The 144,179-nt window shown below is 35.7% G+C and overlaps 2 protein-coding genes and 1 pseudogene across 9 annotated transcripts; 2 read left to right on the forward strand and 1 right to left on the reverse strand.

The window, feature by feature from the left end:
- Positions 1–1,356: 1,356 nt before the first annotated feature.
- LOC308631444 (eIF5-mimic protein 2-like) lies at positions 1,357–3,067 on the forward strand. 2 transcript variants are annotated; one of them, XM_081262666.1, is made up of 2 exons: positions 1,465–1,688; positions 1,778–3,067. In XM_081262666.1, exons 1-2 carry the CDS (start codon positions 1,605–1,607, stop codon positions 2,696–2,698), a joined length of 1,005 nt encoding a protein of 334 aa, XP_081118792.1. In that variant the 5' UTR covers positions 1,465–1,604; the 3' UTR covers positions 2,699–3,067. The 2 variants fall into 2 exon arrangements, with proteins under 2 accessions (XP_081118791.1, XP_081118792.1); XM_081262665.1 differs by having other exon boundaries at positions 1,357–3,067.
- Positions 3,068–10,516: 7,449 nt separating this feature from the next.
- Positions 10,517–107,785, reverse strand: TRAPPC8 (trafficking protein particle complex subunit 8). 6 transcript variants are annotated; one of them, XM_081263620.1, is made up of 30 exons: positions 106,042–107,785; positions 99,245–99,439; positions 90,754–90,837; positions 87,455–87,544; positions 85,156–85,330; positions 82,448–82,601; positions 79,688–79,781; positions 78,744–79,003; positions 78,195–78,310; positions 77,282–77,432; positions 76,006–76,106; positions 72,284–72,389; positions 64,401–64,532; positions 53,814–54,038; positions 52,770–52,878; positions 49,841–50,035; positions 49,305–49,435; positions 46,114–46,188; positions 45,492–45,618; positions 42,857–43,011; positions 38,716–39,158; positions 37,320–37,467; positions 35,891–35,987; positions 34,469–34,537; positions 34,320–34,378; positions 31,434–31,607; positions 27,087–27,188; positions 18,429–18,574; positions 12,306–12,395; positions 10,520–11,859 (listed from the first exon to the last, which is right to left on the reverse strand). In XM_081263620.1, exons 1-30 carry the CDS (start codon positions 106,196–106,198, stop codon positions 11,625–11,627), a joined length of 4,395 nt encoding a protein of 1,464 aa, XP_081119746.1. In that variant the 5' UTR covers positions 106,199–107,785; the 3' UTR covers positions 10,520–11,624. The 6 variants fall into 6 exon arrangements, with proteins under 6 accessions (XP_081119751.1, XP_081119746.1, XP_081119750.1 ...); XM_081263621.1 differs by having other exon boundaries at positions 10,521–11,859; positions 78,744–79,000; positions 106,042–107,784; XM_081263622.1 differs by lacking the exon at positions 90,754–90,837 and having other exon boundaries at positions 10,521–11,859; positions 106,042–107,784.
- Positions 107,786–130,018: 22,233 nt separating this feature from the next.
- On the forward strand, positions 130,019–130,857 carry LOC308631659 (CGG triplet repeat-binding protein 1-like; annotated as a pseudogene). The gene is made up of 2 exons: positions 130,019–130,136; positions 130,398–130,857. The product of its transcript is annotated as a CGG triplet repeat-binding protein 1-like (transcript).
- The last annotated feature ends 13,322 nt before the right edge of the window (positions 130,858–144,179 follow it).

A 144,179-nucleotide genomic window follows, 5' to 3' on the forward strand; every position in this document is an offset into this window, starting at 1 on the left:
TAGCCAATCCTTAAAAAACAAATGCCAAATGTCTTCTTTGATATAAAGAGAGCAACTAAGATCAGAACAGGGAAGAAGAGCATGAGGAAAAGATTAACATTAAACAGAGACGAGTAGGGTGGGAGAAAGGGAGAGAGAAGGGAAACTGTATAGAAATGGAAGGAGACCCTCATTGTTACACAAAATTACATATAAGAGTTTGTGAGGGGAAAGGGGGAAAAAAACAAGGGAGAGAATTAAACAACAGCAGATGGGGTAGAGAGGGAAGATGAGAGGGAAGGGGAGAGGGGATAGTAGGGGATAGGAAAGGTAGCAGAATACAACAGTCATTAATATGGTATTATGTAAAAATGTGGATGTGTAACCGATGTGATTCTGCAACTTGTATTTGGGGTATAAAATGGGAGTTCATAACCCACTTGAATCAAATGTATGGAAGATGATATGTCATGAGCTTTGTAATGTTTTGAACAACCAATTAAAAAAAAAAAAAAAGAATAGGAGCAGGCTTTTGGTGTACAACTGTATCCCAGCTACTTGGAAGGCTGAAGCAGGAGGATTACAAATGTAAGGCCAGCCTTGGCTACTATAGCAAAACCCTGTCTCAAGATAAAACAAAAAAGGCTGTGGATGTATCTTAGTGGTAGAGCTTTAGCCTAGCATGAGCAAGGCCCTGAGTTCAATCCTCAGTATCAAGGTAGTATAATTAAAAACTACAACAACTAGTCTTCCTTTTTTTCCCCCCATGTGGGAACCTCATGTTGTGCCCAAATAATCAGACCTATTCATGGGTCATTAAAGAAAACTGAGTTTAAAAAGGAAACTGAGAGCACCAAAGATGTTGAAGGGAGCTCAGTGACAAAGCACTTGCCTGGGCAAACATAAAGGCCCTGGGTTCAATGCCCAGCACTGCGTAAATGAATACATTTTAAAATGAAGTTTTGGAGAAAAATCAAAAAGCCACTTTCCTCCCTTTTCATTTCTATCATGAAAACCAAGATGAAAGTGTCCTTTATTGGAGTTTGAATCAGAAGAAAAACAGAGAAGGTAGGCTGGACAAGAAATTGTACTGACCAGCCATTTTTCTAAGGAAAAAAATCTCAGTGAGTTTGGGTAAAGGCAAATATTCAGCAGCAACCTCTACAGCTGTTAACCTTGGTTTAAAAACAGCAAAGGTTAAAATTACTCGAGGGTTCTTATATAAAACCCTTGGCCATGTTGTTTTCTTTTTCGAAGTATCCATTTCCATTCCATTTTTCTCTGATATTCTGCAGGGAAATTATATGAATGGTGTGGTCACAGAGCAGAGAGAATATAACAAAAGATACATTCATAAAAACTTCAAAAAAGAGTTCCGGTCGCAGAGGAGACACCGCTGCAGTTGCCGCTACATCGGGGATTTCTGGCTCTTTTCTCTTCGCCTTAAATTCGGGTGTCTTTTATGAATAATCAAAAGCAGCAAAAGCCAACGCTATCAGGCCAGCGTTTTAAAACCAGAAAAAGAGATGAAAAAGAGAGGTTTGACCCTACTCAGTTTCAAGACTGTATTATTCAAGGCTTAACTGAAACTGGTACTGATTTGGAAGCAGTAGCTAAGTTTCTTGATGCTTCTGGAGCAAAACTTGACTATTGCCGATATGCAGAAACACTCTTTGACATTCTGGTGGCTGGTGGAATGCTGGCCCCAGGTGGTACACTGGCAGATGACATGATGCGTACACATGTCTGCGTGTTTGCAGCACAAGAAGACCTAGAGACCATGCAAGCATTTGCTCAGGTTTTTAACAAGTTAATCAGGCGCTACAAATACCTGGAGAAAGGTTTTGAAGATGAAGTAAAAAAGCTGCTGCTGTTCTTAAAGGGTTTTTCAGAGTCGGAGAGGAACAAGCTGGCTATGTTGACTGGTGTTCTTCTGGCTAATGGAACACTTAATGCATCCATTCTTAATAGCCTTTATAATGAGAATTTGGTAAAAGAAGGAGTTTCAGCAGCTTTTGCTGTAAAACTCTTTAAATCATGGATAAATGAAAAAGACATCAATGCAGTAGCTGCAAGTCTTCGGAAAGTCAGCATGGATAACAGACTGATGGAACTTTTTCCTGCCAACAAGCAAAGCGTTGAACACTTCACAAAGTATTTTACTGAGGCAGGCTTGAAAGAGCTTTCAGAGTATGTTCAGAATCAACAGACCATAGGAGCTCGCAAGGAGCTCCAGAAAGAACTTCAAGAACAGATGTCCCATGGCGATCCATTTAAGGATATAATTTTATATGTCAAGGAAGAGATGAAAAGAAACAACATTCCAGAACCAGGTGTCATTGGGATAGTCTGGTCAAGTGTAATGAGCACTGTGGAGTGGAACAAAAAAGAGGAGCTTGTAGCAGAGCAAGCCATCAAGCACTTGAAGCAATACAGCCTTCTACTTGCTGCCTTTACTACTCAAGGTCAGTCTGAGCTGACTCTGTTACTGAAGATTCAGGAGTATTGTTATGACAACATTCATTTCATGAAAGCCTTCCAGAAAATAGTGGTGCTTTTTTATAAAGCTGAAGTTCTGAGTGAAGAGCCGATTCTGAAGTGGTATAAAGATGCACATGTTGCAAAGGGGAAAAGTGTCTTCCTTGAACAAATGAAAAAGTTTGTTGAATGGCTCAAAAATGCTGAAGAATCGGAGTCTGAAGCTGAAGAAGGTGACTGAATTTTGAAACTACATCCTCAGTAAAGCAGACAGGAGTTGTAGATAAAATGTCATGTCTCATGTGTCCTGGTTCTTACATCTTCCTACCTCCCTATATCAAGCATGATATAAGGGCTTTCATGGCAAATTTTATTTTAACTGTTTCTATGGTTACTGGAAATGTTGGGTTTAGTTTCTAAAACCATGTTTTAAGTAGCTACAGGAGCTATAGATTTGAATCTAATGTTGCATTAGTCTTTTCAGTTATCTTCTACCTCCTGTATTTTCTACTGTAATAATGTAATTTAAGGCCTTCCACAATGAACAGTTCACTTTATTCCCTGGGTTTTCTATATATAAACAGTTTTCAAGATATGATTTGGTTAAAAATAATTTGTTGATAAACCTTGTCTTCATTTGGAAAGCAGTATGGAGATTCCTGGGAAAGCTGGGAATGGATCCACCATTTGACCCAGCTATCGCACTTCTCGGACTATTCCCTGAGGACCTTAAAAAAGCGCTCTATAGGGATACGGCTGCATCAATGATTATAGCGGCACAATTAACAATAGCTAGACTGTGGAACCAATCTAGATGCCCCTCAATAGATGAATGGATAAAAAAAATGTGGCATCTATACACAATGAAGTATTATGCAGGACTAAGAAATGACAAAATCATAGAATTTGCAGGGAAATGGATGGCATTAGAGCAGATTATGCTAAGCGAAGCTAGCCAAGCCCTAAAAAACAAATGCCAAATGTCTGCTTTGTTATAAAGAGAACAACTAAGAACAGAACAGGAAGGAAGAACATGAGGAAAAAACTACAGTAAACAAAGACGAATGGGGGGAGAGAAACGGAGAGAGAAGGGAAAGCACATGGAAATAGTAGGAGACCTTCAATGATACATAGAATTATAAGAGGTTATGAGGGGCAAGGGGGAGGGAAAAAAAAGGGAGAGAATTGAACAACAGCAGGGGAGGTAGAGAGGGAAGATGGGAGGGGAGGGGAGGGGAGGGGGGATAGTAGGGGATAGGAAAGGTAGCAGAATACAACAGTCACTAATATGGCATTATGTAAAAATGTGAATATGTAACAGATGTGATTCTGCAATCTGTATTTGGGGTGAAAATGGGAGTTCAAAACACAATTTTGAGTCAAATGTATGAAAGATGATATATCATGAGCTATGTAATGCTTTAAATAATCAATTAAAAAAAATAATTTGTTATAAAAATTCTGTTTGCAAATTAAACTGTAAAAGTATCCAAAGTCTCAAAAGGCAATGGTTTGTGTGATAATTTGGTATGCCTAGAGCCCTATTCATTAATGAAAGTCTCTTACACAGTAATTGAACTCATTAACATGATCCTGAGTATTTGGACCATTGCTTGCATGTTAACATTTACTTGTATTTTTAATCCCAGATGTCCTTAAGTTCAATTGTTTGCTTTCTGTCTTTCATCATTAGTGAAGCTATGGAGAACAAACTTGAAGTTTGAGGAATCTCATATGTCAGAGATGGTGGGAAGAAGAAAATTGAGCTTTTTCCCATTGAGAGAAACTTCTGCATTTAGTTTGTATCTTTCTAGGCAAAACAAATGGGTACTCTTTTCATATGAACATTTTCAAATGTACCATAGAAGTCTTATTTTGGGCTCAGAATACCCTTAGTTTGATATGAAAGGACTTCTAAAAAAGTGTGAATAGAGGAAATGACTGTTATAGACCCCATAAAATTGTTGAGAAGGTTAAGAGTCAGCATATTCTAATTGGGGATCTGAATTTAACTTATATTTCCTTTTGGCTTAGAGCATTTGTTCCAAAGAATGAAGTACAATATTGTATATTCTCACTTGGTCGTGCTGGACTGGCTTCATTCTCTTAGTACATTCAGTAATGACTCAAGCATCTGGCTGTTAGTGTACCCTAGTTGCCAACTCTTAATTGCCATGAGCCAAATATTTCTTCTGTGTGATTAATCCATTTATTTTAATGGCTGCCTTTTAATTTTTCATCTTTTTATTTTCTTGCTGCTGCCCATCCGTGTATGTAGTCATTAAGGGGAAAATATTACAACATTTTTGGGTGGAAAGGCATTGTGTTATAAGTGAATGTTTTGAAGGATTTTTTAATTGAAAGAAACTAGCCTGGAATAATGCCACCAGAGATTGAGTGGAAATTACCCCTTTTGAAGGTGCCATTCTTATTAGCCAAGAAGTTGGTATTTAAACATTCATCTTGAGGGAATAACGTGTAATATATAATTTGAAATAAAGTTATAGTGACCTTAAGAAGAGCATCATAACACATAACATTGTGGGAATGGGGTGATTTTGTTAAATGAATAACTTGGATAAAGTTTTCATGTGCAGGCAAAATGTATTCACTAGACTTCTACATAGTGATCTGCTTTTACTTTGTAATTTGTAGTCCGCAAAATACTTTTTTTTTAAATAAAGTCCATCCTTACACTTAGGTTTTATAGATTAGCCTTTTTGTTTATAAATTTCATTTTACTACCTAGTAGTGTACTGTATGTTGTGTGTTTAGAGATGTCTTTACTGTATAAGCATTAAATAATTCCTCCTTTCATCCTTAAAACTCCCAAATTGTAAACACTTACACAGAATTATGATGTAGCTGAAACTACATTGACAATTTTACGACCAAATCATTGCATGTTATTGCTGTACAAAGTGTACCCTGTTCTATTATATACTGTGTATAGTAAAAGAGTGTGTAGTCTTCCAGAACTACATTATGATCTTTGATCATATTTTTCTTCATAATGACACAGTAGTGTTTACTTACTACAGTATTTAGTAAATGGATAAGTCATCTGTGAGTATGATATGAAGAAAGGGAATGCTTTATAAAACAATTGCAGATTTTCATTTTGAATTTTAAAACTCAGCTGCCAGTGCCAACCTATGGCCTCAAATATGTAATTCTTAATAAAGATGTTAAACTTGTACTTTTAATTTTATGATTGGATAAATGTTAAGTTGATTTTCCTAGTTTGGTGTCAGTTTCTAAGTATAAGTTTCCACTTGGATGCTATAATTAAATGTGTGTTTAGAGCTGATAAATTTCTTAGTCTTCCTCTAGGATTATTGTCCTAGAAAATTCTTTTTGTTCCCATAAATATTCATTCCAGATACCAAAACGGCCACGGGGTTTTTTAACATGATTATGATGGTGGTGAGGGAAAAATGCACATTTAAGAGAGTAACCTCTGGTTCAGTGTTTCTTCTGCGTTTCCCCCAAGAAATTTATTTTTTTCCTAGTAGCATCCCCAATAAATTTTAATATCATAGAAAAAAAAAAACTTAGAGAAGCATTCCCATCTATGTAACGAGCACAAGACAGACATCACAGGGGCAAGATGATGAGACGGACCGGAAAAAACAGTGGAAAATAAAAATATAACCAGTGTATTAACAAAATTTATATTGCAAGCAACCCAACAAAGTCCTCGATGGGTCAATTGGTTTTATTACTTTTTTTTTTTTTTTGGCCAAAATGCAGTAATAATGACACGAATAAACCTTACCTGTTTTGTAAAATAAATGGATAGTTAAAATTGGACTAAAAAAAAAAAATTGGACTCCATCGTAATTTTCACTAATGTCCTAAAGTCCAAGACAGAGAATACTCCCACATTCCAAAAATGATGTACTATACAGCTGATGAAGGAATTGCAAAGAGTTAGCATCCAGCATCCAGGTGACTCAACATTCATCTCAAGGGTATAAAAAGGATGAAGGCTTAGAGGGCTTCAAAGGGACTTCACCAACAGTTTGACCTGGAGCCCATGGAGACTATAGAGAACAGTGTTAACACCTGGCATTCAGTTGGAAAGCCTCAAGAAACCAGCTAGTTCCTCTGAACAAGAGAAGTGGGTACATTTGGAATAGTCTGCATTTGTAGTTGCTGGGACTTTGTACTGATGTGGGTGGGCTACAAGAGAAAGCCACCCTGCAGTTGGATTTAAAAGGAAACTGGAACTCTAAGAGACAGAGACAGCCATAAACAGCCATTCTAGCAAGGAGGTATTGCCCACACTTGGTGAACTTCAGATGAGAGATCTCCAGTGACAGGGGTCTCCCAAGAACACAGAAAACATCCCCTGATAGTCAGCATTAAACAGTTGTCAAGACCAGAGCGCTCAAGGTTGGTGGGTAAATTAGTACAACCACTATGGAAATCAGTATGGATGTTCCTCAAAAGACTGAGCATGGGACCAGGCGTGGTAGTGCACACGTGTAATCCCAGCAGCTTAGGAGGCGGAAGTAGGAGGATTGCAAATTCAAAGCCAGCCTTAACAATTTAGCGAGGCACTAAACAATTTAGTGAGACCCTGTCTCTAAATAAAATACAAAATAGGGCTGGGGATGTGACTCAGTGAGTTCAATTCCTGGAAACTCCCCCTCCCCCCAAAAAGACCAGGCATGGAACAAGCATAGGACCCAGTTATACTGATCCTAGGTATTTCTCAGAATTAAGTCATATTACAGTGATACATGTATACCCATGTTTATAACAGCACAATTCACACAACAACCAAACTATGGAACCAGCTTAAGTGTTCATCATCAGATGAATGAATAAATAAAATGTGGTATGTATACACAATGAAGTTTTCTTCAGTAATAAAGAAAAATGAAATTATAACATTTGCAGGAAAATGGATGGAACTTGAGAGCATTATGTTAAGCAATACAAGCCAAACTGAGAAGATCAAGTATTGTATGTTTTCTCTCATGTGTGGGAACTAAAGTTTCTCTCATGTATGGGTACTAAAGAGGAAAAAGGAAAAGAGAGGTGGGGGAGCAGGGGAGCTCATTAAAATCAAAGGGAGGGGCTGAGGTTGTGGCTCAGTGGTAGAGTGCTTGCTTCACATGTGTGAGGCACTGGGTTCAATTCTCAGCAACGCATACAAATAAATGAATAAAATAAAGGTCCATCAACACTAAAAAATATTTTTAAAAAACTAAAATAAAATCAAAGGGATACCAGGCTGGGGTTGTGGCTCAGCAGTAGAGCACTTGCCTTGCAGGTGCGAGACCCTGGATTTGATCCTCAGTACCACATAAAAATAAATAAATAAAAGTATTGTGTCCAACTACAACTAAAAATAAATATTAAAAAAAAAATCAAAGGGACACCAGTAGAGGAAAGAGACCAGGAAGTGGGAAGTGGGAAGGGAGGAAGTGCTGGGGAATGATACTGGCCATTACAGTTATATTTTGTAATATGTAACAAAAAAACCATCATTATATACAATTATAATACACCAATAAAAAAATGTGGAGGGGGGGGGGAAGAGTGCTCAGAGGCCATCTGTGATGGATCATCATAGTACCAGTGAGGTAAGATCCTCCTTCACCTTTGCTTCTCCTACTTACTCTTTTTCCCTTAGTTCTGAAAAATTCAGAAGTAGCCAGATGTATTGAGACAGGAAGGAGAAGCACAATAGAAAAAGGGAGAAGCTGGCCACCTTCCTCCCCAGTTGAAGCTTCTCAATAGAGATAAAAACTTTACAAAATTCAGAATGCTATTTAACTGCTTGAAAAGATTAATCATTAAAATTAAAGCTTTTCTTAAATTGACTGGAAGACACTGGCCAAAAGAGTTATGGTACTCAATATTTCATGAAAAGGCCTGGAGAATTTGGATGAGTATACTGGGGAGGGAAGACACAAAATAACAGAAATTTTTTTCCTGCTGTATGTATTCTGTGGAGACCTGTGTCACATTACATTAAGATATGAATTTTCTATTTCACAAAGCAGATCAAGAGAGAGTGAGTGAGGTGTTGGAATCAAATGATGAGACAGAGACTGTGAGAAAGTAGGTCAGGAAATGATGACTAATGATAAAGGTCACCCAAGGACTTTTGGAAAACCTGGATGTCTGGTATTAGTTTCAGAAGCTTTGTGCGGTGCTTTGAGGCAGCAAACTTCCATCACCACAGATATTAAAGATTTTGTTAAATACAGAGTGGATCACTGGTACTTAACAGAGTAAAACAAGGAATGGGAAATGCTTGGTCCAGGAGTCCAATAGGAATGATGTAAAATAACTACAAGATTCTCTGAGAATATTCCAATTACTTGTTATTAGGGGGAACTTACCCCCCAAAATGTCATTCAAAAACAAAAACTAGTCACATTTTTCTTGAATTACTAACTACAAAGTGTCATGTACTGCTAATTTTGAAGGCAAATGGTAATTACAGCATGGATGCCAAATTGCATTCCAAGTGCCCTCTAGTGGACATAGTTGGTTTCAGGAATCACTTGTTAGGTTTCAGAGTAACCTTCCAAAATTCAGAAAGGAATGCTCTGTCACTGTACTCTCTCCTCCCTTATTCTCACATTGTCCAAACCCCAAAAATACAACAGTAGGATTTCTCTAGAGTGATTTTAGCTTACCCTCTTCCCTTTGCTCTTGTCTCTCTTTTCTGCATCATCTTTCTGGATTCCTGCCTTTCTGGCCTCCATTCTCTACAAAGGCTTGCAGTAGAAACTTGAGATAGCTTCTTGCAATTTAGCAATAAAATTCTCACTTATGGAAAATTTGAAGTTTGTAGTATTCTTTCTCTAGTTATGCTGAAAGGATGAATTATGTCTGGTTTCATTTGCACTTATTATTTGTATAATCATTTTGAGAATGAATAGAAAGATTTAGATTTGGACAGCTACCTTAGGGCCACCTGGAAGTGAATGCTGGTTTTTATTCTTTGTCTGAAAATGTTACACTCCGATTCTTTTTTATTTTTCACGCCCATTCTTGAAGGATAATTTCTCTGTGTAAAACTGTGTCTTAGTAATTATTTCCTTTCAACCCTTTGACGATTTTCCACTGTCTTTTGGCTTCCATCATTTTTGTTAAGTCATCTATCAATTTAATTATTGCTACTGTTAAAGGTAGTTTTGGGGCAGGGGCTGGGGCTGTAGCCCAGTGGTGGATACTTGCCAAATGTGAGTCAGGGGGTCATATCTATCTCCCCCTCAAAACAAACAAACCAGGCACAGTGGCAACACAAATCTGTCCCAACTACGTGGAAGGCTGAAGCAGGATTACAAACTTGAGGACAACCTATATAATTTAGCAAGACCCTGTTGCAAAATAAAATTTAGAAATGTAGCTCAGTGGTAGAGTGTTTACCTGGCATGTGCAAGGCCCTGGGTTCAATCTCCAGTTTGCGGGCAGGAGAGGAAAAAGTAATAGACTTTACCTTCTGGATTTAAGATTATTTCTATCTTTGTCTTTCATTTCCAGAAGTTTCACTTGGATGCATCTGAATATAGGTTTCTTTTAAATTTATGTTTTTTGGGATTTACTGAACATCTTGAACGTGCAAAATTTTGGACAATTATCAGAGATTCTCTCAATGCTGCTGCTACCCTATTCCTCTCCCTCCTTTCTTCCTAGATACTCAAACATTACAAGACATTTTTACTGAGTCCAGTATTCTCTTAACTTTTTCCCTATTTTCCATTTTTTTCTCTCCTTACTTCTCCTTACTTTCTCCTGATATATACAGTTCTTACCTTCAAAATATGTGAAATATATGACTGCATCTCTAGGCCACTGCTTCCTGAATGATTAAAAACTCCCAAAGCAAACAGTCCTAAATATGCTGGCCTCACCTCTCTGGCATTTCCTCCTCTGGATTTTGATCCACCAATGACTGATTATAATGGCAACACTTCAGGAAGAGGTTTTCTTTTGTTAACTTTTTACTTCTCCTCAGCAGGAAGACAAAACTATCTAGTCTGTCACAACCAGCATCAGAGTCAGCAAGGTAGTTATTTACAATACGTTCAATAAACTTTGATCTTCCTTTCCACTAGAAAAAGTGGATTATTCAAATTTGTAAATAGGCATCAAACACAAAACATTTAAAGACAACATTCATTTGTTCATATATAATAAGGCCATCAAGGACTTTAAGAAATTTAAGAACAAAGACCACCAAGGACTTTAAGAAATTTAAAACAATGACGATAAAGCTTTCACAGGAAATTGTGTTGGTACCTGCTGCATATGGTTGGCATTTATTTTAAATAAAGAATATATTAGGTCTTCAGAAAACCAGATTTTAAAAAAGGCATCTAATAAATCTATACAGTGAATAGCATGTCTTTATTCTATTTACAGTACATTTGTTATAAATATAATACATTTTTGAAAAGCTTATTTTAATTAACTTGAGTAGATTTATATTTAAACAGATCAACTCAATTTTTAAAGTAATATAATAAAATGATTTTAATGACAAAAATCTCATATTGCGAAATAGTGCACTCCATACTGAGATGAATGAGGAAAAAAAGTCAAACTCCTTTCTTTCAAAACTATTTTTCAAATCATCAGGAAAAAAATGTTTTTTTTCTTTACAAAGTTATATATAAGCCATAGGGACCACCAGATAACTGAAATATGAAGACTCTATAACCAAAGTTCAAAACTGATTTTGGAGAGTTGTGTGAAGCAAGACAAGGAAAAACTGTACTTAACACTCTATAGAACTTCACAGTAAAGCTGGAATTTATAGACTAATGGCTTAACAGGAGTATTGCCAATAAGGCCTTTCCTTCCTCAAAATCATCTCTTAATATTCATACCACTGACAAGTTGTAACAGCAGACTTAGACATTGTTTTTTTAAGACGGGGCATAATAAGGTGCATGGATATGTTGAAATCTGTATTATGAGCATGTAAATTATTACCAGGTTTAAAGAAAAAAAAAAAAGAATTTAAGTATTCTCAGTCCAACGTGCTTTACATCATCAACAAGGTGACAGGTTGAAGTATTTTGCAGCAATCAGACACCAACCTCCAAAAAGTTAAGTATTTCAAATACTGCTATAAAAACCATTCAGCAAAATTAAACTGATTCTTGTGGATTTCAGTATAAATTTGCAAGTTGTCACATATTATTGATGATGATCAGGGCAGGCATGGAGTTCTGCTGACTGGTTTCAAACACTGTAACTTGGTCCGATAACTTGGCAAATACCCTAGGAGTTCCAAGGTTATAAACACCTGTATGAACAAAGCAAGCTTTCAGCTGCAAACTGTGAATTTCCTGGCTTTTAAGCTGAAGTTTATATTGTGTCTGTCCAAGCCATGTGAATGATCCATGGATTTCCAATGCTTCTGGACTAAAGGAGAAGGAAAATGGTAAGTTGCAGGGGTTTTTCTCTCCCCACAGTCCCATTACCATGATGTCTTTCATCTAATACTTTTATTTCTAGAAATTATTTCATGAAGACAACTGTTTATTAATAATAACAACACATTACTATAATGCTTACCATGTTTTAACAGTTACTACTTTCTAAGCACAATACTTTGAGAAGATTATCTCATTTAATGCCCACAAAAGCAGCTAATAAATGATGGAATTTGATTTGAAAATTAGCAGGGGAAAACTTTAATGCCTCTGAAACTCTTCTGTAATACCACACCACAAATTAGGGCATGATTGAGTAACTTTCTCTATCAATGTTAAGGCAATTATCTGAATAATTTAAAAGAAAAGTAAAATGCTCTAAAATTACATTAAATCTTAAGCTACAAAATAAACTTTCACTAAATAAATCTTTACCTTGTTGTTTTATGCCGGAGATCAACAATCACGTCTACATCAGCCTTAGAGCAGTTAGAAAGTAAAAGGGTGACTGGTACTAAACAAAGGCTATAGAAGAAAAATAAACACAAAAAGTTAGCTGTGTATTTTTTCTTAAAAGCAGCTTTCTTAAAAATAACACTTACAAATATCTAACAGGGCTGGGGATATAGCTCAGACTACAGAACTGGCCTAGACTTGGGTTCCATTCCTAGCACCACAAAACAAAACCAACACACACATTTGAATATCTTAACAGAACACATGCACTTTAAAAATTTATTCAAGAGCTGGGTGGGAAGGCACACGCCTATAATCCCAGTGGTTCAGGAGGCTGAGACAGGAGGATCTCGAGTTCAAAGCCAGCCTCAGCAACGGTGAGGTGCTAAGCAATTCGGCGAGACACTGTCTCTAAATAAAATAAAAAATCGGTCTGGGGATGTGACTTAGGAGTTGAGTGTTCCTGAGTTCAATCCCTGGTACCAAATATATACATGTTCAAGTAAGGGAAAAATCAAGTTCCAAAATGATTTAAGATAATTTACTTTGTAAATAATAATATATTAATATAATGCCTCAATACTAAGTATCAGTATCCCTAAACAAAAAACTACCCTAGGTTGTGTTGGTGCTGTGCCCTAAGCTCCCCCACAAATTTCTCACATGGTGGGGAGGGTAACAAAGACTGATGTGTAGGTTTCCAGTCTATAGCATCTCATTAAGTTAAACCTCAACTGCATAATGTAGACCAAAGCAAAAACCCAGGAATTTATGCTATTCTGTTCCCATTTGATCCTCAAATGTCAAATTCTTCATGCCTTATTTAAATGCTACTAGAAGAAGAAATGTGAACAAATGTGAACAAATATCCAAATAGATATTTCCTGGTCTCTCCATTCCTTATTCTCTTCCTCCATTAACTACCTCTGTAAAGAGCACCTACGTTTATCCTAGCAAAATTTAGGCATCAGACTGACTCCACCTACTGCCTCAATAGTCCCCCTTTCCAATCTTCTTCACAAATACCTGTCAAGTCTGTCTCTCAGGCATTTCTGGAAAATTAATTAATTCACTCTACCTCATTTTCCTTACAAGTTCAAGTTACCATGTGTCTTGACGTATGCAGGAGCCTTTTGTTTGCAGTTCTGGGAATCAAACCCAGCACCTTGCAAATGATAGAAAAGTGCTCTACCACTGAGCTACATCTCTACTCCTATTTATTTTATGTTGAGACAGGGTCTTACTACATTGCCCAGGTTGGTCTCAAACTTGTGATCTTCTTGCCTTAGCCTCCCAAGTAGCTGGGATTCTATGCTGATGCAATTCAATCTTTCCGAATGAGTGTTTTTTACACTTGAGCATGCACAAATATCATCTGGTGGGGCACATTTTAAAAAGTTCCACTCCTAGAATTATCTGATTCAGTATGTCTAATTCTCAGATGCTACTGCTGCTGGTCTGGAACAACATTTTGAAAACCACTGCTTTATAAAGTAGTCTTTCTGAACTACTAAACTGACAAGTCACAAATACTGCCCAGAAACCAAACTGCTGACAATGATTCCATAAATTCTTCATTTAATTATCTGATTATTATTAAAAGCCTGGGCTTTAGAGTCAGTTTATTAGAGTTCAAATATTAGCTCAACAACAACCCTGTATCTTACTTTACTCAACTGTAAACTGGGAATAATAATAATGCCTAACTCTTCTGGGTTTTTTGTGGTGCCTGGGTAAAATAAAACACTTTAAGTACTGAGAATGACCAGTAAATACACTTTCTAAACCTTCATACACACCATCCAATATAAGTTTTGATTTTTGAAAAGCTTATGGCACCTAACATAGCAGAATTCATTTCTTTGTTATCTCACTTATTCTTTCTTATATTCTCATTTCTTTACTGCTTCAGTGTTCTACTGCCATGACCAAGCCTCCTACTGCCTCATTCCCTCCCACATTTCTACTTTTCTTTTCTGGAATACCAAATCCCTATATCCTCAATCTCTTCTATGTTTCTACATCTAACTTCATCTAAAAGTTGGCTAGGTATACAACTTTCTGGATAGCCCTTCCTTATAGTAATACGTCCTGCATTTCTTTTCTTTTGTGGTATAGAGATTGAGCCCAGGTTTGCTCTACCACTGAGCTACATCCCCAGCTCTTTTTATTTTGTATTTTGAGACAAAGTCTTGGCTAAGTATCCCAGGCTGACCTTTAACCTGCAGTTTGAATGGAAATCTGCCTCAGTTTTCTAAATAGCTGGTCTTATAGGTATTTGGTATGCCATCACACCTTGATATATGCTATATTTTCCCAACATCTTCCACATCTTGGGATTATTGATGTAGTTCTCAACATCAATCCTTGACGATTTTCTCCTCCTACCTCTCCTGTAAGGAAACCTTCATTCTTTTGTCATAATGCTATGCCAGAGCTTTCATATTTTCTTCTGTCCTTATGCTGACAAACTCACAGCAGTGATCGTAACATAGTAGTAGGGATTCTTTGGGAGGACAGAAAGGAATGGGTATTTTGAAATATTTTAGGTACAGATGAGACATGTGTAGGGTGAAACATACAAATGCACCTGTTCTAGCCATCAAGCAGATACATAGCACCTAAGTAAGGACACTGCCGTAGTTTCCCCTCCCACATTATCTACTGGCTTCATTTTAAAACCTTTGCCATGTGTTTGCTTTCTCCCTTTCAATCTCAAGTCTTGTCGTTAATTTGGATAACTTCACTGTCTAGATACATGACTCACATTCAACAACTTCTCAAATCCCTAACTTGCCATCTCCATAATCTGTAGTACTATTCAAAACTCAGCCACCCAATTTTCATGACCATATCACAAACTTTTTTTAATCACCCAAAAAAGCTATCTCTGAAATAATTTTCAGTCACCCATTCTCTGACCACTATTTCCCAGCTATTTCTCTTGCTCTCTCAATTACCTTCTCTAGTTTCACAAAGATGAGTAATCACTCAGGTCTCTATTTCAAAATTGTTCTTAATCTTCGTTACTGTGATAATTGTTCAGCAGTTATTTATTCCCTTTACCTTCCCTGTGGGATTGTGTATCATCCATGTTGGAGGTGAGACTATTTTCCCTATGGAATTTTAATGTTTCCGATGCAATCAGAAGCGTTAAATGTATACCTGTAATTTGATTCACTTTTTGTACCCTAGAAATATGCAATGACAAGAGGGTGGCTGCTGCTCCTCTGGATTAAGCCCCAAATGTATGTGGCACAGAGGCCTGAAACTTGGGTTCAATTCCCAGTAGCACTCAAAACAAAACAAAAAATACAGATGCCTGATTCCTACTCTCAGAGAATCTGATTTAATTACCATGAGTTATGGGAGTTTCTAAAATTCTCAGTGATTCTAATATGCAGCCAAGGTTGGAAAAAACTGCCACACTTTATATTTATTTTATCCTTGAGCTGGCCTGCACTTTTCTCACATACTTCTAAGCACAGCTTTGATTCTGTGATGCTTCATGTAACCACTCTTCTGGTTTGATCTATCCTGTTTTACATACTTCCCTACAATGCCTAGATCGTATGGTGTCTTCTAATTCCAATAGACTAGACGTTGTGGCAAATTCCTAAATATCCTAACCTCTAAGGTAAAGCCCACTAAGGTTGAGAAAAATCATCATGGAATCTAAGATTTTTAGAAAATACATGAAGTAAGACAGGATTAATAAATATGGATAAAGTAGAACAGGATCAAATGGAGTATCGTGCCAGGTGTGGTGGCACATGCATTAATCCCAGCAACGAGGGAAGATGAGACAGGAGGATCGCAAATTCAAGGCCAGCCTCAGCAACTTAGCAAGGCCCTAAGCAACTTAGTGAGACTCTGTGGATGTAGCTTAATGATAAGAGTGCCCCTGGGTTCAATCCCTAGTACTAAAAACAACAATAACCCCACCTCAAAAAAAAAAAAAAAAAAAAAAAAATCAAGGAAACAAAACTGTGCATGGAGCTATGTGAAGCCAAGACAGGTTCAATAAGAATAAATATGAAAGCCCGCCCACCCCCTCAGCTTTGGCCATACATTAGAATCACCTAGAGCACTTTAAAAAATCCAGATGCCCAGCATCTAACCTGGACCCATCAAACTGAAATCTCTGCAGTAGAACTGAAGCATTAAGCATCTGTATTTCTTAAATTTCCCTAGGTGATCCCAGTGGTGCATCTATTTCAGACAAAGGCACACAATATGAGTTTTGCATAGTAATACCTCAATAAAGATTGAAGATCAAAATTATTTTTAAATTAACTTAAATGGCTAATTTTAAAAATCTGACAAGAGTAAGTATGGATAAAGGTATGGAACAGAGGAGCTCCCACTATATACTCCTAGTAGGACTTGCAAATTGGTAAAATCACTTTGGGAAAGTCCCTGGGCAAATCTGAAAAGGGGGCAAGGGTGGGGGAACAAGCACATGAACCAGGACAGGTACACAAAAATATTCAGTGGCAGAAATCAAAGCACTTCAAATTTGAAAATAATCCAAAAGCCCATCAAAAGTAAGGTAAATAAATGAATTCTCCTACAAACTTATAATCCCACAGTTTTGGCAGTGGTTGACTCTTACTGACATATTAAATTTAAAAAATGGATATAAAATAAATATACTCTGTGTAATACAGCTTATATAACAAAGTTCAAAAAGCATGCAAAAAAGGGTGGGGGTTGAACCATTTAAGTTAATTTATAAATATTTTTTATCTTAAACATTTGTCAAGGTCTTAATTTTGCCCAAAACTCCAGTGTGTCCTCAGGCAGCTTGTCAATCCTCTCAACAGACATAACTTCACCTTTTCCAAATTCTCTACCTTTGACTCTCTTATCTCAGATTACTCTGAGTAGTTCACCTTGCTCCTATAAACACTCCTAAGATGGAAGTGCTCTATAATGCATAGACTTGTTAAAATTTCTTCCTGCTTTCTTCTTTCCGTTTCAACATAAATTTAGTCCAAAGCTAATCCTGTCATTTTTCAGTGTGTATATTTTTCTAGGTATTAAGAATTCCAATACTCTCCTTGTATCACATCATTTTTTCCAAGACTATAAACATATGCATATCTTATCTAGTACACAAACCGATATTAGCAGATACTCTCCGATCCCCATTCAAGGACATCCCTGACCACATGAAAGAGTGGTCAATACAGTAAATTCAATTCTTTACCACCCGTTCTCTCCTCAACCTACTATTACCATGTTTCTACCCCACTAAATACTGACAATCTTCTCAAAAGTCATAAATGACAACTTTATTGTCAGGCCCAATGAACAAACAGTTTGGTCCATATATCATTTGATATTTCCAGACTATTTTTAACTGTTCACTACTTCTCTATCTTGAACAGTTGCCACTTGACCTTTGAAATTTCACTTTCTTTTAGTTGGTCCTTTCTTTCTTTAATTGCTCCATTTCAGTCAGTCTTCTTTGTGGGCTCCTTTTTCCTAAGCTCAACTCGCAGGTATCATTGTTCATTTTCTTTTTGTCTTATCCCATCCCCAGCTCTATCCCCTGTGACTCCACCAAAACTCATAACTTTAATTATCACATACAGGCTTATTCTAATAAGCCTCCATCTTATATTTGCAAATTGGAAGCCTTTTGAAGTGTCACCATATTTAAGACATTTTATTTTAGAACTTCATATATTCAGTCTATATCAAAATTACAAATACATCTTGCCCAATGAAATTTAGCACTTAATAAATCTTCAGAAAAGACACCATCTAAATTTGAATTGTTAGAGGAGTTCATACTAGAGTCATGTTGTGACTGAAACAATTTAAGAATGTTATTTCTTCTCCTTATTCCTAGAAAGGAAACTTCTAGCAACTCAGAAATGGCCAGGCAATGTCCATGCACAACTGCATCATATAGTAATTGTGGTAAAGGGTGAATTACTAAAAAGTAATTTCTATGGACTTGATATTATTCTAAATTTCTTAGGTATTTGAGTTAATGCCATTGCCTGAATAAATAAGAAAATAATAATACACAAAGTGTGTAACTTTGTGTGCATATATTATAGGAACATTCTAATAAAATGAACCTCAAACCTTTTTTGATGAAATGGATGATTAAATGATTCTGGGTAGTGAAGACTCGTTTTAATGAGATTAGAAAGCTGGTCTACTGATGGTCTTGAGGAAACTGCAGTGTTTTCTGGCCTGAAAAATTTTAACAGTTCCATTTCTGGTAATTCCTGGGAAAAGACAAGAAAAGATTTATGACAATAAAAACACTGCTTTGTTAAAAAGATGGGGGGGGGGGGGAGTACAGTGTAAACAAACAAAAGAAGTCAAAACCAGTAAAGAGAATATAAAGGATAAACAGTTTTCTGCTATTAACTAATAGTTGTTATCATCTGCACTGTAATCCAGAATAAAGTTATCAGGATCTGAAATTATAAATTCACTTATTCATTTAGTGCTGGAGTTAGGGTTCAATTCCAACAATTTCACAAATTAGCTCTGTGATCTTGAATAAGTTACTTAATATTTTAAGACTTGATTTCATCATATAAAAAAGTGGGTTCAAACAGTGTTAGATTTTTATCAAAGTTTGATGTGATTCTCATTCAGTAAAATTGCTCAGAACTTTGGGTGTAAACATTCAATTGCATAGCACCTGTTTTAATAGTTGAAAATCTGGGGCTGGGGTCGTGGCTCAGTGGTAGAGTGCTTGCCTAGCATGTATGAGGCACTGGGTTCAATTCTCAGCACCACATATAAATAAGTAAAGGTCCATCAACAACTAATAAAATATTTTTTAAAAAAATAGTTGAAAATCTAAGGTTGGCTTAAAATTCAATTTTGAAAGAATATTGCTATAGATTATAGTGCTTTAGCTATATTGGTTGAAGGTTAACAGCATGTAAAAAGTCAATACAGCCAGCATTAGACATAATACTTTTAAAATATTAATTATTATTATTTAAATGAAAATAGAAGTATCCTGTATTATTTCCTTTTTAATTATTTTCATTGTATTTACCCTCCCCACACACAAGAATTTTGATTTTTAATTTCCTGCTAGCCTAGTATGATTCTGACCTATACCCAAAGACTGGCAAACTACAGCCAATGGTCCAAATCCAGTTTGCTTCCAGTTTTTGTAAAGAAAGGTTTATCAAAATAGAGCCACATCCATTTATTCACAAGTCTTTACAGCTGCTTTTGGATTCCACTTACAGAGACTGCCTATTCAGCAAAGACCTGAATATCTATTTTCTGGCCTTTTTCAGAAAAAGTTTACTGATCTCTAAATCTATGTGGTTATAAAAAGCCAGCATTCAATTTGTTAAAAAAATGAACACTGCAGTACTGATTCTAACAATGAGGTCCAGAGTCAACCCACTGACTACTGAAACTAAAAAATCACCATTGTGTGTATGATAAAAATTTATAATAAAAATAAATTATATAAATAAATATCATTCACACACACATATATAGTGCTTTTATATATATAATACAAATTTATAATAAAAATAAATTATATAAATAAATATGTCATTCACACACATATATATAGTGCTTTTATATACATATATACATATATATATATTTTTTTCCAATAACATGCTGATGCTATCAGTGCAGGGCCCTGGGTTCAATCCTCAGCACCACACAAAAATAAATAAACAAAATAGAGGTATTGTGTCCAACTACAACTAAAAAATAAATATTTTAAAAAAATTTTAAATTAATAAATAAAAAAACCAAAGAGTATATATCCTAGTAAGTGTTAACAGATAAGTATATAACCATATGGGCCAACAATTTAATGTCTAGAAATTTATTCCATAAAAAAATGTAAAAAGCAAAACACTTGAAACTCGTGTGATAGACAAATATATGGAAATTGACTAAAAAAATACCATCTAACGATCAAATAAAATCTTATGAAAATCAAAAGGAGAACAGTAGAGTAAAGGAAAGGGACTAGGGGAAAGGAGGGAGGGGAGAAAATACTGGGGAGTGATATTGGCCAAATTACATTGTTATATTGTGTTCATGTACAAATATTTAACAATGACTTCCCAACATGATGTGTAAGTAAGTATAATGCACCAATTAAAAAAAAAAACATGAAAAAAAATAAGATAAAACAAACAGGAGAAGGGAATAGGATTGTGGCTCAATGGTAGAACACTTGCCTCACATGTGTGAGACACTGAGTTTGATTCTCTTATTCATTTATTTATATTCTCATATAAATAAATGAATAAAATACAGATCTCTCAACAACTAAGAAAATTTAAAAATAAATAAACAGGAGGAAAATTCTTCAGAAAGATTAAAGGTTGCACAAGATCTTAAGTAACACACTTCTATTTGACCCCTAGAGCCCATGCATTTAATAACTGTGTTATCTTCTTTCTTCTAACCATATGATATAAAATTAAAATTTTGTGTATCTTTTGTTGCTTAAACAAGAGGATCCAGATTATGAGGACATCCCCCTACACCTCACAGGATTATTAAAAGAAGTACTGATTTGAATCAATGCTTGATAAATGCCAAACACACAATAAATGATATATATTATTTACCTATGTGATTGCATTATTCCCTGGTACCAAATAAGAGAATTTCCTGTAGCTAAATATAATATTTTTTAAAAAGCGCTTGTATAAAATACACTATTTCAGACTTTAAACAAATTTAAATTTACAATGAAAGACTCAAAACACAGGAGTGATGCATTAACTATGTTAACATATGCCTACTTTGGATGGGTTAGTTGCCTACCTTTCAGGAGACTTGAAAACTGACATTAACCTTGGTGATTTCACCTTTTTCCAGAGTCTGTCATTCAGGCTTACAGACTCAAGTCCTTTATATTATCATCTTCTTGGAAGTTGCACTACAGAGAGATGCTAAATCACTAAAACTGAGTTCACATAGATGGAATATATTCCAGTCATCCAAAAAATTGCAACTTCTAAATTATACTGAATAAAGGTAGAAGACCTAAGTGATAGTATAAGCTTAGCATGCATTAGGCCCTGAGAGTTCAATCCACAGCACTGAATAAATAAATTATACTGAGTAAATTCTATATGTCATTTGCCAAGAGAAAAACATATGAACAACAGCCAATAAAGGATACCTATAGCCAGAAGCTCATTTCCTGAGAAAATATTTAAAAATGTTTCTCTTTTCTGGCTTAAAAGCAACAAGTATCTTCACAGTCAATGCTACACAATTTGTACAATAATTTCCCAGTACAGGTTTGATTCTATTTTATGAACACCACAAGAGGGAAAATATATAAAATACTGTTAATCATTGTTTTATAAGTGAGTAATTAGCTAAGCTTCATCAAGTTAAGCAATTCTCAGTAGGTCATCAATATTAGTCTTTAATCACAATGTGATGAAACTGCCTTGTTGGAGATTAGCAAGATGGTAGAATAAAGAAGGTCATGTTGCTGGCTGCTCCATGGAGTGAGACCAAGAAAACTGAAAGGCAGCTTCTCAGCAAGTAAGGTACTGGATACCTCCGGGAACACTAATAAGTCCACAGTGTAGAAAATCTACTGCCTTAGATCCATACTGTCAGATAGGAAGACACACAATCAACATGAAAAAGCAAGGGAACAAATCACCCCAAGCAAACCAAGATATTCCAATAATAGAATCCATCAGCACCACAGTGGAAGAAATGTCAGAGAAAGAGTTTAGAATGTACACAATTAAACTGATCTGCAGAGTAAAGGATGATAAAAGAGAGCAAACACAGTAGCAAAAGATCATTTCAATAAAGAGAGATTCTGAAAACAAACAAACAGAAATCCTTATAAAGGAAAAAATAAGCCAAATTAAAAATTCAATAGAAAGCAGTGCCAACAGATTAGACCACTTGGAAGAAAGAACCTTAGGCAATGAAGACAAAATATGTAATCTTGAAAATAAAATGGCCCCCAGAGAGAAGATGCTAAGAAACCATGAACAGAATTTCCCAGAATTATGGGAATAACATGAAAAGACCAAATTAAAGATTTATCAGGATAGATGAAGGCACAGATACAAACCAAAGGTATGCACAATCTTTTCACTGAAATATCAGATAATTTCCCAAATCTAAAGAATTAATGGGAAAATCAAATATAAGAGGCTTACAGGATCCCAAATGTGCAAAATTACAACAGACCCACATCAAGGCACATCATGATGAAAATGCCTAGCATACAGAATAAGGATAGAATTTTAAAGGCTGAGAGAGAAAAATACCAGATTACGACTAGGAGGAAACCATTAAGGATCTGAGCTGATTTCTCAACCCAGACCCTCAAAGCTAGGAGGTCCTAGAAATAACATATACCAAGCTCTGAAATAAAATGGATGCCAACCAAGAATCCTATATCCAGCAAAATTAAGCTTCAGATTTGAAGATGAAATAAAAACCTTTCATACTGAACAAAAGTTTAAAAATAACTTGCAACCAGAAAGCCTGTACTTCAGAATATTCTCAACAAAATATTCCATGAAGATGAAATTTAAAAAAAAAATTGAAAACTAGTGAAGGGAGGAACTATACTAAAGGAGCAGTCAATCAAAGTAGAAACTAATTCAAATTAAAAACTAGAAATAAACGAAAATGACCAGAAACACAAATCTCATCTCAATACTGAACATTAATGGCCTAAACACATCAATCAAAAGACATAGTCTGGCAGACTGGATTAAAAAACAAGACACAATACTATGCTGTCTCCAACAGACTCACCTCATAGGCAAAGACATCCACAGACTAAAGGTGAAAGGATGGGGAAAAAAAAGCATCACTCACATGGATCACATAAACAAACAGGGGTTTCTATCCTCGTATCAGATAAAGTGGACTTCAAGCCAAAGTTAATCAGAAGGGACAAAGAAGGACATTTCATATTGCTTAAGGGAAGTGGAATATAACAATCATAAATATTTATGTCCCGAACAATGGAGTATTTGTGTATATTAAACCAACCCTTCTCAACTTCAATAATCAAACAGACCACAACACAATAGTACTTTAACACACCTCTCTCACTACAGGATAGATCTTCCAAATAAAAACTAAACCAAGAAACTCTACAACTACATAATATAATCAAAAATTTAGACTAAACAGACATATATAGAATATTTCATCCATCAATGACTGAATACACTTTCTACTCAGTAGCACACGGATCCTTCTCTAATATAGACCATGTTATGTACATTATCAAATGTTGATATACAATTATAATATTACCATAATATATTTTTAGCATCTGAAAGGTTATTTTGATAGCTCCCTTTCCATTGATATTAATTTTTTGTCTTCTTGCTTTTTTTCTTGATTAGGCTTCTTTGATTTTTTACATTATTTATTTATTCTAATTTGTTATACATAATGGCTGAATGCAATTCATTTCATATTACACATATAGAGCACAATTTTTCAAGTTACTGATTGTATAGAAAGTATTTTCACACCATTCATGTCTTCATACATGTATTTAGGGTAATGATGTCTAACTCATTCCACCATCACTTCTACCCCTTTGCCCCCACTCCCCTTTGCCCTATCCAAAGTTCCTTGATTGCTCCCATCACCATTATGAGTTAGCATTCTCATATCAAAGAAAACATTTGGTCTTTGTTTTTATGGGATTGGCTTACTTCACTTAGCATTATTTTCTCCAGCTCCATCCATTTACTTGCACCTAACAGAAGAAAAAGTAGGCCCAAATCTCCATCATGTTGTATCAGGCCTCAACTTTCTTAATAAGACTCCTATAGCGCAAGAATTAAAACCAACAATCAATAAATGGGATGGATTCAAACTCAAAAGCTTCTTCTCAGCAAAAGAAACAATCTGTAATGTGAATAGAGAGCCTACAGATGGGAGCAAATGTTTACTACAAGTACATCAGACAGAGCAATAATCTCTAGAATATATAAAGCACTCAAAAACCTTAATACCAAAACACCAAATTACCCAATCAATAAATGGGCCAAGGAACTGAACAGACACTTCTCAGAAGAGGATATACAATCAATCAACAAACATGAAAAAATGTTCAACATCTCTGTCTAGCAATTCAAGAAATGCAAATCAAAACTAAGATTTCATTTCATTCTAGTCAGGATGGCAGCTATCAAGAATACAAACAATAATAAGTGTTGCCAAGGATGTGGGGAAAAAGGCAGACGCATATATTGATGGTGGGACTGCAAAATGGTACAGACAATCTGGAAAGCAGTATGGAGATTCCTTGGAAAACTTGGAATGGAATCACCATTTGAACCAGCTATCCCACTCCTCAGTTTATACCCAAAAGACTTAAAAACAGAATATTACCGGGACACAGCCATACCAATGTTTACAGCAGCACAATTCACAATAGCTAAATTGTGGAACCAACCCAGATGCCCTTCAGTAGATGAATGGATAGGGAAACTTTGGTATACATACACACAATGGAACATTATTCAGCATTAACCATAGTCTGCATGATTTCAATTTTTAAAAAAAGTAATGGAAGTGCTTTTTATATTGATTGTTTTCATACATGTCAAAACTGATCAAACTGCATACTTTAAATATGTGTATTTTATTGTACTTCAATTTTTACCTTAATAAAGCTATGAAAAAAAGAAATTGCCTTGTCTTCCAAGTTTAAATTTTCTTATATATATATATGTATGTATGTATGTGTATATATATATATATATATATGATATATATATAAACATATAATGTATATATATGTATAAAATATATATAACATTTACTATCATTACCAAGTTTTTTTTACATATATATTAGAGAAAGAGAGGAGGGGAAATATAAAGTATTTTAATAATATGTGAAATAGTGATATACAGAGAAATAAAAGGGCTATGCCAATATATACTATGTAAAATGAGAATAAAACTAAAGTTTATAGAAACATACAACTTCATTTTCTAAATGCTGTCTTGATGTTGTCTTAGACACTCCAAAATACCAAAAGTTTATGACATTTAGAACTAAAATTTAGAATTTTTATATTAATTGAAGTAAGAAAACCAATTTCCTTAAAATAAGCAACAGATTTGAGATTAAATTTAGTATCTCCATTAAAACAAATGAGGGCTGGGGATGTGGCTCAAGCGGTAGCGTGCTCGGCTGGCATGCGTGCGGCCCAGGGTTCGATCCTCAGCACCACATACAAAGATGTTGTGTCCGCTAAAAACTAAAAAATAAATATTAAAATTCTCTCTCTCTCTCTCTCTCTCTCTCTCTCTCTCTCTCTCTCTCTCTCTCTTTTAAAAAAATCTTAAAAGAAAACTAATGGAAAACTACTATTATATAATATCAACAGAGTAAAAACTGATTCAAGTTATAGACTTACCAACAGATGCTAAAATTAGTAGAGAAACCAGACATTTACATTTTCAAATGAACTCCACATACATTATTTATATTAGGAAAAGTAAAAAAACAATTGTGGAGAAATATGGTAGACACTACCATAAGGAAATCATAAGGAAACATGAGAAGTACCTAAACAAGATACTATGCTACAAAATTACCTGCCCAGGCTCTTCAAAAATGTCAAAGTAAAAATCAACAACAACCAACAACAACAAAAGGGTAAGAAACTATTCCAGATTAAAACAGACTAAAGAGACAGGACAACTAAATGCAATGTGTGATCCTGGACAGGAAAAACCAAATAGTTACAAGGATATAATAACCAAAATCTCTGGTGATACCTGAACACGGACAAGTTATGCATCAATTTTGAACTTCCTGACTATCTTGACAGTCATTTCTGATTATGTTACTGTCTTTATTCTTAGGAATATACAATGTAGCATTTAGGGACAGAGAGCTATAGGTCTGCAGTTTACAATAACTACTTGAGAAGGATTAAGAAAACAATTAATTTACATGTAAATTTTAAAAAAGGATAAAGCAAGTAAGACATATGTTAACCACTGGTGATTCTGAGTGAAAAGTGTGAGAGAGATCTATATATTATTCTTGCAACTTTTTCTATAAATTTGGGAACTATTTTAAAATAAAAATAATAAAAGATAATAGGGACACACCATGCAAATTATTTATGAACACAACATTAGAACCACCATTTAAATAACTGGACAAAATTATTTATTAGTGATTAAGTTTTCTAAAAGAAATTTTTAGCATGATTAAATGGTATTTTAGAAAAAGTAAGAAAGCATATTAAACACTATTGCTGCACAACTCCAGAGGCCACCCTTTACATGTTATAATGTCCTCTAGAGTTCTACAATGGTGTGGTGCTGTTATAACAAATAAAATATAGAGAATACACTTCCCTTCCTCTCAAGCAAATCACTTCTTTACATAGTTATGAATTCTAGATTTAATATAGAATATATCTTAGGAAAACTCAAGTTTATAAATGCATCTTAATACTCTTATAGGTGCTTATCAACTTTAAAATTAATATATGTTCATTTTAAATTTTATTTTCTTGAGGTACTGAGGGATGAACCCAAGGCCTCAGCACTCTAGGGAAGTGCTCTACCACTGATCCACATCACCAGCCATCAATTCTAATTTTAGTAAGTTGTCTGCTACCAAACCAACCCAAATCCCAATATAAAATCCTGAACAAATCAGATCTCTTCAAAATACAAAAACCAATCAAACTAAAAACTCCCACAAGTTCACAGAAAACCCCAGAGCAAACTACATTATTACCTGTTTCTGAGGATAAGAAAAGGCTTCTTTTCCTATAGTGCGAAGAATAACATGATGCTGACCTTCCAAAATAAGCTGCTTACTGTCTTCCACAACATATGCCTTAAAAACACAAAGCAAAAAATGTTACCCTCTTTGGCAATAACTGCAAAAGTAAGTAACTAAACATTTGATGGAAGGCAGAAATACTTTGGCTAATATGTATAAATTATCAATAACCTTGGATGGCTGTGTCAGCATTTCAACTTTTATCTATTCATTCAATCAATAAAGACTGTGCCCCCAAAACCTCTTTTGATTCAATATAATTTATCTGGCCTGGGTGTTTTAAAGAGATAAATCTTGAAATCTTTCCTAATTTTCTACTTAAGAAACTTCTTCAAAAGAATTATGTCATAACACATGGTTTTGCCCCTCTATCCTTACTGAAATGCCAATATATAGGGAAAAGGTTTCCTTTTACATTCTTGCTTATAAAATGCCCTAGGGTTCATCTCATAGCAGAGAAAAATAAGTGAGTGTAATCATAAACCCTATCAGTGGAAATGTGATGTCCTTGGAACACCTTAAATATAAATACATATGCTTTAATAGGCTTTTTTTCTTCTAAAGACAGTAAGCCGATTTCATCTATATTAAGTAATTGTTCCAGTTTATAAATCTCCCTCTTTAACTGCTTGTTTCAAAGAACATATCTTTAAATGGCTCTGATATACTGTTATTGTCACATCATGTAAACATAGTTAAAAAAATGGCTTTAAAAAATTAAGCCTATTAAATTCAATAAACAAAAAATTACTCAGTCAAAATGCTATAAAAAGTTTCCAGCCAGGCACAGTGGTGCACGCCTGAATTCCAGTGGCTCGGGAAGTTGAGGCAGGAGGATACTGAGTTCAAAGCCAGCCTCAGCAACTGTTAAGCAACTCAGCAACTGCTAAGCAACTCAGTGAGACGCTGTCTCTAAATAAAATACAAAATAGGGCTGGGGATGTGGCTCAGTGGTCGAGTGCCCCTGAGTTCAATCCCTAGTACCCCCCCAACATCAAAACAAAAAGTTTCTAAATGTGTGTTTACTTCCAATTTCTAAACTTATCTTACTAGGGATCAGACCCAGGGCTTCACACATGCTAGGCTAGCACTCTACCACTGAGCTAAAACCCAATCTCCCAACGGTATATACTTTTTGAATTGTATTGCATTAAGGCATAGAATATCCCAGAACCTTTTCAGCATCCTTATGTGCAGAACCCAGAAACCCAGGAGTTACATAGGGAGGTGACCTTTAATTCAAGAGTGAATGGTTGATGAATAAGGTCTTGAAACAATGTCAGACATGTTTTCTAACAGTCCCATGAAATTGAACAACTTTCACCCATCATGCATTCTCCTCTCTGCATAAAGGCTTAAATTTTTTAAACAAACTTATTTCTGGCAAAGACTGGTTAAGAGTTGTATCCTCTTTTTCCAACTTCCTTTTTCACAAAACTTTTTAAGTTCTTAGTTTTTTCTTGAATCATATTTTTTTTCAAGAGTCCTATTCTTTCTGTGTATCTTATTCCACATTTAAAATGACTTTTCAAGACTTCTTTAATTTAATGTGTCATTTCTGCATTCTCTCACTCAAAAAACAATCTACCAGCCACTTGTCAACTGAGTATCAATACATTTATAAGTACCAGCTACTATCAAACTTCATATCCCATTCAAACTTCCACTTTCCAATAGAGGATAATCACACTTTTAGATAGCTTTCTTCCTCATGTTGTCAGTGACACTAGTAGTGGGCTTTTGTTCAGGGCCATTTTTCAAAAAAAAATCAAACTTTCCCCCCAACCAAATTTATTGTGGATTTCAAAATGAGAACAGAATATAGCATACATTATTCAAAATCCTGTCTCAAAAATATTACAGATTGTTACATGGCATGAGCCTGTGGAGTGACAGCCATGAATGCCAAGGGTCTGTTATACATTTACTTAATGAACGGTGGTTTACTTTAAGGGGCAATACTGTTGAACCTAAAAACAGGATCATCTTAATTTTCAGCTTTAAAAGCATTTAATTTCAAGCTAATAGGATGTAACTAATCTTTTTAACATAAAACACTTTTTATAATCAATGACAGTTATCAGATTACTTAAGCAAAAGTTCACCTGTTGTTGTTCACTCTTATGAAGCTTGGTTTCAAAAACAGTTTATTTTTAATAATAAAAAATCTCCCCCATTATAAACCTTCTCTTTGCTGTTTTCAAATTTTTATTGATGCATATAATTATACATAACAATGGAATTTGTTTTTGCATATTTGTACATGCACAAATTAACAATATAATTTGGTCAAGATCATTTTGCAGTGTTTCCCCTTTCCCTGCTCTTGAATCCCTTTCCCTGTCTTCCTCCCCACCACCTCCCAATATCTTTACTGGTCTCCCTTCACCATCCCCCCATACCTTTATTTTCCATTATCCTCTCTGGCTTCCATATATGAGAGAAAAAATATGACCCTTGACTCCCTTAGACTGGCTTACTTTGCTCAACATAATCAACTATAAATGACATAGTTTCATTCTTTATGGCTGAATAAAACTCAATGGTGTATATATATCACATGTTCTTTATTCATTCATCCACTGATGGACATTTAGGTTAGTTCCATAGTTTGGCTATTGTGAACTGTGCTACATGGATATGCAAAAATTTCTTTAGAATGCTCTGATTTTTATTCTTTAGTATAAATACCTAAAGAATTTGTGCAGTGCTAGGCATCAAACCCAGGGACTGGAACATGCTAGGCAAATACTCTACCACAAAGCTATACTCCCAACAACAACAACAACAACAACAAAATGGTCCATTTAAAAACACCTGGTTTAATAAAAATAACACTCTACAAAATTTTAATCAATTTTATGACCTACGATGGGACTATCTACGCTAGTTCTTGTAGTAGGTGACACAAAATCACAGCTTTGTCACAGAATCGAGGTAAGGATGTTGTCCAAGAACATCCTTAATTTCACAATAGTATTATTTTTTTAAATAAAATAATATATGCATATGATATAAAAGGGTATGCTATTAAAAAATTTTTTTTTATATTACTGCTCTGTTCATTTTAAGGGAAACTACTGCCTAAATACTAATTCTGGTTGTCCACATGTGGACTCTACTTGAATCTGAATTTTTAAAACACTGGTATTTTAAAATTCAATAGTATTTTCAAATAACCTGGGGAAACTAAACAGAGGAACAATTAGAAAATTATTAAGGAATTATAAATGATTTGGTTGGGAGAGAAAACAATATTGTGGGATTAAACAAAAATATATCATATTAAACAAAAATTATATTAAAACAAAAATGTTGGACTTGAGGTACAGCTCAGAGGTAAAGTGTTTACCTAACAAGTACAAGACCCAAGGTTCAATCCCTAGCAATGAAAAAAAAAGTCTTCATCTGCTAAAAAAATCTTAAATCTACTAGAAGTACATACAGAAATATTTATAGATGAAATACGTCATTTTAAAAAATACATAAAAAATATGCCTAGCATGTGAAAGGCTCTGGGGTCCATCCTCAGCACTGAAAAAACCAAACCAAACCAAAAAATACAACATGGCTAGGAGGATAGCTTAGTGGTAGAACAAGTGGTGTGAGGCCTTGGGTTCGATCCCTAGTAACAAAAATAAAAAACAAAAAAATAAAGGTAAACATGAAAAAAAGGAGGGAGGGGGCAAAGGAAATGGATGACACGAATAACAAGAAATTAATGGCTATTGAAACCGTAATAATGGTACCCAAAGGCTCATGATGCTATGTTTCCTTTGTTATAAAAGTATATGGAAATTTCCAAAATAAAGAATATCAAAAGTTTAATAAACCCCTGCTCTTAACATGCTTACCAAATCCACAATATTCTCAGTCACAGAGATAAGAATAACACAGGAAAAGTCATCTAATTTGAATTAATTCTTTAAGCAAAAAGTTTTAAAAGTTGTATGGAACTGTTTAAAAAAAATAAGTTATAAAACAACTGGAATATTGAATCTGAAAAATTTAAGCAGAAAATGTATGAACAGTAGTATACATTTATTCTTCAGCTTGAGAACCAAATATCTGTGAGGCCATCATACACCATCTTTCTGTGGCAGTTTTTAAGTAGAGTTGCTGTATTAAATTACTGGACATTCTCAATACTTGAATATGGAACATGAACATAGGGAAAGGAAATAACATGACACTTTGTAAGCTCTGTATTATAAATGGGAAATGCAATGTCTTAAATAAAACTGTACTTCACATTGGGGAAAAAATTGAGGCTTGCTGAAATAATTTAGTAGCACATACCTTCCATAATATGATAATATTCAAATCCACCTCACTGCATTTCTGAATCAATCTCACAGCATCCTCTATTGAATGTTTTTCTGTATGCAGAGACAACTGAGCTTGGGGTTTTTTCAACTCAGAAGATAAACTTCGATAAAAGAAATCTGCACATGGACTTGCTGAACTTATTATCTGTTAAAAGAAAATCATATCTGTATGTAAATTCTTTTAATTAAATGTCTTGTCAGGACTTATTCTATATCATTCATTTAAAGATACCCTGCCAAAATTTACAATTTTATAATTTACATATACCCAAAAGGCTTATTCAGTAACTTCCTGTCAATTTGGTTCAATACAGGATGGTTACTGGATCACTTAAAAGATATGGTACAAAGTACTCAACATCTTAAAAGATGTCACTCCAAAATAATCAATCTATACTCTCATGGACTTCCAAATATCTAGGGAGGATGAATAAAACAATAAAATGTTGAAAATAAATATTTTACTGTTAAAATAGCAAAGTGTTTCTCATTCGAATACATAGAACACAAGACAATATCCAGTGAAACAGAATACAAACAGTTGTTGGCATTAACTTGGCTTTTACACTTGACATGAAAGAACATGAGAAAAGAATTTTAAATGAACTCAGAACTATAGGACTTCCCTTAATAGAATACTATGCTTCACAGTAAAATCTCTGCACTTATTGTTTCATGATTAACAGGCTATGTATATATCATGTAGACTTAAGCTATAAGGTAGAAAATAAATATTTGACTGATTAGAATAAATAAATATTAATTAATAAATATTTTTCCCTTATGAGTGAAACTTTCTGATAAAACACTGTCCCACAGTTTTCTCCTGAATCTGTAGTACTTGATAAGTTTTATTTATTCAACCAGATGTGTCAAAAGGGGAAATGTTATCACATAAAACTTTCCTATGTTCATATATGAATACACAACCAGTGTAACTCCTCATCGTGTACGACCACAAAAATGGGAAGTTATACTCCCTGTATATATGTCAAAATACATTCTACTGTCATGTATATCTAAACAATTTTTTTTTTTTTAGTTGTAGTTGGACCCAATACCTTTATTTCATTCATTTATTTTTATGCGGTGCTAAGGATCGAACTCAGGGCCCTGAGCATGCTAGGTGAGCACTCTACCACTGAGCCACAATCCCAGCCCCTAAACAAACAAATTTTTTAAAAAGAAAAAAAGGGAGATGTCTTTGTTTCTGCCTTCTACAGTAGTCTTATACAAAGTTATTTAACTATAAATACAATAAACAATTACAACCTTAATATAATTTAAGAACCATACAGATGTTTCTAGAGATTTTTCTTTAAATATTTTTTTTAGTTGTAGTTGGACACAATACCTTTACTTTATTTATTCTTTTTTTTTAATATTTATTTATTTTTTTTTTTTTAAGTTCTCCACGGACACAACATCTTTGTTGGTATGTGGTGCTGAGGATCGAACCCGGGCCGCACGCATGCCAGGCGAGCGCGCTACCGCTTGAGCCACATCCCCAGCCCTATTTATTCATTTTTTATGTAGTGCTGAGGATTGAACTGGGCACCTGGCACGCACCAGGTGTGCGCTCTACCGCTGAGCCCCAGCCCCAGCCCTGGAATTTTTAGATTTTTTAAAGAAATGAACAAAACAAACAACTGAAGACCCCAAAACTAAACTCAACCATTCAAAGCATATTATCTCCATTGGGCTTTTATAACCATGAAATATTTCTAAATAGCTGCTTCCTTAAATTGTCAAAGATTGTCACAGAGGTGTATCAAATGAAAGCCAAGGATAAGAAGTACAAAATTATAAAGTTATTTGGAATTATCAAAGAGAACACAAAGAAAAAAATCATCCCATTAATAATATACAATTACACAAAATTGTATAATGTGTGTCCAGTGTTTTTCAAAGTAGGTCCCCAAATAACCTGTTCACATTATCTGCAGGATTGGTTAAAAATACAAATTCCCAACCACTACTCAAGATGCAATGAACCATAGCTTTAGAGGTGAGGAGGCAAAGCCTATACTTTAACAAAATCATCTAGAATCTTGACATTCAAAACTAGGGTCTATAAACTAATAACCTCATCATTACCTAGTATAACTATTTAGAACCTTAGGTTCTTACCCCCATTCTACTGAATTAGAATCTGTATCTAACAAGATCTACAGTGAACATTTTTTGAAAGCTTAAAAACTACTGCTCAAGATGATTCTTTTATATATATATATAATATGTATATAATATATATAAATAATAATATTTAATAATTTTTAAATATTTTTTAATATTTTTGTTTATTTCTTTTTTTATGTGGTACTGAGGATCAAACCCAGGGCCTCATGCATGAGGGGCAAGCACTCTACCACTGAGCTACAACTCCAGACCCTGAAGATGATTCATATACATAATTATAATGGAGTATTACTGCCCTCAACAATAATACCTTTAAAATTACAAGATAGCCTTAATGTGTCCAGCTTATTATTTGAGTATCAGAACCATAAAATGATATGCCAATATCCTGGGGTTAATATCTATATATTGTACTGGAACCATTTCTCCTAACAAAGAAGTTTCCTTATATAATTCTGCTTTTTTTAAATTCCAAGAATTATGTTTACCTCATTAAAATTTTCAGAAGAGAAATAATTCTAAATAACTAAAATGGTATGGTTCATATTATAGTTTTGGTTTGTTTAGGGACTGAGTACAGGTTGTAAAACTCAACAGTTGAAATGTTCACCTTCCACAGAGTGTGGGGACTACTAAAGCAACAGTTTTGCTAAAATAGTCAAATATCCCAGAATTTTTTAAATTTTTAAATCAAATACCATTGTGTTCATATGCATACCTGTTCATTTCCAAAGATGATATCTGCAAAGGTATACCTTTCTGAGGACTGCACAGCAGCTAAAAAAGAGGGGGAAACAAACTAATCATATCATTGCCACAAAATATTAAATGAACATTTAAGAAAGTATAAAAGTAAAATGCATTTACCTTCTTTTTCCTTACATCTTACTGCCTTGAAGCAAAACTTTCCTTTCTCCCTACTGGCAAGTTTGGCCTCTAGGAAGAAAAGGGAAAAGTTTACTATATTCCTCAGATTATGACATGGTAAAATCTAATTAATTATTCAGACTTTTTTAGTCAAACAATTTGTAATTATAATTAATACTTTAGAAACATTTTTGTTTTTGTTTCAATGAAGTCACTCTTCATTAACTTCTTAGTAAAAAATTAAGTTTTCTCAAAATACATGTGAGAGATGTTCCAAATAAACAACAAGTTTAAAAGATCACACTGGGAGGTGGCAATCCCACCACTCTATTATAATTTCTTCATTTCCTTTCAGTATTTTCTCATATATATGACACTAATCTAATGCACATACTTTGCTATGTGGGTGTGTTCTCCCACTATTGCAGACACTTTTAAAATGCCAATGAGTACATTTTAATGACCAAAATTAGAAATGTAGCATAATTTGCATTGAAGCCACAAAAAAAATTTCCCCATTAAACATAATAAACTACTCTGAACACATGAATTTTTCCATAAAGATTATAAGGATTATATGAGAATTAATGTGAGGCTAAGGATATAAACATATTTATGTCTTTTGAAATACATCATTCAGATAGGAAAGGTAGCAGAATACAACAATTACTAATAGGGCATTATGTAAAATTGTGGATGTGTAACCGACGTGATTCTGCAATCTGCATTTGGGGTAAAATTGGGGGTTCATAACCCACTTCAATCTAATGTACGAAATATGATATGTCAAGAGCTTTGTAATGTTGTGAACAACCAATAAAAAAAAAGAAAAAAAAAAAAAGAAATACATCATTCAGTTCTTTTCCAGTAAAAGTCAATATCATTTTCAGCTTCATATCAATCTTACAACCATAAGACACTCTTATATTATTCATAAGATGACAAGTTGATAGGAATATTCTGGGCAACTGTCAATACATATGACATAGTATGCATATTCTTTTGTTTGAATGTTACAGATATGAAAATACACAAAAAGTAGTAGAAATATAGGTATAGCTATTCACCAGTCTATCAGCAATGAAGAAAACAGAAATATCCATATTCTAGTACATACATTTCTAAACTCTTAAATCTTTCATAGTGATTACATACTCAGGTACTGATTTTACAAATGGGGGAAAAATGGAACAGAAATAAAAATAAAAGTAGAAAAATGTGGAAAGAAATAAAAAGATGGAAAAGACTGGATCAAAACGGGTAATTTGGTTTACAATCACATCAATGAAGGAAAGAACAATTTAATGCTTAAAAAAGATAATTTTAAGGATGGCACCAATAATCTTATGATATTATGGTACTACTTTGAAAAATCAAGCAATGTTGTCAGAATTTATTTTGAAGAGGGATAAAGGCACAAACCTTTATTTTCAGCGAAATTTACAGAGTTCTGTAACTTCCATTGCTTGCTACTGCTTGATACTTGTACTATGTGGAATTCCTTAACACCTGCTTCACTCTATGAAAAACAGAAGAAGCACTAAATTAAACTATTCCAATAAGAACAAAATTCAGGCGTTACCAAAGTCCATACCAATTAACACTAGATGAGATTTTTTTTAATCTTAAAGTAATTGTGCACATTTCAGAAAGTTGAAGTTATTTAAATTCTTTTCTTAAACAGAGAAATAAACATTTTATCTGAGTATTTTTAACTAGAATGCACACCCAGTGGTAAATTTAAAAATACTGAAAGGCACTGCATTATTAAAATCTAGCACAATAAGTGTGCTGACAATATTTAATAGGTCAAAAATTATTTGTTGTCAATTTTTAATTAAAACATGGACTTTTTATTTCTTTTAATATTTCTGAGATCTCATTCAATTAAGGGAAGGAAAAAAATAAGCAATAAAAACAAAATACAGCCTTAATATGTAGCCTACGTGTAAATGAAGCAATTTAAACAGTACATAATTTTTTTATTCTCCTAAATAAGAGCTATTTTAATATTTGAAATGATTAAAACTTTTTAAATTTTTTTTTGTAGTTGAATATGGACAGCATGCCTTTATTTTATTTGTTTTCATTTTTTTCATGTGCTGCTAAGGATCGAACCCAGTGCCCTTCACATGCTAGGCAAGCACTCTGTCACTGAGCTAGAGCCCCAGCCCCTAAAAACTTTCTTGTTCAACTAATAAACATACTAATATTTTTGAAGATCAAAGTACTAGCATACTAACATTAAATATTCTAAAAAAATCGACCTTGCAAATTTATAAATGCTAAAAGCATGAGAATACTAACAATTCAAGTAGTATCTGTACTATCGAATTAATCTGAGTCTAAAGTTTAATGAGATCACATTTCCTTCTTCAAGAACATTCATTCTGTTATTTAGAGTGCATAAAAATGGTGAAACTTGGAAATGCCTTATATTAAAGGAACAGTACTATTAGAAATATATAACTAAAGGATTACTAAGTTAATACTGTGTACGAAATCTTATAGAATTTCATTAATTTAATTATGTCAATGGAATATACTCAATGATGAGACTAGAAAGCACTTTAAGAGATTTCTTTTAGATTACATCACTAGCATAAGGGTCTATATATCATGTAAATATGTATTATATTAATATCAGCAGACCCTTTCATTTGAAGAGACTCTAAGGGATAAGATTATAGAGTTAATAGATAATTAAGATGTTTTCCCAATATTCTATATGAACATTCCCAAATTCCTAGCTTATATTGTCCTGTGAAGTAAAAAAAGAACTTATACTTTAAAAAGGGCAAACAATTCAAATGTTTTGTTACAAACAAAATTCAGCTCTAAACTAACTTACAGTATTGGTATTTTCCACATCCACAAAGACTAGCATATTCCCTCCTCTGCCTTCTTCATCTTCTAGAGAATTACTTCTGCAGACAGTAGCTCGCACATTCAAAGATCGGCTGGTACAAATAACTGCAGTGTGCCTTAAGATTCTGTGTCTGAAGAAGTAAATACATGCAAATTAATTAAAAATTAAAAATCATTCTCTAATTACAAATAAAGATTTTAAAACTTGATAATTCAGGACCATTCATATTTAAGAAAAACAAAGATGATACAATAAAGTAAAATTACTAGTTAGCCCATCTTTAGTTTAATTCTACTCAATTTGAAAGGAAACTATTAACCTCCCTGACTCTAGGCTTATTAACTTGCTTCATACAGTAATATCTCAATTATGCCTCTTCTCTGATAGTGTTTCCAATGTTACTGTACAACTACTGAGCTCTTCACCATACAGTTTTACATTTCAAAGACTGTTCCCTTTATTTCTTTCACACTAAGTTCAGACTGTGGCTGAACAAACTATATTCAATTTATATTTTCTAAGTTACAAATCTTTTTTTCATAGATATGGTCACTCCCTGGAACATCCCACTACGCTCTTGCTTACCCCCTTGATATGCAAATCCTGACATCTTTACTGTCCTTGGAAGCTCTTTTCACCACTACCACATTCCAGAAAGCCTTCCTTGATTGCCTTGCCCAGAATACTCCCCCCTTCTATTATCTTGTGGAAAATTACCATTTACTGAGGACTTAAAATGTACCCATACTTATAAATACCTCATTTTTACCCTCAAAGTTTTACAAGATATTTAGACATTCCATTGAATAAAATAAATGTAGCATAATTATTCCTAGTTAATTTTGTAAAAATGAGAAGGGAATTATCACATATAAAATGTTCTGCTGTGCAATATACAGGCAACAGGTTCTGGTAAGTCGTTAGGTATGATTTCTTCAGTGATTACCCACTTTAATTCCACTCTAATCATCTGTTCTGAATACACCATAATGATATTTTGTTCATACATTGGAGGGAGGCACTAAGGAAAACAAAGTAATTTTCTTAAAAACAAATGACTGTAGTTAGGTTGCTTCATATACAAATGACATGATATTTTAATACATTGTTATTTGTTAGTTTCATAATTGTGACAACTTAGTCACACTTAGAAGAATCATGCAGTTTATAGACAAAAGATCAATGTAATTAAATAGTTTCTACTTTTGGTTATCTAGAATTAAGATATATTTGGGATGACTTCATATAAAAATATGCATTTTTGAAGAGAATAATTTCTCAATAAAAATACATATTAAACAAATATCAAACACTGATTCAAATATGTATACCTATATTAAACATAGTGGTAAAATTTTTAAAATTTTATCATACTTACCGTATTTTAGGCTGCTTTTTAACACTTTCATAGTAAAACAAAAAGTTAATTTCATGGACACCTTCTTCATCTGGCCCACGTAACCACATTGGTAGCTGGACTGAAGCTCCAGGTAGAAGAACAGTGTCAGGAAGGGGAACAGGAATCACTTCTGGCTGACTCCCTATGCCAATGCCAAAGTCTACAGAAGAAGCTGATGATATAAGTGCTGTACACACAGAGGTAGAGTCTGTCACAACAGTCTTGTAAGCACTACAATTTTCAGAAGCTGAAGGGCTCAGTGGTGTTAAAACAGCAGTATTACCACCAAAAGTAAAGAACTCTGGACGTTTACAAACAACCTTCAATGCAGTAAGAGGACATTTGCTGACATTGACAAATTCTACATATGCTTTTCGAATTTCTCCACAGAGAAGTCCTGTAGGAAAATGTATAAAGAACACCTGCATTGGAGGGAAAAAACATTATTATATTGTCTGTTAAAAATTTTGAACTTCTAATGAGTAATGTTTTTAAGATGCTGTATGTCTTTACTAAAGGTTTACAACTATTTCATTAATTCTCTGATAGCTGTTTAAAACTAAATAGCTCCATTTTAGAGAACAGAGTAAGACAAAGAGACCAATATTACTCAGCTATTAAAGGTAAAATACAAAACAAAGCTATAAAAATTCTACAACTTTGTAGCTTATGAACAAGAAAAACTATAAATAATTTAACATGACTATAAAATAACAATCATTCTTATAATCCTTATCACTGTCAGTTTAAAAAGCTTAAATATACATCCTTAAAATAAAAACATATACCATGGATCTTAATGAAGAGCATCTGATAACATATCCATAATTATAAAACCCACAGTACTCCAAACAACCTCAGGCTTTTAATTAATAATTGACATGGGGCCAAAACCTGGCATCACTAATAACATTTTTTTAATCTGCTGCTAAAAACTAGATATATACTGTTCTTAGATTACATGACAATTATCATTAGGTTCTCACTTGAAAGAAACCAAAACTGAAAACTTAAGGTAACAACTTCTGAATGCAGTTTAATACATGAAAGACCAAATCAAACTTAGATTGGAAAATCCATCCCTGTACTCCCAGAAAAGGTCACTCATCGTAATTCCACACCTCAAAAAATGGTATATAAATGTACATTTGTATGTTTTAAATTTAAGGAACAATGTGTAGAAACTGGATCTACTGAAAGATCTGCATTTTTAACACCATTTTTGTAACAATTTTTTTAAACTATCATATGCAAGGTTAAATAATGAACAAGTGTTGTCAAAAACAAGATGAATGTAAATTAAGAAAGTTGTGAACTGAGGACTAAACCCAGAGGTACCTATCACTGAGCTATACCTCAGCCCTCTACTTGTTTATTAAGACAGGGTCTTACAAAGTTGCTGAAGGTCTCACTAAATTGATTCTGGCCTTGAAATTGATGAGGATGGCCTCCTTCCTCAGCCTCTGGAGTCATGTGGGGATTACAGGCATATGCCACAGTGCCAGGCTCAACAGAGGTTAAAATCAATTTCATCTGGTTCAACTTTAATCATTTTATAATTAAAGAAACTTTCAAAGGACAGATAATTAGGGACAAAACTAAGTCTAAAAGTAAACCCAGGCATGGTGGTGTGCACCTGTAGTCTCAGCTACTCAAGAGCTTATGGTGAAAGGATTGCTTAAACCCAAGAATATGAAACCAGCCTGAGCGACACAATAAGGCCACATATTAAAAAAAGTAAAGCTCTATCCATGACAATGTTATCTGAGAAGCACTGCTTTTAAAAACTACTTGTACATTAAGAGTCTTAAAAACTGAAGAACATTTAAGTGATCTAGCTTAATGAAAATTACAAACTAGGAGACTCACTTAAAAAGGAATAATTTATTTTGACAACTTCAACTACACTGATCAGAATATTCTCTTCTGAAAGTAAAGATCTCAAAAATTCTTACCTATACAATCACAAACAAATGTTTACAACTATAATGATAAATAGCCCTAAAGTAGCATTTAAATTCTAAGTCATTTAAATTATTCTTCAGTCTCTTAACTTCTAGTTATAGCCATGCAATACTAATCAAAATTATTACTGTGGAAACTTAACAAGCTTGGACAAGATGCATGAAAAAAAAATTAAAGATTATGAAATAAATTTGTCTTGTCAGATTAAAAAAAAGATTAAACAGTATAGTACTGACACAGAAAGAAATGAGGTAATAATTACTAAAAAGAATAGGAGGCATACAAAAACAATCCAACAGGAAAGGGTACTTTAGGGATATTGGTAAATAAAAAGATAGCACAATGGGTTGCCCATATCGTATTCATGGTATTGGGACTAGAAACAAAGTTTGATCTCTGTCCCCTTGCTATCCAGAATACATTCTTGCCAGGTATGGTGGTCCATGCCTGTAATCTCAGTGGCTCAGGAGGCTGAGACAGGAGAATCATGAATTCAAAGCCAGCCTCAGCAAAAACAAGGCACTAAGCAACTCAGTGAGACCTTGTCTCTAAATAAAATACAAAGTAGGGCTGGGGATGTGGCACTGTACTCGAGTGCCCCTGAGTTCAACTCCGGTACAAAAAAAAAAGAAGAAGAAGAAAAGAAATACACTCTCCAGATTTAAAACTCACAGATATTAAAAATAAATAAATAAAACTGGGGATGGGGATATAACTCAATGATAGAGCACTTGCCTATCATAAAAGAGGCCCTGGGTTTGACCCCCAGCAGGGTGAAAAAAAAATTAATCTGTAATTTGACTAAGGAAGCCTATTGTTAAATATAAAACTTATATCCAACAAAGTAAAAAACTATCCAATATGATTTCATGTAAGTTAAAAACCTCAACATGGTCAAAGACAGCAGATCAAAGATTAAACATGTACAAAATATTTTTCAACCAGAAAATGATGCTCTAGTCCATATGCCTTTTATTTACATTTAAATGCAACATAATTGAGTAAGTGTCAAATCTGGGTAGAATACATACACTGCATATACACACACATCACTCATCATCATTTTCATGTGTAGTATGATTCTACTTATAATTATTAAAACTATAATTAAGTGCACAAGAAAGGCATAAAAAGATAAAACACTCCTCCACTAGGGAAACCTGAAGATGCAGGAAGAAGGGTCTCCTTCCAGTGTTCATATTTATACACTTCTATGACACAACCCTACTTTTGATCTGCACTCAGGTAAGAAATTTGATCCAAGATGGGCTGTTTTTCTCTTCCAGAAACTTGAAATATTAAAATGGCATAAAGACTAGAAGTTGATGAACTACAGTCATATCAAAAGCAATTCTCTGCCAGGTGTGGTAGCACACGCCTGTAATCCCAGTGACTTGGGAGGCTGAGGTAGAAGGATCTCAAGTTCAAGGTCAGCCTCAGCACTTGTGAGGCCCTAAGCAACTTAGCAAGGCTTGTCTCAAAATAAAAACTTAAAAGGGGCTAGGGAATGTCCAAGTGATTAAGTGCCCCTGGGTTCAATCCCCATTACACTCCACCTCCAAAAGCAAATCCTTCTAGACGCTTAAAATGTTTGCTCCTAAATTCTCTGGAGCAGTTGAATCCCCCTTCTTTGAGACTTGCTGTCCTATAATACTTTAATTTCCCTGATATTAAAATGTCTTTCAACTAAATAATATGTTTTTCCTTCTCTTGTTACTCTGACATATTTTGTAACTAAAATTCCTTTGATACTATATGAAAATAGGATAGGGTGAGATAAGAGGGTGAAGGAAATATTGTTTTTTTTCCCAAAATACTGCTATTTTGCTTAAATACTTTACAAGCATTAATTCACATAATATTTTGACAAATTACAAAAAAGCCAATGAGTTTAATAACCAAAATGTTTGCTAGAAATGTATTCCCAATTTCTATTATTTTAAAGTTTATAAATTTATAACCTGGCTATGAATTAATATGAATTTATATAATTACCTTATTTTGTAAATTAAATTTCTTTAAAATTTGCCTAACAAGACTTTAAAAGTATAGTTCAAAGTAATATTAACAACTTCAAAGTCTAAAATTAATTTACTTAAAGTATCTTCCAGCTATGTCAATTACTGAGTCCATTACATTTTAAGAAGTGAAATACCTCCAATAGTGGCATTTCTTCAGTGATTATAGGGTCTAAACGTCGATCAGGACCATATTTAATAGATGTTTTTTCTTCTTTTGTGTTGTTAAGTCGAGGACCTTGAATTTCTAAATCCTGTCTCCCTCGGACTGACATACTCAAGGAATGTTTTCCTGAAATAAAAAACAACCAAATGCCCTAAAATAATCTGATATATTAACTGACAAGAATTTAACTTGAATATATGAATACTTAAATTTCAGATAATTCAATTACTGATTAACATGATTAATCAAAGAATTAAGTATATTTTAATTCCATGTTTAATACCACCTATATTATGCTGCTTAATTTCTCATCTCTTTTGGATTTACTTATGTTACATAAAGACTACAAATCACTGAAGAGAAGTCCTTTAAAACCTGTATTTTCTAAACCATAATGCTTATTAATCAAAAAAATTCTGAGAATATCTTGGGTCCAATATTTAATTGGGCTATCACAAGATAGATAGTCAAATGAAAAAAAAATTGAAAACATAGAACAGGTCAAACTTTTACTTCCTCATATTTGAATATATAGTAACCTCAATAATTTCAGGACTATAAATAAACATATCTTCTCAAGAGACTGAACAAAGAAAATTAAATATAGCATAGACAGCTTTAACTTTCTTAATATTCATGTGAGATTTTCCCCAAAGACTTCCATACAGTACATGTATGTATTTAAAAAAAAGAAAAGAAAAAGGGTACACAACTCTCTTTCCTGCAGGACTACTCAAAGCCTTTAATGTGCTGAAAGTTACTCTAAAGGGTTCAAGGCCAGATATATAATGTAGCATTTCCCACACTACATTTGACTTGGTTCCCTACTAGCATTTTACATAATACTAAACTACATTAAAACATCATGAAGCTGGGCGCAGTGGCACACGTCTGAAATCCCAGCAGTTTGAGAGGATGAGACAGAAGAATCATGAGCCTCAGCAACTGCAAAGCGCTAAGCAACTCAGTGAGACCCTGTCTCTAAATAAAATATAAAATCGGTCTGGGGATGTGGCTCAGTGGTCCAGTACCCCCGAGTTTAATCCCCAGTACAAAAAAAAAAAAAAAAAAAAAAAAAAAACACATCATGAAAACTCAGTTTTTAAGATAGGACTTATTTTAATAGTTAATTCATAATTTCCTCCTACTAATGCCATACAATTACATATAAATTATATTAATGCCTATGTTTGGCCTTTAAATGAAACAATTAGCTATATTTTACTGACAACCATAACTCTGTGGTACTAGGTCAAGATGTCAGATTGCACAAGTGGGAAAAGAGCTTCAAAAAATTCTTGCTGGGCAGAGTGGTGCATGCCTATAATTCCAGTAGCTTGGGAGGGTGAGGCAGGAGGATCGAGAGTTCAGAGCCAGCCTTAGCAATGGTGAGGTACTAAGCAACTCAGTGAGATCCTCTCTCTAAACAAAACATAAAAAAGGGCTGGAGATGTGGCTCAGTGGTTCAGTGCCCCCGAATTCAATCCCTGGGAAGTCGCCCACCCCGCCCCCCAAAAAGTTTTAACACCCACTTATCTTGCTTTAAGAATGTAATAAAACAGCAAAATAATTTACAAACAATTTGTCTGGTACTTGTCAAACAAGAAATATAAATATAGTATAAAAATGCAGTACACCTTGCTCAATTTTAGTGTATTTTTTTTTGTTTATAGCTTTTTAGTCATGAGTTCATTCCACTTATTTTCTAATTTTGTATTGAATTTATCATACATATTAAGGCAACAGAAATATTCAACAGGAGGTTAAAAGGATCAAGTTTTCCAAATGTTCCAGAAGAACTTCCCAATATTTATATTTAAGTGACTTATTATGTTTTCATAATATCTTAAATAGGGCAATACTTAAACTCTGTAATGTTGCAGAAATAAAAACTTTTATAAGTGCTAAATTCACATCTATCAATAACTAGTCACTTTAATTTGTTATAAGATAGAGCTACTAAAATAAAGGGCTGGGATAGAGAGTTTTATAGTGAACTCCCTTCCTAGCATCTTTTCAACCTAAACTCATGTAATCACATATCTGAATTATCAGGTAATATTAGATCCTGAAAGACTCCTGAATTTTAAAAAAATATAATAAAGTTTGTGTATATTATAATATTCAAAAAATTGTAAAACATTCTATTATAGGGCATCAAAAATATCAATTTAACACTAAAACCCCAGTCTTTATCAGGACAGAAAACAGAATTTCAAGGGTTTAATATTCAATGAAGTGAAAAACAATGGTTTTTAATTTGTTCAATGCTTTTTAACAAGGATATATTCAAAAATAGAATGCAATAAAGTGGTTTTTGTATTGGCAGCAGACATCTTAATAAATGGTTAGAATTTATTTGCTAAGAATTTACTATATTTGGATAATAACAAAATAATTATCAAAAGAAAATAGAAGGGAAAAAGTTGTTTATTTTTTAAAGCTATGGTAGAGGTTAAAATAAATTAGTCATTCTTATATCTGCCTAAATGCTTTATCTAAAGGTACATTTGCCCTATTTAGAAAATACCTCATTTTCGTCCATTTTATTCTATGGAATGATTTAGGTATTAGTTTGTAATTGTTTAGCAATGCTATAACTTTACCTGTATGACATCCAGGAAGAGCACCAATGCCATCTACTGTCATGGAGCCCTGAATAGTGCCAAGATTATAAACAACTCCCAATATATGCAGCTCCCCTATGTGATGGGGAAAGAGCTTTAGTCTTGCCTGTGGAGATATTTAAGTCACTCTTATTATGTTTTCATAATATCTTAAATAGTGCAATACCTAAATTCTGTAATGTTGCAGAAATAAAAACTCATGACCTAAACTTTTCAAATATCAATTATTTCTTATTGAGAAGCAACTTTTTCAAAAGAAAACCTCTAATTCAACAATTATACAAGAGCGTCAATAATACTTTTAATAAAAATCTAAATATGCTGTTCAAATAAATATCATGTGAAATTACCACACTGAAACTAATAAGGAAGTGAAAACTTTTCACCAGGTTTCCTAGGAAATTAATCAAAGACCACTAGAAACCTACTTTCCCACCAATTTCTTCCTGAGTAATTTCAGTTTCCTGATCATCTAAATTTTAGTTCTTAAAAATACTAGGATATAAAATAATTTCATTGAGATACATTAAATTTATTTTTAAATGTTTTCAGTTTACTTATTTAGCAAAGCAAAAAACAGAAAAATGATAAAAACAATTACCACTTTAGATTCTTCACTATTAATTAAGAATTCTGAAATAACTTCAGTTCCAATCATTTCAGGTTCACCTGTAATCTAAAAAATAAGTTATTTTTTAAAATATACATTCTAATAAAATATTATTAATACTTAATATTAATGAATTATTAACATTCTTACATACAAATACTAAGAAATAATAACTAATTAAAGTTATCATTACTAGATTCTTTGTAAGTGCGTGTAGTGCTGGGGATCAAACCCAGGTCCTCACACCTTCTAGGCAAGTGCTTTACCACTGTGCCACCATTTCCAGGTTCTTATTATTTCCTAAGCTCCATGAAAAGTGTTTATTTCCACCCCTAAAGTGGGGTCATGCTGTAGTGGGTACTTCATATGCACATTTCATTTTGTTCTACCAACTCAACTGAAGAAGATACAACCACCAAGAGGATAAAACACTAAGAGAAAAAGTTGAACTGCTCATAGTTAATAATGGCAGCAATGGTATTTAATATTGTCATAAGAACAAATCTCTCCATTTTTCGTCCAACCACATCTTTTTCCAAATTGGCCAATTATATTTAAAAAAGGAAGATTATACTTAGAATAGGCATGATGCAGAAAAGACAGGTGGACAACAAGAGCAGTGGGAGAAAGGCAGACCTGCTTCCTCCAAACAATGACATTAGTAAGAGAAAATATCTATGGTCAGATGGCAAAGCAGAGCTAATTAGCTCACACTGAAGGTAAATTTGATTCTCATAAACCTTATTTTACTTTTACCATCAAACTAATTATTTGACACAAAATATAAAAATTACATCTCCCTAAATTCCAGTTCAGCATCTGCGTCCATCACCAGAAGAAGCCCATTAAATAAATCTAGATTTTGGGATTTGTGGACCTTAGCTCTATGGCAAAACACATACTTAGCATATGGAAAGTCCTGAGTTCAATCACTAGCAAACTACCCACCACCCCCCAAAAAGAAACCTTATTTGAAATTTATAGGAAACAGTGCAACTGTTTAAGAGTACTGTATATTTTAATATAACCTAATAAACTTCCTTTAAAATAAGAAATGCTAAACAGATTAATATATTTATAAAACTAATAGATTTTTCTTAAAACCTTTCCAAATTTCAATAGTTCATACTCTCATAATCACAAAATAGCATCAATGAATTTAACCATTTAACCATTTTAAATAATGTAGTCTTTAGGAAAAAAATCAAAATAGTTCAAGAACAAAAACAGTCTAAGTAATTAAAATTGAAATTAAAAATTCAAATAGATATCTTTCTAGTTCTCTCTTCACAGATCAGAACCAAAATGCTGGGATATTTCCCAGACTCAAAATATAAAACATATAGTCTGGGTTAAAGCATTTATTTTCTGGTGCAAGATTCTAGTGTTCCTTTCCTGCCTCAATCATGAAACCACATATATAGTTAGAGGAGCCACGAGATCAAAACCATCAGTAATGCTGAGTCCCTGCATGGAGGCCAGCTCTTCTGAAGTTCCTACACCTGTAAGGTACTTTGTGGGGATAAAAAATAAATGTCTATATGTTGAAAAAATATATACACACATATATATGGGAGTGGGGGGGGAGTACAAAACAGTGAAAATTTGTATAAAAGATATTAGTGAATAACCTAATAAATTATTAGCTAAAAAAATATATTTGGAAACAGGCCCAGGGGGTGCATGCCTATAAACACAGCTTACTAGAGAGGCTAAGGCAGAGGATCCAAAGTCAGGCTCAGATGACTTAGTGAGACTCTGTCTCAAAAGAAAAATAGAAACACACACACACACACACACACGTCTAAGTTATTTGTTACAATCAGCTGGTAACAAAAATCATTTGTTCAACTCATTCCTGCATTAAAAAGGTTCGGAAGGCCGAAACAGGAGGATTCTGAATTCAAAGCCAGCCTCAGAAATGGTGAAACACTAAAACTCTCAGTAAGACCCTGTCTCTAAATGAAATACAAAATAGGGCTAGGGATGTGACTCAGTAGCCGAGCGTCCCCGAGTCCAATCCTTAGTACAATATATACAAAAGGTTTATCATAGACATGAATATAAAAGAAAAAGATAAATATATATATATATATATATATATATATATATATGAAACTTATTAAATGGACAATGCACAAAATAGGAAATACAAATACAATAACTGACTTCACTGGAAAGCAATGAAATGGATAATAAATTAGTAAGATGATATTTTTATCAGATCAACCAAGTTTTTTTTGTAAATAATAATAATCAGTGCTGCAAAAATGAGACACCCAACGCCACATGCTGCAAATGAGAGCTTGTTGGTATGACCTTTTGCAAAATCGAGAATTAAAATATGTATTTCCTAAAACTCTTATAACTTTGCACCTAGAAATCTTTTTTACAGAAATATTCTGAAGGCTAAGAAGTTATGCACAAAAATATTCATCACAGGGGGTAGGGGTGTAGTTCAGTGATAGCTTGCCTAGCATACAAGAGGTCCTGGGTTTAATCCCAGCAACCCATTAAAAAAATAAAAAATAACCACTGAACTATTGTGATAATATACAAACAGAAACCTCCAAAACAAATACAGATAACAGGAGGATACTATGAATCATCCATAGATGATGGATGATTCATAGGTATAGCTCTTCCCAGAGCTATTCTGAAGTTAAAATCTATCATTCTCACATGAGACTAAATATAAACAATGAATAGAATTGGTTTGTATATTTGAAATTTACAGTAAATGAATTTTTTCATACCCATATTTAAACTTATAGTGTAAACTTTTTAATACACATATTGAATAATTACGTAAAAATAAAATATTCAGATGTTTGAATATCAGAAAATGCATATTAAACAACATAGAATGAAAAAAGCAAGACATATAAGGAAATTCCAAATCCAAGCCAAAAAGATACAAATGGAAATGACTGAAATGACAGCAAAATGTTAAAAGTTGGTTATTTCTAAATATTAAGAATATACAGTTTTACTTTTGTATCTTATGTAGGTCTGTATTCTCAGTTTTCAACACTAGCACATACAAATTTTTAAAACAAAGAAAAAATAAGCAAAAAAAGATTGCGTATAGCTCACATAACAGAAGAAGCAGAAATATTATTATGGCATCTGTCAGACTATAACTGAAATGTACTTATTACAAATACCTTTTAATAACTTACTAGTTCTTTAACTTCTTCATTATCCTTTCCACTGAAATCTTTAGGCTGAAACTTCCAAAGTAATGACAAATCAGTCAACAAAAGTGGAACCTTCAAAGGGTTTCTAAAAGCCACTTCCACTGTAATTGGTTCTATGAAAGAAAGACCTACATTAATAACTTTAATAAATCTCGCCCTTCACCCTAAGCTTTAAAGTTCTACACAGACCTTGCTTTCATTTCTGCCTAGACTGTCCTCTAGTTTATAAAGCTCCATTTATTCAGGATTCAGTTTTTAAATTACCTCTTCTAAAAGAGTTTTCCAATTTCTCTCTACTAAAGGATGTCATTTCCTCTTCTATATCCTAGCATCACATTGCATATACCTATATTAGAGCCCTTACTGGTTTTATAAATGCAACTCAGAAAATTACTGGTTTTTAATTTATCTTTGCATCCTCAGCCTCTGGAAATGTATGGCATACAGCAAATTATCTTGAATCTGCTTTAAGTAAAACAAAAAAACAAAAAACAAAAAATGAAATTGAAGCATATCACCTTCCACAACTGCAAGTGGAAATCTCGAGTTATCCGAATAACTGTTCAAACAATATTGTGTGGGATAGAAACTGGATGGAATTATTCCTTTGTTAACCACAGCCACAACTTGCTCTTCAAGTTCTCGCCACTGCTGAGAGGATTCAGAGTCATATTCTTGATCAAGACTTACATGAGTAGCTGCTTGCTTTTCACCTAAAAAAAAAAAAGAAAGAAAAAAGTCACCATTAAATATGTTCATGAAATGCAAATTAATGAAGTATATGTTTGTGAATGTCCTCAAACAAAATACACTTCAAATAAAAATCAGGAGTATCCAAATAAAATATGTATGCATTCACTCTTGCCTATTTCTATTTCTCTAAGCAAATAAAATATTCTCTTATTAACTATAACTTAACTGGAACTTTGTTGACAACATTATTTTTCTCTTGACTCTGAAAGTATTTTCCTTATCTACCATGAACAATTTCTTTATGAAATATTTCAAACAATATAGAAAAGGAATGAAAAATAATGTAGCAAATACTTACATTCTGAAATGTAATAAATGTCAACTTTTGTCACATTATCCTGATATTTTTTTATAAAATGAACATTGAAGATATAGCTGATGTCCTCTCTGCAATCCCCCCAAATCCAATTACTCTTCCTCACTCCCACTGGCATAACTTCTTCCCAGAGCTATTCTTAAGTTGAAATCTATTATTCTCACATGAGACTAAATATAAACAATGAATAGAATTGGTTTGCATATTTGAAATTTACAGTAAATGAATTTTTGCATACCCAAATTTACAAATTTTTTCATACACCTATTGACATTTATAAATAAATTTTTTGTATCCACATTGAAACATATACAATTAGTTCACTCTTGTCCTGAAACATAAATCCATTATGTAAAAATACCAAAATATATTAATTTGTTCTCTGCTATTAGGAATTTAAGTTTCACTTTTCTGCTATTAAAAACAATAAAGCCAAGCTTCTTCTAAGCAAAAAAAAAAAAAAAAAAAAAAAAAAAAAAAACAATCTGTGAGGTGAATAGAGAGCCTACAGAATGGGACCAAATTTTTACAACTTGCACATCAGATAGAGCACTAGCCTCTAGGGTATATAAAGAACTCAAAAAGCTGAACACCAAAAAAAAAAAAAAAACCCAATCAATAAATGGGCCAAGGAACTGAACAGACACTTCTCAGAATATGATATACAATTAATCAATAAATATATGAAAACAAGTTCAACATCTCTAGCAATTAGAGAAATGCAAATCAAAACCAAGATTTCAGCTCATTCCAGTCAGAACAGCAGCTATTATAAAGACAAACAACAATAAGTGTTAGCAAGGATGTGGGGGAAAAGACACACACATATATTGATGGTGGGACTGCAAAATGGTGCAGACAATCTGGAAAACAGTATGGAGATTCCTTGGAAAACTTGGAATGGAATCACCATTTGAACCAGCTATCCCACTCTTTGGTCTATACCCAAAGGACTTAAAAACAGTACACTACAGGGACACAGCCACATGAATGTTTATTGCAGCACAATTCACAATAGCTAAACTGTGGAACTAACCTAGATACTCTTTAGTAGATGAATGAATTAAAAAAAAAGTGGTATATATACACAATGGAATATTACTCAGCAATAAAAGAGAATAAAATCATGGCATTTGCAGTTGGAGAATATAATGCTGAGCGAAGTTAGCCAATCCCAAAAACCAAATGCTGAATGTTTTCTCTGATACAAGGAGGCTGATTCATAGTGGGGTTGGGAGGGGGAGCATGGGAGGATTAGATGAACTCTAGATAGAGCAAAGGAGAGGGGTAGAAAAGACGGTGGAATGAGATGGATATCACTACCTTAAGTACACGTATGAAGACACGAATGGTGTGAATATAGTTTGTATACAACCAGAGATATGAAAAATTGTGCTCTATATGTGTAATATGAATTGTAATGCATTCTGCTGACATATATAACAAATTAAAATAAAAAATAAAAACAATAAAGCCAGGCACAGTAGCACAAACCTATAATCCCAGTGACTTGGGAGGCTGAGGCAGGAGGCTTGCAAGTTCAATGCCAGTCTCAGCAACTTAGTAAGGTTCTAAGCAATTTAGCAAGACCTTGTCTCAAAATTAAAAATAAAAAGGTCTGGGGATGTAGCTCAGTAGTAAAGCACTACTAAGATCAATCCCTAGTACTAAAAAAATAAAAATAAAAAAATAAAAAAAAATTTAAAAAGTGGCTATGAACACAATAAATATATTTTAAGAACACTAAATTAGATTTCAAGGAGAAACATTAAGCTCAATATAAGAATATTTAGGATTACAAAGTTTATGTCAATGTACATCAAGAACCTTAATAGTAACGTTTTACACTTTTGGTCCAGGAGTGCCACTCCAATGCTCAATCCTAGGAAATAATATAATCCTATATATTTTTTTAAAGTCTTAAGACAAGAACTGTTACATACTTCTGTGTACATTTGAAATTTTTCACAATGAACAGTTAAGCAAGTTTTATACAAAGATGCTCATCACAACACAATTTTATATAAGCAAAAAGATGGAAACAATCTATATAACTAGACAATGTTAAAGTACTTTAAATCTTTATATACACTGAATGAAATATCTCACACCAAAAATGCTTACCAAGATTATATAACATAAGTACTTTCCATGTGAGAGAAGTTGTTGTAATTATAATTTTTTTTATTGTTTTTAGTTTTTAAAGTTAAAAAATAACAATGAAGTAGTTGTTATTGTCAGAAGACAGGACAACTGATAAAGTTGTATAAAGTTATTTATTTTAAAATATTCAACTTCATAACATTTTTTTAAATGAAGAAAGGAAACTTTAGAAAAATATCCATTAGGTAACTTAGACCAAATAAAATTTTACTAACCATCTGCTGGTCGTCTGTCATGGCCAAAGAAAACCCGTGTTGCTGAACTGTTAATATATGGTAAAGGAAGTTGTGGTAAAGGACCATCTGGTGATAGCTGACTTACATTCTGGGAGAAATATAAAATAAAGCAAAAAGAATAGTTTTTAAGAAAACTATACTTTCTTCACATATGTTTCATTTTTAATGCGTTAGATATTAAAAACATGTAAGCAAAATATTAAGACATATAATTACTAGTTTTAATGTCAGAGTCATACATTTTATAACTGAGAATAACTTCAAATATCACTTATTCTGCCTTCAAAGATCTTCCTAAGGTTACTTAGCTAGCTAGTTCCCTTTTGATATTACACTTTCAAATGTTATTTTGGTATGTATTTTACTTCTTATGACTCATTTTAGCATTCTATCTGCCAAAATTCCAATATAAATGATTTCAAATTAATACAGTCTAACAGAGTAGTCATTTTATATCAGATAAAGAAAATAATTATTTACAGGCCTTAGGGGGGGAAATTACAACTTCCTATTCTTCCATAAAACAATGCTTTATATTTATATGTTCTATGCTCTTGCCTCAGTGAAATATTTTTTCTTCCTATTAATTTTTCTAGGTTATGCCATAATAGCTTGTTTACTTCTCACAGATCCATACCTCCTCATCTTTCATAAGGAAGCGAAAGAAATGTGTATTTTCAAAGGATTTTAAGAGAATCCACTATTGTAAAATTGATTGTGGTTCTATAAAAACAGGATGAAGAAACAGTCAAGAAGGCTTGTGGCATTTTTCTTTTTAAATATTTCAATAGTCACAAATCGAATGTTTACAGAAATATAAAATTCTCTCTTAAAAACTCTGAAAGGGACACTGAACTGATGTCTGAATAAGAAACCTAGCCTGCCATAACTTTATTAAGATGGATAATTATATATACTCTAACAAGACCATTTTATTATACTTCTAGAAGACAGCTGAATGTGCTTTTTTGCTGAAAACAACTTCAATATAATTTTAATATCTATTCCTGAAACAGTATTTACCTTGTAAACATAAAGATATTCTCTAAGGAAGGCCCCTTGTTGAGCAGCAGATTGTTTACTCTCATTGATTAAAATATGCCTGAAAGCAGACACAGCATTATCCAGTTGCCTAAGTGTATAGGACTGGCGCCCAATAGTGAAGTTAATGTGATCCTCTGCAAGAGACCAGCCTTTTCCTTTGTAAACTTGCATGGCTTGACAATAGCAGCGTAAAGCATGCTTCTTCTGTAAGAAAACAAAGTACAATCCATATTTGTCTTGGACCGGATAAAATAAATCTCACACACATGTATACAAAATTAAGTAAGTGGTTCTTTCTCTAATAGAGAATAGGATGTTAGAGAAAATAAAACTAGTATTTATGATAACCTCTTCAAAATTATACAATCACATATGGAATATAAAGATTCCTCAGTCATCCAAAGGGTGTGTGAGTGGGTATGTTTATGGTGCAGAGGTGTAGGGATGAAGAAAGAGAAAGGAAGACCAGTCTGACCTCTACTCATTACTTCTCTGAGCGGCATCTTAAAAGGTCAACTTTAGGGTTGGGGATATAGCTCAATTGGGCCTTGCATGCACAAGGCCCTAGGTTCAATCCCCAGCACCACAAAAAAACAAACAAACAAAAAGGTAAACTTTAGAAGAAAATGTTCAGTTCTCAATTTTGCTTTATTTATTTCAAATTCTTTCTGGAAGGCAGGGCCTATACAAACTAACAGTTTTCAACATCTAAGATGGGTAGATTTTGTTAGTATTATGTGAAAATCAGTTCTCATAGTGTACTATATTTTCAAAGAACTTTCTTTTCTATCAACTGAAAAAACGCTAAACTTGGCTAAACCAAAATATGCATTTAATTTATGTGGCCACATATGCCATGTCACATAGAGATTTACATGAAATATAAGTAAACCTTACTTTTTTATATTAAAATTCACATATCAGCCCTGACATGCTGACCCTCACCAGCCTGCCAACCATAACTCACTGGCCAGTGCCCTGACAACCATGAGGTAGTGCACTATACCTTTCAAATAGTGGACTAGGACAGCAGCACAGTGAACACTGCTTGGGCATGACATGGCAGGGTTTTCTGCCAGCATCAGATGACAGCACAGGTTCCTATTCAAGGTGGTCTCTACAAGAATTAATGTGTACACCCTGTTGTTCAGCACACCTACTGCAATACTGAGAACAGCAAGGAATTAAAACCGACTATATGCTACACAAGAAATGTGCTCAGAACGGAAATAGTGCAGAATGCCAAAATCTGTAAGTATTACAGTAAAACTGCAACATTTATGGCAATAAATGTCACCATACACACAAGAGAGGTACATATCACCACATTCTTACAGGAGTACAACAGTATGCTTCAGAGAAAAGATAATAAAAAATCAGGAGGTGAAAATTTGCATTGACCATACATACTACAGAGAACTTTTAGAAAGCACTGGACACAATGGTGCACACCTATAATCACAGACACTTGGGAGTCTGAGGCAGGATGATAGCAAATTCAAGGACACCCTCAGCAACTTATCGAGACCCCCCCAGTAACTTAATGAGAGCTGGGGATGTGTCTCATTAGTAAAGCACCCCTGGGTTCAATCCTCAATACCTGAAAAAAAAAAAAAAGCAAGGAAGCTTGAAAAGCAGGTAAAGCATCAAGAAAAGATTTTAATAGAGTATAGCAGTCATTTTAACAGAAAATCAGAAAAGACTTGCCATATCTTTACATAAAAATAAAATCTCAAAGAAAAAAAACCCAAGTTTCATCAGTGACAATGGAGAGCTTTTCTCCAGATCTGGCTCTGGACTCATCAGGTACCAACCACCCTGCCATCACCACCCAGTGAATGAATAAAGTGGCCACTTTGAAAAAAGATGCTTCAGCAAAAGAATCTTGTGATTTTAGAAAAAGGAAAGAGGACTACAAAGCTGAAGGCTGGTTTTCAATATCAGGAATTGCTGAGGGCCATTGCCAAGTAGGAATGACGCATCGAAATTTCCTTGCCAGCGTACCCCATGTTGCTTAGAGGACATTCGCTGGGACATTGCATGTATGCTTTAGTAAGGTGACCTTGCTCAAGGACCAGGGCGGATCCGGGTTTAGAGCTGATCAGGTTTTAGGGAGTATCCCGTCCTTGGGTTTAGGGAAGTTCCAGGTTTAAGGTGTACCCTGCAGCGGAATAGGGCGTATCCTGCTGCCTCAGGCACGCCCGATCCTTGAGTTCCCGTTGAGTTCTCATATGAGATTCAGAAAGTATTGGAAAAGAAAGCCTCATGGAGTAGGTGAATTGGGTGGCGGCAGAACTGGGATTTCCCCAGAACGTGTGTAGAGGCCGGTGTGAGTTCGGGAATAAAGAATTGCTGTTTGAATCTACAAGGTGTGTGGTGGCTAGTGATTCTGTGCCCAGCCAAGACTGCGGCAAGGAATCTCAGATGAAAATCAAAATTAAGGGGTGGGGTGGAGGTGTGAACAACTCTAAAGAACTTTTTAACCAGAACCACCATCTTTCAGTAACTCACCAAAAGGATAAACACAAAAAGAAAGAGGTACCTGAAATACATTCTCTAGGCCTTTAAGAAAACATGGATTTATTTCTTTGGCCACATACATATGAATCTACAACAAAGGTGATATTGTTCAGTGACAAGTCCTCTGAAATGGAAATGAGGAAAACTACCCCATTCACAATATCCTCAAAAAAAAAAATACTTGGGAATCAACTTAACAAAAGAGGTGAAAGATCTATACAATGAAAACTATAGAACCCTAAAGAGAGAAATAGAAGAAGACCTTAAAAGAGGGAAAGATATACCTTGCTCATGGATAGGCAGAATCAATATTATTAAAATGGCCATATTACCAAAAGCACTCTACAGATTTAACGTGATTACGATCAAAATCCCAACAGCATTCCTCACAGAAATAGAAAAAGCAATTATGAAATTCATCTGGAATAAGAGACCCAGAATAGCTAAAGCAATTCTAAGCAGGAAGAGTGAAACAGGTGGTATCGCTATTGCACATCTTAAGCTATACTACAGAGCAATAGTAACAAAAACAGCATGGTACTGGCACCTAAATAGGCTGGTAGACCAATGGTACAGAATAGAGGACACAGAGACCAATCCACAAAATTACAACTACCTTATATTAGACAAAGGTGCTAAAAGCATGCATTGGAGAAAGGATAGCATCTTCAACAAATGGTGCTGGGAGAACTGGAAATCCATATGCAACAAAATGAAATTGAATCTCTATCTCTCACCATGCACAAAAGTTAATTCAAAATGGATCAAGGACCTAGGAATCAAATCAGAGACTCTGCGTCTTATAGAAGAAAAAGTATGCCCCAATTTCTATCACGTGGAGTTAGATCCCAAGTTCCTTAATAAGACACCTTCAGCACAAGAATTAAAACCAAGAATCAACAAATGGGATAAATTCAAACTAAAAAGTTTTTTCTCAGCAAGAGAAATAATATGTGAAGTGAATAGGGAGCCTACATCCTGGGAACAAATTTTTACCCCTCACACATCAGATAGAGCTCTAATCTCTAGGATATACAAAGAACTCAAAAAGTTAAACAACAAAAAAACAAATAACCCAATCAACAAATGGGCCAAGGACCTGAACAGACACTTCTCAGAAGAGGATATACAATTAATCAACAAATACACACACACACACACACAAAAAATGCTCACCATTGCTAGCAATCAGAGAAATGCAAATTAAAACTACTCTAAGATACCATCTCACTCCAGTAAGAATGGCAGCCATTATGAAGTCAAACAACAAGTGCTGGCAAGGATGGGGGGAAAAGGTACACTCATACATTGCTGGTGTGACTGCAAATTGGTGCAGCCAATTTGAAAAGCAGTATGGAGATTCCTTGGAAAACTGGGAATGGAACCACCATTTGACCCAGCTATTCCTCTTCTCGGACTATACTCAAAAGACCTAAAAACGGCATACCACAGGGACACAGCCACATCAATGTTTATAGCAGCACAATTCACAATAGCTAGACTGTGGAGCCAACCTAGAGGCCCTTCAATGGATGAATGGATAAAAAAAAGTGGCGTTTATACACAATGGAATTATTACTCAGCATGAAAAAGTAACGAGATCATGGCATTTGCGGGGAAATGGATGGCATTAGAGCAGATTATATGCTAAGTGAAGTTAGCCAATCCCCCCCAAAAAAACAAATGCCGAATGTCTTCTCTGATATAAGGGAGGTGACTCAAAATGGGGTAAGGAGGAAGAGCATGAGAACAAAATTACCTCTAGGTAGGGAAGAGAGGTGGGAGGGAAAGGGAGGAAGAATGGGAATTGCATGGAAGAGGGAAGGAGACCCCCTTCGTTATACAGAATACAGGTATGAAGATGTGAGGGGGGAAAAAAAAGAAGTGGGTCACATTAGATTGGGTAGAGAGAAGTGATGGGAGGGGAGGGGAGGGAAGTGGGGAAGGGAAGGACAGCAGAAAAAAATAGACATTATTATTGCTGTGGGTATATACGTGACTGCTTGACCAATGTAATTCTGCAACCTGTACACTCAGAAAAATGAGAAATTATACCCCATCTGATTCAAATGTATGATATGTCAAGATCATTGTACTGTCATGTGTAACTAAAACAAATTTTTTAAAAAAAGAAAAGTTTTGGGCTGGAGATGTGGCTCAAGCGGTAGCGCGCTCGCCTGGCATGCGTGCAGCCCAGGTTTGATCCTCAGCACCACATACAAACAAAGATGTTGTGTCCGCCGAAAACTAAAAAAAATAATAAATATTAAAATTCTCAAAAAATAAATAAAAAAAGAAAAGTTTTTTTTAAAAAAAAGGTGGTATTGTAGACACCAAGGGAATGAAAGCTATTCAAAACTGAATGTCCCACAAATGATACCAAGGCAAAACTGGAAACATCTACAATGACATCCAACATGAAGCAGAAATTGTTGTAAACAAGTAAACTACAGGCAAGATTATTGCCAAGAAAATGTATATAGAGGGGCTGGGGATGTGGCTCAAGCGGTAGCACGCTCGCCTGGCATGCGTGCGGCCCGGGTTCAATCCTCAGCACCACATACAAACAAAGATGTTGTGTCCGCCGATAACTAAAAAATAAATATTAAAAAATTCTCTCTCTCTCTCCTCTCTCTACTCTATCTTTGAAAAAAAAAAAGAACCCACCCTTCCTTCCTTCTTTCTTAAAAAAAAAAAAAAAGAAAATGTATATAGAGAGCATATTAAGCACTCTTAAAGCCAAGATAGCTTCCTGAAACACATGAAGAAAAGTGATCAGAAAAAGAAGCAACCAAAGAGAAAGGTACCTGGGTTACACTGAAGTGCCAGCCTGCTCTGCCCAGAGCAGCCCACTTTGTGAGAACCAAAGGAAAAGAGAGAAGAAGGAAACAAGTGTAGCCTAAAAACACAGAAGTCCTAAAGCAAGGAAGCACCTGCTTTGTCTGACTGAAGACAAGAAATCTAAGATGTCAGGCATGATACAAACTTTGTGGAAAACTCCAGAAATCTCCAGAGCAGAAGCATATGGAATCATAGATTAGGGTCAGGGTTGCCAGCTTGTAACTATTACCTTATGAAATCTAATTCTACTATGACTATCCCTCTTTATATCACTGCATTAGGCTTAGTGGAAATACCTAGTCTGTGCTACAACTACAAATGTACAGTATAAATGTGTGTGTATACACACACACACACACTCACACACACTTTTACACTACTGTTTTAGTGTTTGGTAGTGACACTTTGGTATTCTTTTCTTTTGCCTATCACTGCACCCCATAACAACCAAGAGAAAATATTTGATATTAATTATCCATTACTGCTACCCTTTGAATTGAGAGAACCTTCGCTTAAAACAATGGAAGTCTGGCACAGTGTTGCATACCTATATGATCCCAGCTACTTGGAAGGCTGAGACAGAAGGATCATGAGTTTGAAGCCAGCCTAGGCAACACAACAAGACTTCATATCAAATGAGATTTGGTAACAAGAAGAGGCTAAATCTTTGTTTCAGAGTGTGTGTATGTGTATAAATTTTTTTTTGAGAGCAAGGGAGGTGGTAGTGAGGATTGAACCCCAGTGATACTGTACCACTGAGCTACATCCCAGTCCTTTTCATCTTTTAAAATTTTGAGACAGGGTCTACATCACCAAGGTTAGCCTCAAACTTGCCATCCTCCTGCCTCAGCCTCCCAAGTTGAGATAAAGGTGTGTGTCACTGCATCTGGCTCACAGCACACTCTTGTATTTACTGCTTTTCAAAACTGGAATTATAAACTTTGTACTAATTATAGTCAGAGATGTCTTTGTGGGCTTTTTAAGAAATACTGACTGGATTGTTAATGAAATCAAAGCCAAATCACCTGCCAACTGATAGCATTCAAAATAGTGTCTCTTTTGTGACATTTCCATAAAGATACCCACTTGAAATGAATCTAATGAAAAAAAATACCAGGAAAACCTAATTTGATGGACATGCTACAAAATTGACCTATGATCTTCAAAAATGACAAGTTCATGAAGTTAAGGAATTCTTTGAGTAAAAAAAGACAAAAGATCCTATGTCTTTTAGTAAAGGATACTTGTGGTACAATGATCAAAACATGAATGGGGGGGGGGGGGCTAGGGCTATAGCTCAGTGGTAGAGCGTTTGCCTAGCATGAGTGGGGCACTGGGTTTGATCCTCAGCACCACATAAAAATAAATAAAATAAAGGTATTGTGTTCATCTACAACTAAAAAACATATTTTAAAAAAACCATAAATGGGGTCTAAGGATTAGACAGGAGCACCGTATCATTGCCGATTTCTTGATTTGGTGCAGATAAACAATTTCTGAACTGAACTTGCAATTTTTTTCTAAGTTTGAAATTGTTTCAAACTAATTTTTAAATAATATTTCTTGGGAGAAAAAACAAGCTAATCTCTATGAGCATTTGGTAAAGCAACACAATTGTAAACACTGATATAGAAAACAACTGAAAATGCCTAAGTGTCCAGTTCAAGTGCATTTTTTAAGATTTCTTGGAAAAGTATCTAAAAAGATTTAAATTTTTAAAATAAAGATTTAAAATCTGGAGCTGGGGTTGTGGTAGAGTGCCCACCTAGCATGCAGGAGGCACTGGGCTCAATCCTTAGCACCATATAAATGTAAAATAAAGATACTGTGTCCACCTAAAACTTAAGAATAAATATTAAAAAAAAAAAAAAGATTTAAAATCTGTCTTTATTTTTTGGTAGGAGGCAGGGAGTTTACTGGAGATTGAACTCAGGGGAACTCAAGCACTGAGCCATATCCCCAGCCCTATTTTGCATTTTATTTGGAGACAGGGTTTCACTGAGTTCCTTAGCACCTCACTTTTGCTGAGGCTGGCTTTGAACTCACGATCCTCCTGCCTCAGCCTTGCAAGCCACTGGGATTACAGGTGTGCGCCACAGCACCGGTCCTAAAATCTATCTTTTAAAGTAAAAACAGAAAGTAAAATAGTCCAGGTTATACTTAAAAATCATATCCACCTTCCTCAGCACTTTCCTAAACATTTTTCACTGACTAAACTTTCATAATGCCAGTTCTCTTTTTTAAACACCCAGACTTGCTAATACTCAGAATAACCAGTCCTTGAGCAAGACAAAGAATTCAGGAAGAACATTCAAGCAGAGACAGGACTAAGAGAAATGGCGTTACTAGGTAATCTCTTCTCTCCTCCTCACTTATGCCTACCTACACACCCTGGGTTTTCAGCGGAAATATAAAAAGTTAGTGTTTCTCAGAAATAAGATGGTCTTAGTCAAAATTATGTAACCCATGTGCTCTGTCTTCTAAGGAAAATAATGTTCTTGACTAACTTCAATAGGGCACACATTGGCTAATCCAGCAGATCCTTATTCCTAGTCATACTCTCAGATTCCAGACTGTCTTTGAAAGAGTTTTTCTGGGTTTGGAGTATACAGTGTGGCATAAAACAACAAACCCAGACAACTTGGAATCATTAACTCCACAGGGTAAGGTAACTACAGTTAGATATTATAAAGTCACATAGCGGGGCTGGGGATGTGGCTCAAGCGGTAGCACGCTCGCCTGACATGTGTGCGGCCCGGGTTCGATTCTCAGCACCACATACAAACAAAGATGTTGTGTCCGCCAATAACTAAAAAACAAATATTAAAATTCTCTCTCTTTCTCTCTCTCCCCCTCTTTAAAAAAATAAATAAATAAAGTCACATAGCAAAATATCTCAACCTATACAAATGTAGCATTTTAACTTGCTAGGCATTTCCTAGAAGCAACAAACCCTATAATTTGAGAAGATAAAAACAAGCAACTGTTTAGAGTTCCAATGACACTACCATTCTCACAAATAAAAATATTCACAAAAGTGGACACATACATAGAAAAAGACATATTTTTTCCTAAACAAAGATTACATGCTTAATATTATTAATTCATCATTTTTAAAATACAAAACTTTCAAAGACAAACAGTAGAATGTGTTTCAGAAGCATTTTCACTTATTATGGAAGTAGGATCATGAAAAATAAGTTTGTTTTTAATGTTTTTTCCCCACTTTAGAGTCTGAGAATTTCTAATTGATGAAGTATATCAATTATTATAAAATTAATTTTATGCAAACATTTTAAAGGTTTTTTATTTAAATACAATAAGTCCACATATTTCCTACTTTTTCACAGGTTCCAAAAATAGAGGAGGAGCCCAATATAAAAATGTTGTTTATTGCTGGGAGTGGTAGCACATGCCTGTAATCCCAGCACCTCAGAAAGCTGAGGCAGGAGCAATGCAAGTTCAAAGCCAACCTCAGCAATTCAGCGAGGGCCTAAGCAACTCAGTGAGATCCGTCTCTAAATAAATATAAAAAAGGGCTGATGTGCTAGGGTGATGGCTCTAGCATAGAGCACTCGCATAGCAGGTGCAAGGACCTGGGTTTGATCCTCACTACCACATAAAAATAAATAAATAAAATAAAGGTATTGTATCCAACTACAAGTAAAAAATAAATATTTTTTAAAAGGGGGGGATGAGGATGTGATTCAGTGGTTAAATATCTCTGGTTCAATCCCTGGTACCAAAAAAAAAAAAATGTTGCTTACTAAAAATTAGAAAAATTTGCCAAGTTTTTTTGTGTACACCTGTAGTTCTAGCAACTTGGGAGGCTGAGGAGGGATGATTCCAATTTCAAGACCAGCCTCCACAACATAGTGAGAGTCTCAGCAACTTAGTAAGACCATCTTAAAATAAAAAAGACTGAGTATATAGGTCAGTGGTGAAGTGACCTGGTTCAATCCCTAGTACAAAGTAAAAAAAAAAAAAAAAGAGAGAGAAAACTTTCACATAAAATTGAGAGGAATTTTTAAATATCTTTCTTCGCACCTTTTTTAAATATATATATATTTTAATTGTACATTGACAAAATACCTTTATTTTATTTGTTTATTTTTATGTGATGCTGAGGATTGAACTCAGGGCCTCATATATGCTAGGCAAGTACTCTACCACTGAGCCACAATCCCAGCCCTCTTTGTACCTTTGAAATAACATTTACAGCACTGGCAAGTTTTGTTAGCAAAGACTTGTAAAAATGTTAAGTATGTTCATTAAAACATATTAAGACTGAGAATGTAACTCAGTGGTAGAGCATTTACCTAACACATGTGAGTCCCTGAATGCAATCCCCAGTACCAACAAAAACTTACAATATTAACTAAATTTTTAAAAATCCGAATCCCCTCTACTAGATGGAAAACTCCTTAAAAGGCAACACCATGTTGATTTTATGGGTATATGTTCAATTTCTGGTTCCTGTAATATAGAGATTATTATTCGATACGCATCTCTATTTATACTTATAGTAAACCATTATCTCAATGCTGCTCACCCTCCAGCAAAGCTCTCTCCAACTAGGGATATAGAAATCTCTCAGTATAAATAAAGATCCCTCCAACTCAAATGCTTTGAGAGACAAGAAACAGAACTCTACTACACATTAGAAATTTAGTCAATAACCATTATAAAGCATTCTCAAATACAAGAGAAGACTAGAGGTTCAAGTAGGGAACATTCAGCCCTTCTTGAATGCACAGTGTATCTGGCCCTTAACATATACAATTTCATTTAGCCTCATTAAAAATTTGGGTAAAACTGGAAAATTTTATAAATAAAATAACAGGTTCAGAGAAGATAAGCAACTTGGCCAAAGTCAAACTGTGAACCGAATAAGATCTAAGCCCATATTTGTCTAAATCCAAACCCATACTTTTTTAAGTTGTAGATGGACATGATATCTTTATTTATTTATTTGTTTATTTTTATGTGGTGCTGAGGATCGAACCCGGCCTCACACCTTCGAGGCAAGTGTTCTACCACTGAACTGTAGCTCCAGCCCCAAATGCTATACTTTCACCAACAGAATAATTCAGAACAAAGTTTTATTTCAGCTTTTACGATTAATTTTAAATCATAAAAAATTGACAATGACATGTTTTAAAATAAATAAATAGAACCTTTTCATTTTAAATAAAATACACTCACCTGTCCTGCTTTACTAAACCGATGGCCTGCCAATATCATATGAAACGCATATTTTCTAACCATGGGACTCTTCATGTTTATAAAGCAATGTGCTGCCTGTTCCAAAAGAAGTGCACTTCGAAGATCAGAATCCTATTGAATGTTTAGAAGAAATAATGGTTAGTTTCACAAAATTAAAAGATAACTGGTTAAAAAACAAGCATTTACGCTCTTAGCAAATAGCATATCCAAAATTTAACTTAAGAATATATGAGGACAGAGATAAAGGGGCAAATCAATTTTGTTTGTTTTCTTCCAAAAAGCACAAATTTCACTTAAAAAGCCAAAACCCAAAACTTTCACCATGAATTATTTTGCTTTGCGTAAGCAGATGCCTGATAATAATATGTACCATGTAACAAATCTCTGAAGAACTGTAACCTCTTCCCAAATGCCCCCCAAAAAGGGGCAGAAATTGGAAATTTAATACAGCTATACTGGTTAAATATAAAGTAAAATAAAAAAAAGCATAGAAAAAATGGACTTAGATCACTCTAATTTCTTCCAGAAATTAGTCTATGACTTCTAATGGCATATTTCTATCTATCCAAGATAAAAAAGATACAAATGAATGTGCACAGATTACAAAATAATCTTATCTACTATTTTATTCTCTGTAGTTTTCTTGTATTTAAAGGAATCCTCAATTTTTGCTATAATTTGAGAGGGTTAAATGACTGCTTTTCATTAAAAAGTCATGAAGATCTTCAAATAGTCTCTCTTCACCTACCAATCATACATTAGCAAATAGTACAACTCAAATCAGTTTCTGCTTCAACTGACCCTTACAAACACAATGACTACAAAAACTGCACACTATATTAACATAATCACTATATAAAAACAACCTTTTAAATAAGTCATCACTTTATAAAGAACTGAGAAAGTGCTGAAGGTTGCTGATTCAGTATCAACAACGTTTTCACCGAAACTTTCTCTAGGTTTTCAGCTATTCTCAAGCTGAACTTACCATGCCCTTCCATGTGTTCTGCTGCCATTATTTTCCCCAGGGAAAGTTGAAAACAGAAAACATTGACTTTAAATGCAATAATTTAAACAAATTATAGTTACATCAAAAAGTGTTGACAAACCATTATTATAAACTAGCTCTGTAGCAATCCTAAAATATTAGAGTTTAAACACATTTGAGGAATCCACCTAGATTGTATTCAATAACTGGCAGCTATTATTACTTCAAACCCCTCATCAAAAAAACTAAACAATCAGATGATTTCTCTAAGAAATTAATATCCAATCTATTAAGTAGAAAAATAAGGAATTGATTCTTAATCAGGAATGATTCTTAACAAAAAATTTGCATCAGAATGACTTGGGGTATCTTGGGAATAAATTTTACTTTAAGGAAAATCATTACTTTAAAAGAATTATTAAAATATATTTTTTCAAAGATTTTTTTTTTTGGGGGGGTGAGGGTGCTACTGGGGATTTAACCCAGTAGCACTTAACCACTGAGCCATATGCCCAGTCCTTTTATTTATTTATTTATCTATCTGTTTATTTATTTTTATTTTGAGACAGGGTCTCACTAAGTTGCTTAAGGCCTCACTAAGTTGCTGAGGCTGGCCTCGAACTTGTGATCCTCCTGCCTCAGCCTCCCAAGTAGCTGGGATTACAGGCGTGCACCACCATGCCCGGCTAAAGAATGTTTAAAGAAAACAGTGAACGTCTTTCTTTCCCATCCCATGCTTTATCTCATTTGCCAGAGATAACAACTATTCATAGCTTTAGTGTGTGTGTGTGTGTGTATCTTTCTCCATATATGTATATGTATATGTATATGCCTAATATATATATTTTTTAAAACTACACATTTTTAATACATATTTAGGTTCATTCACTTAATATCATCTTTCCAAAACATCTACATCTTTCATGTCTTTTAAATCTACACTGTATTCTATTATATAAATGTGCCAAAACTTAATATAGCCCCAATTATTATTTCATTTTGTTACTAAAAAATAATAAGTATCTTTATAAAAACATTTTGATTAATTATTCAAACATTTTTACTAGATCGATTTCTGGAAGTAGAACCACTAAGTTAATGAAAGCCATGCATATATTTCAAATTTGGACCAATGCAGCCAAACTGCTATCAAAAAAAGTGTACCATTATATACTCTCATCAACAAGAGTTCACATTTTCACTTCACTAAGTCAAAAACTCTTTCTAAAAATTTTTGTCTAATAAAAGAAAAGTGACACCTCTGCTCCTTAACATATATTCTGTAATAGTAAGGCTATTAATCATTTTATACATTTAGGGAGCCTTGGTATTTTTCCTGTGCATTGCCTGTTAATATCTTTTTGTAAATGGATTTTCATATTTGTCACAGCCCTTTGGATACTTGGTCAATTTTAGTCTTTTATCATACATTTTACAAATATTATTTTCCAGTTTTAACATGAAAGAGTTTACTCTTTTGTAGTAAAGTGCACTATTTCTGCTTTTATAGTTTCAAGATATTGCATCAAACTAAAAAAGGATATTATCACTACCAGATTTTTAAAAATGTTCTCTTAGTATTTTCTTCAAGATAAATAACATGTGTGTGTGTTGTGTATCTTCTGTATTATACTGGTTTCTTTTTTATATGTTATCATATAAAAAACAAATAGGAATCCAACCAAAATAGCTTGTCTGATGTCACAATACCATTTATAAATAACCTAGCTTTCTCCACTGATTTTTAAATATCTTAAATCATACGCAGTATGAAATCCCAATCCTATACCATTAATGTGTCTGTTCCTATCAAATGTAAACAGTTTTAACTTCTGTAGCCTCATTAATATATTCTAATATCTAGAAGATGTAATTCCCTCTAATTAACATTTTTATTTCAGAACTTTGTTTAGGTTTCAACAGTTTCACAGTTTTTCTTTAAGTTCCATATGTTTATTCTTAACATATGAATATGTGCACAGAAAGTATAAATATATATACCTATTTTTAATTTCCTATAAAGCCTCATTAAACTGCAAAAGTAGGACAGACAAGAATCCTGTTCATTATAAATAAATAAGGAATATGCCCTGGGTGTCCGTGATGGTTTTTAGATGATTCTAATATATAATCCAGTTGAGAACTAGCAATAATAAACCCAAGAATTCTCAAATTTAACACTCAAAAACTAACCAATTCAAGAGAGACCTGCAAGTTCACATCAGATATTAATTTAGCTGAAACAAAATTTTGACTCTTACATGCAACAGACTATTGACTGAGAAAGAATCAGTTTGCAATGCTGAATACTCTACTTTCATATCTCACTTTAGCTCTAGTCTTCATTAGCTTCTCTTATAGTGACACCCAAAATAGTAAAAACATTGTTCTGAAAAGATAAAATGGGCCTAAAAAAAGTCTGTTGTTGATATTGATGGATGAGAAATCAAAGGATATTTACAAAGGATGATTTTATCTAGAAAGTGGAGGCTTTGAATGAATTGAAAAATAAAGTTTTAAAATAGTTCATATCTGTAAGACTAGCATATGTGCAATGTGAGGAACTAAGAAAAAAAAACCTGTGATATCATTTTGGCAAGAATTTCAGCGTAGGAAAATTTTGCCACAGTCAAGAGATAATTTTAACAAAATCTGAAAAGGCAACGGTAACTTAAAATATGAGGATATGTATTGAAAAAAAAAATCTGAAGCATAGACTTTATTATAGTTGGAATGTATCCCCCATCTCCTTAAGTTCACATGTTGAAAATGTAATACTTGCTACAATAGTGATATGATGTGGAACCTAATAAATGGTCATTCAGCCACAAGAGGCCTTATAAATAAATTAATGTCATTATCACAGGTATGGGTAACTGGGAAATTAGATTTGTCATAAAAGTGAATTCAGCCCTCTCTTTTCCTCTTGCTCCCATACTCCCTTGCCTTTCTGCTTCTCACCTTGGGGTGAGGCAGCAGGAAGACCCTCACCAGGTACCAGTGCCATGAACTTCCCTTTTTCCAGAACCATAAGCCAAATAAACTCATACTGTTTATAAATTACCTAGTCTATGGTATTATTATAGCAACTTTAAAAGAGACTTAAAAAAAGACCTCAATAAATATTTCCATAAAACCAGTTGAGGGCTAAAGCTGTGGCTCAGTAGTAGAGCGCTCACCTAGCACGTGCGAGGGCACTGGGGTTCAATCCTCAGCACCACATAAAAATAAAAACAAATAAAAAATAAAGGTATTGTGTCCAACTACAACTAAAAAATGTATTTTAAAAAAAGTTGATAAAGGCATCTGTTGCAGCTACTGCATAGAATCAAGTTTCAAACAAATAATGGATCTAATATTTTAATATTTTTTTTCTTCACATAATTGTGAAGTTACTAGGGAAGGTACTATCAGCTGATCAATTTCCAACAGGAACAGATGCTTCCAAAATGAAAAAAACTTATTTAAAAAAAAACTTCTGCCAGGCATGGTAGCACATGCCTGTAATCCTATGTCTCCTGACACTGAGACAGGAGAATCACTAGTTCAAAGCCAGCATCAGCAACGGTGAGGTGCTAAGCAACTCAGTGAGACCCAGCTCTAAATAAAATACAAAATAGGGCTGGGAATGTGACTCAGTGGCCAAGCACCCTTGAGTTCAATCCTCGGCACCCCCCCCAAAACACTTTCATTACTATGTCTAAAACTGATTTATCATATTTAAATATAGTTCGGAATATATAGTTCAGTAGTAAGCACTTCCCTGGCACATGTGAAGCCTTGGGTTCAATCCCCAGTGCCACACACACACAAAAAAAGTAAGATATTTAAATGTAGTGACAGATAGTAGGGATGTCTCAAAATACCAAATTTGGATATATTATGCTACATGATGGTAAACGTGATATTTTTTTCCCCATTAGACTAAGCTGTGCACTGCCATTCTGAGAATCCCAAAGCATAAAACAATAATCTGTCCATAAATTTGCAGTTCTAAAAAAATCAACTCAAATCACAACTTTTTCACCCAGTCTTATAGCTGTCATTTGGTACTGGCAAAAATTTAGGGAATGCAATTCAATTATATCAACAGTATATGATTATATTCTCTATTCTTGAGACAAGTATGTTTTTCAAGATATAATATAGCCTTTCTAGTTAATAAAATACACACAGCAAAGTGTGCCATTACATAAATTACTAGTTAAGATTTAATATTAATTTTATACACATTATGCCTAGTAATCTTTATTTTTGTCACAAGAAAATATGAGAACGGGCTGGGGATGTGGCTCAAGCGGTAGCACGCTCGCCTGGCATGCGTGGGGCCCGGGTTCGATCCTCAGCACCACATACCAACAAAGATGTTGTGTCCGCCGAGAACTAAAAAATAAATATTAAAAAATTCTCTCTCTCTCTCTCTCTCTCTCTCTCTCTCTCTCTCTCTCGATCCTCAGCACCACATACCAACAAAGATGTTGTGTCCGCGGAGAACTAAAAAATAAATATTAAAAAATTCTCTCTCTCTCTCTCTCTCTCTCTCTCTCTCTCTCTCTCTCTCTCTCCCCCCTCTCTCACTCTCTCACTCTCTCTTTAAAAAAAAAAAAAAAAAGAAAATATGAGAACTATAGCAGAACAAGCCACTGTAAATCACAACTTCTGGCAAAATGCATCAAAGTACCTGCTCCCACCCACTACCCTACAGCAGTAAATGACAGTGATACATTTTCTAGACTTTCCTGACAAAATAAATCAAATGGACTTGAGAAAAAAAAATTGAAAACAAGAGTTGAAAAGAACAACAGAAAATAACAAGGCTAAAATGCAGGCAGAAGAATTTACTCTAAAGAAATTTTATTTAGCAGGGCACAGTGGAGCACGCCTATAATCCCAGTGGCTCAAGAGGCTGAGACAGGAGAATCAATCCTGAGTTCAAAGCCAGCTTCAGCAATGGAGAGGTACTAATAAGCAACTCAGTAAGACACTGTCTCTAAATAAAATACAAAAAAGGACTGGGGGCATGACTCAGTGGTCAAGTACCCCTGAGTTCAACCCCCGGTACCCAAAAAAGAAATTTTATTTACATATGCAGGTAGAAAGGCAATTAAAAACATTTAAGCAAGAAAAAAAAATTCTATTCAAGCTCCTGGACCATTAATTTTTATATTCACTGATATCCCTAGTGTGAAAAACACAGCAACACATTCAAACCCCTCTTCTTAGAAAGGACTTACTAATTCAGGTCAACAAACATTTGTAGAGTACCATGTGCCAAGACAAGTGTTAGTTACCAGGGATAAAAATATACAGGGCAGACCAATTCCTTGCAGTCAAGCAGCTAACAGCTTAGATATAACTTCCAATATAATACAACAGAACAAGTCAAGTTTTATAGCACTATGTGAGAGAACAGAAAGGAGACCTATGGTAGTGGGAAAGACTATCTGAAAGACATGACTAATAAAGGACTAATGAAGAACAAGTAAATTTAGTAAAGCAAAAGGAAAAAAGTCCTAGTCCAGATAAAAGATATTAAGGATGAGAACTAGGACTTGGGGGAGTAGGAGATTAGTAAACCATTTTGAGATAAAATAAAAAATATATTTAAGAAAATGAACCCCCCCCCCAACACACACACACACACCACTGTGTTACTAACAGGAAGCATGAATACAGGAGTACTTCAAGCAGTTTCTGCTAGAACTAACAGAGTTTGTTGGTGATAACATCAGATATGAAATTTCAAATTTAGGGCTGAGATGATAGTTCACTGGTAAAGTATTGACCTAGACTGCAAGCCTACATGAGGCCCTGGGTTCTGTTCCCAGTTCTGCATCAAAACACACACACACAAACACACACATACACACACAAAATTTGAATTTCTTGATATTTTAACTTAAGATGTCTTGAAAACATTTAAGTAGATATGTCATTTTTAAAGTGGCCAAACTAATCTAAAATTCAAGAAGTCAGGATTTGGAATAGGTTGAGCGTGAAAATCACAACTGTGAACAAGATTGTCCTAAAACTGTATAGAGTGAAAACAGAACAGTGATAATTTAAAGGGTAAAATACATATTTGATTATGTTCCTTTGTTCTTGAGTATTCTACAAAATGTCTTTAACCATACCTACGAAAGAATACTACCGTTCTTTACACATCTATGGTGAAAGCAATTCAATAATTCTATTGTATAACCTTCAATAGCAACTATAAATGGGTTACATTTCTCAGTTTTGAAATATTCATAATAAAATTTTTTAAACAATTAAGATGATTTTCTTTAAAAGTTCATACTAGCCGGGTGCGGTGGCACATGCCTATAATCCCAGCGATTCAAGAGGCTGAGGTAGGAGGATCACAAGTTCCAAGCCAGCCTCGGCAACTTAGTGAGGCCCTAAGCAACTCAGTGAGACCCTGTTTCAAAATAAAAAATAAAAAGGCCTGGGAATGTGGTTCCATAGTGAAACGCCTCTGGGTTCAATCCCCAGTACCAAAAAAAAAAATTCATACTAATTGTAAACAAGATTGAAAATTCTTCAGTGGCTATTGTTTTAAAGTTGAGGAATGATGCACATACATGTTGTTTTAAAAACCATTACATATAAGACAGAACCTAAGTCATAGGAGATGCTCAATACATATTTGTGGTTAATAATAATACAGTGTGGAGTTAAAATGTCTAAATAAAATAAATTCAATTTATAAAAATTATACTTAAAATTAATTCAACAAATAACTTAAAAAGCTATATTATAAATCCCAAAGGGATGCTGCTCCTAATTTTATGTTTTGTACACCTTCTCATGAAAAAAGATACATGCTTACAAAATAATGTATATTAAATCAAATGTTACACAGTTTCAGTACCTCACTAGTCAACCGTATTAGGAGAGCTGCAGCTTCTGAATATTTGCTTTGGCTTTTTAGAATTTCAGCACTAAGCAATACACATCTTTCAGCCAATACCATATTCCTAAAGAAAAATAAATGAGAAAAATAATATTAGCAATAACAATACCTTAGCACATCAAAGTTAACATATATTCAGCAAAAGATTACAATTATAGACTTTGAGTAAAAACAGTCTACATCCTTATTACCCACATATTAAAAAAAGTGTTAAAAAAATACAGAATTCCCATAACTCATCTAACTTTTATTAATCACAAATTTTTGTAGTAAGAATACAATGCAAAATTACCATTCCTGTGTGTAAAAAAGCTAGAATTTACTTGGTAACTATGAACAAATAGCCAGTTAACAAAAACTGATCTGAACACAAAGGAATATAAGCATGTCAACAATATTTTTTGTTGTTGTTTTGGGTTTTTTGGGGTTTTTTTTTTTTTTTTTTTTTTTTTTGGTTCTCACTGCAAACTCTAGTTACTGGCTACTTATAGGACTATTTAGACATTTTCCCTATGGTAGTACCACTGTAATGTGTTTAAACTGGAGACAGCGAAGGACCAGAGTTGCCTGAGTGATCCGAGTCAAACTTTTTTTTTTTTTTTTTTTTTTTTGTAAAAATACCTAATCAGTTGTTTTTTCTTTGTGGACTTCTATATCAGAAGTCTAGAATTAGATTATTCATTTTCAAAAACAATAAACTAAAACTTTTTTCTGTGAAATGACAAGATTGAGTCCTTCTTTGGAAAATAACAGCAAAAGATTTTTCTTTTAACTTCTATTCCTTATATCAGAATTTTACTTGACTTTAAAATAACAACCAAAGATTATTAACTCAAACCCACTATGGAATGCCACTGTGAACAATATTTTTAGAATAAAATTTACTAGTCTCAAACTGTTTGTAGTGATTTGTCATAAACTTTCTACAAAACATAATTTTTTATATATAGGGTTAGAATTTATAAATACCTAAGATTATTAATGAGTAAAAAAGACTTAATTTCTATTTACCAGTATTGCTCATATATAATACTTAGTTGTTTTTTTTTTTTTTTAAGAGAAAGTGAGAGAGGAAAGAGAGAGAGAGAGAATTTTTAATATTTATTTTTTAGTTCTCGGCGGACAGAACATCTTTGTTGGTATGTGGTGCTGAGGATCGAACCCGGGCCGCACGCATGCCAGGCGAGCGCGCTACCGCTTGAGCCACAACCCCAGCCCAATACTTAGTTTTCTTAAATAAATTTTATAAAATCTCTCAGGTCTTAACACTATAATTTTTATTTATTTTTTATTCCTTACCCATTTTGCCAATGGCTACAAGTCCAGGACTTTATTAAAATAATCTGTCAATTCAAGCAATTTTTTTTAATTTGCACACACACACAAAAAGCAAAACAAAACATTGTATCAGCAGAGTGAAGTGCTGAGAATTCAAATATTTCTAGGACACAATTCTATATTAAAAGTAGAAACTGATACAAGAGAATAAACAGTCAATAACTGATTTATATTGTGTTTTAAGGAGAGAGAAGGATGGCTTCATGAAAGAAAAAAAAAATTAAGGGTGGGGGGTATACCTCAGTAATACAGCACATGCCTTTTTTGGGGGAGGAAGGTACTGAGGATTGAACTAGGGGAACTCGACCACTGAGCCCATGTCCCCAGCCCTATTTTGTATTTTATTTAGAGACAGGGTTTTAGTTGCTTAGCACCTTGCTGTTGCTGAGGCTGGCTTTGAACTACCGATCCTCCTGCCTCAACATCCCGAAACACTGGGATTATAGGTGTGCACCAACACATGCTTTTACCCTGGGTTTAATCCCCAGTAGCCAAAAGAAAAAATTCAAGAAAAGTCTTATAAGAGAAATAGAATCTCATCAATTCAAAAGTGGAACACAGAATTCTAAGAGGGCATTACAATGCTAAATATTGTGCTGACTGTATTTGAAGAAAATTTATTTACATTTTAATATTTCCAAGATCAGGGAGCTTCTTAAAATTGCTACATGTAATTGATACAATGTTTCTAATTTATCCCAACTACTAAACTGCTGACAAATCTTATTATGACAATTTAGAATGAGGATTATAAGGTAAATAATGCATAACAGTAAATAGGGATTCAGAAACACATATAGTCTGTTGTGGAAAGGATTGCAAACATTTATCTAGGTCACTACACAGTCTTTTCTTTTGCAGCATTCTACATGCGTATCTCCACAAGTTCTATACTTCATAAAGACAAGGAAGATCTATTCAGAGAACAAATATTCAAACTTCTTGAAACTTTCACTATTCTGGTTTCTCTGGTAGTTCACTGTACTAGTTCTGCCTTTAGAATCTCTCCTCTCAATCCCTTTTAGTAGTTCCTTTTTCACAGGGCTATAATATCTTCTGCTAAAATCTATAAATATGTTATTGAATAGATTATAATGTATAAAAGGTAGGATTTGATACTGGTTCTACCACTTATTAGCTTTATACCCTTGGGTAAATTAAATTTTTAAAGTTTCCATTTCCTTATTTATAAAGCAGAAATAACACCACCTACCATGTTATAGGTTTGTTTTAATGATTAAATGAAGTGTAAATTACTTGGACATAGTGAGTTGAGGTACCAAACACTCAATTAAACATTAACTTTTAAAAAATAGGAATGTTGATATATTGTACACATATTGCTATTACAATTACTACTTCAACTTGATAAACATTATAGGACTCAAAATGGCTTTCGTATCTCTCTCTTCCCCAATGCATCCATTCTACAATAGAAAAATAAAGGAGCTGGGGTGTAGCTCAGTTGTAGAATGTTTGCCTAAAATGAGCAAGCAAGGCCCTGGGTTTGATCCCCAGCACTACAAGGAAAAAAAAATGTCAGATTGATCATTCTGAAAAATAACTTTTACAATGTCAAGGCTCTACTCAATAATCTCCCACTTACTACTATATACATCTTAATTACAGCTTAAGAATAATCATAATAAATGATAAACCCTCCTCACACTAATTTATATCAAACCCTTTTTCCAAATTTATCAGTCAACACTTTCCAAATATATGATTGCTTTGACCTAGACAGAGCTCTATATCCTTTCACTAATAATGATGCAACCACAACATTATTTCTAAAAATCACAATTCCAGACATGCCTTTATGGCTATCACATCCCAACTACCTTTCTTTCAAATTCTACTCATCAAATATCCCAAGAAACCTCCTCTCACCACTTTTGGGCTTGTTCATAATCTCCTTCTAATAATACTGTGTATTCAAAATACTTTTAATAGTACTGTGCATTCAAAATACTTTTCATCTCCACCACCCACCTCTACCCTACCCTGGACTGTTACTTAACTCTGAATTAATAAGGAAAATTCAAAATAGCTAATTCCTGGCTTAATAGTAGGTATGTTCAGAAATGTCCCTACAATATAATGCACCCTCAATATAACATAAGCTAAACATTCCTAATCAAAACCAAATAGGAAAGACGTGGTAATAAAATATTAATTTTTTTCACCTCAATTTGTCTCACTACATTAACTTGAGAGTCTAAAGCATGAAAAACAAAAAGAACTATTTATAATTAAAAATATAAATGTCAAAATATAATTTTTTTAAAAAAATGTTAAATTTACCTCTAAATGGGCAAAATATAAATATTATAGTCACCTACCTGCAGATATCCCTATATGTTTGAATTGCTGTATCCATGTAATGAGCAGGGTATGGCCTGGGTGCTCCTGGTTGAAGAAAAGCTGACACTGCTGCCATTTCCTAAGGGAAAAGACAAAATGTATACTATTTCAAAAGGAGAAAAAATCTTATAATTTAGCATTCAGGAAGCTCAAAAATTAGAATGAAATTTGTTAGAATTTCTTATTGTACATATAAATAAATTGCATAGCTTAAAGCAGACTCAAAAAATATATTTATATGCTTTCATCTTAAAATTCTCCAAATTCAAGTCGTTAATTAAATATTTAACTGAGATTTCCAAGAAGACCTAGTTAACTTTGGTTTTTGGTGTAAATAAAATATCAAGTGAACTTAGCTTAAGATTTCAGGTACACCTCCTCCCAGTTTTTCCAAGAGCACAGAACAGACCAATGATGGAATTATACAAAGACAATATAGTCATGCATCATTTAATGGCAAGGATACGTTTTGAGAAATTGCACTCACGTGTTTCCTTGTAGTATGGGCAGCATAATGGGTTTACAATATTACTAGGTGGTATAATTTTTTAAAGCAATATGCTTATATGACACCAACATAGTCCACTTAAACCTTGTTGTGCAACGTATGACTGTATCTTTTTTCCAATTTTATCTATTATCTGATAAATATTACCTCTAAGCTATTTAAATGGAGATAGCAGCTATATGAAAGAAATAGATTAGCAGTAAAAAATAAAGGCATGTCTACTATAACATGATATATGCATACCTGAAAATAACTGGGATTGTACAAGCTGCCCTAAGAGTAATAAACCTCAGAAAAATATGGTTAGGACAGTCCTTCTGAGGCCTATTCATCTGTGTAATCAAAGCACTAGCAAAATTATTTAATGGCACATTGGAGGGTGACCTACATAATCTAGAAAGGCAGCTTAGCATGACTGGAGGTTATCTTAGGGAATATAAAAAATACCAACATGTAAATACTGGCAGAGATGGAGACAAAGAAAAGGACCTCCTAACAGGCAAAACTATGTAGGGTGAACATGGGAAAAAGTGTAGTCTGCACTGAGCCCAATGCTATGCAAGGCTAGAGGTGTACTTCTCTGGAGAGGAAGTCTGTATACATCAGAATATAGACATTTAGTTTTTATTTTCTTAAAATGCAAACAAGAGCTGGGGATGTAGCTCAGTGGTAAAGCGCTTGTCTAACATGTATGAGGCCCTGGGTTAAATTCCCCACAAAGCAAAAATAAAAAAATAAATACCAACCAAGGCACCAGCTGCATAAAGCATTGCTTGATCATTAAGAAAATCCTTCTTTGCAGTATGATAGCAACTGTAAGCCAAATCATAATGTTGCACCAAAAAACATAAGTCAGCCATTTTCCTGATTTGAAGTTCTGGTGCTTCAGGTGGATACCTGTATATACAATAAGTTAAAAAAAAAAAAAAAAAAAAAAAATATATATATATATACACACACACACACACACACACACACACACACACAATTTATTACGCTCAACTCCATTAAATATAAAATGTATAACAAGCTATTTGACTATCCAGAATATGAAGAAAACTGATTCTCTTTAACAAGAATTCTTCCCCCAAGAAGAGTGTCAAGTTTCAGAACTATTTGGAAACAAAACGTTACTTTATGTAATTTATAACTGTGGGAACTTCTTAACAGCAGGCAAGTATTTTCTCCATGATAAAGTTATGAAGTGAATAAAATGGTTAATTCCAGGAATTACATCAGGAAAAATAATTAAAATCCAAATGGATTAATTTTATTCTCCCTTAAAACAAGATTTTTTATAAAACAAAATTTGCTAAATATGTGCCATGTGTTAGAATCATAGACTACAACCTTTAAGATACAAAAGGGTTATTAACGAATATCTAATCTAATTCCATCTTCATGCAAATAGGGAAACAGTCTCAAAACAAAGTGACTTTCCCAATTATCTTTAGAGTTTATTTTTAGATGTCCAAATTACATATTTTTAAAAATTAAATAACTAACTTACAGTCACTGCTCTTATCTACCTGAATGTTTGACACTGTGAAACTAAGAAACTATGAAGGTAGTTATTGTTTGCATGACAACACATAATCAAACACTAGACAAAGTTAAAACAAAAAACAGGAAAGATTAAAACAGCAATATCTTACTCACAGCAACCCAGATGTATTTTTCAGCTCATTAATGCTCTTTTCTGGAACTTTACTGCCACTAAACCATTTTTTAGTTGCAGAAAATAGAGATCGACTCAAACCTTTTCTTGATATTAGCTAAGAAAAAAGATTAAATATGTTGACAAATAAGAAGGATTTAATATTTTTTGTTTACATACAAAAAAAAATTTTAAATAACCTTTAAAAAGCTTTAGTAGTGGGTAAATAATGATTATAATAACACTGATTTTTTTCTTTAAAAACTACCTAAAGAGCTAGGAATGTAGCTCAGTGGTAGAGCATTTGCCTAGCACAAATGAGGCCCTGGGTTCAGTTCTCAGGACCACACACACAAACTAATATGCTGGTAAAAAACTGAAAATGAATAAGTTTCTTCTAGGACTGAATAGAGTTTCATCACTGATAGTAATTTCAGTAAGTCCTAACAATGGCCTACTGCAAAACAAAAATCTTAAAATTCTTTAAATAATTTATATTACATTCTTTAGTATTTACTTAAATTTGAAAAATAAAATCCAAAAAGTGTTACCTGATCATTTAATTGCCGAATTGTTTTCTCTATATGTGGCAAAAGGCCCCGAAATGTAAACTCTTGTATAAATTGTCGAATTCTATCATGATCGGTAAGTGTTAAACATGCACCATGAATTATTCCAGAATTTGTTTTCTTTGTTTCATGTAATGATGAAGCAGATTTTACATGATCTGGGCCATCAATGCTGTTAGAAGGGTCACTGGATTGGTCCAATTGAAGTGGGTGAGCTCTAAAGTTATTTGGTAAGCCATCTACTGAAAAAAAAAAAAAAAAAAATCTTCCTTTTACTCTCAGAATGCAAGAGAAAATGGGAAAACTACTACCCCACTCTGCTAAATTAAAAAAAAAAAAAAAAAACCAGAAAAATGGAACCCTACAATCTCTCCATACACCTTAGACGTCTAAGATTAACATTTAATCATTAATCGTTAACATTTTCATCCCTACATTTAAAGGGTTTGAGCTTATACTTGCTACATGTAATAGAAATTTAAGAATTCAGGTAAATTGGGAAATAAAAAAAAAATAGTTTTAAATTAATATAAAGAATTATTTTAAAATATCACAACTAAGCCATAAGAAAAATTACAACAAAAAATATTTAGAGCTATTATTACCAAAACTGTAATTAAAAATATACAAATACAGCTCTCAAAATCATTTAAATTGGGGAAATAATTAATATCGTACATCACATCTTCCCTTGCTTTCCACGAATATTTTTTTTAAAAAAACTGATATATTATTCTTATAAAACAAACTTTAAAGGTCAAAAATCAAACTCAAAGAATTCAATAAACACTTCAGAAGAAAAGCTAACCTGCTCATTATCTTTTTGTTTTACAAAAATTTCCCCATCTTTTATCTATAAAGGTTAACATGCTTTGACAACAATATGTTTTCTATCAAAAGAGAACTCAGAGAAAGTATGTCAAGACCTTTGACTTCGTTATCTAATCCATCCAATGAAAGCAAGTTACTATCAGAATTCTTATTTGAAGTTATAGTACAAGGGCCATCTTCATATGATTCCTAGCAAAATAAAATAAAACAGCATTAACAATCATTTTATCATGTTTAATATACCACCAAATCCATCAACAAGTATGATTACTCTGCTAACCACTGGTTTCATCTATTTGCTAATGATAGTCTTTTCCTCTAGTCCTCTAAATTTCTACCTTCTTCCATGTTCTTTTTTTTTTTTCTAAAGAGAGACAGAGAGAGAGAGAATTTTAATATTTATTTTTTAGTTTTCGGCGGACACAACATCTTTGTTTGTATGTGGTGCTGAGGATCGAACCCAGGCCGCACGCATGCCAGGCAAGCGTGCTACCGCTTGAGCCACATCCCCAGCCCCTTCCATGTTCTTTTGATGTTGTTGTTTGTTTGTTTTTGCAGGACTGGGAATTGATCCCAGGACCTCAATCAAGCTGGACAACTATCCTACCACTGAGCTACATTCCTCAACTTTATTTTTATTTTATTTTGAAACAGTTGCCCAGGCTGGCCTTGAACTTATGATCCCCTCAAGTAGCTGTGATTACAGGCATGCACCACCATACCCAGCCTTATGTATTTTATTCTAACACTCCAATCCACTTAACTCCTTAATTAAGAATTAAGTAACAGTCCAGGATGGGGTGGGGGTAGATGGTGGATATAAAAAGTATTTTGAATACACAGTACTATTAGAATTAACCCCCTATAAGGAGATTATGAACACGCCCAGAAGTGGTGAGAGGAGGTTTCTTGGAATATCTGATGAGCAGAATTTGAAAGAAAGGTAGTTGGGATGTGATAGCCATAAAAGCATTTCTGATAAAGTTTTAAATTCTTCACCACTCAATTTACTAGTCCAATTCTTCTGAATTTAAATGACCTCTATCTCAATTTATTTACATGTGATTATACACACACACACACACACACACACACACACACACACATGAATATACACAGATATTTATATAGGTATATACGAATGTCTATGAATCTAAAGGAATGATGGCAAGGAATGGACTACTAGAGTCAGGGGGCAAAAAGACAAAGGAGTATAAAATCTCCTAAGTCATGTTCACAGTGCTAGCATGTTTGAGTGAATTATGAATATATTCAAGTGTTTTGAAAAAATATCAAATGCAAAGTACACTGGTACAAAGTTCACTGGTACAAAGGCACTGCTTTCTCAGTCAACAAAGAAAAATTAAAATACACAAGCTATTCCATGAGAACAGTAAATATGAAATTATTCTGAGTGCCACACTTTGAGGAAAATATGTAAACTATAATTTCTTAAGGAAACTATCGGAAACAACCTCTTGAGAAAGACCAAAAAACTGGGTATAGTTAGTCTAGAAAAATATAAAAGGGGACAGAGAGCTATCCTTCTACATTTTGAAAGCTGACAATGAAAAACTGATATGCCCCCCACAAAAGGACCAATGTGAACAAACAGTGAAAATGTTAGGTTGACCCTCAACTTCAAGCTGTTCTGAAATACAACTGGTTACTTAAGGAGATAGCAAGTGCTATCAGTACTTCATAGATTTAAAGGAAATTATAACATGGATTGGAGATTGATACCTCTGTCTTCCATTAAAAGTTCTCAAACAGGACAACTTGATTTACATTTCCCTTTACATGGCTAAACTCTAAATCAAAACTTTCAGTATTGTTTCTATTCTGAGGATGGCCCTGAAAGGCTATTTTTAAAACTCAAAACTTGTTAACATACAACTGGTTCTTTTTTGCCTAAAGAATTTTTCCCAACATATCTCAAAGAAGGTTAGCAATCATTTCAATATTTAAATGAGTAAAACATTGGAATAGCACAATGTCTAGACTAAAAATTTCATATTATATAAACAACTTAAATAAATCTTTAAACAATATTCAATTAGAAGATCAATACTCAATTAGAAGATCAATACTTCATTTTATAATTGATGTCTTTAAAATAATGTCACATAAAGAGCACAAAATACAGCTTATTTTCCTTCTAAACAAAAATAATTTTTGATTATCTACCTAAGCAAAGGAACTTGCATTTCCCTATTACCAAGGGCATACAACCATAAACTTAGATGTTTGAAAACACTTAAAACCTTACTCCTACCCACTTTGGTCAAAAGACAAATTAATTAAGTCCAGAACTATAGATTAAGAAAGGAGTGAGGGAAGAAAAATAACACTTCCTAAAAATTCAGAAGAAAATGAAACCAAAGGAAAGCTTAGAAGGAAAAGCTCACCCAACTAAAAGGCATGAGCTCCAAAATCCAAAAGAACATCACGTTGAAAATGTAGACAGCAACCCCAGAGCATGTGGATAATAACTGTGAGCATTTACAATAAACTTAATGGACAAGTAAAAAATTCCATTATATTCATGTCTAGCCAAACTAATTCAGTTTTCATTGTGTAACTCATTTTTAATCTTTTAAGAAAAAAGAGCAATTAACACTATTATATACCTGAGAAGAGTTGCAGTTGGTTAAAAACAGCTTTTGAATCTGATTTAAAAGCTCACAGTAGATAGCCAGATTCCACGAAATAAATATTAGTAACTGTACCAGTTTAAAAAAAAAAAAAACATAAAAAATCCTACATTTATACTATTATGCCATAAAACTGAAATACAACTTTTGTGGTTTGCTTCATTATTATGATTATTGTTGTTGTTGTTGTTTTACATATACCTGGTTTTGAATACTACTTTTCTGGAGATACTGACTCCAAGGATCTGGTATCTGTTCATCTGATGCTCGATTTGATGTTCGAGAATTAATTTTAAGCAAATAGCAACCCTGAGTTCCATATTTCTGTTTCATTTCTTCATAAATTGATTCAGCTCTGAAATTTAAAAAAAAAAAAAAGAAAAAAATTTAAGAAAAAAGAAAAAGCATCATAGTAATTGGGGAGCAGACTTTAGATAAAAGATCTTAATATAAAAATAATACTCAAAAAAAGGCAAAACAAAATTAGGATTAAATAGTAAAGTGGAGTTACCAAAGTAGGTTCCATGGAGTAAAAAATCTGTTATTCAAAAGAAACATTCCTGTTACTCAAAAGAAAATCTAGGTGATCAAACTAGTTTGGGGAAACTAAAAAAAAAAAAAAAAGAAAGAAAGAAAGAAAAAAAGAATTTCCTTACAGGAATTCACCTCTGAGCTTTCTATGAGACAATACACACTGTTATTTACCAACCCAGCTTAAACTCATAAACCAGCAGTGCTTCCTCTCAATGAGAGGACTAGTCTTCAGGGAATAGAACATGAAGGAATTCTTAGAGAACATTTTTCAAGAAACCAAAGTGCTAACATAGAAAATTAGCTGGGCACAGTGGCACATGCCTATAATCTCCACTACTTAAGGGAGGCTAAATCAGGAGGATCACAAATTTGAGGCCAACCTCAGCAATTTAGCAAGATCCTACCTCAAAATAAAGAATTAAAAGGATTGGGGATGGAGTTCAGAAGTGAACTGCCCGGGTTCAATCCAGCAGGGGCAGTAGCGGGGGGGCGGGGGGAGGGGGGGGAAATCAACCTCCAAAATCTTACAAAACAGGACACAGTTCAGAAGAAGTAGAAGAAAACAAGGCATTTATTACATAAAATCCACCTATTTTTCTTACAAAATTTATAGTAGATGAATCCATGAGCTGTTTCTCAGATGCGACAAAATAAATTCTGATTACATACCTTAAAAAAACTAAATATACTAGTGTACTAGGTTGCTCTCGCAGGTAAGATAATTCAATTCAAATTATAAAATGGCCTAAGAAGCAAATAATACAAACTATGGGAAATGAACTTTTGGGTCCACAAGGCTAAACCAGTTAAAATGGGTGTTTTTTAGTTAATCAGCTATCCTGGGAGTGGAACCAAAAAAAAAAAAACCTGAATTATTCAACTGCAAATGCTGATATTACACAAAACAAGCCGAGCAAACAACTAAATCATATCATACTCTATAAAGTCTAAATTAATAAAATTAATTAAAAATTATAAATATAAAAATATGTATACACATACTCAAGTTCAATAAATCAAACTCCAGTTCACTGTACCAATGATACCACTAAAAATAAAACCACTGATCTAATTATGTCAATTACTACTTAAATATCCTTATAACCACCATTTAATACATAAGATATAAACCCTACAGAACTCATAGAAACTAATTTTAATAGATAGTTCAAATTATTACTATTTAAATAGTATTCTTTATCCAACAAGGCTACAGACATTTCCAAAAATTCTAAAGACAATCCTCAAAGTAATTCTGTGGTTCTATTGAGTTTAATTTATTTTATTTTAAAAATGAGGCAAAGGATGTAGCCCAGTGTAAAACATGTGCTTAGCACACCCAAGATCCTAGGTTCAATACCCAGCACCCAATGAATAATGGTTTGTGCTCAGAACACAGGTAAGAAATTATTATAAAATTAGATATCCTAAATGGTACCGAAGTATCAGAATAACAGGGGCTGAGGACATGGCTTAGTGGTACAGCACTTACATTGGAATAATAAAATAACAGATTAATTTGATCCACACCTTGAAAAAAAGACCAAAATAAACTACAAATAAAAGAATAATAAATAAACTGCTTTTAATATTTATTTTTCAAGAATTTATTTTTTAATACAACTGATTCATGAATCCCAGAGGTAGAAGTATTACTGCAAATCGCTAATAATGAATATTAAAGGAAACATTAAAAAAATGCTTGAATTTTTTTGTTGTTGTTGTTTTGTTTTTTGGTATTGAGGACTGAACCCAGAGGCACTTTATCAATGAGCTACATTCCCAGTCCTTTTAATGTTTTATTTTGAGATACAGTCTCCACAAGATGTTGAGGGTCTCACTAAATTGCTGAGGCTGGCCTCAAACTTGTGATCCTCCTATCTCAGCCTCCCAAATCACTGGGATTACAGGCGTGTGCCACCACACCTGGCTGTTTGGATGTTTTTGAGAATGTGAAGAAAACCAAGGCTGGACAAGAGAAAAAACAGTGAAAACCGAGGTGCCTATAAGTAGCAGGCAGAGAAAAGTTAAAGGCAAAACTGGGACAGGGAAAAGAAATGAGAAATAATTTTACATAATGTAAGAAATAACAATTAAGGTCTACTAGTATAGAACCTCAAGTGTTTTATATACAAAGACTATGTAAGAGATAGCTATTGAAGAGAGTTTGGGTAAATATATGAAAGCTACATTAAATGATTCAGTTATTGGATCTAACTCCAGAAAAAAGATAAAACTAATTCTATTATTAATAAATTTATACTACAACAAATTTTTACTTTTTTTGTAAAAAAAAAAATCCAAAACTTAAACAAGCCATGTCCAAATTAATGTTAAATCATTAAATAAGAAAAAAAATTAAAAATAAAACTTACCTCTGTTCATCTCCTGCGCTTACATCATGTAAAAGTACATAATATTTGAGTGTATTTGGTATAAACCACTTAGGGTAGGAATAATCATTGTTGTGCTGAATCCGATGCTGCTCTTGTGACAATTTTGAAAACTGTTCCATAGGTTCAACTTCATTAGATGATGCTACCAACATACCTTGTAAACCATATTATTAAGGTAATTATCACTTATTGCAGAATATGATCATCTTATTAAGATAAACTTTAAGGAGATATTTCCCAACCAGAAAAAAAATATGATTTCATAGATTTTCACTGCAAACACAAAATAATTTCTCCAAATCTTCAAAGTTCTAAATCTTAAAGATTTTTTGTTCAGAGTTTTTAGGTTTTTTACATGTTCAATAGGAAATTCCTAAAATAGACAATATCAAAATTATATAACTATCAACATAATAACAGATTCTTGTACATCATGCTTATCTCCATTCTGCCTCAGTGAATTTCATCCACTCAAAGTGGATCAAGGACCTAGGAACTAAACCAGAGATACTGCATTTATTAGAAGAAAAAGTAGGCCCAAATCTCCATCATGTCGGATTAGGCCCCAACTTCCTTAATAAGAATCCTATAGCACAAGAATTAATATCAAGAATCAATAAATGAGATGGATTCAAACTAAAAAGCTTCTTCTCAGCAAAAGAAACAATCAGTGAGGTGAACAGAGAGCCTACTAATTGGGAACAAATTCTTACCACATGCACATCAGAGCACTAATCTCTAGAATACATAAAGAATCAAAAATCTTAACACGACAAAAACAAATAACGCGATCAATAAATGGGCCATGGAACTGAACAGACACTTCTCAGAATATGATATACAATCAATAAATAAATATATGAAAACATGTTCAACATCTCTAGCAATTAGAGAAATGCAAATCAAAAATACTCCAAGATTTCATCTCACTCCAGTCAAAATGGCAGCTATTATGAATATAAACAACAATAAGTGTTGGCGAGGATGTAGGGGAAAAGGCACACTCATACACTGATGGTGCAGCAATATGGAAAGCAGTATGGAGAATCCTTGGAAAACTTGGAATGGAACCACCATTTGACCCAGCTATCCCACTCCTAGGTCTATATCCAAAGGACTTAAAAACAGCAAACTACAGGAACACAGCCACATCAATGTTTTTAGCAGCACAATTCACAATAGCTAAACTGTGGAACCAACCAAGATGGCCTTCAGTATATGAAGATAAAGAAATTGTAGTATATATACACAGTGGAATGTTACTGAGCAATAAAAGAATGAAATCATGGCATTTGCAGGTAAATGGATGGATCTGGAGAATATAATGCTAAGTGAAATTAGCCAATCCCCAAAAAACAAGTCCTGAATGATTTCACAGATTTAAGGATTCAGATTCACAATACTCTGGGGAGATAGAGGGGGTTGGGAGGATTAAATGAACTCTAGACAGGGCAAAGGGGAAAATGGGTGGGAAGGGAAGGGAGGAGCCATAGGGGTAGGAAAGATGATGGAATGCGATTGTCATCATTACCCTAAGTACATGTATGAAGACACGAAGGATGTGACTCTACTTTGTGTAAAACCAGAGATATAAAAAATTGTGCTCTATATGTGTAATATGAATTGTAATGCATTCTATTGTCTTATATAACAAATTAAAATTTTTTAAAAATTTAATTAAGCACAATATACTCAAGTTAGAAAAATAATAAGCAATAAGTCTTATAATCAAAATAAATCAAAAACTAATTTATTATAGCAATTATACATCAAGTATGCCATTTAACAAAATAACAATAACAAAAACTTGATATATCATCAATAAAAAATAATTTCTCACTGCACACAGTGATACACACCTATAATCCTAGCGACTTGGAAGGTTGAGGCAGAAGGACTGCAAGTTCAAGGCCAGGCTGAACAATTTAGCAAGACCCTCAGCAACTTACGAGACTCTGTTACAAAAAATTTTTAAAGAACTAGAGATATAGCTCAGTGGTAAAGTATCCCTGGGTTTGAGCCCCAGTACCAAAAATAATAATAATTATTTTTATAAATGTTAATACTAATTACTATTTATCAGCCTGGGAATACACCTCAGTAGTAGAATGCCTGCCTAGCATGCTCCAGGCCCTGAGTTCAGTACCCAGTACTGCCAAAAATAATAATAATTTTTGTACTCCATATAGCCTTTCAATAATTTTGCCTTCATTCAATTATTTCTGAGAGTAATAACTTCCATAATATTTGATTTTAAGAGAATTGAAGTAAAGGATACATGCTAAATAGTGGTTCAGAAATTCATGATCTGATGCTGGCATCGACTGAAGAAAGGTCTCTCTATAAGACTCAAACCATGGAGTAGTAGCTAAAATTAACAATATATAAAGTTAGAATTCCTCAGTAAAATCAGTTTACAACAAATGAAATTTCAATTCCATATTCTTAAAAGATATTTAAAAATGATAATTTTATCATTAAGCAAGCATATTCATCTGTCCCTTAAGATACATATCACATATACATATATATATATACGTATATACACACACACACACATACACACACACACACAGAGTCATTCACCCAAATATATTCATACATTAGAGTATATGTATTTGCAAAAATAAAATCGAGTTATTCTCAAATCTCCACAATGTTCCCACTACCCACTTTCCTATTAATGCTCTAATATAATTTATGTGAATAAAAATATTTCAGAACCAAAGTTCAGTGTTACTAATCACACTGTCATAAGCAGATCCTACTCATAAACAATACTTTAGAGCACTGGTTCTCAATTGATTTTAACCCCTGAGAAAACATCTGGCAGAGTCTGGAGGTATTTCTGGTTGTTACAACTGGAGGGGGGGCGGGGGGTGCCTACTGGCCTCTACAGAAAGATGTAAGGAAAATGAAAACATTTTACAATGCACAGGACAAGGTTATCCCCCGACAAAGAATTATCTGGCTCAAAATGTCAATATTGGTGTGGTGGATAAACTCTAGAATTTGATTCTTTGAGTATGACTACAATAAAGCCTCTTCAAAGGGAATTTCAAAGGATACTTACCTTATCAAATACAAAGCTAAGTATTTTCATTTTTTGTATAATTGTATATAACATGATTCTTGGAGTGCCAACTCTTTCTTGCTCCATTCTAATCACTTTATATTACATCTAGTCTTTTTTCATTTGAACTTATTTGGCTTTATTAGGCTAAAGCAGATTATCTAAATCACAGTTTCACTAAAAGAAATTCTATTTTTACTACATGTGCTGAATAACAAACCTTGCATTCTCTTTGCTTTCATCTTAACTTTTGAAACACAGCAAATATGTTTTCAGCTTATAATACCACTTAAATGACTGGAGGGTTGAAGAAAAAAGCCATACATTTGACCAAACAGTGTATCTGGTGCCAAATATACAAAAATTTAATTCCAACAAATACAATGTGAGAACAACACATATATTGTAATCTGATTAGGAGGCATATTATTATAACAATTTCATGTTCTCTACTATAAAAGAGGAAAAATATCCCTACAAATAGTATATCTATACTCAAAAAATGACAAAAAAATTGGAGAATGAGTGACAGACTAGTATCTATTCACAATTGAAAACCAACGTTCTCACTAATAACATATCCTGTCAATAAGTCAAAAATAGTTTCTGCCTCAAAATTAACATTATATTTTCATTTAGTACCAATAGCAAGAAAAAGAGACAATAAAATTGATTAAATAAGAAGGTTTCTCCACAAATATGGTTAAGTGACTACAGATTTGTATATATTTTAATTATCATTCTCTTTACCTTCTTGCATCATTATTGCTTAAACTTAAATTATAGACACATTGTCATGAGAAGGAATATATTTTATAGGGGGGATTGAGAGTTCTAAATAAACAAAATAGACCTTTCAAAACAGCTATTCATCATAACATTACCTGTAATAACAAAAATACTAGAAAACCCTCATGTCATCAGGAGGAGAGAGGTTATATAAACTATAGTACGACCATTAAAAAGCACACTTTTAATGGGAAAAGTGGAAGGTCTCTATGTGCTGCAACTAAGTGCTCTCTTAAATATGTTAAGTTTTAAATTTAAAAAGTAAGAGAAAAGTATGCACTTTTGTGTAAGAAAAGGAAGAAAACAAAGCAATACATGTATTTATTTACATTAAAAAAATAACAGAAGAATAAATCTAATACATATGTGCTGGGGTTGTAACTCGGTGGAAGAGTGCTTGCCTAGCATTCATGAAGCCCTGAGTTCAACCCTCAGTACCACCAAAGCCAACAAAACAAAACAAACAACAACAACAAAAAACTAATACAATTAATTATCTGTACAGGACAGGAAGAAGAAAAAGAAAGGAGAAGTTGAGAAAGGGAAAAGAACATAGACAGTGACTAGACCTCCTATATACTGTTTTATAGCTTTGACTTTGAAACCATGGAAATGTATGTAGAACTTAAAGTTATATCAAAAAGAAAAACCAAACACAGATACAAGTTCTTGAATTAATAATTTTCTATATACTGATGCAAAAAGATACTGGGTACTGAACTAAGGATGTGAGAAGCAAAGGAATAATTTAAAATTATATACGGCAGAAATAAGCTTTTATCCTTAAGATAGGCCACAGTCAGGTTAATAAGGCAAGTTTTTCTTTCAGCCATATGTTCCCCTAAAGGGCTGTGAAGATGTATACACTGTGGTTCTTTTGTCCTCCTTTAATTTTGCTAAATGCCAATAAATCAAGGGCATCATTCTGTTTTTATAATTGTTCAAATGACGTTTTATTTTGGGGTTTTTTTTTGTTTGTCTGTTTGTTTTGCAGAAAGTGTGTGTGGGGGGGGGTGATACCTTAAAAACTGTTCATGTTAACAGGAGACTGTAATACTTAGTGCCAATTTCTTCTCCTCAAAAAAAAAAAAAATCTGTAGTATTTATTTGGAGATAAAAATCACTATTTTGCATACCCTTTCCATCTCTGTATGTTCTTTATTTAGAAACTGAAAGAGCAACCCTGTTATCCTACTAAAGTTTCTCTGTGCAGAAAGTACTTTGCCTTGGTAAAGAAGGGTAGTATATTTTTCCTTTTCAAAAATAAGACACAGGGCTGGCGATGTGGCTCAAGCAGTAGCGCGCTCGCCTAGCGAGCGTGCGGCCCAGGTTCGATCCTCAGCACCACATACAAACGAAGATGTTGTGTCCGCCGAGAACTAAGAATAAATAAATGTTGAAATTCTCTCTCTCTCTGTCCCCCTCTCTCTCACTCTCTCTTTAAAAAAAAAAAAAAAAAAAAAAGACACAGTCCAAACTCACTATTCAAGGACAAAACCTGGATTTAGTAAATATGTTGTAAATCACGAGTAAACACAATAAGTAATAGGATAGTTAACAAAAGATGAACAGATACCATCAGACCTCCTTCACTTTAGAAAAATTAGACCTTAACTGGGATGAACATGAAAAGTAGTAGCTGAGTGGGAAAAGAGACAATAGACAAGGAGCAAAGAGAAAACAATCTGGAAAACTGAGACCACCACAAGAAATACCTGTATATAACGAGGATTCTTTCAATTCCATCAATGTGTCTTTCCAATTACTGTACCAAGGAACACTAGCTTTAATTGACCGATCTGATGAAGAAAATATGGCACTGTTAAGCTACGCTTGTGAGGTAAATATCTAACATCTATTTATTTCTTAAACAGAATGGATGAAGAGTATGCTGACTTACATTAAGTAAAAATCAGAAGCATACTCTAGACATATAATTAACACCTTATTAAAATAGATTAAATTCCTTTTAATAACCTCCAAAGAACATTATTCTGTATATGGAATTTTATTCAAATGACTCAAATACCGTATCATATTTCATTCCCAGTTTTCAAAGCCACAAAAATAAATCTGTGGGCTGGGTTTGTGGCTCAGTAGTAGAGGGCATGTGCTTAGCATGCTCAGGATGCTAGGTTCAATCCCCAGTATGAAAATAAATACATAAATAAAGCTGAAAGAAGGTGCCATAAGGGGCTGGGGATGTGGCTCAAGCGGTAGCGCGCTCGCCTGGCATGCGTGCGACCCGGGTTCGATACTCAGCACAACATACCAACAAAGATGTTGTGTCTGCCGAGAACTAAAAAATAAATATTAAAAAAAAAAAGAAGGTGCCATAAAGTATCAGGGAAAAAGCAAAAAGAATAGTTTCCTTTTGCTACTTATCCTCAACACTTGGAATTCTTTTAAAAATCTTCCTAAAGAGTTCAGCTATAATAGTGCCTCCACCTGCTTTTAAAGGCAAATAATAATCATCCTTTGTGTAGAGATGTTGGCAGGACCCTGAGAATGCAGATAACATAATTAGATAAAATAATTTCTCACAATCAAATAATGACTACATTCTTCCTATCAACTACTAACCTACTTTATAAACTACTAAAAGAAACAAGGCCCCTTGTACACAGATAGCCAGACGACTGATCTGAGAATCCTTCCCTGGAGAAACTAAATGGCCCCAAGGAAAAGAGCTATAAATAATAAAAACTGGGCAATGCTCAAGCTTATTCCCAGCCTCATCACCCAATAAGGAAGTCCACTAACTGATAAACCTTTTCTTATGCCCAGTCAGGGTTTTAATGTTTCAATTTGAAATAGAAAATAACACTAAGGGCTTTTACTAAATGTTTGAGGAAAGTCTCCAAAATGAAAGAGATCAAAATAAACTTGAGCTCTCTCTCCTGCTAGCCCTGAGTAATCCTCGCTGCCCTGCTGGGCGGTTAGAGGTGGGAACCATAGAGGGGAGCCCTCTCGGACCTAGCAATATAAATAAGCTGCTACTGGAGCATTTGGAGTGCCTTGTGTCACGGCATGAAAAGTCATTAAGAATGACGGTGGTAAAACGGCAAGCTCAGTCACCCTCGGGAGTGTCCAGCGAAGTTGAGGTTCTCAAGGCGCTGAAATCTTTATTTGAGCACCACAAGGTCTTGAATGAAAAGAGGAATTCATAATATACTTTACTATGAATCAGAATTGAGAACAAGACCAGTCAATCTCCAACCCATAGGAAGTTCTATCAGTGAACCATCAAAAGGATTTGCTTACAAGAAACTCCCTTGATACAGGGATTCTACGAGGTAAGGGAGCGACTGAGGGTTTCTTTAGAAAGAGTCTCTGCACTGGAAGAACTAGCTGCTGCTAATCAAGTTATTTCAGGAAATAGAAAAAGAGGGAGCTCTTCCAAATTCATTCTATGAGGCCAACATCACCCTGATTCCGAAACCAGACAAAGACACCTCAAAAAAGAAAACTACAGACCAATATCTCTGATGAACCTAGATGCAAAAATCCTCAATAAAATTCTGGCGAATTGAATACAAAAACACATCAAAAACATTGTGCACCATGATCAAGTAGGATTCATCCCAGGGATGCAAGGATGGTTCAATATACGGAAATCAATAAATATTATTCACCACATCAATAGACTTAAAGATAAGAACCATATGATCATCTCGATAGACGCAGAGAAAGCATTCGACAAAGTACAGCATCCCTTTATGTTCAAAACATTAGAAAAACTAGGGATAACAGGAACTTACCTTGAGACTGTAAAAGCTATCTATGCTAAGCCTGAGGCTACCATCATTCTGAATGGACAAAAGTTAAAGGCATTCCCTCTAAAATCTGGAACAAGACAGGGATGCCCCCTATCACCACTTCTATTCAATATAGTTCTCGAAACACTGGCCAGAGCAATTAGACAGACGAAAGAAATTAAAGGCATAAAAATTGGAAAAGAAGAACTTAAATTATCACTATTTGCAGATGACATGATTCTATACCTAGAAGACCCAAAAGGGTCTACAAAGAAACTACTAGAACTAATAAATGAATTCAGCAAAGTGGCAGGATATAAAATCAACACGCATAAATCAAAGGCATTTCTGTATATCAGTGACAAAACTTCTGAAACGGAAATGAGGAAAAACACTCCATTCACAATATCCTCAAAAAAAATAAAATACTTGGAAATCAATCTAACAAAAGAGGTGAAAGATTTATACAATGAAAACTACAGAACCCTAAAGAGAGAAGTAGAAGAAGATCTTAGAAGATGGAAAAATATACCCTGTTCATGGATAGGCAGAACTAACATCATCAAAATGGCGATATTACCAAAAGTTCTCTATAGGTTTAATGCGATACCAATCAAAATCCCAATGGCATTTCTTGTAGAAATAGATAAAGCAATCATGAAATTCATATGGAAAAATAAAAGACCCAGAATAGCAAAAGCAATTCTAAACAGGAAGTGTGAATCAGGCGGTACAGCGATACCAGATTTCAAACTATATTACAGAGCAATAGTGACAAAAACAGCATGGTACTGGTACCAAAACAGGCGGGTGGACCAATGGTATAGAATAGAGGACACAGAGACTAATCCACAAAGTTACAACTATCTTATATTTAATAAAGGGGCTAAAAGCATGCAATGGAGGAAGGATAGCATCTTCAACAAATGGTGTTGGGAAAACTGGAAATCCATATGCAACAAAATGAAACTGAATCCCTTTCTCTCGCCATGCACAAAAGTTAACTCAAAATGGATCAAGGAGCTTGATATCAAATCAGAGACTCTACGTCTGATAGAAGAAAAAGTTGGCTCCGATCTACATATTGTGGAGTCGGGCTCCAAATTCCTTAATAGGACACCCATAACACAAGAGTTAATAACAAGAATCAACAAATGGGACTTACTTAAATTAAAAAGTTTTTTCTCAGCAAAGGAAACAATAAGAGAGGTAAATAGGGAGCCTACATCCTGGGAACAAATTTTTACTCCTCACACTTCAGATAGAGCCCTAATATCCAGAGTATACAAAGAACTCAAAAAATTAGACAATAAGAAAACAAATAACCCAATCAACAAATGGGCCAAGGACATGAACAGACACTTCTCAGAGGAGGACATACAATCAATCAACAAGTACATGAAAAAATGCTCACCATCTCTAGCAGTCAGAGAAATGCAAATCAAAACCACCCTAAGATACCATCTTACTCCAGTAAGATTGGCAGCCACTATGAAGTCAAACAACAACAAGTGCTGGTGAGGATGTGGAGAAAAGGGTACACTTGTACATTGCTGGTGGGACTGCAAATTGGTGCGGCCAATTTGGAAAGCAGTTTGGAGATTCCTGGGAAAGCTGGGAATGGAATCACCATTTGACCCTGCTATTGCCCTTCTCGGATTATTCCCTGAAGACCTTAAAAGAGCATGCTACAGGGATACTGCCACATCGACGTTCATAGCAGCACAATTCACAATAGCTAGACTGTGGAACCAACCCAGATGCCCTTCAATAGATGAATGGATAAAAAAAATGTGGCATCTATACACAATGGAGTACTATGCAGCAATAAAAAATGACAAAATCATAGAATTTGCAGGGAAATGGATGGCACTAGAGCAGATTATACTTAGTGAAGCTAGCCATTCCCTAAAAAACAAATACCAAATGTCTTCTTTGATATAATGAGAGCAACTATGAACAGAGCAGGGAGGAAGAGCTGGAAGAAAAGATTAACATTAAACAGAGACATGAGATGGGAGGGAAAGGGAGAGAAAAGGGAAATGCATGGAAATGAAGGGAGACCCTCATTGCTATACAAAATTACATATAAGAGGTTGTGAGGGGAATGGGAAAATAAACAAGGAGAGAAATGAATTACAGTAGATGGGTTAGAGAGAGAAGATGGGAGGGGAGGGGAGGGGGGATAGTAGGGATAGGAAAGGTAGCAGAATACAACAATTACTAATAGGGCATTATGTGAAATTGTGGATGTGTAACCGACGTGATTCTGCAATCTGCATTTGGGGTAAAACTGGGGGTTCATAACCCACTTCAATCTAATGTATGAAATATGATATGTCAAGAGCTTTGTAATGTTGTGAAAAACCAATAAAAAAAATTAAAAAAAAATAAACTTGAAAAGCAAGAGTAAGAGAACGGAAAAAAATAGGAAAAAACTTAATAATAAAAATTTATTAACATCCTAAGGGTTAAGATACCAAGAATAAGATGGCACAAAAAAAGAAAAATTCAGAAAATAGATGTTAAAAAAAAAAAAAGATAAGACCCTTAAAGAAGTTCTACAGTCAACTAACAGTGGTTCCAGAAAGAGCAGCACAAAACAACCAGGAAGCAAGCAATGAAGAATTTCTAAGAGCACAATTTCTTTAGACTAAAGAATGTAAATAGCCAGACTGCCAAAAGGAGTGGGCTCAAAGTACAAGTGAAGGACGAGTCATAACAGGCCCAACATGGAATTTCAAAACGGCAGGGATGATAAATTTCTAAAATCTTCTAAAAGTTGAAGGGATAGAGAGAATATGTATCATAATAGTTCTAGCTTCTTAAGAGCAAAACTAGAAGCTAGAAAAAAAGAGAATGAATTCTGAGGGAAAAGATTTCTAACTACTACTGTATACATTCAAACAATCAATAAACTATATGAAATAAAAATATTTTCTCAGATATTCAATTCTCAATTTTTTTTTGGGGGGGGGGGGGCAGAGCACTGGGGATTGAACTCAGCAGCTCTCAACTACTGAGCCACATTCCCAGCCCTATTTTGTATTTTATTTAGAGACATGGTCTCACTGAGTAGCTTAGTTCCTCACTTTGCTAAGGCTAATTTTGAATTCACAATCCTCCTGTCTCAGCCTCCCAAACCACTGGGATTACAGTTGTGCAACACCATACCTGGCTTCAAAATTTTTAACTGTCTTCAAAATTTGCCTTTCTTCTGGAGCAGTTATTGGAGACATCCCCTTCGCCAAATCAATGAAATGCACACAAAGGTATGAATGAAATACAGTGACGTAAAAAGGGAAAGAAATCCCCAGGATGACAGCTATGGAGTGAGCCTTGGAGAATAAACAGTCCCAGAGAGAGCACAGCAGTGTTTATCAACTTTTTTTCATTATCTTTCCCCAATGAGTGATTTTCAGTGTTTTTCCTAATCACTCCCTCTCCCCGACTATTTTTTTTTTTTTTTGCAGTGCTAAAGATCCAAACCAGGCTCCAATATGTTAAGCTCATGCTTTACCACTAAGCTACATCCCAGTCCCTACCTGCCAGTATACTTTTTTTTTTAAACATTACTTGAGATTGACCTAGGGCCTTACAAATTATCAGGCAGGCAAGCGCTCTACCACTGAGCTTTATCCCCAACACTTTTTTTTTTTTCCTTAAAGAGAGAGTGAGAGAGGAGAGAGAGAGAGAGAGAGAGAGAGAGAGAGAGAGAGAGAGAGAGAGAGAATGAGAATTTTTAAGATTTATTTTTTAGTTCTCGGCGGACACAACATCTTTATTGGTATGTGGTGCCGAGGATCGAACCCGGGCCGCAGGCATGCCAGGCGAGCGCGCTACTGCTTGAGCCACATCCCCAGCCCCTCCCCCCCAGCATTTTTTCTTCGGTTTTCAGATAGGGTCTCAATAAATTACCCAGATTGGCTTCAAACTTGCATTCCTCCTTCCTCAGACCCCTGAGTAGCTGGCATTATATGTTGTACCACCAAACGCAGCCCCAAAATTTTTTTTAAAATACATGGAACATAAGCCTTTGGAGAACCAAAACTATTATAATATCCAAAAATTTCTGTCCCCTCCAAAAAGCAAGTTTCAGTTCACTTGTAGATAATATCATCCTTACTAAAAACACATGAAATAGGAAGACTTCTGCAAGGAGAATAAACAGATTATTTTACAAATTAATCAAATTTTAAAATTCTCCTGAGGAATTTTGAGAGACCACAGAGAATATTAAGCAGAAATCATGGAAACTGTATAGGGAACATGAAGAAAAAAGGAAGAGAAGTGATAAAGCTAAGAACTCCTTAAACATAATTAGAAGTTAATAAATAAAATTTAAAATTAAGACATAGACAACACTATAAAAATATTACTTAGAACATGTAATACTAGAGGAAAACACTAAGGGAAATTGTATGGCAGACAGAGAAAACAGAGCATTGCTATTTTTTCCATATAGGTCTTTTTAGCATTATGCCTATGTGTATACATCATTTTGACAAACATGTTTTAAAAGAAAAGAGGAGAGGGGCTTTGGAGGTCAGGGAAATATTTATATTATAAAATTGATACTTTTTTTTTTAAGTGAGAGAGAATTTTTTAATATTTATTTTTTAGTTCTTGGCGGACACAACATCTTTGTTTGTATGTGGTGCTGAGGATCGAACCCGGGCCGCACGCATGCCAGGCGAGCGCGCTACCGCTTGAGCCACATCCCCAGCCCCGATACTTTTAGTTTTAATATATGATAGGTAATAACTGTGTCCCCTTAGCACTTTAGCATATCAGATATTCCATATCTGTATTTACAACCTATTGTGACTATAATGTATTATCAAATAGATGTATTATGATTATTGATTGTCTCCCTACTAGATTAAGAACTGATAAAACATGTCATATCTCTCAATGTAAAAAAAAGCATTTCTATATCACAATGTAACGCATAAAGCAGGAAATCAATAAATATTTGCTGAATGAATAACAAATATGTTAAGACCCCATAAAATGGAATCACCAGATTAAAGGTCTGAGAAAGGTCTAAAGAAACAATTAGTGAAACTTTTGTTTTCAAAGATTGAAATAAAGTCTAGAAACACTAAGTGATTTATTCAAGTCATCTAACTAACTAAGGATATTGTAGTATAAAAACTTAAAAGTCACTTTAGCATTTGATTCATTATCATTCACACTACAAACTATGGCAGACAAAATTCAAACTTCACGACTTTCTCTGGGAAATATTCAAGTTTCCACATCATGTTGAAAACATTGTTTAGGTGGGCCTAGTGGCCCACTTACACACTTGTAATCCAGCTATTCCAGAGGCTGAGGAGAGGAGAATCACAAATTTAAGGCCTCTTGGGCAATTTAGTGAGATCCTGTCTCAAAATAAAAATTAAAAAGAGCTAGTGTGTAGCTCAGTGGTAGAGCAACTCTGGGTTCAATACTCAAAAGCACAAAAAATAAAATAAATGCTGGGCACTTATCAAATATGTACCCTAAAATTCAATTTTTTTGACTAGTAAAGATAATCATAATATTCTAAATCAAACTGAATCTCTCTCAGTAGTACAGTGTGGCCTTTCCATGTACAAGGTGGTGAGTCTATCCCCCCACACCAAAAATAAAAAAATTAAACTACCAAATTAACCTAAGCTACTGAAATTAAAACTAATGGCAAAGAAAGAAGAAATTATAGGACATTTAAACAAATTAATTTTACAAATATTGCTAACCATGCAAACGCAACTAACTTTGTGACCTAAAACATGCTACTTAAATTCTCTACAGGTGCAGAAAAATTTTTAATATGTTATTAGGAGACATTTAAGCATTAGATAAATTATATTGGCCTAAAAAGATTATTTTATAAAGTTGTTGAAAGATTGTAACTAGGTGATGTACTTCTGATCCTTTTCCTCTAAAAACTGTCCCATCCTCTTTCAGTAAACTTAAGACTTTAATAATGGAAAAGAATCACATTAAATGCAGCTAATTTATTATACAAATCAATATATTATTTCACTTATCAGTCTTGTTATGAAAAAGTTTACCATTTAAATCAGATTAAGAAGCATTCACAAAAGATTATGCATTTGTGCATATTTTATAAACATTTCCTCCACTTATCACCAAACAAGATTAAAATAACAACATTTTTATTTAATTATAATATTACTGTGTCACCAAAAAAAAAATGTTATCTACTGTTTTTCATTGATTAAATATTTATTAAATACATGTTCTGGGTATTAGGTACCAGAATAAAATAAAGAGCCAAAATTCCTGGGATTATTTCTAAATATTGTCCTATAAGACCAGGCTCCAGCACTTTATATACTTAAATATTTACTGAATGATCTTCAATGATTTCACAGAATTACTTTTTCTAACAAAAGTAATTTTCATTTAAAAAATAATAATAAACCTTATTACATACCGCTGATGTTAAGGTCATAATCTCCTGCTGTAATCACATTAGCTACTAATCCTTCTGCAGGCTGACTGCCAGAAACAACATCATTCAAAAGCTTCCGAATGGCTCCAGGCTGAGGTGGTTGGGTAATAATGTTGCTCACTGCTATCTTCAAATTTTTAATTATGTGAAGCTGATTATTAGGATCTCTCATATGAACTTTAAAAGAGAGGAAAAAAACGAGAAATTAATTCTATAATGCACAATAAATCAAAATTGGTTTAATGGCTTTCAATCAAAAAGCCTACTCAAATCAAAAACTAGGAATTCCAAGTGGAACACTTTCAGAAATACAAGTGGTTTACAATATTCCCTTCCATATCAAAAGAGCTAGATAGACAGTCTATTAACCATAAGATTACTTCCTCTCACATTATGCTGCTGCTCATAATTTCCCTACAGTAGGTACTTTCCTTTCTTCTATATTTAGAGTTGCTGGAAACTAACCACCATCCATTCAAATCTCTATTATGACCTCACCCTAAGAATGGTCCAGGCAGAGTAAGGTCTATGGTGGTCTCTATGTCTCATTGCAAATTGCAGTACAGGTAATCAATAAAAGGAAGTTAAATGCTGTAAATGAACTTCGCTATTCTTTTCCTAGTCTTGCGTCTTCATTTTAATTTACTATCATAAAAATCAGTGCCCAGCCTGATGAGGTGGTTCATGCCTATAATTCCAGTGACTCGGGAGGGAAGCTGGACAACTTAGCAAGACCCTGCCTCAAAATAAAAACAGAAAAGGTTGCAAATGTAGCTCAGTGGTAAAGTGCCTCTGGATTCAATCTCCAGTATCAAAACAAAAAAAAAAAAAAAAAAAAAATCAATTCTTACTGTGGCATAAAAGATTGATAGTGAGGGAGACTGGGCATGTATAGTAACAGGTATATGTGGGAACTCTACTTCCTGCACAATTGTACTGTAACCCTAAAACTGGTAGAAAAAATAAAACATCTCCTGTGGCTGAGGATACAGCTCAGTTGGTAGAATGCTCACCTTACATGACAAATGCAGCTAACTTATTATACAAATCAATATATTATTTCACTTATCAGTCTTGTTATGAAAAAGTTTACCATTTAAATCAGATTAAGAAGCACTCATAAAAGATTATGCATTTGTGCATATTTTATAACACTTTTTTTTTGCTGGTTCAATCCCCAGCAAAAAATAAATAAATAAATAAAGCATCTTCTTTAAAATAACCAACACTGAAATTCCTTCGCTCACTCCAGTACCTCCACTCTGATACATCCTTGCTTCAGTCTCTAAGATTTATAAACAGTGGTTCAGAGTTGCAGGACAAGAAATAGATTCTGAAATGATTGTAGCAACACAGTACCCAAAGTACACAGTTGAAAAATATAAGCATATCTTTTTCACATAATCAAACAAGATGGTTATAGTTTCCAGAGTAATATTAGGAGCAGTCCATTATAAAGATTAAAGAACTAGCTTGTGGAGTCACACCTTAATTTAAATCCCAACACATCACTTATTATCTGGATTATACTGAAAACTTCCTAACTTTTCTGTGTTTCAATTTCCTCATCTGTTACATGTGATTACTATCTACTTCAAGGGGTTATTTTAAGGATTTATTTCAGAAAGTAAGTGTAAAGCACTGAGCACCATGCCTAGTGACTAGTGACAAAAGCACATAAACAGCAGGAGGTCCATCATCATCTATTCTGACTGCATCATGGATTTAGCAAGACCTGCTTCAAAATAAAAGTAGAAAGGGTTGCAGATGTAGCTCAGCAGTACAACTGGGATAACTGGTTTGGGATACCTACCCACACAAAAATATTTTCTTTTTCCTCAGTGGAAAATGCTTTATACCAAACAAGCTTTTTAAAGGTCAGACTTACCTATACTTCAAGTCTTTATAAATATCCTGTGATCTCTTCACTGATTTCTAAAAATTTTTAGTCAAAATAAGACTAAAAATTTTAAAATACTAAATAAGTCATGAATATGCATCTATATTGTAAATATATGTACACATACGTATACACACAAATCCATTCAGAGTGGTTACCTATGGTTATGGAAGGATGAAATGAGACCAATGTGATGCAGAAAGGGGACTTCACCCTCATCTGTAATGATATTTGCTTTCCTTTTAAAGGAAAAGTGAAGATAAAAAGCAAATATGACAGAGGGTTAATATTTATTAAATGGAGAGCTGGATGCTTCTTGAATTCTCTACATTCTTCTGTAATTGTTATGTTTCCTAGTTTAAATAAACACATACATGCCTCTCTCCCTAATTAAACTTCCCAGCTGGTCTGATTATGTAACAGAAACAAACCAACCAACCCTAAGAGTACTGTGATACACTTCTGATATCTTTAGAAACATACTGAAAAAGTATTTTCCTTAAATTTGGACCATAATTATCAAACAACCTAAGTAGCCACGTATGTATTAAACCTTCCTTTGGGGGATAGGGATGTAGCTCTACAGTGGAATGCTTGCCTAGCACTCCACTGGTATAAAAAAATAAAATGTCTTCTTTAAAATAATCAGTGCCCAAATCCCTTTTCTCACTCCAGTACCTCCACCCTGCTATAGTCCTTGCTTCAGTCTATGAGATTTGTAAACATTGGTTCAGAATTGTTCAATTTAGTTGTATTCTTAAATTCAATCCCCTATACCATCAATGTGTGCGTGCGTGCGCGCGCGCGCACACACACACACACACACACACACACACAGAAGTTGACTTGAATTTTACTGAGTTTGATACTTGAAAACCTTGGAGATTAATTACCTAGTTACAACAACATGGTAGTTAAGATGAAATGTTCCTAACAATATTTGAGAAAACAAGAGGCACAGAGTATCTTGCAAAGATTATTTCCTACTTTAATTGCCAGTTTTGCTAGTTCATACAGAAACTACTCAAGGTTTATGAAAAAAAATTCATTCCAATCTTTTTCATTCTTTAAATAAGTCTAATCAATTTTGAAATAATAACACCTATCAAAAATGAAAGCCAGGGGCTGGGGTTATGGCTCAGTGGTACATGCTCACCCACCGTGCATGAGGCGCTGGGTTCAATCCTCAGCACCACATAAAAATAAAGATATTTGTCCACCTAAAACTAAAAAATAAATATTAAAAAAAATGAAAGCCATATATTTCAAAAGCTAGTGTTTAAGTGAAAGTTTCTTAAAACTTATAAACTTTCTAAATGATATGTTGAACCACTGCTTAGAATTATCAAAGAACTATTGGTAAGCAAAAACAACAAGGCTTGGCTAATTAATACTAACATTACCACTCTTCAAAACAAATGGCCAGTAGAGATTCTTCAAAAAATGTTAAGGGGATATGCAGCTCAGTGGTGGAGTGCATACACAAGGCCCTGAGCTTGATCCATAACACCACAGGTGGGGAAAAAAGGTATTACGATCACAACATGTGTACTGAACAACGAGTTTATCAGTAAGTCTCCAACATTTAATATAAAAAAACAGCTGGGTACAGTGGCGCATACCTCTAATCCCAGAGGCTCCCTACCTCTAATCCCAGAGGCTCCGTAGGCTGAAGTAGGAGGATCATGAGTTCAAAGCCAGTCTCAGCAACTTAGCAAGGCACTAAACAACTCAGAGACCCTATCTCTAAATAAAATACAAAAAAAGAGCTGGGGATGTGGCTCAGGGGTTGAGTGCCCCTGGGTTCAATTCCCAGTACCAAAAAACAAAAACAAAAAAAAACTTTTTAAAAAGAACCACTTTTTTTATATATTTTTATTTGTAGTTGGACATAAGACACAATACCAATACCTTTATTTATTTTTATGTGGTGTTGACAATACCTGATGTTGGCATTCAAAGCAAATTTTTACGATAAGTAATAGCATACCTGCAGGTCAGCAATGAAATCTAGTCGTCTTTTTTTTTTTTTAACATTCCTTTCTCTTTGTAAGAAAGTATTAACTTATTATAGATATATTCTTAAATAATATTGCTGAAGTGATATTTTCATGCCTTACTGCCTAAACAAAAGCTACCTTTGAGGAATCACCACAGGTAACATAAAAGGTGCCTGTTCCAATTGTTAAAAATGCCAAAACATGCTGGGAGTGGTGGTGCATGCCTGTAAGCCCAGTGGCACAGAGGTTTAGACTGGAGGATCAAAAGTTCAAAGCCAGCCTAGCAACTCAGTGAAACCCTGTCTCTAAATAAAAAATATAAAATATGGCTGGGGATGTGGATCAGTGGTTGAGCACCCCTGAGTTCACTCCCTAGTACCCCCCGCCAAAAAAAAAAATCCCAAAACATATTTACCAGAAAAAAAACTAAACCACAGAAAAATTAAATCCTTTTCACCAAATTTCTAATGCCACCACCATAGTCCATATCTTAATCATGTTAAATGTTAAAATTTATATCAACTCTTATCATCCTTGTAAACCACACCACTCATTTACCTCCCAAAATTTCACTGCCTTGCCTCACATTTACCTTACCATTAGATATGAAACCTAAAAATCCTCTTCCTAGAATCAAAGGTCCTCCTTATCTTGTCATTCTGCCTTACTATCCCCAACAGAAACAGTTTCCCCACTGTTCCTCAACCACTCAATCATAATTTATACCTTTTGCCCCCCAAAATCCTCTCCCCAATAGGGAATGACTACCCTTTGCTATCCACCACCTCTCCAACTATCATTAACATATACTTCATTATGTTCACTCCCTAAATCTTTTCAGTCTGTAAAACCATAAGTGTACTGATACTGAATATCACTGCATGGTTAATACAGAAGGCACCTGTGGCTTACTGAGCCCTTGAAAGATTTCTACACCAAGTAGAAATTTAAGTGTAAAACATGCCAAGTTTCAAAGATCTAGCAATAAAAATGAATGTAAAATATCCTATTAATATCTTACACTGACTGTCTATTGAAATGGTAAAGTAAGACTTAAATAAGATATACTATTTAAACTAATCTCACCTGGCTGGGGTATAGCTAAAGTGGCAGAGAGGTTGTTCAGTATTCAAGAAGCCTTGCATTCAATCACCAACACAAACATACATACATACACACACACACACACCCCCAAAAAAAAAAACCCTCACCATTTCTCTTTTAGTTGTTTAATGTAGTTACTAAAACATTTTAATTATATTCATGACTCATATTATCTTTGGGGAGCTGGTGCTAGGGATCAAAGTCAGTGCCTCCTGCATGCCAGGCAAGTGCTCTACCAGTGAGCTACATCCCCAGTCCCTGGGATTATATTTCTATTGGACAGGACTGTACTTCAATATAAATGAGTAATTCTCAACATTGACAGATGTGATGATTGGAAACACAATGTCTTGAGTTACGCTGCATATTTTTTAAATCTTTCCCAAATGTAAGACTGTGGACAAGACCACTGTGCCTCAATGTCCTCAAATTTTAAATGGCAATAATAATGAAGGATTCAATGAATATTAAGAGAGAAAAGCCACAAAACCAGGTATCAGGTATTAGCATTATTGTTTTTATTAACAACATAGAAAAGAGTACACACATCAAAGTCAAACTGACACTCGTGTGTTTTTTAAGAATTTGCAAAAATGTAGGGCATTTTGTTGTTCTTGTTGACCTAGTTCAACATCAGAGGAGCTGAGACTAATGGCTAAGGTAGAAACAGAAGAAAATCCAAGAGTTTCCAAACTTTGAGGCTTTTGTATTGTTTCTTTCTTTCTTTTTTGAGACAGGTCCCTCTTTAAATACAGAGCAAAATTGGAGCTATCATTCTGAGGAACACCTGTAGCATGTAAATACATGAAATTTATGGTGAAGCACTGTTTTGGGTGGAGAAGTCACCCTAACCAAATCAACATCAGTCATTCACTTGACAAAAGGTTTATTATAGAACCCTTCATTTATATAAACCTTAACAAAGAACTTGTACTTTTTGCAACGTTCTGTTTGCAAGACACTGGTTTAAACCACACTTATTACCCGATCAAATAAAATTATGAATGGTTTAACCAATATCTTTTGCCTTAATGAAGAATCTAAAGCTAGAGAAAATAGATAACTCCTCAATGAAAACACACGTTTCTATGATTAAACGACTATTGGAAAACCAAAACTTAGGACTTTTCTATTGCTACAAATCTAAATAACTTCAAATATCTAAATGAATCACGATTGTCTTTAACTTCCTCATGTTTCAGGCAAAAAGTTGTTACAAGTTTTATTATTCATATAACACATTTGTTTTCTCGAGAGGTTATACTATATACCTAACATTTAAATGTTCAAAGAAAAAAAATAGCTAATCAGAAGTTTAGACAGATAAGCCTCAACGTTAGATAATAATCAAAATAACTTTGAAAACTCCAGTTCAACATTCAGTGGAGGATGACAAATCTTCCTTGTTCTTTACACCTTGACGACTTAATAGGCAACATCTTGCTAAACTGCTGCCTTGCAAATGTGTCTAATTCCTTCCCTACAGCCCGTGCGAACAGTCCCAGTGCCCTTCTTGAAACTCAGGTTTTCGTTTAATATTAATTACTTAACGACGCGGCTTGTTAGAGGAAGCAAATGCCTAGAAAAGCTGGAGGTTAGGAGCACTCTGTCTTGACAATCTCATGCAAGGCCCCTCCTCCGGCCGCCACCCGGGGCACCGCGGGACCACAGCCGCAGCCACCACTCTACCGGCTCCGGAACATAAACACCGCCCTTCTCTCCCCTACCCGCCCCCAACTTCCTTCTCCCAGAGAAACAGGGAGGACACCACATACCCTCGGAAGTGAGGCGAGAAAAAGGCTTAAGCAGCTCCGCGAAGCTGAGATGATTGAGACGAGTAAGCCGCTCTGCTTCGTCGCTGCACAGCGCGGCGACACAAGGAACGAAGGAGTCCGGGATTAGCTCCTGCACTGACTGTACGCACTGGGCCATAGCCGCGGCAGACGCAGCGGTGGCGCCCGCCCTCCGGCCCACCCTCAGAGCAGATCCTCTGGCTGCAGCAGCTACCGCCGCCGCCCGCCGGCCTGCCCGGCCGGGCGGGGCCCCACACTGGAGCCTGGAGACAAGTAGAAGGAACAGACGACGACGCCTCTGCTCTCAGGGCAAACACCACAGAGCCCCTCCCCGTCACCGCCGCCCCTCAGCGCTCTCCCCGGCGTCCTCACATTCCACCCTGATAGGTGGAGATTCCAACAATCGCCACTCAGTCCTCCCGACAGCAAAACCTTGGTCACTGCCCGACCGGAACCGCCATGTTGAGGCCGAACCCTGACCCGCCGGCAGTACTACTCCCGGCAGTCCCTGCGGTCGCCCCTCACGTGACTGTCAAAGAAGGCGGTAGGGGCGGGGAAAAGAGCTGAGGTAAAGGAACTGAGAAGCGACGGAGGCCGGTAGGGAAGTTGAACCGGAAGTGGTGTGATGGATGAGTCTTAGTGAGCGGGGCTACGAGCGAAAAGGGCGGAGCCGGGCGGGGTAGGTACGCGGCTTTAGGAGGTGTTCTTAGCGCTAGTATTTGACAGAGCCCAGCCAGGTGTTGCAGGCAAGCTATCAAGTCCTCTCCCTAATTAGGTGCAGTCACAGTGATGAAGACCCCGGCTCACCTTCTCAGGCTTGTCCTCTTTGACTTCCCAAAGGACTGCAGTGAGCAACTGATGTGCCCTTCGCGCTGCATCCTGCCCTCTCGCTTTGCCAGAGGGTGCGCTCCCCTCGGGGTGCTTGAGGAGTTTGTCTGGTGCTGCTCAGGACAGACTGTGTATCCTTTAACACAACCATACTTATAGAAACGGACTGCCACGTATGTGGCCCCAGCCACTGAACAGAAAATGTGCTTGCAATTAACACAAGTGTAAGGGAAAACTCCTGAACTACTTACTGCATTTTTGTGAATCTCTGGAAAAGGGTGTGTCTGCAAGCGGCAGAATTTTTCTTCTTCAGCCTCTTCCTTTAGCTTCTGTTAGTTTGTTTACTTCATAGTGGTGGAAGTGCAGGAAACCGGTGTTTACTGTGTAGAATCCTGAACTGGTTTCCATTCTTAATTTTCATTTTCATAGTGTTCCTATAAATGAAGTGAGGCTTCCCGAACATTAGTATCTTAAATTGCCCTACTTTTGGACATTCAGGTTTGTACTATGGCAAAATTTTATGATACATGAAGGATTTTTTTCTATAAATTGAGAATCGGAAAGTAGGGAAGGACAATAGATTAAAATTACATGAGAACTTGGCCAGAGATCAATTTAGAATAAGAAAACCACTTTCAAGTTAAGATCTAAAAATTCATTTCCTTATAATTACCTGTACCTGTACAATTTAGAAAGTCTTATATACACATACTCCCTTTTGAATGTATCTAATTTCAATCCCTTGCATTTTATAATGTGAGAATCTTCTACAACTGAGAGAGACAAGTTATGATACAGTTTTGTAACAGAACTCCTACATGCAAATATATTGCTTTCTGTAATACTCAATAAAAAACAAAAAGTTAAGGGGGCTGGGGTTGGGACTCAGCAGAAGAGCTCTTGCCTAGCATGTGCAAGGGATCCTCAGCACCACATAGGAAGGAAGGAAGGAAGGAAGGAAGGAAGGAAGGGAGGGAGGGAGGGAGGGAGGGAGGGAGGGAATAACTCAGTGGTAGAGCACTTTCCTAGCATGCACAAGGCTCAGGATTCCATCCATAGCACTAAAAGAAGAAAAGCAGTTTTATTAGCTGTTTTTTTTTTTTTTTAATTAAAAAGACAATTTCCTAGGGCTGGGGATGTGGCTCAAGCGGTAGCACGCTCGCCTGGTGTGCGTGTGGCCCGGGTTCGAGCCTCAGCACCACATACAAACAAAAGATGTTGTGTCCGCCGAAAACTAAAAAATAAATATTAGAAGTTCTCGTTCTCTTTCTCTCTCGCTCTCAAAAAAAAAAAAAGTTTTTTTTTTTTTTTTTAAATAAAGACAATTTCGGGGCTGGGGATGTGGCTCAAGCGGTAGCGTGCTCGTCTGGCATGCGTGCGGCCTGGGTTCGATCCTCAGCACCACATACCAACAAAGATGTTGTGTCCGCCGATAACTAAAAAATAAATATTGAAAAATTCTCTCTCCCTCTCTCTCTCTCCCTCTATCACTCTCTCTTTAAAAAAAAAAAAAAGACAATTTCCTTTTATGCAGAAGATAGGACTAGCTGTATTGGACTCTTTTTTATTTTTTATTTGTTCTTTTTAGTTATACATGACACTAGAATATATTTTGACTTATAATACATACATGGAGTATAACTTCCCATTCTTGTGGTTGTACATGATATGGAGTTACACTGGCAGTGTATTCATATATGAACCTAGGAAACTTATGCCCGATTCATTCTGCTGTCTTTCCCATTCCCATCCCTCTCTCCCCCCCAATCCAGCGAACCTCCACTACCCCACACACACACCTAATGTGAGTCAACATCCACATATTAGAGAGAACATTCCGCCTTTGGTGTTTTGGAATTGGCTAACTGTCACTTAGCATGACAGTTTCCAGTTTCATCCATTCACTGGCAAATGCTATAATTTCATTCATTATGGCTGAGTAACATTCCATTGTGTATATGTACCACATTTTCTTGTTGAAGGGCACCTAGATTGGTTCCATAGCTTAGCTATTGAGTTGCTGTAAACATTGATGTGGCTGCATCACTGTAGTATACTGATTTTAAGTCCTTTGGGTATATGCTGAGGAGTGGGATAACTGGGTCAAGTGGTGGTTACCATTTCAAGTTTTCTGAGGCATCTCCATACTGCTTTCCAGAGTGGTTGCACCAATTTGCAGTCCCACCAGCAATGTATGAATGTACCTTCTTCCCCACATCCTCACCAACATTTATTTGTATTCTTGTTAATTGCCATTTTGACTGGAGTGAGATGAAATCTCAATGTAGTTTTAATTTGTATTTCTCTAATTACTTGTGATGTTGAACATTTTTTATATATTTGAACATTTTTTTATATATTTATTGACCCATCATATTTCTAGCGTGAACTATTCATTCCCTTGCCCATTTATTGATTGGGTTATTTCCAAAACAAGGTTTCTTTTTTTTTTTTTTAATTTTTTATTGGTTGTTCACAACATTACAAAGCTCTTGACATATCATATTTCATACATTAGATTGAAGTGGGTTATGAACCCCCAATTTTACCCCAAATGCAGATTGCAGAATCACATCGGTTACACATCCACAATTTTACATAATGCCCTATTAGTAATTGTTGTATTCTGCTACCTTTCCTATCCCCTTCTATCCCCCCTCCCCTCCCCTCCCAACTTCTCTCTCTACCCCATCTACTGTAGTTCATTTCTCTCCTTGCCAAAACAAGGTTTCAAAAGGCATCTTTGTGTTGAAGCTTCCCTTCAACAAAGAGTTTGCTTCTTGTGTGATTGTTTTTTTTTTTATTGTTGGTCGTTCAAAACATTACATAGTTCTTAATATATCATATTTCACAGTTTGATTCAAGTGGGTTATGAACTCCCATTTTTACCCCGTTTACAGATTGCTGTATCACATCAGTTACACTTCCATTGATTTACATATTGCCATTCTAGTGTCTGATGTATTCTGCTGTCTATCCTATTCTCTACTATCCCCCCTCCCCTCACCTCCCCTCCCCTCTTCTCTCTCTACCCCCTCTACTGTAAATCATTTCTTCCACTTGTATTATTCTTCTCTTACCCCTCATTTCCTCTTATATGTAATTTTGTATAACCCTGAGGGTCACCTTCCATTTCCATGCAATTTCCCTTCTCTCTCCCTTTCCCTCCCACCTCTCATCCCTGTTTAATGTTGATCTTCTTCTCAAGCTCTTTGCCCCTACCCTGTCCTTGGTTACTCCCCTTATATCAAAGAAGTCATTTGGCATTTGTTTTTTAAGGATTGGCTAGCTTCACTTAGCATAATCTGCTCTAATGCCATCCATTTCCCTCCAAATTCTATGATTTTGTCATTTTTTAATGCAGAGTAATACTCCATTGTGTATAAATGCCACATTTTTTTATCCATTCATCTATTGAAGGGCATCTAGGTTGGTTCCACAATCTTGCTATCGTGAATTGTGCTGCTATGAACATCGATGTAGCAGTGTCCCTGTAGCATGCTCTTATTAAGTCTTTAGGGAATAGACCAAGAAGGGGAATAGCTGGGTCAAATGGTGGTTCCATTCCCAGCTTTCCAAGAAATCTCCATACTGCTTTCCAAATTGGCTGCACCAATTTGCAGTCCCACCAACAATGAACAAGTGTACCCTTTACCCGCATCCTCTCCAGCACTTGTTGTTGTTGGACTTCCTAATGGCTGCCAATCTTACTGGAGTGAGATGGTATCTTAGGGTGGTTTTGATTTGCATTTCTCTGACTGCTAGAGATGGTGAGCATTTTTTCATGTACTTGTTGATTGATTGTATGTCCTCCTCTGAGAAGTGTCTGTTCAGGTCCTTGGCCCATTTGTTGATTGGGTTATTTGTTATCTTATTGTCTAATTTTTTGAGTTCTTTGTATACTCTGGATATTAGGGCTCTCTGTGAAGTGTGTGGAGTAAAGATTTGTTCCCAGGATGTAGGCTCCCTATTTACCTCTCTTATTGTTTCTTTTGCTGAGAAAAAACTTTTTAGTTTGAGTAAGTCCCAATTGTTGATTCTAGTTGTTAACTCTTGTGTTATGGGTGTCCTATTGAGGAATTTGGAGCCCGACCCCACAGTATGTAGATCATAGCCAACTTTTTCTTCTATCAGACGCAGTGTCTCTGATTTAATATCAAGCTCCTTGATCCATTTTGAGTTAACTTTTGTGCATGGCGAGAGAAAGGGATTCAGTTTCATTTTGATGCAAATGGATTTCCAATTTTCCCAACACCATTTGTTGAAGATGCTATACTTCCTCCATTGCATGTTTTTAGCCCCTTTATCAAATATAAGATAGTTGTAGTTTTGTGGGTTGGTTACTGTGTTCTCTATTCTGTACCATTGGTCCACCCGCCTGTTTTGGTACTAGTACCATGCTGTTTTTGTTACTATTGCTCTGTAGTATAGTTTGAAGTCTGGTATCGCTATACTGCCTGATTCACACTTCCTGCTTAGCATTGTTTTTGCTATTCTGGGTCTTTTATTATTCCATATGAATTTCATGATTGTTTTATCTATTTCTACAAGAAATGCCATTGGGATTTTGATTGGCATTGCATTGAACTTGTAGAGAACTTTTGGTAATATCGCCATTTTGATGATGTTAGTTCTGCCTATCCATGAACAGGGTATATTTTTCCATCTTCTAAGGTCTTCTTCTATATCTCTCTTTAGGGTTCTGTAGTTTTCATTGTATAAGTCTTTCACCTCTTTTGTTAGGTTGATTCCCAAGTATTTTATTTTTGGGGGGGATATTGTGAATGGAGTAGTTGTCCTCATTTCCGTTTCAGAGGATTTGTCACTGATATACAGAAATGCATTTGATTTATGCGTGTTGATTTTATATCCTGCCACTTTGCTGAATTTATTTATTAGCTCTAATAGTTTCTTTGTAGACCCTTTTGGGTCTGCTAGGTATAAAATCATGTCATCTGCAAATAGTGATAATTTAAGTTCTTCTGTGGGGAGCCATTCTGACACGTGATTGGGTGACTCCCATTAAGGGCCTGAGGCACTCTGGCTGTGTGGGAGTTATCCCGACCCTTTCCTGATGAGAGAGCCCATCCGTGTGGGGGTGTGCGTAACCACTGACCCTGGAGACCCAATCACTGACCCTGACCTTGGAGTACAGCCCCCCCTCAACCTTCATTGGATGGAATTCTCCCCTGAATCTCTTGTCCCCCCAAATAAAAGGCTACTCCCCGGCGTGTTCGCTCTCTCTCTCTCCTGCTAGCCCAGAGTAATCCTCGCTGCCCTGCTGGGCGGCTGGAGGCAGGGAAACGGAGGCGAGCCGTCTTGGACCTAGCATTAAAATAAGGTACTGTCTGTGTGTTTTATTTTGATCTCTTCTAACTAACTGAATGCCAGAACCTCATTAATGAAACCACTGCGCAGGCCGCGTGGTAGATTCTTCTTTTCCTATTTTTATGCCTTTAATTTCTTTCGTCTGTCTAATTGCTCTGGCCAGTGTTTCGAGGACTATGTTGAACAGAAGTGGTGAGAGAGGGCATCCCTGTCTTGTTCCAGATTTTAGAGGGAATGCCTTCAATTTTTCTCCATTCAGAATGATGCTGGCCTGTGGCTTATCATAGATTGCTTTTACAATGTTGAGGTATGATCCTGTTATCCCTAATTTTTCTAGAGTTTTGAACATAAAGGGATGCTGTACTTTGTCGAATGCTTTTTCTGCATCTATCGAGATGATCATATGGTTCTTATTTTTAAGTCTATTGATGTGGTGAATAACATTTATTGATTTCCGTATATTGAACCAGCCTTGCATCCCAGGGATGAATCCTACTTGATCATGGTGTATAATTTTTTTGATATGTTTTTGAATCCGATTCGCCAGAATTTTATTGAGGATTTTTGCATCTAGGTTCATTAGAGATATTGGTCTGTAGTTTTCTTTCTTTGAAGTGTCTTTGTCTGGTTTAGGTATCAGGGTGATGTTGGCCTCGTAGAATGTATTTGGAAGTTCTCCCTCTTTTTCTATTTCCTGAAATAGCTTGAAAAGTATTGGTGTTAGTTCCTCTTTAAAGGTTTTGTAAAACTCTGCTGTATACCCATCCGGTCCTGGGCTTTTCTTAGTTGGTAGTCTTTTGATGGTTTCTTCTATTTCCTCTATTGTTATTGGTCTGTTTAGGTTGTCTATATCCTCCTGTCTCAATCTGGGCAGATCATATGACTTAAGAAATTTATCTATGCCTTCACTATCTTCTATTTTATTGGAGTATAAGGATTCAAAATAATTTCTGATTATCTTCTGTATTTCTGAAGTGTTTGTTGTGATATTGCTTTTTTCATCCCGTATGCTAGTAATTTGAGTTCTCTCTGTTCCTCTCTTCGTTAGCATGGCTAAGGGTCTGTCGATTTTATTTATTTTTTCAAAGAACCAACTTTTAGTTTTGTCAATTTTTTCAATTGTTTCTTTTGTTTCGATTTCATTAATTTCAGCTCTGATTTTAATTATTTCTTGCCTTCTACTTCTTTTGCTGTTGTTTTGCTCTTCTTTTTCTAGGATTTTGAGATGAAGTATGAGATCATTTATTTGTTGGTTTTTTTCTTTTTTTAAGGAATGAACTCCAAGCAATGAATTTTCCTCTTAGAACTGCTTTCAATGTGTCCCATAGATTCTGATATGTTGTGTCTGTGTTTTCATTTAACTCTAAGAAGTTTTTAATTTCCTCCTTGATGTCTTCTAAAACCCATTGATCATTCAGTAACCTATTGTTCATTCTCCAAGTGATGCATGATTTTTCCTTCCTTCTTTTATTGTTCATTTTCTTGTGTGATTGTTTAAGAGAAATCTGCTCCCTCAAAGAAAGATAGGAAGATAATTCTTTTGGGCCTTGCACTCCTGATGTTTAGTGGGGCTTAAACACTGCCTTAAACCTGCAAATTTCTGGGGTGGACAAAGCTCATATTCCACAGGAGTTCTCTTACTTGGGGCATCGCTCATGGACAGGTGCACACTCACAGGTACATGCACACCTGTCTCTGTAATTCCAGAGACACTGGGAGTGTTTTCCTGCCTGAATATTTTCCTCCTTTACCTGCTGACTAATGCCTGACCTTTGGCCAATACCCACCTGGCCAACACCTACCTGCCTAACTTAAGGCTTTCAGCTTTTGTTTAGGTGTGGTGAGGGGAGAATCAGCAGGAAACAAGACTGTTACTGTGATCCAGCTTTTGTCCCAGTGAAGATGACATCCAGAGCCTCTCTAAAAGAAAGAGTTGATAGAGGGAATGTCTATATGATTTGGGGAGGGGGGAGCCCACCAGGAGTGACAAACTGGAGGAAGCTGAAGGTGTCCCCAGAAATGTCCACGTGACCAGTATGCCCAGAGTTAGCCTTGTCAGGAATTCTGCTTGTGACAGCTCACTTCTTGGATTGCAATGGTAACTAGAGTATCATCTCTCATGCATTTTAGAAGTAAAAGAGATTTCTGCTTTTCATTCTCATTCAGGGGATATCTTTATTTTGTAAAGAATGGCAGAGTTGCTTCTAAAGTTGGTCATCTTAATAGTGATAGTCATTTGTTTCTTATTTCTTTTCTAACAACACAATTCCAGTAGATCCTTCCCTCACTTTGATAGAAGGAACAACAACTGCCTGGAGGGCTGTTAACCATTCCAGAGTCTCTGGTGTGTAAGTGTTAGTCTCTCGCTGGTCAAGGTGTGGCCACATGGGACCCAGATGCAGGGGTGCTGGGCTGATGTTGTGCAGCCCACATGCATGTTGTGTTGAACTCTAGGAAAAGGACTTTCAAGGATAATTTAGCCTATGTGGATTTTTGAGATACATTTCACAAACCATAAAATTCACCCTTTGAAGTGCACAATCAGTACTACTAATTCCAGAACATTTCATCATTTCCAAAAGAATCCTGGCACTACCAGTTATTCCATCCTCCCATACCTCCAATCTCTGGCAATACCAATCTATTTTCTGTCTCTATAATTTCCCTATTCTGGACATTTCATATAAATGAAAGCATACAATATGAAGCCTATTGTGTCTAACTTCTTAGGTTTCATAAAATGTTTCCAACATGCATTCATGTAGCAGAAATTATCCCTTTTCATTGTGGAGCCTAAATAAGTTTTGTCAATAGACTGACTTTGCAATCTAATATCACATCCATACACCTGGTGTGTTTCCATTGAGTAATTTCACTGGCCCTGGGTTCAATCCCCAGCACAGGGGAAAGGGATGAGAGATGGAAGGGACATAACAACAACAACTTGCTTGGTTTCTGGTTAAAAACTTCACTGCAAGAATCTATTAAAATCTATAATCCTAGTATATCCTGGTCTCTTTTATTGTTTTTAACTTTTGGCAGGTACTGTTTGAACTGTGAATACCCCTGAAAACAGATATTTACAGTGGTCACAGTGGCAAATGTTTTGTCAAGATTCTTTCAACATCAAAACAAATTAAACTTATACTAATTTAAGCAAAGTAGGGAATGTTATGACTCATGTAATTTCGAGTAAAAGTGGACTAAAGCTCTCAGGAAAAAGAGAAAAGCTGTTTTAGGAAAAAAAAAAAAAAAACCCAGGACTCAGCATCTGTGGACTTTATCTCTGTTTGGTTTCCTTCTTCAGGAAGAATCTCTCCACATGGAAGGGTCTGCCTACATTACCAGATTATATCTTCTCAGCTTAACAAATTAAGCAAAAAATGGATTTTTTTTAAATTCCCAGCATCCATATATCAATCCCAGAAAACGTTTCTGATCTGCTCCAATTGTACCATATGCTTTTCCCTGAACCTAGCAATTTTCAGGGGGGATGGGTATCACTAGCTGGGCATAGGTCATATTTCTGTTCTTTTAGGTCGGGAGATAGGATCTATGTCTAGAAAAATTGGGATGGGAAAATTTACTGCTAAACAAAAACAATACCCATTATACACCACAAAATACATATTGGCTTCTCAGCATCCATATATACCCTCTCAGCCATTTCTGAGAGAAATGAGCAAAGTAGGGGAAAAAATAATACCTTGAAATCTGTACCCACTTCTCATTTTTAAAAAGTAAGATTTGGGGATTATTTCAGTTTTCTAGGGCATGAAACCAGTAAGGGACACATGTCCTTTCCAGATTGTATACTATCATCTGAGATAACTCATTTATAGTTTCTCTCTCTCTCTCTCTCTCTCTTTCTCTCTCTCTCCCCGCCCCCTCTTTTTTGTACTAGGGAGTGACCCCAGGGTTGCATTACCACTGAGCTACATCTCCAACCCTTTTTCTTTTTGGTACTAGGGTTTGAACTCAGGGGCACTTGACCACATCCCCAGCCCTATTCTGTATTTTATTTAGAGATAGGGTCTCACTGAGTTATTTAGTGCCTTGCCTTGCTGAGGCTGGCTCTGAACTCATGATCCTCTTAATTTTAAAACAGGGTCTCACTGATTTGCTTAATCTGGCCTAGAACTTGTGATCCTCCTGCCTATGCCTCCCAAATTGCTGGGATTACATATGCCATTTCACACAGCTTCATCTACAGTATTAAATCCAAGTCACTGCCACATCTACTTTCTAGTGTGGAGAAATTAGAAAAAGAGAATGGAAAAGCACATTTCCAGTGTTTTAAAGTCAAATCATAAAACTGCCATTCAGGGCTGGGGAGGTGGCTCAAGCGGTAGCACGCTCCTCTGGCATGCATGCGGCCTGGGTTCGATCCTCAGCACCACATACAAATAAAGATGTTGTGTCCGCTGAAAACTAAAAAATAAATATTAAAATAAATAAATAAATAAAACTGCCATTCAACAATTTCACATCCCAGTAGCCCCAGGAAGTTTCATGGTCACACATATCTCCAAAGGAGGCCAGAAAATTTAAGTCTAGGATTCTATTGGTAAATGAAGAGAACAAATGAAAGAAGAGGATGAATATGAGATAACAATTAAAGGTCTCCACCATACTGTATTAGGAATGCAGGACTCTGCAGGACATATTTGCATGGGATCTAGCTTATCACAGCTACTTCTCTGTTTCTAGGACTCCTCTGGACTTTGACCCTACTTACATCACGTATCTTCTGGACAATTCACTGTGTCCACAAAATTGAGGTGCTACTATTGCCCAAGCTTGGTCACATGCCTGCATTCAAGGCCTAGAGAACAGGTTCTGTCACTAAATGAGAGGAAGATTGATGGACAAAACATAGTCATACTTAATAGGGACACATTTTGAGAACTGCATTATTGGGCAGCTTCATTATGTGTAAACATGATGGAATGTTCTTAAACAAACCTCAATGCTACAGCCTGCTAGATTACTAGGATATATGATATTTATATATGTGTGTGTGTGTGTGTGTGTGTGTGTGTGTGTATGTATATCTGTGTACATATACATGAAATAAACATACACACACAGACACATTCAATAGCCTTCTGCTCCCAGGGACATGATGAACAAAATAACAAGATCAAATGAAGCACATCCAAAATATGATGCAATCAAGAGACAGGGTAGCCAGGTGCAGTGGCTCACACCTTCAATCCCAGTGGCTCAGGAGTCTAGTGAGACCCTGTCTCTAAATAAAATACAAAATAGGGCTGGGGATATGGCTCAGAGAGAGACAGGGTAAACACAAGATACTTGAGGTGGCTATAAGCATAATTGTAAGGGTCCGGAGAACGTCGGAGGAAGAGACCACCAAGAGACCGGCTCATGCAACAGCAAAAGGGGTTTATTGCAGATCCAGCATGCTGGGGCTCCGCGCTCACTCAAGAAGGGAGAGCAGCCCAGAGCCCCGAGCAGGGGTTGAGCAGTGCTTAAGTACACTTTTGGGGGAGGGCAGGAACTTTACATACGTCACAGTCCCCTTTAACAAATCATTATACACCACGGGAAAATCAAACAACAATTCCTGAATATGATTAGTACATTCATTGGTGGGAACAGGTCGGGCGGGAGTGATAGGTCAATCCTAAGGAGGGGATACGTTTAAACTGATTGGTTTGGGCCCTGAATGCCGACGTGCCAAGCTGCACAGGATCCTAGGTTATTAAACAACTAAATGGTCAGGGGGAATATCTACTGGACAGTCCCGGGAATTGTCCTAACAGCTACAGGAATTTCAGGTTTTAGGTGTAGCATAGGAACTTAACAATACCTGGTCCTTTACATTTTAACTCAGGCTTTGCAGCTTAGAAACTTTACAATACCCGGTCTTTTACACTTTAACTTCAATTTCTTTTACTCTTACATAATATAGCATACTATGTTTAGCAGAAAACTCTGGGGAGGGGGGGCAGTGAGTATATATGTGGTACCAGTGGTTGCTCTACTGTTAAGCCAAATCCCCAGCCCTTTTAAAATTTTATGTATTTATTTATTTTTATTTTGAGACAGTATCTTACTAAGTTGGCCAAGCTGGCCTCAAACTTGTGATCCTCCTGCCTAAGACTCCCAAATAGCTGGAATTATAGGTGTGTGCCACTAGGCACACCTAAATTTTGTTTTTTATAAGTCGAAAGAGTATACTCTAAAATAATGATCAGGGGGCTGGGGATGTGGCTCAAGCGGTAGCGTGCTCCTCTGGCATGCGTGCGGCCCGGGTTGGATCCTCAGCACCACATACAAACAACGATGTTGTGTCTGCCAAGAACTAAAAAATAAATATTAAAAATTCTCTCTCGGGCTGGGGATGTGGCTCAAGTGTAGCGTGCTCGCCTGGCATGCGTGCGGCCCGGGTTCAATTCTCAGCACCACATACAAACAAAGATGTTGTGCCCGCCGAAAACTAAAAAATAAAGATTAAAAAATTCTCTCTCTCTCTCTCTCTCTCTCTCTCTGTCTCTCACTCTCTTTAAAAAAAAATTCTCTCTCTCTCTCTCTCTCTCTCTCTCTCTCTCTCCTCTCTCACTCTCTCTTTAATAAATAAATAAATAAATAAAATAATGATCAGAGCTGGGACTATAGCCCAGTGGTAGACCACTGCCTAGTACGCATTGAGAAACTGATGACTCCATTTTTGAGGAACCAGCTTCTACTTCAAGGCCTATCCGAAGGGAAGGGACATGACCCTTGTCCTTGGAAAAACCCACAGAGCACTCTTAGGCACAAAGCCACCCTGCTGAGTTGTTTATCTGTAAATAACTGGAGAGATCTGCCTGCATCAGGTGTACCTGGTAGGGTGAGGACCCAGAGCCACCCCCTAGCAATCACCAATTAGCATGAGACAGGGAAAATTCCTGAAATGCCAGGTGACCCTCCCAGTAGTTTCGGTGATTGATAACATGATTAGGCAACTTTGCAGTTTAGCATATACACTCTTGCAACCCCTCTCAGACTAAACCAATCAGTTCAAACGTACCCACCACATTGGATTTGGCTCTTGGAGGTCTATTGGAGTCCCACAAATTGGGCATTACAGTGTGAGGCACTCCACTGGGTTCCATCCTCAGCACCACATAGAAAATGAATAAAATAAAAGCATTATGTCCATCTACAACTAAAAAATTTAAAAAAATAAATAAATAAAATAATGATCAAATGTACAGTATAAGCTGGGGCTGGGGTTGTGGTTCAGTGGTAGAGCACTTACCTAGCATTTGTGAGGCACTGGGTTTGATTCTCAGCACCACTTATAAATAAATAAATAAAGTCCATTGACAACTAAGAAAATATTTTTTTAAAAAATTACAGTATAAGCTGGATGCAGTGATGCTTGCCTGAAGCTCATTTTTTCAGGAGGCTAAGGCAGGAGGATGCCTTGAGCCCATGAGTTTGTGGCCAGCCTGGGCAATATAGAGAGACTGTCTCAAAAAACATATGTGGTAGAGTAAATACTTCAGCCAGTAACATCTTCATTTATTATAGTTATCACATATACTGTTCCGTACACTAAAGTGTATGTGTTTAAAAATAAATATAATGTATGTGTTATGCTTTTATATGAATGACAGCACAGCAGATTTGTTTACATTAGCATCACTAAAAAATGTAAGAAATAAGATTCACTATGTCATAACAGCTCCTATGTAACTAGATGGTGGGAAATTTTAGCTCAGTTATAATCTCGTAGGACTACATCATATCCATAGGCAGAATATGATATAGCTGTAACATTAGAAACCAGGTGTGGTGGCCCACTCCTGTAATCCCAGCAGCTTGGGAGGCTGAAGCAGAAGATTACAAGTTCAAAGCCAGCCTCAGCAATTTAGTGAGGCCCTAAACAACTCAGCGAGGCACTAAGCAACTCAGTGAGACCCTGTCTCTAAATAAAATACAAAAAAGGTCTGGGGATGTGGCTTTAGTGGTTAAGTGCCCCTGAGTTAATCCCCCATACAAAAAATAAAAGTAATAACATTAACAACTAAGGACTTCTCATCTCAGTCCTGAAGATGAGACTTAGCTTCCTTTTCTCCCAAAGAATTCTATACAATTTGTATTAAATTGTATTTTCATACAACTTGTATTTTCATATATCGTGTTATCAAATGTTCACAGAGTGTTTTATTTTGTATATATCATAATGTTAGTTTCATCTCATAACTGGTATGGTCAAGTTTAAAGCATATGGAGAAGAATTCAGGCATGGTGGCGCATGCCTGTAATCTCAACTATTCAGAAGGCTAAAATAGGAGAATCACAAGTCTGAAACCAGCCTCAACAATTTAGCAACACCCTCAGCAACTTAGTGAGATCCTGCCTCAAAATAAAAAATAAAAAGCACTGGGGATTTAGCTCAGTAGTAAACCCCTCTGGATTCAATCTCAGTACCAAAAGAAAAAAAAGGAATCTGGCGAATTTGGACCCTGGATTGGAAATGTAACTCACTGGTAGACTGCTTGCCTAGCATGTTCAAGGCCCTGGATTTAATCCCTAGCACCAAAAAAAAAAAAAAAAAAAAAAAAAAAAACAGGAGGATTTGGACACCGAACATTGAAGTCAGGGTAGGCTGAATTCAAAATCAACTCACTGGTTGTGAATAAAACCAACGTCACCATTATTGATCCCCATGTATCAAGCACAATACTTGTCTACTACTACTTCTCTCACAAACTCTAAGAAGTATATATGTTGCCAGTTTCAGTCATAGAAACTGAAGCATGGAATAGTTAATTAACTTGTCCAAAAATATTAAGCACACTGAAGCCAGAAGCAGAACTCAGTTTAACCCTAGATCCTTGATCACAATGAAAAAAATCACTTTCCCTTGGAAGTTTTCTTATTTTGAAAGCACCTATAGAAATTTTAGTTTGTAATAGTATATACTATTTTAGCAAGATGCCAGAAACTTTTATTATTATGCCAGCAGACTTGTATTTTTGTATACTTGTCATATATGCTTTTTTCTTTTTTTTTTTAAAGAGAGAGAGAGAGAGAGAGAGAGAATTTTAATACTTATTTTTTAGTTTTTCGGCGGACACAACATCTTTGTTTGTATGTGGTGCTGAGGATCGAACCCGGGCCGCACGCATGCCAGGCAAGCACGCTACCACTTGAGCCACATCCCCAGCCCATGCTTTTTTTCATATAATTTTCGTGTATCTTTCCTGGCTCTTGAATTCTTTATCTTTAAGCTTAGAAAGTTGGGACTAATAGATTTCTTGTATTCCTTTAAATGTGATGATCTGAATCTACCCTTCTTACCACTATTATTAAATTTTACTTATTTCAACAGCAGATGGTGCTATTGAGTATTGGCTTTAAAATCGAAAACTAGTTCCCTAGTACACAGAAGTTTTCGATTGATTTTTCTATGTGACAATTCCCTAGTACATAGTTGTCACATAGAAAATATCTAACTGGGCTGGGGATGTGGCTCAAGCGGTAGCGCGCTCACCTGGCGTGCGTGCGGCCCGGGTTCGATCCTCAGCACCACAGACAAACAAAGATGTTGTGTCTGCCGAGAACTAAGAAAAAATAAATAAATATTAAAATTCTCTCTCTCTCTCTCTGTCCCCCTCTCTCTCACTCTCTCTAAAAAAAAAAAAAAGAAAAGAAAAGAAAATATCTAACTGTATATGAGAGCATTGGAGGTTGAGGAATACACTTAAATATTTTTATGTTAAAAATTTATTGCTGAATGGCTCATGCCTATCGTCCCAGCAGTTCTGTAGGCTGAGGCAGGAGGATCACAAGCTAACCTCAGCAATTTAGGGAGGCCCTAAACAACTTAATGAGACCATCTCAAAATAAAAAATAACAAGGACTGGAGATGTGACTCAGTGGTTAAGTGCCCCTGTACCAAAAATAAATAAATAAGTTTATTAAGCTGGGTATGGTAGCACATGCCTATAATTCTAGCTACTCAGGAGGCTGATTCAGGAGGTTGGCAAGTTTGATGCCAGCCTGGGGGACTTACCAAGATTTTTTCTCAACATAAAAATTTCAAAAGGGGTGGGGATATAGCTCAGTGTTGGAGGATATGTCTAGAATGTGCAAGGCCCTGGATCTGATGCCTAGCTCCACAAAAAGATAAATATAATTCAGAAACTTGGGGTGTAGGTCTGTGATAAAGCAGTTTAGTATACATGAGATTCTGGGTTCAATTCCACACACCAAAACTTGTGGGGTGTGTGTGTGTGTGTGTGTGTGTGTGTGTGTATGTGTGTGTGTGTGTGTATAAATGATCTACATAATAGTCCATGTTTTTTTCCCTTCTTTGTTTTTAGTGGTGCTGGGGATCAAACCCAGGGCCTCATAAATGCTAGGCAAGCTCTCTAACCAATGAGCGACAACCCCTGCTCTGGCCCAAGTCTTTCTATTTTATATATGATATTGTATGTTTTAAGAAGCTTTTAAAGTAACATAGTGTGACACTGGCATAAGATAGATATATCGAACAATGGAATGGAATTGGAAACCAAAAAATAAATCCTCCAATTTCAGGGCAATTGGTTTTTTGAATAGTGCCAAAATAACTAAATGAGAAAAAGTATCTTTTCAGCAAATGTTATTGATACTGCCCTTTACTGTGAGGAGTCCTTGTGTAAGGGTCCGGCGAAGCGTCGGAGGAAGAGACCACACGAGACAAACTTCATGCAATTGCAAGGGGGATTTTATTAGGGGGATCCGTTCCAGCGCGCTGGGACTCTGAGCCCACTCAAGAAGGGAGAGCAGCCCAGAGCCCAGAGCAGAGGTCAAGCAGAGCTTAAGTACACTTTTTGGAGAGGGCGGTGGGCTTTGCATACATCAGAACAAATCATCATGAGGCGCGGGGAAATTGAACAACAATTCTGATACATGATTAGTCCATTCATTGGCGGGAACAGTTTGGGCAGGGGTGATTGGTCACTGCTAAGTGGGGTACACATTCAAACTGATTGGTTCTGGGGCCTGGATGCCTACGTGCCATGCTACCTGGAGCCCTTAGCTATTAAACAACCAGGGAATCAATGGAGATATTTACTGAGCAGCTCCTGCATTGTCCTAACAACTTACAGGTTCCGGGGATAGCAGAGGAATTGTAACAATAGGCTTTTACCTTTTAGCCCAGACCTTGCAATCTAGAAGCTTTACAATGCCCTAGTCTTTTACACTTTAACTCAGACTTTTGCAGCTTAGAAATTTTACCTTTACACTTGCTTCCCTGAATGCTGAAGTATAACACTAGAGAATCACGGTGAGACCAGTGTGGAGTGGAGAGTAAAAGGCTTTATTAAAGGATAACAGAAAAGACTTTCTCCAAGAGGAAGAAGGGGACCTGAAAGGTGGAATCTGAAAGGTGGAATCTGTGGGAAAGGGAGGTCTTCTCCCTTTTATACCTTAGATCTTCTTTTGTTCTTCTACCTTCCTGTCCTTTATTTTGCTTATCTTCCTCTATCCTCCATGTAGTGGGGGATGCAGGTGGGAAGGCCAAAAGGTGGAAGACAGGTGGTCCACTGGGGCTAGGGAGGAGTGATCTGGGCAGGAAGGGCCTAGGGTGCATCTCCCTGTCTTGCAGGGAGCTGTTTCATTAACAGTTCTTTGGGATGGGCTGAGCCTTGGAAACTTTAACATTTCAATCTCCCAGGTGTTTTTCTGGTTTCCTGGGCTCAGACTGCATTCCATTTTCTTTATTAGACTCAATATTAGACCCAATTTACCTACTACACTAACTACCTATCTTTAAAGCTGGCCTCAGTATCCACATGCAAAAGAATGAAGTGGGACCCTTACTTTACACCAGTCACAAAACTAACCATGAACAGAAATTAATGCAAAATTAATCAAAAACCTAAATATAAGGCTGGAGCTGTCGTGAGAAACCGATGTAATTCCATTTTTGAAAATAAATAAATAACAGCAGCTTCTACCTCAAGGCCTGTCCTAAGGAAGGGGGCGTGACCCTTGTCCTGGGAAAAACCCACTGAGCACTCCTAGGCACATACCCACCCTACTGAATTGTTTGTCTGTAAATAACAGGAGACATCTGCAGCGCCAAGTGTCCCTGACTCAGTTAGGCTAGGTGAGGACCCATAGCAACCTCCTAGCAACCTCCAATCAGCATGAGGCAGGGAAAATACCTGGGATGCCAGATGACCCCTCAGTAGTTTATGGCGGTTGATAACATGTTGGGAAACCATGTACTGCAGCATGTACTCCCCTCCGTGGTTTAAACCAATCAGTTCAAACGAATCCCCCTCTTGTGCTAACCAATCACCCCTATCCAACATGTTCCCGCCAGTGAATGTGCTAATCAATGTTAAGAGTTGCTGTTTGATTTTCCCGCGGTATGGAATGATTTGCTATGTGTTGTTGTGAGGCATAGAGTATCCCCCCGAAACCTATAAAATCTCACTGAACAAAGAACCGGGACTCACTCCCTGGGACCGCTGCATTGGGAACAGTTGTGAGTCCAGGCTCAAGCTTGCAATAAACACTCTTGTGTGATTGCACCAGATTCGGCTCCTGGAGGTCTATTGGGGTCCCACGAATCGGGCATTACAGTGGCTCAGTGGTAGAGCGCTTGCCTCAGATGTGTGAGGCACTGTCGCGAGCTGCTCCCGAAGCTGGAGCGGGCCTTGGTCTCGGAGGTCAACCGCAGGCAGGTCCCCGGCCGTGTCCTACCCGGACCAGAATCCCCGGCGACGCGAACACACCACACCGACTCACGGAGATGTCTTTCCAATGCTTCGTTTATTCTCACAGCAGTCCTCACACAGCAGCAGCGGAGCAGAGACCGGACGGACCAATCAGGCGGCTGGTGTCAGTCCCTGACCTGAGAGGTGCTGCCTGTCCTCCGTGCCTTATATTTATACTAAGCCTAACTTGTTTACATCTTATTGGGGTTTTTCCTTTACATCATTTGTTTTTCACTACCTTATCCATACCTAACACACTTCGCACTCATCACTATCTTATCTATACCTAACACACTGCACACTTGTAGCACAACATCAAAACATGTTTACCTAAAGTTAATATTCACTCCATACAATACTTATTTAACTACTATTCACTCCATACAGGCACTGAGTTAGATTCTCAGCACCACATATAAATAAATGGATAAAATAAAGGTCCATCAACAACTAGAAAAAAAAAAAACTAAATATAAGAGATAAAACCATAGCACTTTTAGAAAAAAACATAAGTTGAAATCTTCATGACCTGGGATTAGGCAGTGGTTTCTTAGACATGACACTGTTAACCGCTGTTTACTGTGAAGAGCCCTTGCTTTCCGGAATGCTGAAGTATAACACCAGAGAAGCACACTGAGGCAAGTGCAGAGTGGAAATTGGAAGGCTTTATTACAGGAGAGCAGAAAAGACTCCCTCCCACCCCTAGGAAAAAGGGGACCGGAAAAGGTGGAATCCCTGGAAAGGGAAGGTCTTCTCCCTTTTATAGCTAAGATCTTCTTTTGTCCTTCCACATTGCCAGTGTTCATTTCCCTCTATCCTGCACTTGTTGGGGGATGCAGGTGGGAAGGCCAAAAGGTGGGGTGGACCAATGGGGTGGGGAGGAGAGATCTGGGCAGGAATGGCCTAGAGTGGTTTGATTAGCATCTCCCTGTTTTGCTGAGCTACTTCATAAACAGTTCTTAAGGAGGGGGGTGGGTGGATATTAACATTTGAATTTCCCAGGTGTAGTTCTAGTTTCCCAGGCTCAGATTCGACTCCATTTTCTTTCTTTCTTTTTTTTTTTTTTTTAAAGAGAGAGTGAGAGAGGAGAGAGGAGAGAGAGATAATTTTCAATATTTATTTTTTTTTAGTTCTCGGCGGACACAACATCTTTGTTGGTATGTGGTGCTGAGGATCGAACCCGGGCCGCACGCATGCCAGGCGAGCAAGCTACCGCTTGAGCCACATCCCCAGCCCCCCCATTTTCTTAATGCACTCCATTTTCTCTATCAGATTTGATATTAGACCCGATTTACCTAACTACACCAACTACCTATCTTTAAATCTTGCTTCAACACTATATTAAAAGCCAAAGCAACAAAAGAGAAAAAAATAAACTAGACATTATCAAATTTTAAAAATTGTGCTTCAAAGGACACTATTAAGGAAATGAGAAGACAACCCACAGAATGGAAGAAAATGGATTGCAAATCATGTGTCTGATATGATCTGATAAAAATATAATCAATATAAATATGACTGGAATTTAATACTCAAAAAAGGACATACAAGAGAGAAAAGATCTAGAACATTTAACAAGCACTGAAAATTAATAAGCTAAGAATGGTGGTGCACATCAATAATCCTAGCTACAGAGGACGCTGAGACAGGAGGATTGCAAGTTTGAAACCAGCCTCAGTCTTTTAATGAGACCCTGTCTCAAAATAAAATATAAATGGAAAAAAATAAAAAGGACTGGGGATATACCTCAGTGATATAGTTCCACTAGGTTCAATCTCCAGTACCATAATAAATAAATAAAAATAAAATTCATCAACAAAAAAGACAACTCAATTAAAAATAACCAAAGGATATAACTATATGGTTCTTAAAGAAAGATACTCAAAAATATTAATTATAATTATAATATTTTTAAATATAATATTAATTTAAGCACATGAAAAGATATTCAACTGTAAGGGTCCGGCGAATTGTTGGAGAAAGAGACCACAAGTGACCAGCTTCATGCAATGAGCAGGAGGGAGTTTATTGAAGAGGATCCTAATTCAGCACACTGAGGCTCAAGGCTCACTCAGGAAAGGAGAGCGGCCCAGAGCCCAAGCAGAGCTTAAGTACACTTTTTGGGGAGGGCGGGGGGGGGGGGGGGGGGGCTTTGCATACACCAGAACAAATCATCATGAGGCGCGGGAAAATTGAACAACTCTGAGACGTGATTAGCACATTCATTGGTGGGAACAGGTGGGGGGGTGATTGGTCACTCCTAAGCGGGGTACACATTCAAACTGATTGGTTCGGGCCCTGTGACAAACTGCACAGGGCCCTAGGCTAAATGGCCAGTAGGGTGTTGTTTTAACTATCTCAGGAATTTCAGGTTCTGGGTGTAGCAGAGGAACTTAACAATACCTAGTCTTTTACATTTTAATTCAAGCTTTGCAGCTTAGAAACTTTACAATGCCCAGTCTTTTACATTTTAATTCAGGCTTTTGCAGCTTAGAATCAGCTTAGAAATTTTACCTTTACACAACATCATTAGCCACCAGGGAAATGAAAACAGAACTGTAATAAGATATCACTTAATACCCACTAAAATAACTATAATCAAAAGGAAAATAACAAGTGTGGTGAAGATGTAGAGAAATGTGAACTATTATATATTGCTGTTAAGAAAGTAAAATATTGCAGCTATTTTGAAAAAAAAAAACTTTTTTCCAAATTATTAAACATTAGGTTATATGATCCAGCAGGTCCACTCACAGAAGGAAAATATGTCCACACAAAAATTTTTGCACAAATGCTCATAACAATGTTATTAATAAAAGTCAAAAAGTAGAAATAACCCAATTGTTCATCAACTGATGAATGGATAAATAGAATGTATTATATCCACACAATAGAATATTATTTGCCAATAATAATAATAATAAATAAGCCATTAGACAGGCATCGTGGCACATGCCTGTAATCCCAGTAGTTTAGGAGGCTGAGGCAAGAGGATCACAAGTTCAAGACCAGTCTCAGCAACTTAGTGGGCCCCTTAGCAACTTAGAGAGATCTTATCTCCAAATAAAAAGGGCCAGGGATGTGGCTCAGTGGTTAAGTGCCCCTTATTGTTTGGGTTCAATTCCTAGTACCCAAATATATATGTGTACTAACACAAGCTATAACAGGGCTGAAACCAGAAAACATTATACTAAGTGATAGACACTGAGTACAAAATATCACATATTACATGATTCTATTTGTATGAAAAATACAGATCCTCAGCACCACATACAAACAAAGATGTTGTATCTGCCAAGAACTAAAAAATAAATAAATAAATATTAAAATTATAAAAAAAAAAAAATGGGCTGGGGATGTGGCTCAAGCGGTAGCGCGCTCACCTGGCATGTGTGCGACCTGGGTTCGATCCTCAGCACCCACATACAAAAACAAAAGATGTTGTGTCCGCCGAGAACTAAACAATAAATATTAAAATTAAAATTTAAATTAAAAAAAAAAGTGGTATATTTTTTAAAAAAAAGAAAAATACAGAATAAGTACATCTACAGAGACAGAAAATAGATAAATGTTGGCCTAGGGATAGTAGGTAGAAGGAGTAGGTGGTAGATTTGGGAGAGTTGGGAGGTTCTACTTAGGAATACCAGATTTCTTTCTAGGGTTATGAAAATGCCCTAAAATCGATCACAATGATGAATGCATACATAACTATGTAACTGTGCTAAAAGTATAATTTGGATGAGCAAATTGTATGATTTCTGAATTATATCTCAATAAAGCCTACCAAAAATGTAATGGCAATGTTTTTCAATTAGAAAAAAAGATAGATAAAAGATTAGCTATTTTGGGGTGTCCATCCTTGCTTCAATTAGACATGGCCAGTGAGCATCATATATTATTGAAAGTATTATGGGTGAGAAAGGCAAAGAGTCCTACACAAAATTTCCCTTTAATCTCACCAATTTCATCATTCTTTTTATTCACCTGATTCTTTTTGTTATTATTGGGAATTGAACCAAAGAGTGCTTAATCACTAAGCTACATCCCCCACCCTATTTATTAATTATAATATATATAATTAATTATAATTATAATATTTTTAAATATAATATTAATTTAATTATAATATTGAGTCTGGCTAAGTTGCTTAGGGCCTGACTAAATTGCTGAGGCTGACTTTGAACTTGCAATCCTCCTGCCTCAGACTCTTGAGTATCTGGGATTAGAGGCGTGCACCACTGTGCCCAGTTTCACCTGATTAATTCTTATTATTTCAACACTCAAGTGTCACCTTCTCATGAGATAGCCTTTCCTGACTGTTATATGTAAAGGTAATGTGTTCATCTGTGTCCCATGGTATACTCTTGTATAGAATCTGTCTCATCATAATATGATCATTTGTCGTATATTCTCCCATCTGAATTTTGAGTTTTTTGAGGCCAGGTACAGAGTAGGCACTTATTTCATCACCCACATACAATAAATGAGAGAAGGATATGAAGAGAGAATTTATAGAAGTTATAGTTAGTGGTTCTTTATACTAATGCCTCATCAACACTGTTTTGTTTATAGGTCTTTTTTGTTTGTTTGTTTGTTTATTTGTTTTAGTGGATGTTATTTTATGCTAGGAATCAAACCCAGGACCTAGACATGCTGAGCATATACTCCTACCACTCACCCATATCTTAAGCCCAATACTCCACTTTTGAAAAATGATTTAGTGGCATGTATCAAGAACTCTGAGAGGCTGGAGTTGTGGCTTAGTGGCAGAGCACTCACCTAGCATGTGTGAGGCCCTGGGTTCAATCCTCAGCACCACATTAAAAAAAAATAAATAAAACAAAGGTATTGTATCCAACTACAACTAAAAAATAAATATTAAAAAAAAAGAACTCTGAAAGTGTTCATTTGAATTGGTTCCACTATAAAGAATTCTTTGCACTTAACAAACATTTATTGAATACTTTTTATATGTCAGGCACTGCTCTAAATCCTCGGGTTTAGAACAAGGCCCACTCAGATTTGCCATTATCTTGTAATAGACTGTTGAACTGTGTGGTCTGCTCTCCATGGTTCTGAACCATACTTGCCCTTTAGATGCAAGCCTACTTCACAAGAATCTCCTGTGTAATCTTCACCCAGTGTTGGAAGGAAAAGATGACAATAAAAGAGAAATGGAGAGAGCGGGTCGGAAAACTTAGAAGTAAAGGCTTGACTTCCTGGCACTTCAGGGAAAATAGGGTGCAAGCCCAGAAACTATTTCCCAACCACCACTTGTTGAAAACTGATTAGAAGGCGTTTTGGGGTGTGAACAAATGGAAAGTGCCAGGATTTGATGTGTCTGAGGTTTTGCGCTGGAGACCCTTCACTACAAAGTATCAAGGAAAAAAAAAAACACTAGAAACTAATCCAAACTTAATTCAGGATTAAAATGCAACAATTTAACAGCACCACCTGCCCGAAACCGTTCTAAGACTGCTTTGTATGTGACACCCCTGGATCGTGTCACTGAGTTTGGAGGTGAGCTTCATGAAGATGGAGGAAAACTCTTCTGCACTTCTTGCAATGTGGTTCTGAATCATGTTTGCAAGTCTGCTATTAGCGACCACCTCAAGTCAAAGACCCATAACAAGAGGAAGGCAGAATTTGAAGAGCAGAATGTGAGAAAGAAGCAGAGGCCCCTAACTGCATCTTGCCAGTGCAAAAGTACTGCACAAACAGAGAAAGTCAGTGTTATCCAGGACTTTGTGAAAATGTGCCTGGAAGCCAACTTCACCCAACAGTTGGTGCTTTCCTGTCTGGCCATGTGAAGAATGGAGGTTCCATACCTAAGTCAGACCAGCTGAGGAGAGCATATCTGCCTGATGGATATTAGAATGAGAATCAGCTCAACTCACAAGATTGTTGACAAGGAGGTTACCACTGTTGTGATCAAGATAATAATGTGGAGTATTAAAGTTATGTGTTAAAAAAGAGAGAGAGAGAGAAATGGAGAAAACACAAGAAGAGAAATCATTAGAAAGGCACAGCCACTTAGAGATTCAAGTAGAAAAAGGGAATTTATTTTAAGATTATTTTCAAATAGTTTTAGCTAATAACAAAAATATGACAATTTAGACACACATGCGCGCACACACACACACACACACACACAGATAATTACATACCAAGCAATGCAAAGCTTTAGGCTTATGAATTCCAGAAGATTTAGAAATGTGGTACCTGAACAGCCATCATCTGTTGAGTTTTACTAAATTACTTGCTGCTATTAATTGTCTTTATTGGCAATCTTTAAATTTTGGTGGATACTAGATGAGGATTTCTGTTTTAAAGTTATATAGTTAACATATTTCTTCTGGATAAAGAACGTCTCATGTTCCTTTGTTTGTTTGTTTGTTTTCGAAAAAATGAAAATTCCTGGGGCTGGGATTGTGGCTCAGTGGTAGAGTGCTCGCCTAGCACGGGCGGGACCCGGGTTCGATTCTCAGCACCACATAAAAATAAAAGCATGGTGTTGTGTCCATCTACACCTAAAAAATAAATATAAAAAAATTAAAATTCCTGGGATTACTGCCCTCAGAATTTAAGAACTGTGTTAGGCAGAAAGACCACCAGATGCAGTGGCACAAAACTGTAGTCCCAGCTTCTTGAGAGGCTGAAACAGGATCATTACTTGAGCCCAGGAGTTTGAAGGCAGTCAGGACAATACAGCAAAACCCCATCACAAAAATAATACTAATAAAATAAAAACATCCAGGCATGGTAGCACATACCTGTAATCCCATCTACTTGGGAAGCTAAAGCAGAAGGATCACATGTTCAAAGCCAGTCTGGACCACTTATCTCAAAATAAAAAAATAAAACCAAGTGTGGATGTGGCTCATTTGTGGAATACTTACCAAGTATGTATGAGGCCCTATTTTTAATTTCCAGTACCAAAAAACTTTAAAAATAAATAAATAAATAAATAATAAAAAAATTAAAGACTAAAAATAGCAAATTAAGTTTTTTGTTTTTAACTTGGGGACACTTAACCACTGAGCCACATCCTCAACCCTTTTTTGTATTTTATTTAGAGACAGGGTCCTCACTGAGTTGCTTAGGGCCTAGCAAAATTGCTGAGGCTGGTTTAGAACTCACAATCCTCCTGCCTCAGCCTCCTGAACTGCTGAGAGTACAGGTGTGAGCCACCACACCAAGCAAAAATTAAGTCTTTAGAAAGACAAAAGTTGGAAAACTTACTCTAGCAGATGGCAAAATTATTTTTAATACAAGTATAAAAACACTGTGGTATTGATTCATATATATGCACATGGAAAAGAATAAAAAGTCCAAAATCAGATTCCAAAGATTCGTGCCAGTTGCTCAAGGCTTACATGTAAAAGGAAAAAAAAAAAACAAGCTTCTTTAATAGAATGTAAGAAAATATGTTAAAAATTTGGACAGAAATGGGATAACTGGGTCAAATGTTTCCATTCCTAGTTTTTTAAGGAATCTGCTTTCTAGAATAATTGCACCAAACTGCAGTCCCACCAACAATGTATGAGTGTACCCTTTCCCCACATCCTCACCAACATTTATTGTTACTTGTATTCTTGATAATTCCCATTTTGACTGGAATAAGATGGAATCTCAGTGCAGTTTTATTTTATTTTATTTTATTTTTTTGAGAGAGAGAATTTTAATATTTATTTATTAGTTTTTGGAGGACACAACATCTTTATTTGTATGTGGTGCTGAGGATCGAACCCGGGCTGCATGCATGCCAGGTGAGCGTGCTACTACTTGAGCCACATCCCCAGCCCCTCAGTGCAGTTTTAATTTGAATTTCTCTAATTGCTAGAGATGTTGAACATTTTTTCATATATTTGTTAACTATTCATATTTCTTCCTTTGAGAAGTATTTGTTAGTTACTTTGCCCACTTATTGATTTGGTTATTTGGTTTTTGTCTTGTTTTTGCTGTGTTGTTTTATTTGGTGTTAAGTTTTTTGAGTTCTTTATTTATCCTGGATATTAAAGCCCTACCTGAGGTGCAAGTGTCAAAGATTTTCTCCCATTCTATAGGTTCTCTCTTTATGTTCTTTTTTTTTTTTTTTTTAAGAAAGAGTGAGAGAGAGTGAGAGAGAGAATTTTTTTAATATTTATTTATTTATTTTTAGTATTTGGCAGATGCAACATCTTTGTCTGTATGTGGTGCTGAGGATCGAACCCGGGCCGCACGCATGTCAGGCAAGCGCGCTACGGCTTGAGCCAAATCCCCAGCCCCTCTCTTTATGTTCTTGATTGTTTCCTCTACTGTGAAGAAGCTTTTTAATTTGATGTCATCCCATTTACTAATTTTTTATTTTATTTCTTGCACTAGGAGTCTTGTTAAGGAAGTCAATTATCAAGCCAATATGTAGGAATGTTAGGTCTACATTTTCTTCTAGCAGGTTCAGAGATTCTGGTCTAATTCCTAGGTCTTTGATCCACTTTGAGTTGAGCTTTGTGCAGGGTAGGTGACAGGGGTTAAGTTTTATTCTACTACATGTGTATTTCCAGTTTTTGCAGCACTATTTAAGGCCATCATTTCTCCATTGTAGGTTTCTAGCTCCTTTGTCAAGTATGAGATAATTGTATTTAAGTAGATTTGTCTCTGTGTCTTCTATTCCATTGGTCTTCATACCTGTTTTGGTGCCAATACCATGCCATTTTTGTTACTGTAGCTTTTTGATGTATTTTAAATGTCTGGTACTGCCATGCCTCCTGCTTTGCTTTTCTGGCTAAGGACTGATTTGGTTATTCTGGGCCCCTTATTTTTCCAAATGAATTTTATGACTGATTTTTCTTTCTTTCTTTTTTTTAAGTATGAGGGATTGAACCCAAGGGTGCTTAATCACTGAGTCAAATCCCCGTCTCCTTTTTGTATTTTATTAGACTTAGGATCTCTTGCTGAGTTGCTTAGGGTCTCACTAAGTTGCTGTTGTTGGCTTTGAACTTGCAACCCTCCTGCTTCAGCCACCAGAGCCATTGGGATTACAGGATTGTGTCAATGCTCCCAGATCATGACTGCTTTTTCTCATTGGAATTTTCATGGGAAATGCATTGAATCTGAAATGCTTTGGGTAGTATGGCTATTTTGACAGTATCTTCGAAGGTCTTCTTCAATTTCTTTCTTTAGTGTTCTATAGTTTTCATTATAGAGATCCTTCACTTTTTTTTTTTTTAGTTCTCGGCAGACACAACATCTTGGTTGGTATGTGGTGCTGAGGATCGAACCCGGATCACACGCACGCCAGGCGAGCGCGCTACCGCTTTGAGCCACATCCCCAGCCCCATCCTTCACTTTTTTGTTAGATTGATTCCTAGAGTTTTTGTTTGTTTGACTTTTTTTTTATTTTTTGTTTTTTTGAGGCCATAATGAATAGGATAATTTTCCTAATTTCTTTTTTAGCTGATTCATTGTTGGTATATAAGAAAACTAACGGAGTGTAGAAGCACAGTTGATTTATGGGTGTTGATTTTATATCCTGCTGTTTTGCTGAATATGCTTATGAGTTCTAGAAGTTTTCTGGTGGAGAGTTTTTTGAGTCTTTTAAATATAGAAACATATCATTGGCAAACAGAGATAGTTTGAACTCTTCTTTTCCTACTAGTATGCTTTAATTTCCTTGTCTTACCTAATTGCTCTGGCTGGAGTTTCAAAGAGGAATAGGGCTTTTTTATATCCAGGCTGGACAAAGAAGTCACATTGCCAATAGGTTACATAGTGACCTTGAGTACACCGAATCAGGATGTTCATGACCTTAGCTACATACTAAAAACATAGCCTCATCAGAAGCCTTGGTAAGGGAACCTAAGTACAGTTATTTTGGGCCTGTGAAGGGTGTTACACATCATTAGTTACCAAAGAATGCATATTTCAGATTTAAGATTTAGACCACCATAATGGCTAACATGTTGTTGCTAATACTTGATATTAACAAGGATATGGAGCAACAGGATTCTCATATTATGCTAGTGGAAGTTTTTGTTGATTCAATCCCAATGGCTTCAGCAGCTTGTTTGTTTGTTTTTGGTACTGGGAATTGAACCTAACCATGCAGCTACATCCCCAGCCATTTTTTATATTTTATTTAGCGACAGGGTCTCAGTAAGTTGCTTAGTGCCTCACTAAGTCACCTGGTGCCTCGATAAGTTGCTGAGGCTGGCTTTGAACTTGCAATCCTCCTGCCTCAACCTCCCCAGCCACTGGGATTACTGTGCCAAGCCCAATAATACATACTTAACACACATGCATATGTGTCCCCAAAGATATGTACAATGGAGTTCATAGAAGTTATTAGATCTAAAATGGAAGAATTCAAAATGTCTATTGACAGTAGAATGTATTAGTCCATTTTGTACTGCTATAATAGTATACCTGGGATTGGGTAATTTGTAAAGAACGGAGTGATTTCTGTTTGTTTGTTTTTACAACACTGGAGATTAAATGAAACAGATTTATTTGTTATAGTTCTGGAAGCTGGGAAGTCTAAGTTTGAAGGGCCTGTGTCTGGCCACATCATCCCATGGCAGAAGGCATCACCTGGGCAAGAGTGAGCCATGAGATAAAACTTCCAGCCTCAGTCCTTTTATAGTTGGCATTAATCCATTTATGAGAGTGGACCCTTACAATTTAAATATCTCTCAATAGGCCATGAGCAACTTAAAGAGATGCTGTCTCAAAAATAAAAAATATAAAGGGCTGAGGATGTGGCTCAGTAGTACAAAAACAAACAAACAAAAACCAAAACATAACAACTGGAGATTCGGTCAATAATAAAGCATCCTTGGCTTCAATCCCTAGTCCACAAAAAGAGGAAAAACTTATGCTTTCACATGAAATTAAAGAATCTTCTTTTGGACCCAAAATAAAGATTCTTATTTTGGACTCAAACACCTTCACAGCACTTCCTCTTCTCTATTTTGAAGATCTATACTGACTGTTCCTGGGCGGATGATTAAGACAGTTGCTTGGACAATTTGGTTCTTTCTTTATCCACTTATCCTGCTGATTCTAGCGCTGGGGATGTGGCTCAAGCGGTAGTGCGCTCGCCTGGCATGCGTGCGGCCCGGGTTTGATGCTCAGCACCACATACAAACAAAGATGTTGTGTCCGCCGAAAAATAAAATAAACATTAAAAAAAAAAAATTCTCTCTATCCTGCTGATTCTTCAGTTTCCAAAATGAAGCAAAGAAACAAAACAAAACACCAATGTAGTCATAGTTATTTTGATAGTTTAAGCCAAAACGGATCATTTAACTTGAATAATACAGTTTTGCCCAGTTTCCTCATTGTACCTTGCCAATATATAGAACCTGTTTTAAAACTGCAGTCATGAGGGGCTGGTGATATCATTTACTTGGTAGAGTACTTGCTTTGCATACACTAAACCCCTGGGTTCAATCCCCAGGAAGGGGGGCGGTAGGACATGGATGAACACGGACTGCAGCCATGAAAAGGCAAAAAAAAAAAAAAAGTCAAATGACAACTCACCCATATAAACTTATGTTGGATTTTAACTCACCTTGTATTTAAAGTCTTGTTTATAAAAACAACAAAGGTTAAAAGGTATTAATAACATCTATGTCCAAAGTTGATTCTGGATATTTGTTTACTTTTGTTTGCAGAGTATGATTTACATGTTTAAGCAATGCTCTAGAGATTATCAGATTATTGCAGGACACTCCCTGATTCAGTCTTCCTCATTAATGCCTTGGACAAGAGTCTTAATGCACATGTTTAAATTCTCTGTTTTGTATTTTGTTTTGCTTTGATTTTTGGTACTGGGGATCCAACCGAGGGCCTGGCACATATGAAACTGGCTCTCTCTGCTGGTGAACCGCATCCCTAGCTCTAAATTCTCTAATTTAGAACAAAACAAACAAACAAACAAAAAAAGATAGCCTGCTGCCACCAGGAGGCTAAGGCAGAAGAATGGCAAGTTCAAAGTCAGCCAGAGCAACTTGGTGAGACCTTGTCTCAAAGAAAAAAAAAAAAGGATGTGAGGGCAATCTGGCCACAACATCTGTCACCACATTGATTGCCAGGGTTGATTAGGCCCATCTGGCTCACTAGATGGTCCAACTGGCTAGATGGGTGTCCCCTTCTTCCCTTACAGTTCCAAGTGCTTCCCTCCTGAACCTGTGTGCTTTGTCAAAGAGGATAACCTTTCCAGATAGAGGAGGACGGTTCTTTGGTCAAGGGTATATGTATAGCTGTGCTGCCCTGCTAGAACCTCCGAACAAACTCTCAAAGTAAAAAATAAAAGGACTGGATGGAGATGTAGCGCAGTAGTAAACAGCCCCTGGGTTCAATCCCCATTACCAAAACATAAAATAAAATAGATGGTTGAGGCTGTAGCTCATTGATAGAGCACTTGCATAGCATGTGAAGGCCCTGGGTAAAAATACCCATCCCAAAAGATGATAAATATGTAAATACTGTACTTACTATTTTCCATTGATTTAAAATTATGAAAATAAGACTAAAAGGACTATGGATCTAAAAGTCTTCTCCCATCCCTCAAAATATGTGATAAAATTAAGGAGACTTTTGCTTAATTCTTAGAACTCCAAGTAGACATCCTTGAATAATGACACTCTCTGCTTATAGAGCATTTATCAAGATCCAAGCACTGTTCAAAGTGTTCTACATGTATTGATTCTTTGGAATTCACAACAATTCTAATAGCTAGGTCCTAATATTGTCCCCATTTCAAAACTGAGGAAACCAAAACACAAAGAATTGACACTCAGAAAGTCCCACTTAGTGACTGTCTCTCCCTCCAGCTATAGCCTGCATTCTTCCTTGAATGGATATGCTTTGCTGTACCCCAAAGGCATCCCATTTTTGAGACTGCACCCAGTCTCCCTTGTATCTATCTACTTTCCTAGAAAAACCTCTGCCTATGCCTTTGTCTGGCTTGTGATGAAATTCTTTCCTGTCACATAGGCCAAGAACCCCACTGGTCATAAGTCAAGCCCTCCACCCACCCTTTCTGGGAACTCCTTGGACCCTTCTCCAGGGACATCTTTTATCCATGACATCTCTTGTTGGCCCATGGGAATCTTCAAAGGCATCAACTTTGATTATAACAATTTCATATTAAGAGGATGGCAAAGCAAAAATTCCAAACCATCCCACAACTGAGATCAGGGTCCGTCTCCTTTAGATCAGTCAGACTGACACTTTCAATCCCTGACTAGCAAGGGATCACCCCTTTTTTTGCCAGCCTGAAACACCATGAAAGGTAGATCTTCAGCCCACACCAACACTTAAGATTAAGGGATCAAAGTCTGGGGGAGGAGGATGAGATAGGGATTTATAATAAAGAGAAAGATAATTGAATCCTTTTTTTTGAATTTTAATATTTATTTTTTAGTTATCAGCGGACACAGCATCTTTGTTTTGTATGTGGTGCTGAGGATCAAACCCAGGCCCCACGTCTGCCAGGCGAGCGCGCTACTGCTTGAGCCACATCCCCAGCCCAGATAAGTGAATCTTAAAAAAATGCCCATGAGCCTCTGACATGCAGAAAGCAATTGAAAATCTTGAGTGAAATGCCCTTGGTTCATGCCCTTGTAAAATGAGGGAAATGCACAAAGTGAAAACAAACTGGTGTGAAATTGTGCAGCTCCACCCTGTCTCCACCTTAACCCCCTAACAGCAACGCTTTATAAATATTAACGCCCACACCAATGTGTAGCTGTCTCTCCCCATGGGGTTAGCCCATGATCTCCTTTGAATGATAGTCCATGGTCTCCCTTGATTGTGTATTCTTTGCTTTACCTCAAAAGCATCTCCCTTTTGAAATTGCCTCCATTTTCCCTTGAATGTGTGTTACTAAAAGCTCTGTCCTTGTCCCAGATGCCAATCCAATAAAGAGGACACAGTTTTGAGAAAAAGGAAAAAGAAGGCTTATTGCTTTGCTAGCAAAGGAGAGACACATGGAACTCCTGTCCCAAAGGCTATAATTTTGCCTATCAAGAGAAGCAGGGGGGCTTTTAAAGAGATGATTCAAAGGCTACATCCCATGTGTTCTCTGTCACAGTTGTAATTCACTTGATAATTTGGGAGAAGGTCATTTCTGAGATCTTCTGGTGCCATCTCCAAAGTCTGAATTTCTTTGTTCTTGTGGTGGGTTATCAGGGACAGATAACTCATGCCTAAAATGGGGAAGGAAGGTAATCCGATTTCCCTATTAGGGAGGGATTAGGGAGAAATTAGGGGGAAAGAAATATGTCCATATTTTAAAAACTAGCAGTGGCAGAGCAGCAAGGGCTGTATATGAAACATGAAGGAGACCACTGTTACATGTGTATCTACTTTCCTAAATAAACCTCTGTCTCCATGGTAGAGCACTTGCTTAGCATGTGTGAGGCACTGGGTTCAATTCTCAACACTGAATATAAATAAATAAAATAAATGTCCATCAGCAACTAAAAAAATATATTTTAAAAAAGAAAAAGAAATCCCATGTGAATGGAAAGCGAGGAATGAGAGATGGGTAAGTGAGAAATGAAAGATCGAGACCAGGCAGAGATATACACAAGAGTTTATTTGTCAGAGCTGACAAATAAAGGCCATCTCTCTATAGGAGAGAGAGGCAAAACAGGCTTGAGTTCTGGGATTTTTATGGGGGAGGCTCAAGAATCAGAGTTAGGAGGGTCCTAATGGGGGCAATTAAAGGTTGGATTGGTATGAGGGAATGGTGAGCCTTTCTCAGAAATGCCCAAGGATCAGAAACGCCCTTGGGCAAGAAAGCAAAACTTCTTCCTTACAATGGCAGCTGTCACTTAAGATGGTCATCTAGATGCTAAGCAAGGACCTTAAACCACGTAGGTTGTAAATTAGTGGTAGAGCACTTGCCTAGGATGGTGAGCTACTGGGTTTGATCCTCAGCACCACATAAAAATAGATAAATAAATAAATAGATAAATAAATAAATAAATAAATGTATTGTGTCCATCTACAACTAAAACGTGTGTGTGCGTGTTCAAAAGAGGATATAGTTCATGTGTCATGTTGGCTTTATAAGAGTGAAAGTGAAATGAAGAATAAAAAGAAACAAACATCATTAAAAAAAAAGAAAGAAAGAAAAGAAATCCAATGTAGTTAATGGCAATCTCATAGTCTGCTCTGTATCAAGTACAACCAGAGAAATGAGGAGTTGTGCTCAATTTCTATACAATGTGTCAAAATGCATTCTGCTGTCATGTATAACTTATAGAACAAATTTAAAAAATCTTACAGTCTGACTCCACTCTCTTATCCATTATGTGCTATACCCCCTCTGTGGCCATGATCCTTCATTATGTCATAACCTAGTGTTTTTTATTTGCTTGTTTGTTTTGTAGTATTGAGGATTGAATCTGGGGCTTCACACCTGGGAGGCAAGTGCTTTACCACTGAGCTACCCTCACCCAGCCAAAATTTTATATATATATATATATATATATATATATATATATATATATATATATATATATTTAATATTTATTTTTCAGTTTTTGGTGGACACATCTTTATTAATTTTTATGTGGTGCTGAGGATTGAACTCAGCGCCCCACGCATGCCAGGTGAGTGCGCTACCACTTGAGCCACATCCCCAGCTCCCCAAAATTTATATTTTGACTGTATCCTTATCCTTGATAAATACATGATACAATGGTACATGAATCTGCATAGAATTTTTCTTTCTTTTTTTTTTTTTTTTTTTTTTTTTTTGCTGGTGACTGAACCCAGAGCCTATGCATCTGAATAGAATATAATCCTTAAAATTGTATTTGAAAAATAAGAGTTGGCATTTTCTGGGTTTTTTTTTTTTTTGAGAGAGAGAGAGAGAGAAGAGAGAGAGAGAGAGAGAGAGAGAGAGAGAGAGAGAGAGAGAGAATTCCAATATTTATTTTTCAGTTTTCGGCAGACACAGCATCTTTGTTTGTATGTGTGCCAGGCAAGCGCACTACAGCTTGAGCCACATCCCCTGCCCCGGGTTTGTTGTTCTTGGTACTGGGAATTGAGGAGAATTTACCACTGTGTCACATCTCCAGTTCTTTTTACTTTTTATGTTGAGACAAGGTCTCACTAAGTTGTTTAGGACCTTGCTAGCTTGCTGAGCCTGGCCTTGAACTATTTTTTTTAATTTTTTTTTATTGGTTGTTCACAACATTACAAAGCTCTTGACATATCATATTTCATACATTAGAATCAAGTGGGTTATGAACTCCCATTTTTACCCCAAATACAGATTGCAGAATCACATCGGTTACACATCACATTTTTACATACTGCCATATTAGTGACTGTTGTATTCTGCTACCTTTCCTATCCTCTACTATCCCCCCTCCCCTCCCCTCCCATATTCTCTCTCTACCCCATCTACTGTAATTCATTTCCCTCCATGTTTGTTATCCCATTCCCCTCATAACCTCTTATATGTAATTTTGTATAACAATGAGGGTCTCCCTCCATTTCCATGTGATTTCCCATTTTTTCTCCCTTTCCCTCCCACCTCATGTCTCTGTTTAATGTTAATCTTTTCTTCCTGCTCTTCTTCCCTGTTCTGTTCTTAGTTGCTCTCATTATATCAAAGAAGACATTTGGTATTTGTTTTTTAGGGATTGACTAGCTTCACTAAGCATAATCTGCTCTAGTGCCATCCATTTCCCTGCAAATTCCGTGATTTTGTCAATTTTTAGTGCTGCGTAATACTCCATGGTGTATAAATGCCACATTTTTTTTATCCATTCATCTATTGAAGGGCATCTGGGTTGATTCCACAGTCTAGCAATTGTGAATTGTGCTGCTATGAACATCGATGTGACAGTATCCCTGTAGTGTGCTCTTTTAAGGTCTTCAGGAAATAGTCCAAGAAGGGCAATAGCTGGATCAAATGGTGGTTCCATTCCCATCTTTCCCAGGAATCTCCAAACTGCTTTCCAAATTGGCCGCAACCGTTTGCAGTCCCACCAGCAGTGTACAAGAGTACCCTTTTCCCCACATCCTCGCCAGCACTCATTGTTGTTTGACTTCATCATGGCTGCCAATCTTACTGGGGTGAGGTGGTATCTTAGGGTGGTTTTGATTTGCATTTCCTTGACTGCTAGAGATGGTGAGCATTTTTTCATGTACTTGTTGATTGATTGTATGTCCTCCTCTGTGAAGTGTTTGTTCATGTCCTTGGCCCATTTGTTGATTGGGTTGTTTGTTTTCTTATTGTCTAATTTTTTGAGTTCTTTGTATACTCTGGATATTAGGGCTCTATCTGAAGTGTGAGGAGTAAAAATTTGTTCCCAGGATGTAGGCTCCCTATTTACCTCTCTTATTGTTTCTCTTGCTGAGAAAAAACTTTTCAGTTTAAGAAAGTCCCATTTGTTGATTCTTGTTATTAACTCTTGTGCTATGGGTGTCCTATTAAGGAATTTTGAGCCCGACCCCACAATATGTAGATCGGAGCCAACTTTTTCTTCTATCAGATGGAGAGTCTCTGATTTGATATCTAGCTCCTTGATCCACTTTGAGTTGACTTTTGTGCATGGCGAGAGGAGGGGATTCAGTTTCATTTTGTTGCATATGGATTTCCAGTTTTCCCAACACCATTTGTTGAAGATGCTATCCTTTCTCCATTGCATGTTTTTAGCTCCTTTATCAAATATAAGATAGTTGTAGCTTTGTGGATTAGTCTCTGTGTCCTCTATTCTGTACCATTGGTCCACCCGCCTGTTCTGGTACAAGTACCATGCTGTTTTTATTACTATTGCTCTGTAATATAGTTTGAAATCTGGTATAGCTATACCACCTGATTCACACTTCCTGCTTAGAATTGTTTTTGCTATTCTGGGTCTTTTATTTTTCCATATGAATTTCACGATTGCTTTATCTATTTCTACAAGAAATGCCATTGGGATTTTGATTGGCATTGCATTAAACCTATAGAGAACTTTTGGTAATATCGCCATTTTGATGATGTTAGTTCTGCCTATCCATGAACAAGGTAAATTGAGATCTAGATTTAGGGACTGAGCATGGGAGGAGAGACGGCGGGGGAGAAGCAAAGCGGAAAGGTGGAGAGGAGAAGGAGAAGGGGCCGAGGGAGCTGGGCAGCTCGGGGGCTGCAGCCTTACTGCTCGCGCTGAAGTCGTGATGGACTCACTCCACCTTGGCTGGAGTCGTGGCGGATTCACTCCACCTAGGCCCCTTTCTTGACACGGTGCTGAGTCTTTGTAGACAGATCTCCTTTAATGATCTCTACTTCATCTTTTAAGACTCGGCAACATATGCTGTGGGCGCGGCAGCGCGGAGCACGGAGCGGCTTACTCACTTCCCGCCACCATCTTTCCCCTAAACTCCTGGCCTTGAACTTTTGATCCTTCTGCCTCAGCCTCCTGAGTTGCTGGGATTACAGATATGAACCACCACACCTGACTAATATCACCATTTCTGTTCTCATTTTAGGAATCATTAGCAGAGGCCCTTGTAAAGGGCGGTGGAAAAAGCTCCGTAAACTCAACAAGCCAAAACAACCATTTACCTGTCCGAGATTTTATTAGCAGGACCGTAGTGGCCAGTCGCAGAAGAGAAGGGGAGGGAGAGAGAGGGAGAGAGAGAGAGAGAGAGAGAGAGAGAGAGAGAGAGAGAGAGAGAAGAGAGAGGGGGAGAGAGAGAGGAGAGGGGGAAGAGAGAGAGAGGACGGGGGAGGGCGGGGGGGGGGAGAGTGGGGGAGAGAGGGGTGCCGGGTTTCTGTTCTCACGACTAAAAAGCTCAGGGGGTCACTCTAGTTAAACTGGGCTAACTGGGCTGCACAAAATAACCACACAAGAGACACAAAAACCTTTTTCTTTGGGGTTGCTGTGACGGCTCCTCTGACCTTAAGGGTCCAAAGAAAGAGAGAGGGAGAGAACACACACACACACACACACACACACACACACACACACACACACGCTGACCCCTTTTATTGAGGAGAAGCCATTCAAATGAGGCAAGGGGTCAGGTTTCAGGGGACTGAGTCTATCTTCATTTTTTTTTTTTGAATTTTTAATATTTATTTTTTAGTTCTCGGCGGACACAACATCTTTGTTGGTATGTGGTGCTGAGGATCGAACCCGGGCCGCACGCATGCCAGGCGAGCGCGCTACCGCTTGAGCCACATCCCCAGCCCCTGAGTCTATCTTCATGATGTCCACTGTCAGCAGGTTGACTGAC

The sequence above is a fragment of the Spermophilus citellus genome (genome assembly GCF_964194105.1).
Source record: "Spermophilus citellus genome assembly, chromosome: 12".
NCBI lineage: Eukaryota > Metazoa > Chordata > Mammalia > Rodentia > Sciuridae > Spermophilus > Spermophilus citellus.

Excerpts from the sequence above, each read along its gene's own strand:
- LOC308631444 (XM_081262665.1), top strand. The coding sequence starts at position 1,442 with ATGAATAATCAAAAGCAGCAAAAGCCAACGCTATCAGGCCAGCGTTTT.
- TRAPPC8 (XM_081263620.1), bottom strand. The coding sequence starts at position 106,198 with ATGGCCCAGTGCGTACAGTCAGTGCAGGAGCTAATCCCGGACTCCTTC. Across the intron at positions 50,036-52,769 it reads TGACAGACGACCAGCAGATG|GTGAAAAGCAAGCAGCTACT; the intron begins GTTAGTAAAATT and ends TTTTTTTTTTAG. Across the intron at positions 46,189-49,304 it reads ATGAAGAAGTTAAAGAACTA|ATTACAGGTGAACCTGAAAT; the intron begins GTAAGTTATTAA and ends CTTATTTTTTAG.